Here is a 144,179-nt window from a genome sequence, read left to right as displayed (position 1 = left end):
TGCTTTGCAGGGAAAAGATTCTAAGGATATAGATGCTCAAGATTTATGTAATGAATTGAAGGTCATTGCAAGAAGACTCGAAAAAAGCTGTGGGCCTCTGAACGTACTAAAGGATATTTGTGAATTGAAACAGGTAGACAGTTTTCCAAATACCTATGTTGCTCTTCGGATACTCATAACTCTACCTGTTAGCGTTGCTAGTGGAGAACGAAGCTTCTCAAAACTTAAATTAATAAAGACATACCTAAGATCCACAATATCACAAGAGAGACTTTCTGGACTAGCCACTCTTTCAATTGAGCATGACATTGCTCAAAGACTATGTGTACAGTAAAGGAACTGATAACAGATTTTGCAAAGCAAAAAGCTCGCAAAGTTAATTTCTAAGAAAGATAAATTGTCATTGCAAAGGTTTATTTTTAGTTCATGTGCAGTTGCTTTTCATTTTCATGTCAGCAAATAGATAAAGTGTTATGGATCTTGATGATAAATAATAAGTTTTATTATGAGAATAAAAACATACTTTTTTTTATACTTTTATGTATATAGATATTGTACATCAGTTTTATTACAATTAGCTTCAAACTGATGTGTACAGGAATGTTAATAAAACGTCACATCATTCACATGTCTGCTATACAGAGGGGAAATGAGATGTACTATGTACATGTTTATTAATACTGCAATAAAAATGCACCATAGTCATGTTTTTCTCTTCCAAGCTTGTGTGCATAAAAATTCAAGATGGGTGGGAGGGTGGGGGGCGACACCACCAGTTTGCCTAGGGCGTCAGATGTCCTAGGACCGGCACTGGTGACGGGGATTAACTCAGCTCCAGTACCAAGCAGACGTTCGACCAGTGAGAAATATAACGAGTTAGTAAATATAATACACGGAGGCCAAGATAGATATATCCCTTCAAAACCGTTTAGAACGAATAATTCAGAACCGAGATGGTTAAACAACAGATTAAAATCTCTCATAGGCCAAAGGAAAGGAATATATAGAAAAATAAAATGTGGAAAGGAACACTTACGTAACCGATACACGATTTTAAATAGAGAGGTAAAGAGGGAGATACGAAAAGCAAAGAGAAGTTATGAAATTAAAGTTGCTAATGAATCAAAAGAAAACCTAAGGGTTTTTATCAAATGTACTGTATAAAAAATAAAGATAGGAAAGGACCACTCAGAACAGAATCAGGTGACATTACCAGTGAAGATAAAGAAATATGCTCCATCCTAAATAATTATTTCATATAAGTATTCACCAAGGAAAATTTAGACCTGGTCCCTCAAGCAGCAAATATTTACGATGAGAATACGGAAAATATTTTTAGTAAAATAACCATTAGTAAGGAGGATGTATTGAACGAAATTAATAAGTTAAAACCTCAAAAATCGCCAGGTCCGGGCGATATGTATGCAAAAATTATAAAAGAAACCAAAGAAGAATTATGTCAGTCACTTTTAACGTTATTTAACCCACCCCATCCCGACGTTTTCTGGGCAGTGGTACGCCCCAGTCCCGACATTTTTGGACCTTTTTTTTTGGCTCAAACATCCGCTTCTGGTGAGAAACATCGAAAATTCAAAGAGAAATCGCTCACCTGAGGTTTAAAATACTCGATTCAAGTACGAGTACCTCCTTACCTGACTGGGTTTTCTAACAGGCTGGCACCAAAGAAAACGAGTTCTATAGGAGGGTAACTATTTTATCCACTCATAAACAGTATTTGTTTATTTACTTGGTACGAATTTATATGTAGTACAAGAGTATATTGGTTTTCAAACAGTAATATAGGCATTATAAGCATAGTTTCACTCACTAACTCATCACCATTCATGACCTTTTTTTCCCACATTACCTGATCATCATTTCTGACTGTTTCTTCCTCTAATGCTATGTAAACTTTGTCCTCCACATTGTCATCGATTGGGGAATCACTCTGGCCCTGAATGTCTTTATTGGCCAGGTCGTTGGTAACAGGTGAATTGCCGAGACAATGGCGTGCAGGGGGGGGGGAGAGGTTATGCGGTGTAAGGCATTGTCCCTGCTTGGCATCTTGTAGAGGAATAGAGGAAGGTGTCCCGAGTATACATGCCAAAAATGACTCGCGAAATCACCCGTGGAAATTGAAAATTGTGCAAATTAGGGACCTAGCAATGTTGCCGCGTTAATTTACGTCTCCGGGATATGAGTGCACATCATGTGAGGACGTGAATTCAAGTCTCCGGGACGCGGCGGGTTAATGACTCTTTAATTTCAGGAGAAGTTCCAGAGGCGTCAAAGACTGCAAACATAATGCCCATCACCTGTGTCGAATTATCGTCCGATAACTCTAATGTCAATAGTAGGAAAAATGTTAAGAGTCAATTTTGGCAAATAAGATTAGAGAGCACTTAGAAAGATTTAATCTTATAAACGAAAGTCAGCACGGATTCAGGCAAGGACGATCCTGCCTCACAAACTTGTTGTCATTCTACTCGGAGGTCTATGAGGCAGTAGATAGCGATAAAGCTTACAATGTTATTTATCTGGACTTTAGTAAAACTTTTGATAGGGTCCCACACGAAATGTTAGTTTAGATTGGTTCGATCACACTGTATAGACGGCGATATCTTAAAAAGGATAGAATCCTGGCTGAAAGGACGAAAGCAGAGAGTATTAATAAATGGAACTAAGTCGGATTGGGGATTAGTAACTAGTGGTGTACCACAGGGTTCAGTACTCGGTCCTTTATTATTCATTATATGTATAAATGATCTAGACTTAGGAGTTAATAGCAGCATCAGCAAATTTGCCGACGATACGAAAATAGGGCGTATCATTAAAGCCCCCCTCACACCTGCACGATCATTTAACCGACCGCAGCACGATTAGGGATCGTGACACAGTGAGGTAGTCATCTTTTGGCATCGCAAGGCAGTCTAGCACATCGCCATGGAGACCTGGAACTTCATGATTTTTTAATGCATGAATTAAAAAATCGTGTTCCTCGACGATTGTCAAATCCATTAGAGAGCAGTCGGGGTACCATCTGACTGCAGTCGGTATCATCGTGATACAGTCCATTTGCAGTCCTGATAAATCGTGCTTTCATCGCCGGGGAAAAAATCCGTTACAAGATGTGGCGACAGCGCAATACAATTAGCACAGGCGCATGCAGCCATAAAAACAGTGGCGTGTGACTAGAGAGAGACGGGGGGGGGGGTCCTGTGTATTCAACTCGTGTAAAATATTAAAACGAAATCTACCCCCCACAATAGATGTATATGTGATGATGATAATAATAATAATAATAATAATAATAATAATAATAATAATAATACCACTACTACTACTAAGTTACTACTACTACTACTACAATTAATATTACTACTACTACTACTACTACTACTAAGATGGTCTTCTCATAATCGTTGTGTCATCGTCCTATAGTCTTGATGCAATTGTTATTATCATTTGCACTGTCGTTGTGTAGTCAGAAACCGGAAATGACCGTTATTTTTCACATTTGTACCCATCGGGATGCAGGCGTGGGGGGATCCCAGTGCCATCTGGACACGATCGTAATTCGTCGCAGTGTGTGCGTAGTGTTATCAAATTGGGCCAAAAATCGTACGATTTCAGGACGATTTCAAGTCGTTGTGCTGTCGTAATCACAATCGTGAAAGTGTGAAGGGGGCTTAACTCGACTGACGATTGCCGTAACTTACAAAAGGACCTCGATACATTGTCCAAATGGTCTAAAACTTGGTAAATGGATTTTAACGTTGAAAAATGTAATGTACTTAACGTAGGCAAGACCATTGGAGATACTAAATACAGCTTAGGTAACAAAGAAATTAGCAAATCGAAATGCGAAAGAGATCTAGGAGTTATGGTTAGTAACGACCTGAAACCAAGGCAACAGTGTATTAATGCGAGCAATAAAGCAAATAGGGTCCTTGGGTTTATTTTGAGAAGCGAGAGCAATAGTTCATCAAAAGTAATACTGCAACTTTATCTAGCATTAGTAAGGCCACACTTAGACTACGCAGTACAATTTTGGTGTCCTTACTATAGAATGGATATTAACTCATTAGAAAATGTACAGAGAATAATGACGAAAATGATACACGATATTCGGAACCTGCCATATGAAGACAGACTGAAAAGATTAAGTATCCACTCGCTAGTGAGACGTAAAGTAAGGGGAGACTTAATTGAGGTGTTTAAGTGGATGAAGGGTATAAATAAGGGAGATATTAGCAAGGTACTTAAAGTGAGCATACAGGATAGAACTAGAAGTAATGGTTTCAAACTAGAAAAATTCCGTTTCAATAAGGAAATAGGTAGAAATTGGTTTGGTAATAGAGTAGGAGACTAATGGAATAAGCTACCTAGTAAAGTAGTTGCTGCCTCTTCCATTGAGAGTTTCAAGCATAGGCTAGATAAGCATATGACAAATAAGGGGTGGATATAGAAAAAAGAAAATCATATAACCAATACTAATTCATTATTTTTCCTTTTCAGGTTATATTATGATAGTCTCCATTCTCCTTTCATACTTTCCTATAAAATGTCCATGCCAGTTTTTCTATACTGCGTGGTGTTCTTTCTGACTTTTTCCTGCCGGCTTCGGCTGGAGGGTTTGGAGGGCGGGGGAGAGCCTTCTTCTTTGCTGTCCTTATCTCATTCTAGTAGTTCAGTTACTCTTCTAGGAGCTGCCTAGCATGTGCCAACCGGCCTACTGCAGTTATCCTCTCTTCTTATGTTCTTATGTTCTTTGAGCAATAGCCATTTAAAACATTTAAGTTTTAACGCAGAATGGTGTAGTCATGAAGAATTGAACTGGAACCCCACGAGGAAGAAAGGTGAGAAAGGGATTATGAAAAAAGTAGAGCCATAAGGTGACCCTTTAGAATTGCCAGCAGCTCAACAGAAATATAAAAGTCGATGAATAATCTATCTTTCCAATAACTTTGAACTTAACCCCTTTTCTAAAGGGGTCTCACCGGGCCCGAATAAGGACGTAAGGCTAAAATTGCTTGAGGTAGTAATGAAAAAAGAGAGAGATTGCTGTACAAGAGGGATTACTGGAGACTATTTCTAACTCCATCGCTATGACCGGACATTCGTCTCCTCACTAATACATCTGACTGAAGCAGTCGGCAAGCAGTCTGACAAACAACTCTATCTTTTTTCAAACAAATGTAAAACAACTTAGCTTTCTTACTTATAAAACACTTTAAGGAATGAATTAATATAACTCGAGTGATTGGAAATTTATTTGCCAGCATAAATAAGACGATGGACCAAATTTGCTGGTGCTGTGTGGCTGCCAGGGCTTCATCACCGTCGCTGACAATTTGCATTAATTGGACTTAAATATGGCCACCCCGCAGCTCGACCAGCCAGTCAATACACCTGGTGGCTCCCGACAGTGGAAGGGTAGTTATTACATATTATTGACCCTTTCAGTACTATTACGACTCTTTCGTTTTTTTCACGTAATCTTCATATTTGGAGGCTCCGCTGGTAGTATAGGGATTAATGAAGGCATCGTCTAACTTCTCCATTTCGATAAGAAAGCTGTCTTAAAATGAATAAAAAAAGTTTGGCAATAGCAAGAATGAAATAATGGCGTCATTTTATCGAAGGTATTTACCCTTTCAATTCTACAACGTCTTTCTAAATATTTTCTTGCTACTTTTAGAGGCATTTACTTGGCTCGGGAGAGGCTTTTGCAACTAAAGAGGTATTATGTTGCCTTCATTAACTCTTCAATTCGAGGGTCGTCTCTCAAGCTGAGTAAAATCATCTGCAGACAACAACTATAAATATTCCTTGACGTCCTCTCATTAAAAAGGTTAAAGCCATTCTGCTACTTCGACTCCTACCTTGCAAGCTACATGGTAACACACGCACCTTAGCTTCGAAATCATTATGCACTTGAGATCCACGTTCAGATATCTCTCCCATATCACCTGCAGTCACTGCTGGCTCCTTCCAACACTTATTCTGTGTTCTCAAGTCCTCTGTATTTATCATTTTTCATCATTCTTGATTTATTCCATAACCATACTTGTCACTCTACACTCTGAAATCAGTCTCACCCAGTGTATGATTCCCTCCCACCCTCCTCCCTCTATCCTCCTTCTTATAATGCCTCAACGCACCTCTAGCCTCCCCTCCTTCACTACCTGACTCCAATTCCCACCCTCACCCGCCACTGCTTCACCCCACCTCCCAGACCCACCCTGCATTGTCACTGTCTAACCGGTCTTCCATTCTCCCCCGTCACTTTCACCGCTTCACCACACATCCTACCTTCCCCTGTCACTGCCTGATCCCACATCCCACCCTCACCCGTCACTGCTTCACACCACCTCCCAGTCCCACACTGCGTTGTCACTGTCTAACCAGCCTTCCATTCTCCCCCGTCACTTTCACAGCTTCACCACACATCCTACCTTCCCCTGTCACTGCCTCTTCCCTCTTAACATTCTCCCCCGTCATTTCGCCACTACATCTTCCACCATTCCTCGTCACTGCTTCGCCCCATCTCTCCTCTTCCCTGTCACTTTTTCTCCACGGTAGCCTCCTTCCTGTCACCGTAGTCAGCACAGCACAGCACAGTACATTTTATAAGACTTCCGGGTCCTCAACTCTGGTCAGTATGTAATTCAGCCATTCTTGTCAGTCACTGCACTGTGGCTCTGAATTAAGCTTACCTCTGGGATCAGCAAGCTCAATTGCTGACTACCATTTCAATATTACCCGTCGCCCCCCTGTCCCGGCCCCCACGCGCCTTTGCCTCACCACAGATTTAGTGACATGGAATCGCAGACAGTCAAGCGGTCTCGTGTTGTCCGATGCAGGTCAGGGTGTTTATACGAAAATTCGCTTGTAAAGTAACAGACACCATCTACTGCTGTTAGTACAATGCTCGTGCAAACTATTCTTGTCTTACCTAAATAACAGTAGGTACAACACCAGTTACTTAAAATGCAGGAAGAAAGTCATATACAGTACACTTTCTCTTTCTGATGAATCGGTGTTTCTTTTCTCACTCTGCATTTATATATAACGATCTGTCTCTACCTTAACATTAATCGGAAATCCTCGTTATATCACTTTTTTCTTAACTCTGAAATCCACAGCATGTTACAAAACTGTTCATCAAGATTCCATTATTACCAATAAAGTTGGTCCGCATGTTTGACACAGCGTACAGTACCATTTGTAAAGACGAAACTGTTACTATTCAGAGTATTCACAGATTATCTTTTGAACTTAACGGCAAATTTTCACCTTGATGTCTTAAGTGAATCTGTGATGTCACGGCTGGAAGACTGCCAACTGTCACTGGCAATTAGAGATAGTGCATTACCCCGCTTGGGTCTGGCTGTTCGTGAATTCCAAACCAAAACACTTCAGGTGGATCGGAAAATATGAACCAGTTGCTTTGTCCTGCTGATGTCACTCAAGTTAAGTATACAAAATACGGTCAAAATAATTTTGATGCAGTCCCTTTAATATGCACGAAACCGAGTGAAATAGCCTTAGAAAAATAAATTGGTGATGTTCCAAAGATAACATGGATACTCTGTGTTTTGGAACACATAACGGACATACAACAGAGACTTACTAGTGGCTCAGCAGACCATGCAGTATCAAGCCAGGCAATCTCCAGTGCTCAGTAAAGCCACCTCCAATATGTCATCTTCCTCCAGAGTCTTCACTTGCTGCTCCTGCCATGGCCTACTGCCACTCTGTCCCATAACTTGGACAGTTGCAGACATGAATATCGATTCACTTTTTAGTTGAATAATTACAAAATTCTCATTTAATGTTTTGAAAAACTTGTTTCTTTCAGAAGATCCGATCACTGGATTTTGGAAATCACTGCACACTGTCTCACTGTTTATCGTAAGGAAGTGGATTGATATTGATTTATTTTCACCTCCGCGTTGACGTATTTTTCGTTGTATTCTTCTTACTCTCAGATGATATTACTCAGCACCTGAAAGGTCTTCAGGAGTGCAAGATGCGAAAATTCTCTATTAATCTGAATAAAATTGTCAAAAGGTAGCAAGGGTTACATGCAAAGAAAAAAAAAAAAGTCCTACATTGATGTGGTTAACCTGCTCTTGGTCGTAATAAATCTACTATTCTATTCCTGCAGACACCAGACAATTTATTACAGTTGGTAGTTACCTATAGGAACCGCAGTGTGATAATATTAGTGTTATTTCCGTTTCCTGGTTAGGACAATAATAAGATTCTATTTCAATTAAAGCCAAATCATTTTATTCAGCTGGAGTAAGAGACAGGTGCCTAGAATGTTAATGTCAACAACTCTACCACCAAGGTCGAGAAGACTGTTGACTGGTCGCCTTTCATTCGTCTCCTCTTTAACCCTTCCCCCCCCCCCCACCATGCGACTACCTCCCATCTGCAATCTCGTCGAATCCCCTAAAACCCTGGAGTCCGATTAGCCACAATCTCATTGGGTTAATTAAGCCATCTGGGAATTCCTCCTGACAAGAGATGCACCAGACATTACACTGGAAGGCTTCTTTCCCCCTTTCCCAGAATTTTATAACTGCAACGTTGTTTTCGATGTTGATAATGGTCTGTGGGAGAATGTCTGGGGTGGTGACGAACTGCTAAGAGTAACATTACATATATATATATATATATATATATATATATATATATATATATATATATATATATATATATATATATATATATATATATATATACTGGAGAGAGAGAGAGAGAGAGAGAGAGAGAGAGAGAGAGAGAGAGAGACTGTAGCACCAGTCGAGCAGGGCAGTACTCCCAAGGTCGATGGAAAGCTGATGACAGGGAGAGCTGGAGCTCCCGTTTCATCAGCCCTCGGGACTAGTTCCCGACCATCCCCCTTTGTTGAACTTTTTTAGTGTTTCAGTAACACAGAGAGTAGGCCAGCATGCTCTCCAGTACATGTTTCTCTAACTGTCAACACCAAACTACATGCACAGTACACACTACATTTCCTTTTCAAAATTCAAAAAGAAAAATGGCTGCTGTAAATCAAGCCTTGGAGTCCCCGGGGGGGGGGGACCATAAATTTTCCCACCATCCGCCCCTCTCCCGGTGACGACTCAGGGAGATGCCTGGAACCACTGTCTGACTCACTTCTTCTTCATTTCTGCAACATTCGTGGCCTTTCCTCTAACTTTCTCTCTGTCGAACACCACCTTTCTTCCACTAAACCTCACCTTCTCTTTTTGACAGAGACTCAGCTGTCTGAGGCAACTGACAGCAAACCCTTTTCTGCTTCCTCCTACTTTCTCTATAATCATTTCAAAGCCAAAGGTGGATGCTGCATATATGTACGAAACAATTTATCTTTCTCTCATGTTCCTGAACTTGATTCTTCTGAATTCTCTAATCTCTGCTTTGGCTTTCTAGTCATTCTCTTACTAAATATATCTGTGCTGTTTACTTATATATCCCCTAATTCTACTGACTATCAAAAATTCGTCGACTATCTTACTCCTACCATGGAACACATTCTATCCATTTCTCCTTTCTCCGAGATCTCCATTCAAGGAGATTTCAATGTTCACCACCACCCTTGGCTCTCCTCTCCTTTCAGTGACCCACCTGGTGAACAAGCCTACATCTTTTCTATCCTTAATGACTTAGAGCAGCTTGTACAGCACCCTACCCGTATCCCTGACCGCCTTGGAGAGAGCTCTAACATACAGTACTTGACCTCTACCTTACAACTAATCCTTCTGCTTACTCTGTTAATCTTTCCTCTCCATTGGGCTCCTTCGATCACAGTCTTATTACCTTAGCCTGTCCTATCGCTCCGGTACAGCCTGCAGACCCTCCAAAGATACATCGTCTGTGGCACTGTGGAGCTGCAGGTTGAGAGGCCCTCAGACAGTACTTCCTTGATTTTCCAAGGAATGATTATTGCTTCCATGGTCGGGAGCCATCTGAGTGTGCCTTGCGCATTATGGAGGTTATTCTCTTGGGCATGGATGCATACATTCCTTTCTCATATCCTTTGACTAATGCAAGAAAGCCTTGGTTTAATCATGCTTGTTTTAATGCTGTCTGCAACAAGGAGAGGGCCTATAATAGGTACCGGAGCCAACTCACCCCTGAATCACATCTTATTCATGTTTCTGCTCGGAATCGTGCTAAGTCTGTTCTTCGCACTGCTAAAAATAATTTCATCTATACTAAGTGCTTTCAACTCTCCAACTCGATTTCTTCCCGCTCCTTCTGGCACCTTGCCAAAAACCTTGCTAACAACTTTACCTCATCATCCTTCCCTCCTATTTTCTATTCTGATGGCTCTGTAGCTATTTCCTCTACTGATAAAGCAGATCTCTTCACTCAGACTTTCTCCTCCAATTTCACTTTAGACGATTCTGGTGCTGTTCCTCCATCACTTCCCCCTCTCAGACTTCCTCATGGCTGACATTAAAATTTCTTCAGCTGATATATATTCTGTCATCACTGGCCTCAATACTATCAAGGCATATGAGCATGGGGGAGTCCATCCTGTTGTCCTCAAGAACTGTGCTTCTGTGCTTACACCCTGCCTGAGTAAACTCTTTTGCCTTTTTCTGTCAACCTGTACTACCTTTCCTTCTTGCTGGAAGTTTGCTCTCATTCAGCCGGTCCCAAAGAAGGGTGACCGTTCCCAACCCACTACCTATCGTCCAAATGCTGTAACATCCTGTGTTTCAGAAGTTTTCGAGTCAATTCTTAACAGAAAAATTTTAAAGCATCTTTCCTATCACAACCTTCTTTCTGATCGTCAGTATGGGTTCCGTCAGGGACGCTCCAGTGGCGATCTTCTCACCTACCTTTCAGACTCCTGGTCATCCTCCTTTCGGGACTTTGGCGAAAGCTTTGCCATTGCACTTGACATCTGAAAAGCATTCGATCGAGTCTGCCATAAATCTTTAATTTCCAAACTGCCCTCTTACGGTTTCTATCCTTCTATCTGTACCTTCATCTATAGCTTCCTTGCTGGTCGTTCTATAGCTGCTGTTGTAGATGGCCATTGTTCTTCTCCTAGATCTATCAACAGTGGTGTTCCTCAGGGCTCTGTCCTATCACCAACTCTCTTCCTGTTATTCATCAATGACCTTCTAAGCTGTGCATCTAACCCTATCCACTTGTACACTGACGATTCCACCCTTCACCTCTCTATTCGGTTCCCGCAACGTTCATCTCAGCAGTTACCGTACTTTAACAAACAAGGGATGAGGCTATGGCACACCTAATGTCTTACTTGGCTCGTATCTCTGACTGGGGTAAAAATAATCTGGTTGTTTTTAATCCATCAAAAACTCAGTTTTTACACCTATCAACCCGACACAATCTCTCACAGGAGTTCCCTCTAAGGTTTAATAATATCCAGCTCAATCCCACATCATCCTTAAACATGCTTGGGGTTTAATTCACGCGGGACTTATCTTGGAAAAATCATTTTGCCTCTCTTGTAAAATCTGCTTCCAAGATTAGGTGTGCTAAGCCGACTCCATACCGTCTTTACCCCTGCACAGTTGCTGACTTTATACATGGGTTTAATTCGCTCCTGTTTAGAGTACAAGTCTCATGTACGGGGAGGCTCCCCACATACAGATCTTTTCAACAGGGTGGAGTCAAAGGCTTTTCATCTCATCAACTTTCCTCCTCTTACTGACTCCCTTCAACCTGTCTCTTCTCCGCACTGTTGCATCTTTATCTCTTTTCTATCACTACTTCAATGGTCACTGCTCCTCTGAACTGTCTGCTTGCATCCCTCCACTTCCACAACGGGTGCGTAGGTCTAGCAATAATCTCTCATCCCTTTTCTGTCCAGCTCTCTAATGCAAGAGTTAACCGTTACTCCCAATCTTTTATTTATGCAACAGGTAAACTCTGGAACTGTCTCCCTTTGTTTGTATTTCCTACTTCCTATGATCTCCAGTCTTTCAAACGCAGTGTGGCTAGGCATCTCGAAATGAACGGATCTTGAATTTGGCTCTCTTTTGTATTGTTTTTGCTTTTCATGTAAGGAACGGTCTGTGGGCTCCTGTCCTTTGGTTCCTTCTTTCTTGCATTTTATATATATATATATATATATATATATATATATATATATATATATATATATATATATATATATATATATATATATATTGTGGTATATATATATATATATATATATATATATACACATATATATATATATATATATATATATATATATATATATATATATATATATAAATATATATATATATAATATATATATATATATATATATATATATATATATATATATATATATATATATATATATATATATATATATATATATATATATATATATATATATATATATATATTTAGTGGTAGGTGGGGGCGCTCACCATCCACTCACTCAATGTAGTGCTACTGTCAGGTGTCTGCCCTGTCCTCTCCCCCATCTTTCTTTCCTTCCATCATCTTCTGTCTTTCTTTCCTTCATTCTTTCCTCGTCTTTCTGCCTACGGGTGACTTTACACTCCCTCTTCTGTCTTTCATTCCTTCATTCTTTCCTCTTCCTTCTGCCTGTGGGTGACTCTACACTGAGTGACAAGCCATATGGTTTCCTGTACACCAGGAAACCATTTACTACGCTGGCTGGTAGCCATATAACCAAATTTTGGCGCCTGGTGATTTAGTGGGTAATTATTGTGCTCCGATCGGATTGAACCGGTGAAGGTTTATATCCAAGGGGTGGTTGGGGTTTATTGCTCACGTAATGCCACTCAGGGATGAGTGAGGTTGGTCACTCTCATCTTAAATGTCAGGACCAACTGCCCAGCCCCGGGCTCCTACGCTCCTCATGGGGCAAAGTAAGATTGGATATATATATATATATATATATATATATATATATATATATATATATACCAGAATTTGAGTACACATCACAGTAAATACTATCTCATTCTAACACCTGCCTTAGTTTTAATGTGGAATGCATAAGTTGATGATATCCACTCTAGTTCGTCTCTTGTGACATGAATATATATGAGTTGCTCAGCCAAAAAATATTCTTCGAATGATTATGACTTTCTTATGAAAAATTAGAATTTCCTTAATATACAACATCCTCACCCACAAGCTTGTTATTAAGAATCTGATAAGCAAACGTATGCATGTGGGATATATTGTATATATTGACCATTATCATACCAATGCCCAGGTGCTGCACAGCAAATAATTTGAAATCACAGAACCTTTCTCGCAAAACAATGTAAACTGCATATTCCTGTAGCGACATAATATCTGCGGAAAATGAGTAAGAAGAGATTGGTATGCGGAGAAGTAGGTGGAAAACCAGGCATGGTACCAACTACCCTGTTGTGGTGAGCACGTCATTCACCGGAGGAAGAGGACATTAGAGGCACATGAAAACACCAATTGCCAAAGAGTGGGGTAAATGAGGCCCATCCGGGAGTCATGGCACGCCATGAACTGTGCTAAGATGACAACACACAAAACAGCACCCAACCCGTGTATACTGTATGAAGAAAATAATTATGAAGCAGCAAAGTAATTGTTATGTGTGTATACGAGTTATGAGACATACCTGATTGCGTCTCTCCATCCAGTTAACAGTGGCACCATAGGAGGCTGGACATCAACCCGTTATTATATATATATATATATATATATATATATATATATATATATATATATATATATATATATATATATATATATATATATATATATATATATATATATATATGGTGGTAGATGGTGGCGACCATCATCCACTCACTTGATGTAGTGCTGCCTACTTCTTCCTTCACTTTTTTTTGTTGTCCCCTCTCTTCCTATGTCTCACCATCATCCACTCACTTGATGTTGTGCTGCTTACTACTGCCTTCACCATTATCATTCTTTTTTTGTGTCTGCCCTCTTCTCTTCCTATTTCTCCCATCATTCCTGTCACATTTTATTACTCCTCTTTCCATTTCAGGTGGCTTTACATTGAATGACAAGCCTAATGGTTTCCTGTAAGCCAGGAAATAATTCATAACGCTGGGTGGTAACTATATAACCAACCGATACGTGTTCCCTACGTGTCAGCAAGTAGGTTGGCAGAGGGTTAGTGCCCCTCCCTGTGAAACATCTAACTCAAAGACTAACGGCCACCCCTTACGGGATTATGGCGTCTGGCAATATATATATATATATATATATATATAGAGAGAGAGAGAGAGAGAGAGAGAGAGAGAGAGAGAGAGAGAGAGAGAGAGAGAGAGAGAGGTAGATAGATAGATATAGACAGATACAGATATGATATATATACCGTATATATAGAAAGATAGATATAGATATATGATATATATAGATAGACATATATGATATACAGATAGATAGACATACGTCGGGGATGCAGGGGTAGGCAGTGCTCTCCTGTGGTAGATGTGGTCAGGTACTTTCCAGTTGTTTTTTTTTCCTATTTTTAATGTCTTTAAAATTCTATATTTGTGTGCATAAACGTCCCGTCCAATACACCCACATACATCTAGCCCCTGCCTCAGCCATTATGTTGATGAATTGTTCACACAGACAACAGGTTTGGATGGCCACCTGTCTCATGTGATGCCATGATAAACACTATTCATTATTAAATAAAATACCATCAGAATCTACGAGTACCCATGGTTAAAGTATGGTATATCATAACCGCGAAAATTAAAAATTGGCTATAATGAACACCAAAAAAAGGAAAATGATTAGCACGACCTTATTTCCTTCACACTCGTTTTCTTCTATTAATGGGTAACTGTACTAGCCTAACAGTGAAATAGACTACTCCACAGTTTCATTTTCTTCATTTAATATTAATGGGTAAAATGGGTAACTGTACTAGCCTAATAGTGAAACAGACGACTCCACAGTTTCGTTTTCTTCATTTAATATTAATGGATAACTATGCTAGCTCTAGTGATCAAACTACAGACTCTGTGTCATACCCCTGGTACGGTACACTCAACTTTCACTCTACAGAAGTTGTACACTGTGGTATTAAAAATTGCGCTGACACTACTTTGCGAGCTGTGTCAGTGGAAGGTGTTACATCAGTTACTGTCATACGATAGTTACAGAAAGCACAGGTAAAGACTATGAAAATGTAGGACACTGACGTTCAGAAACAAATAAAAATCGTAGATGGCAAAACACGATGCTGGCAAGAACTTATTGGCGAACTTTTCCTTCTGACAGTACAAATTCTTGAGTAACGAGTTTTCTCTGGACGAGCAGACCCATCAACCGGAGGCAATCAACCTCTCCTCCAGGACCGTCCCATGAAGTGAACCCATGTTCCCTTGCGGCAGACAGCACCACACCACAGCGAAGTGCGTGGAAGGGTGCGGAAATTTGGTTCCTGGATGGACGCGGCATTTGTTTCTCAACCCAGCTAACAGGGACGCAATAGTAGGCTTCACATCACACCGCGATTTGATTATGTGGTTACCACCCAGCTTTTTATATGTTTTTTGGGGGTTACAGGAAACCATTAGGCTTATCACTTGGTGTAGAGCAACCTTAAGTGGAAAGAAGAGTGATAAATAGTGACAGAAGGTACGGAAAAAATAAATAGTAAGAGAGGAGCAGTGAATGCTAGCATTGCCTGATTCCTCTCCATACTGCCACCACAGGTAGAGAGCCGAGGAATGTGTGTGTGTGTGTGTGTGTGTGTGTGTGTGTGTGTGTGTGTGTGTGTGATATCTTAGGTACTATACATGTACAAATTTGCACATTTACTTAGTTTTGTTAGTGCACATGATTAGTTGCCTTTATCTTGGCTAGTTCGCTCATCAGATCATATACAGGTGTTTATTAGGAATACTGCCTTTAACTCGCCCCATCTTGTTGACGTATGGGTACGTTGCAACATTTTGCATTTGCCAGTCCCGGCGACGTACTGGTACGTCGTGCAATTGCAAGGTCCCTAATTTGCACAATTTTCAATTTTCGCGCGTGATTTTTCGTATACATGGGACACCTTCCTCTATTCCTCTACAAGATGCCAAGCAGGGACAATGCCTTACACCGCATAACCTTCCCCCTCCCCCCCTCACACCATTGTCTCGGCAATTCACCTGTTAGCAGTGACCTGGCCAGTAAAGACATTCAGGGCCAGAGTGATTCCCCAATCGATGACAATGTGGAGGACAAAGTTTACAAAGCATTAGAGGAAGAAACAGTCAGAAATAATGATCAGGTAATGTGGCAAAAGGTCAGGTATGGTGATGAGTTAGTGAGTGAAACAATGCTTATAATGCCTATATTACTGTTTGAAAATGAATATGCTCTCGTACTACATATAAATTCTTACCAAGTTAATAAATAAATACTGTTTATGAGTGGTGTGAAATAGTTACTCTCCCATAGAACTCTTTTTCTTTGGTGCCAGCCTGTTAGAAAACCCAGTCAGGTAAGTAGGTACTGGTACCTGGATCGAGTATTTTAAACCTCAGGTGAGCGATTTCTTTATGAATTTTCAATGTTTCTCACCAAAAGTGGAGGTTTTAGCCAAAAATAAAATTTTTGAAAATACCTCGGGATTGGGGGGTGTCAGAGGTGCGAAATAGCTCGGGATGTGACGGGTTAAAGGACATTCAATTACCTCAGTCATTTGGAACGAATGAATGGTCGCCCATGACTGGCCAACACAAAGTGGTAAAAGTTGGGTGGTAGTGTTTTGGGAGAGTGGTGGGATTGCAGTCACTGTGCCTATGAACCAAGGGTCGAACGCTCACCGCACCCATAGTACTGACTGCAGCAGCCAATCAGCAGCAACCTTCAGACTGTTTCTGGGCTCCTTGTGACTGGCTTAAGTGAATGGGGTATAGTTACAATGATGTATTTCCATTCAAATATCAGGTACTGCAGAATATGACATAAGGAATACTCCCAAGTATTTCCCTAGAGTACAACACTCATCCGGTTAACTTATGATATGCACAGCTTGACGTAGAACGAACCTATCAGAAAATATGTCCAGAGTTGCCAACTTAGAGCTTTTGGTGCTAGATCTAGTGCTTTTCATAATAATTTAGCACCCCAAAATATTAGATTTTCTTCTATATCTAGAGCGGTTGGAGTCCAATTTAGCACAAAAATTTGAACTGTTTACCTATAGTTTAGCGCGTTTTAAAGTTGAGCTTAGCGCTTTTGAAGATTTCTGCTTGGCAACACTGAATATGTCCTGTAGTCGGCTCTGAAAGTTAACTTTTTTTTCCCAAAATTTCTTTCTATTTACACGTAGTATAGCGTGTGTAAGAGTGGGAAATGCTGTGAGTGATTGGTTTCCCGTGAGAGTGGGGCTGCAACAGGGATGTGTGATGTCGCCTTGGTTGTTTAATATTTACATGGATGGTGTTGTAAGGGAGGTGAATGCAAGAGTTTTAGGTGGAGGTCTGAGTCTGGTGAATGTTGATGGTGGAGAGTGGAATCTGAAGCAGCTGCTGTTTGCAGATGATACTGCACTGGCGGCTGATTCAGAAGAGAGATTGAGACAGTTGGTAGAGGAGTTTGGAAGGGTGTGTGAAAGGAGGAAATTGAAAGTAAATGAGAATAAAAGTAAAGTGATGAAGTGTACGAGGTTGGTAGATGGTAGGGGGATGAATATAGTTTTGAATGGTGAGTTGCTTGAGGAGGTAGAGTGTTTTAAATATTTAGGGTCACATGTTGCTGTGGATGGAAGAATAGATGCAGAAGTGAAGTTTAGAATGATTGACGTAGGAAAGGTGCTGGGAGGAATGAAAAAAGTGTTTAGATGTCGTTCACTTAGAATGGATGTAAAGAGAAGGCTATATGAGGGTGTTGTGGTACCGACTGCGTAATATGGGGCTGAAACGTGGAATATGGGTGTAGCAGAGAAGAAAAGTTTGAATGTAATGGAGATGAGGTGTCTGAGGAGTATGTGTCGAGTGATGCGTATGGATCGAGTGCGAAATGATGAAGTGCGAAGGAGAACTGGAGTTGTTCGGGAGATGGCTGGTAGAGTAGAGCGGAGGGTGTTGTGATGGTTTGGGCATATGGAGAGAATGGATAATGAGCGATTGGTGAAAAAGATAACTAGATCTGATGTGAGAGATGTAAGGCTGAGAGGAAGACCACAAATAGGATGGATGAACAATGTGAAGAGAGCGCTGGATGCGAGAGGGATGTCTGTTGAGCAAGGAAGAGTGGCTGTGCGTAACAGAAATAAATGGAGAGAAACTGTGCATGAATAAATGATGACGCAGCCCTGAGGGGAGATTCTCCCACATTTGGTCTGATCAGCTAGTCAGGTCAGGTGCGGGTAATGGGATGGGTCTATTATGATGTGGCTGGGGTAAACCAGCTCTGCTGTCGGGCCCTGCTGCGGATGTCACTAGATTGCACTGTGCAGTTGACCCTTGTTTTGTGTGGTGCGGTGAGGATCTGTCCCTTCTCCCCTTTGGGGCTAAGATGCGAATGAATGTGTTTGAATGGATGAGTAAATGGGGAGTGTGTCGTCCTGTCTCGGCTACCTCCCTTTCCTTGGGGGAAGCAACCTAGGTATATAGATAGATAGATAGAATTTCTTTCTCTCTCTTGGGTCCCCTCCGTCCTATTCCATATCAGTGTTAATTCAATGCTCCCATCCCCATCTTGAATGTTGAGTTGTAGCGAGATATTAAGACACACACACACACACACACACACACACACACACACACACACACACACACACACACACAAAATGATTGCAAAAAGTATGGAAAAGATAATATGCCGGGGTATTGTCTTATTCTATTCCTGAACTACATGTTTTTAAGCTACAAAATTACAAACATATCCGCCGCATTAAGGTGAACGAACTATAGTGGCGCTTGCCTGGTCTCCACTGAGATCTTGGTTGGGTAATCTCCAGGCTGTTCCCTCCCTTGGGATGGAGGTTGGCCCGGTCAATCTTCCTTTGCGTCAGATGTCACCTCTTGCCTTTTTCCCTCCATCTCCTGACTCTTACATTTTCAGCTTTACATTTGTTTCTTTGTTGATGATATTAGCTTTCCCAGTTGTACACGTTTTTCGACAGGGTCCTTATTATATTTTTCTCGAGTCAGGCTACCTGCTCTCTCCGTCTTTAATAGTATGTCCTTGTGCTGACGGCAAATCTTAAACTTGCTCTGTTACTGGTCCTACAGGTCTTTCTTTTCGCTCCTCGTCTAGAATAGCTTAATATTACATCTGATCCTGGTATCCCATTTATTGAAGCTTTTATTTCGTCCCATATTTTCCGTTTGCACATTTGCTTCGTTTACACACACACACACACATATATATATATATATATATATATATATATATATATATATATATATATATATATATATATATATATATATATATATATATATATATATATATATATAAACTGATACCATAACCGTTCCTATATCTAGAATAGTCAAGACCTCTATACAGCATTACCCTAACATAAGTGTACTTCTGAGATGCACCCAAGTGGACTTTGGCGAAAAAAAGAAGAATATCGTGCTTCTCATTTTTTTCCTAACATCTTGCCTATTTCCTTCCTCGGTTTAACCTTCTAAAGCTTAAGCGGACTCTAGTACACTACCCCAGCTAATGCAAGGGGATTATATTAAACTGAGAGTTATAAGAGCCTGAGAGTATGGATACATTTACCATTAACCTAATGACCAGGGTTATTACAGTACCGTATTCTTTCCCATCTAATGGCAGATTGTTTTATTAGATAGGAGTGTGTCCTAAGAACCTGAATGTTATATCTACAGTAGTTACCGCGACTTTTCCTTAGCTGAGGTGGGTCCAGCTTCTATTTGCCTGATTCTTCCCCTTCCATTGTCCTTCCCTTTACCTTCACCCTTTCCATTCTTGCCTTCAAATACGAGTTTGACTTCCTTTCTCTCCTATCCAATTTTCCATAGCCTTTCCTGGGCCCATCTCGGTCCGGGAAATATCACTCCATCTTTCTTCTTCTATTCGCTTTCAAGTTTTTTTTTTTTTTTTTTTTTTATGCGAGGAAGAAGGAACCAAAGGCCATGAGCCCGCAGTAACAGTTCCCTCCAAGAGAAAAACAAAATACAATAGAGAGACAAATTCAAGATCCGATCATTTTGAGATGCCTGGACACACTGCGTTTGAAAGACTGGAGATCATAGGCAGGAGGAAATACAGACAGAGGGAGACAGTTCCAGAGCTGACCTGTTGCATGAATGAAAGACTGGGAGTAACGGTTAACTCTTGCATTAGAGAGTTGGACAGAAAAGGGATGAGAGTTTGCTGCCAGACGGGTGCTACGCGCCCGTCGTAGAGGTGGAGGAATGCAAGCAGACAGTTCAGAGGAGCAGTGACCATTAAAGTAGCGATAGAAAAGAGATAAAGATGCAACAGTGCGGCGAAGAGACAGAGGTTGAAGGGAGTCAGTAAGAGGAGGAGAGTTAATGAGACGAAAAGCCTTTGACTCCACCCTATTGAGAAGAGCTGTATGTGGGGGAGCCTCCCCACACATGAGAGTTGTACTCCACACAGGGGCGGATAAAACCCCTGTATAGAGTCAACAATTGTGCAGGGGTAAAGAAAGAGCGGAGTCGGCTTAGCACACCCAATCTCTTGGAAGCAGATTTTACAAGAGATGCAATATGATCTTTCCAAGATAAGTCCCGAGTAAATGAAACCCCAAGCATGTTCAAGGATGATGCAGGATTAATCTGAATATTATTAAACATTAGTGGGTATACCTGTGGAAGATTTTGTCGGGTTGATAGGTGTAAGAACTGAGTCTTAGAAGCATTAAAGACAACCATATTATTTTTACCCCAGTCAGAGATATGAGCCAAGTCAGACATTAGGTGTGCCATAGCCTCATCCCTTGTTTCTTGAAGTAACTGTTGAGATGGGCGTTGCGGGAACCGAATGGAAAGGTGAAGGGTGGAGTCATCAGCGTATGAGTGGATAGAGTTAGATGTACAGCTTAGAAGATCATTGATGAATAAAAGGAAGAGAGTTGGTGATAGGACAGAGCCCTGAGGAACACCACTGTTGATAGATCTAGGAGAAGAACGATGGCCGTCTACGACAGCAGCTATAGAACGACCAGAAAGGAAGCTAGCGATGAAGGTACAGATAGAAGGATAGAAACCGTAGGAGGGCAGTTTGGAAATTAAAGATTTATGCCAGACTCGATCGAAAGCCTTTGAGATGTCAAGTGCAATGGCAAAGCTTTCGCCAAAGTCCCGAAAGGAGGATGACCAGGAGTCTGAAAGGTAGGTGAGAAGATCGCCAGTGGAGCGTCCCTGACGGAACCCATACTGACGATCGGAAAGAAGGTTGTGATAGGAAAGATGCCTTAAAATTTTTTATTAAGAATTGACTCGAAAACTTTTGAAATACAGGACGTTAAAGCAATTGGACGATAGTTGGAGGGTTGGGAGTGGTCACCCTTCTTTGGGACTGGCTGAATGAGAGCAAACTTCCAGCAAGAAGGAAAGGTACAAGTTGACAGACAAAGGCGAAATAGTTTGCCTAGGCAGGGTGTAAGCACAGAAGCACAGTTTTTGAGAACAACAGGAGGGACCCCATCAGGCCCATATGCCTTGTTAGTACTGAGGCCAGTAATGGCAGAAAATACATCAACTGAAGACATTTTAATGTCAGCCATGAGGAAGTCAGAGGGGGGAAGTGATGGAGGAACAGCACCGGAATCGTCTAAGGTGGAATTGGAGGAGAAAGTCTGTGCGAAGAGATCTGCTTTATCAGTAGAAGAAATAGCTACAGAACCATCAGAGTAGAAAAGAGGAGGGAAGGATGATGAGGTAAAGTTGTTAGAAAGATTTTTGGCAAGGTGCCAGAAGGAGCGGGAAGAATTCGAGTTGGAGAGTTGAGAGCATTTAGTATGGATGAAATTATTTTTAGTAGAGCGAAGAACAGACTTAGCACGATTCCGGGCAGAAACGTAAAGATTATGTGTCCAATAATTCTTGTAATACGTCCCCCAGCCTCCTTGCAGGTAATAATTTCCTGCGAAATTCTCATTATTTCACTGCATTTAATCAATCTCTCGAGTTTCTAAGAAATTTCCCCCTTTGTCTTTCCACATATTCATATTCTCTTCATTCTCCGCTCCGATCCACTTCGCCCCACCCCAATTTTTCTTCTCGCATTTCTTCCCACGTCTCCTTCACACTCTGCCACCATTCTTTCTTCGTTTTGGGGGGTTTTATTTTAATATTTCCTTCCGTCCTCTTCCCCTAATCTGCATATCTCTTAGGATCACTTACTATGTTTCTTAAAGTTCATGTACCTTAACTTGGTTGATTCGTCATTTTGATGTTTACTTTCCGTAGCTGGGTAGTAGAATACAACAATACTATTGTTTTACATCTTTTCATAGAATTTTCTTGTGAACAGGGCCATGGTTTAATATGAATCCCTTGTTAAATCTCTTCATGCACCATGGGCAGATGATAGTTTTAGGACAAGCTGAAGTTGATCGAGTACTGTATATACCCGGTACGTACTCAATCCTCGCCCAGGCACTGTGTCCTTGCTGTCTATCTGTTTGCACAACATGGTGACGAACGCTGTGCTTTAATATTACTACCTTGCTACTGCTCGGCGTTAAAGACTGAAAGATGGCACTTGCACGGTGGACAGACTGTAGTTCCTCATTCCTTACCTGTTTTCCTCCTTCGGGTTTATTAGTCATTCTTCACCTTGCTGTCCTCCCCCTTCGTTTTCCACAACTTTCTGGCTAGCTTCATTTTCTTCTCTGCCGATGATTTTGTATTTTCTTAATTATATTTCTACTTGCATTCTCTCTCTCTCTCTCTCTCTCTCTCTCTCTCTCTCTCTCTCTCTCTCTCTCTCCTGCTAATTTCATGCCTTGTTCTCTTTCTTCTTTAACTTATCCCGTCATGTCTCGTCTTCTTGCCTTGTCAGACTTCCTAACTTCGGTATTTCCATTCAGTAATCCCTCTCCATTACATTAATTTTCGACCACCTTTCTTCATACAGCTCACTTTGTATCCATCATCCTAAGTCTTTCATTTACTTGAGTTTATTCCCATTATTCATACTGTCATCTAGCAGTCACAGTCTGTCACAATTTACTTTCACATTTTCCATCTTATGGTTTCTTATAGCCAGCCCACATTACCCTTTTGTATAACACTACTTTTCATTTCTTTTTGAATTCCACCCAATAATCCACGACTTTTAGTTTCTCATAACCACAGCCAGGTAGTCTATAAATATTCTGGTGCTGAAAACTAATCCAATGGACAAAAAGTACTGATTCATCTCAGCTGTATTCCTATATATTATTCATTCATTTCAAACTATTTTCCTACCTTGACATGATCTGATGATTAAGGAAAGAATTCATGTTATCACTGTGTTTATGACGGCTGCATCTCTTCCACATTTGTTCGGTGAGTCTCTCGTAAGCTGAATAAAATCGTCTGAAGGTAGCAGGCACACAATAAAAAGTACGTCATACAGGTAAAGTGGTTAAGACCGGTATACTGTATCTTCTTGCTGAGATACGAGATGAGATGACACACACTCCACCCCTTATTCCACCCTAACACAACTTATCAGCACTGAGTATGAAGTGGAAAGGAGGCTGAGAGAGAGAGAGAGAGAGAGAGAGACAGACAGACAGACAGACAGAGCACAAATGATGAAGAGAATGGAAGGGAAGAGGTGGTTGGACAGGTAAGGAAACAGATTGCAAAAAGGGAGGTAGACTGAAAGGAGAGAAGGAAATAAGGTAGAGAAGGGAAAGGTGAATTGAAGAAGAGCAACAAGGTTAGATGGGTAAATAAACAGAATGCAGAGGGAGTGAGAGACGAGAGAAAGGAAAAACAAATTCTCATCAAGGCTTGAAAGGGTTTTAATTATAACTCTTAAGGGGTGGGGTCGGTGATTTACGGACAGCTGGAACATTCCTAACCTACCCTACCCTCCCATCAAAGGCAATACAGCAGTGCGTCGGTACTAAGCTCAGGGTTCTGATCTGAGAGTTTGGGGCGAAAGTCATCAGAAGTGTGTGCGCAAAGAACTCCAGGTAGAAGGCGAAAAAAAAAAAAAAAACAGCGTAAGATAGGTTAGCAAAAGAGAAAGGAGAGGATTTAAGATAACATGAAGAGGAAATGAAGAAGAAAAAATAAACTGAAATGAGAAAGAGCACTTGTGAGAAGCAGGAGGAGGGGACGAAGAAGAAAAGTAAAGTCATGTGTGAAAACGTTGATGAAGGACAGGTGCGTGGAGCGTGGGAGTGGAAGCATGAAAAATAAATGTTAAGAAAAAAGAAAAACGGAAGACTGCGCGTTAAGAAACTTTGAGGAATGTAAATGGTAAATGAAGACGTAAACAACATGTAGCACATGAAGACATCCGGGGAAAATCGCATACTTTTGCATGTACCGGTGTGTGTGTGTGTGTGTGTGTGTGTGTGTGTGTGTGTGTGTGTGTGTGTGTTAGATGGATGTTGTGACATGCACGTTGTTTGTGTAAAGTGCATATTATGTGTGGAAATGTGCAAACCAAACGCATCTATCTACAACTGCACAAAAAAGTATCGTTACAACGTTGTGGTAAGCAATATGACAAACGACGATGATTTAGGAAAAACAAGCAGGGGGCTAGGAAACTGTTGGTACCCCTGCATATCCAACAATGTTGGTCATGCATGGGATACAAGAGGCATTTCCTGCGTTTGAGGTAATAAATGCGTCGATATGAATGTATCAACCCTTCGGAAACAACAGCCATCGTAGTGTTCGCTACGTATCGGTCGGATCCCTGAGTAACGATACTTTTTTGTACAGCTGTACAAACTAATGCACCTTTTTAATGTCAGAATTAATGTAGCTACTGCAAAATATTGGGTTTGGCGTGCACCATTTTCAAGATACAATGATGACGAAGGAGGGAGATAGGGGAGAGAAGGAAAAAGTAGCAATAAAGAAAATAAAATCAAAGAAGCCCTAGTGCACAAATGCAAGAAAGGTAGAGACTGAGGCGGAAAGTGGTATGATGAAAGGGGAGAGTTGGAAGGGGAGTCATTAGGGTTACATAGGTGTAAGGACTGAAGGGAACAGGGTTAGGAAGAGAGACATTGTCAAAGGAGGTAAAGAACAATTACAAACGAGGAGCAATCACCCGGAAAATAATATTCACGGGAGAGTGGATGGTGACAACAACGTACGATGATGAACAGTATGCCTACAGTACGATAAAGAATACTAGGCACAATAAGGAAGTGAAAGAAAAACAAGAAGCTTGAGGTTAGTAAGATTTAGCAACGAAAAGAGAGAAGACTTTGGATGCAAAATGATGATACAGTAATTGGATGCACCTCTGGTTCACCAAGGAAAAACCGAGAAAATACTGTGACTACTGGACAATTCAAGAAGGTACATGGAAAATTAAAGATGTGGAACAACAATCGAGAGAGAGGACTGGGAGAAATATTGCTAATATATAAAAAGTGAGGAAGATGGCATGAAAAACATCAGGAAATGATGAGGCTACAGGGCCTCATCAGCCCTCGGGACTAGTTCCTGACCACCCCCATTTGCTGAACTTTTTCGGTGTCTCAGTAACACAGAGAGTAGGCCAGCATGCTCTCTAGTACAAGTTTCTCTAACTTTCCACACCAATCTACATGCACAAGACACACTACACTCCATTTTCAAAATTAAAAAAGGAAAATGGCAAACAAACCATGCCTCGGAGTCCCCACGGGGGGGACCATACCATCCGCCCCTCTCCCGGTGACAACTCTATGAGCTACCTGGAACCACTGTCTGACTCACTTCCTCTTCGTTTCTGCAGCACTGGTGGTCTTTCCTCTAACTTTCTCTCTGTTGAACACCACCTCTCCTCCTCTAAACATCACCTTCTCTTTTTAACCCTTTACCCTCGGAGATGGCTGGACTGCGCCGTGCTCCTTCCACGGGGATAGCAGGAAATCTAGACAATACACGATAAATTAGCTACTTCCAGGTAAGTGGAAGTATCACTTAGCCTTTTCCCTTTTTTTATATATATATTTTTAGAATAAGTGGGTAATGAGTAGGGGAAATTAGCGACCAAGTGCTCGCGGGGTGTTGCCAGGTGATAAATTAGCTGCTTCATGGCCAATGACAGTATCAATTAGCCTTTTTCCTTTTTTTTATATATATTTTTTATATGAGAATAGGGCATAAGGCACATTTCAATAGAAAAAGCGAAAGGAAGAAACCGGTTGGGAGTTGCACTGCATGGCCAGACTGTAACTAGGCGGGGTAAGGGGTAAGGGAGGGGAGGTGGGGAGGCGAGGCAAACACAGGAAAATGGCTAAATTGGTAACACTGGATGCGAGTACTATTGGTATTAGCAGCGCTGCCTATAGCTACACACTGGCAGTACTGATAGATGATACAAGACCGCACTTGAAATTCCGGGCAATTTAGAAAAATCCCTGGATTACAGAAGTGACGACCTGTTGTATGATACTTATGTAATGAGTGTCACGGCAGTGATGGCCCGCAAGTAAGGGGTTAACGGAGACTCAGCTGTCTCAGGCAACTGACAGCAAACACTTTTCTGTATCCTCCTACTTTCTCTATACTCATTTCAAAGCCAAAGGTGGCTGTTGTGTATATGTACGTAGCGATTTATCTTGCTCTCGTGTTCCTGAACTTGATACTTCTGAGTCTCAACTCTCTGGCTTTGGCTCTCCTGTCATTCTCTGACTAAATATATCTGTGTTGCTTACTTATCCCCTAATTCTACTGACTATCATAAATTCGTCAACTATCTTACTTCTACGATGGAACACATTGTATCCATTTCTCCTTTCTCTGAAATCTCCATTCTAGGAGATTTCAATGTTCACCACCGTCTTTGGATCTCCTCTCCTTTCACTGATCCACCTGGTGAACAAGCCTACATCTTTTCTATCTTTAATGACCTACAGCAGCTTGTACAGCACCCTACCTGTTTCCCTGACTGCCTTGGGCAGAGCTCCAACATACTTGACCTCTTCCTTACAACTAATCCTTCTGCTTACACTGTTTATCTTTTCTCTCCGTTGGGCTCCTCCGATCACAACCTTATTACCTTAACCTGTCCTATCGCTCCGGTACAGCCTGTGGACTCTTCAGAGAAACGTCAATTGTGGCACTTTGGAGCTGTGGAATGGGAGGCCCTCAGGCAGTACTTCTTTGATTTTCCGTGGAATGATTATTGCTTCCATGGCCTGGAGCCATCTGAGTGTGCCTTGCACATTATGGAGGTTATTCTCTGGGGCATGGAAGCATCCATTCCTTTCTCATATCCTTTGACTAATGCAAGAAAGCCTTGGTTTAATCACGCTTGTTCTAATGCTGTCCACAACAAGGAGAGGGCCTATAAAAGGTATGGTACCAGAGCCAACCCACCTCTGAATCACATCTTTTAATGTTTCTGCCCGGAATCGTGCTAAGTCTGTTCTCCTCTCTGCTAAAAATAATCTCATCCGTACTAAATGCTCTCAACTCTCCAACTCAAATTCTTCCCGTTCCTTCTGGCACCTTGCCAAAAACCTTTCTAACAACTTTACCTCATCATCCTTCCCTCCTCTTTTCTACTCTGATGACTCTGTAGCTATTTCTTATACTGATAAAGCAGATCTCTTCACACAGATTTTCTCCTCCAATTCAACCTTAGATGATTCCTGTGCTGTTCCTCCATCACTTCCCCCCTCTGACTTCTTCATGGCTGACATTAAAATTTCTTCAGCTGATGTATTTTCTGCCATCACTGGCCTTAATACTAACAAGGCATATGAACCTGATGGAGGCCCTCCTGTTGTCCTTAAGAACTGTGCTTCTGTGCTTACACTATGCCTAGGTAAACTCTTTTGCCTTTGTCTTTCAACTTGTACCGTTCCTTCTTGCTGGAAGTTTGCTCTCATTCAGCCAGTCCCAAAGAGGGGTGACCATTCCCAACCCTCTAACTATCGTCCAATTGCTTCAATATCCTGCGTCTCAAAAGTATTTGACTCTATTCTTAACAGAAAAATTTTAAACCATCTTTCCTTCTTTCTAGTCAGGGACGCTCCACTGGCGATCTTCTCACCTACCTTTCAGACTCCTGGTCATCCTCCTTTCGGGACTTTGGTAAAAGTTTTGCCATTGCACTTGACATCTAAAAGGCTTTCGATCGAGTCTGGCATAAATCATAAATTTCCAAACTTCCGTCTTACGGTTTCTATCCTTTTATCTGTGCCTTCATATACAGTTTCCTTTCTGGTCGTTTTATAGCTGCTGTTGTAGATGGCCATCATTCTTCTCCTAGATCTATCAACAGTGGTGTTCCTCAGGGTTCTGTCCTATCACCAACGCTCTTCCTCTTATTCATCAGTGATCTTTTAAGTTGTTCTTCTAACACTATCCACTTGTACACTAATGATTCCACCCTTCACCTTTCCATTTGGTTCCCGCAACGTCCATCTCAGCAGTTACTTCAACAAACAAGGGATGAGGCTATTGCACACCTAATGTCTGTCTTGGCTGGTATCTCTCTATGGGAAAAAAATAATCTTTTTGTTTTTAGTGCATCAAAGACTCAGTTCTTACACCTATCAACCTGACAAAATCTTGCACAGGAGTACCCTCTAATGTTTAATAATATCCAGCTCAATCCTGCATCATCCTTGAACATGCTTGGAGTTTCATTCACTCGGGATTGATTTTGGAAAGATCATATTACAACTCCTGTAAAATCTGCTTCCAAGAGGCTAGGTGTGCTAAGCCGACTCCGTACCTTCTTTACCCCTGCACAGTGTTTGATTTTTTTACACGGGTTTTATTCTCCCCTGTTTAGAGTACAACTCTCATGTGTGGGGAGGCTTCCCACAAACAGCTCATCTCAATAGGGTGGAGTCAAAGGCTTTTTGTCTCATTAACCCTCCTCCTCTTACTGGCTCCCTTCAACCTCTGTCTGTTCACCTCACTGTTGCCTCTTTATCTCTTTTCTATCACTTCTTCAATAGTTATTTCTCCTCTGAACTGTCTGCTTGAAACCCTCCACCTCTAGCACCCGTCTAGCAACAAACTCTCATCCCTTTTCTATCCATCTCTCTAATGCAAGAGTTAACAGTTATTCCCAGTCCCTCATTTCTGCAATAGTTCAGCTCTGGAACTGTCTCCCTCTGTCTGTATTTCCTACTTCCTATGTCCTCCAGTCTTTCAATCGCAGTGTGTCCAGGCATCTCGAAATGAACGGATCTTGAATTTGGCTCTCTTTTGTATTGTTTTTGTCTTTTTCTTGGAAGGAACTGTTATGCGGTCTCCTAGTCTTTGGTTCCTTCTTCCTCGTATTAAAAAAAAAAAAAATGCATGTGTCAGAAGAATCGGCAGCCAACCCTTCTAAATGAAAATGCTGTAGCCAATTAACCTAGATCTTAAAATAACGTTTGTTTGATACATTCTTACAGCGGCCGGGGAAAAGACTTATTTTTGCATCTTATCATCACAAAGACACCGAGAGGGCTTTGGGTGTGAGCCTGATAGCGCCTGACGTCATACTTGCCGTGATAGAAGGTTGTTTATCGCATGGCAAGATAGTGGAGCCCAGGTGGAGGCGGCTATTTACCGCGATGCAGCCTGGCTGCAGCCCACTGCAGTTTTATGGAAAATTAATGTTAAAGCCTCCAGCGCCCGCAGCAGCATATGTGCCATGGCTTTAAGCGTCCGGTATTAAGCTTATATATAAACATGGCAAGGTATGATTAAGCCAGGACGCACTGCTCACTCTGTGTAAAGAAGTAATGGTATTTATTTTATAAAGAATCCAAGCACATTTCCACAAACAAGTGAAGTATATACTTCAGTTTAAACTCATTAATCCGATAACCTTTTTTCGCCTTTTTTTCTTGTTAACTATAGACTATTTCAATCAGCCTAGGAGAACGACATAATAGTTAAGGGATTCACGACATAATAGTTAAGGGATTCACGGAAGCTCTGTCTAATCCCTCCAGTGTGGAGACTCTTCAAATGTGAATAAAGTCGTCTGAAGACAGCAGGAATGAAAATGAAAATATGTTATCGGATTTGAGTGGGTTAAAGTTACTGAACTGAGCAAAATCAACATACTGAACCTCACATCTGTTCAATTCCCGATATCATGACTGACGTCATTATAGCCTACCATTTTCATTTTAAGTTCACCTACAACTGGCATTCTCTCCGTCTTGATGTGTGGTGATGCAGCTAATTAATACCTGAATATGGTGCTAGACATTAAGAGAGTGCCAAGGAAGGGATATTATAGCGGAGGTATTATCTTTTTCGCCACTGACCTACGTGATGTAAACTGCAAAGGAACGAATACCTGGGTCAAGTTAAATTAAAAAAAACATTACATAATCTGCACGGAAAAAATTGCACCTACAGACTTGAACTGTGTTCATATGAGAATACGAGTAATTCATCCGTTTGAATATATCTTGATTCTGTAAAATAAAGACGCATTATCTCTATGATCTAGTAATACCGTTTTAGTACACAGTTCTACCGCTCCTGACGCTGTTAACCATCAAATGATCGGGACATCTGTACTACAGTATTCTATTATATTGAGGCTAGAACAGCATTTGCTGTTACGTGCTGCTGCGAGCAAATTTTATTAGCCTGAGAGTTAATACTGTCGTCATTAATAGTCTCATGATCGGGACAACTCTAGTACTGTGTTGCACCCAACGCCAGACGATTTTATTCACCGAAGACAGTGATATGAGCCTAAGGGCAGTTAATATTTTCACTTTAAGATGTTCATAATCATTTCTTTTCCTAAGACGTACCCATCAACCGATAATGAACAATATCCCAAAACCTTGAGCATTATATGTGGGTGGAAATGGGAGAAATGGAATTCCCCCGAGCTAAGCCCTGTATTGGACTATATAGCCCCGCTAGGGTTACAGGAGCGAGCTACCACTCCCGGCACGGCAGCCCGGGCGAGGCTCGAACTCGCAATCTCCCGATTACGAGTCCAGCGCGCTACCTATGTGGGCGGAAAAGAAAAGCCACTGTGGCACTTTAACCCCTTTAGTACGATGACGTGTTTTATAGTTATTCTTGCTGTCTCCGGACGATTTTATTCAAGCTGGTGAATTAATAGTGAAGAGTCTCGCTCTTAAAGTGTATGAAATCGTCAATAATTGATGAGAATTGCAAAAGGAAAATGGACATCCTGGCTCCTAAAATATTGTGTGTGTGAGTGTGTCTATATATATATATATATATATATATATATATATATATATATATATATATATATATATATATATATATATTATATATATATATATATATATATATATTATATATATATATATATATATATATATATATATATATATATATATATATATATATATATATATATATATATATATATATATATATATATATATATATATATATATATATATATATATATATATATATATATATATATATATATATATATATATATATATATATATATATATATATATATTGTCGGTAGAAAAAATAAATAACAGTATTCTGTACACTGACAACAAGAAGTAAGAATGTATTTGCACTGTACATTATCATCATCATTATGATAATCATCATCATCACCATCATCATTATCATCATCTGGCAGTACCAAGAAAAAGATGGTACTGCGTAATTTTGTAGTCGAAGGGTTGAAGTCATTTGCCAGTACCGATACTGAGGTGTCAACCAGGGGTGTGGAGTCGGAGTGGGAGTCAGAGTCAGGAGTTGAGGAGTCAGATACTTTTGGCTGGAGTCGGACTCGAAGTCGGAGTCGGTAAAAATATCTCCGACTCCGACTCCTCTACGTGATCAGTTCTTGGGTGCACTGTGAGGCCAGCTGTGCCACTTCGTGGGAAATTCCAACAAATTTGTGGGAGAAACTAGCTTTTGTGGGAGCTCTTGTGGAAGGACATTTCAAGCAAGCAATTTGTGGGATGTTTTTTGTGGGAGTATTGATTTAATGTGAATTTACGATATTGTATACACTACTAATATGGATGAAGTAAACTTGAAAATATGTAAGTAATGCAGTATGCCTACTACTGTACTGCAGAAGAGGGGGAGGGGGAGGAGGAGGGGGGGCGGAGTCAGAGTCGGAGTCGGAGTCATAATTTTTTAAACCTGACTCCACACCCCTGGTGGCAACCCAGAGATTTATAAGAGCATTCTGGCGGCGTGAAAACAAACTGAGATTCTGTGTCACTGGGAATTTAGGGCTGCTGTTTCCGTGGGCTGCCTGTTCGCCCAGCAGTTGTCGTTGCTTGTTTTCCCACCTGCAGTTGCATTGGATTATACTGGTCCCGGACACAATTCTGTGTGTCCGGTCTAAAAGGCTGTCACACCCGCCAAGCAGACAAAGGATGAGAGAAAAGCATGATAGTAAAAATGAAAAAGTGAAAAACCCGTCGACTGATAACGTGATAAAAGAATTGTTTGGAAGGCATAATGGACTCAGCACAGGGAATTACACTACTGGATATAGAAGGCTCAGTAACGGGAAGCGCTGCAGAAAAAATAGCAACATAGCAATAGACAATTACTAGCAGTGTACACGACATGATACACCATAAATGATAATACACACACACACACACACACACACACACACACACACACAATAACTTCTTAACCCTAACATGGTCTGTTCTTTATTGTCATTTAGAAATATCCTTTTCATTACTCTTCTTTTCAAACTATTCTTCGCGTACCACAGCGCCAGCTTTGTAATTCACTCTGTTTCCTACTCTGTCTTACGCTTCTTGCTATATAATATTGTATTTCTCGTGGCACTGGTACTTCCCTCATTTAATTCTCTCTCTGTTCACTCTGTTTCTTCTTTCCTCCCAAATTCTTTTTCCTTCTCTTCTCTCTTTTTTCCACATGAACTAGCTCTCTCTCCCTAGTAGAGTAACAAATGAAACTCATTCCTCTCTGATAAGAAGGGTAGATTAAATTTTAATCAACCACAAAATCGTATTCTGCTTGTGGGAGTCGCCCAGTTCCTTCTGGTGAAAACAAACTGACTAATCTGCCTAGCACACGTGCTTTCCTTGGAATCAATTTGCTCCTTACATTTACAAGTAGTCAGTAATGAGAGATTATGTCATCATTAGTGTTAGTGTCAATAGGGCAAACTTTTAGTAACACAGCTGTTGTACAGCTCTTAATTTGGACACAAATTCCCTGCTCGCCAACTTTAACGTTTTGATGTAAGGAGGAGGTAACACTAAAAATATGCTACCAGTCACCTAGAAGTTTTAACCCGCCGCGTCCCGGAGACGTGAATTCACGTTCTCACATGATGTGCACTCATATCCCAGAGACGTGAAATAACGCAGCAACATTGCAACGTCCCTAATTTACACAATTTTCAATTTTTGTGAGTGATTTCGCGAGTGATTTTTGGCACGTATACACGGGACACCTTCCTCTATTCCTCTACAAGATGCCAAGCAGGGACAATGCCTTACAACGCATAACCTCTCCCCCCCCTGCACGCCATTGTCTCGGCAATTCACCTGTTACCAGTGACCTGGCCAATAAAGACATTCAGGGCCAGAGTGATTCCTCAATCGATGACAATGTGGAGAACAAAGTTTACATAGCATTAGAGGAAGAAACAGTCAGAAATGATGATCAGGTAATGTGGGAAAAAAAGGTCATGAATGGTGATGAGTTAGTGAGTGAAACAATGCTTATAATGCCTATATTACTGTTTGAAAACCAATATAATCTTGTACTACATATAAATTTGTACCAAGTAAATAAATAAATACTGTTTATGAGTGGATAAAATAGTTACCCTCCCATAGAACTCGTTTTCTTTGGTGCCAGCCGTTCAGGTAAGGAGGTACTCGTACCTAGATCGAGTATTTTAAACCTCAGGTGAGCGATTTCTCTATGAATTTTCGATGTTTCTCACCAAAAGCGGATGTTTGAGCCAAAAAAAAAAAGATCCAAAAATGTTGGGACTGAGGCGTACCACTGCCCAGAAAACGTCGGGATGTGGCGGGTTAAGGAAAGGGTGTACAGTACATTGGTGGGCAAATATTATGTCCTACTTCCAACCAGAATATGAACTTCCATGAAGGTTATGGGGGAGGGGGAGGGGAGGTACTGGGTGAGAAGGTGAAAAGTAAAACTGAAGAAGTGAGATTCCTGGACCTCATTCGGTAAAGATTCATATTGTCTGTGAGTGGGGCACAATATTCGACGGCCAGTGTACAGTAGAGTCGTACAATAGTTGCATTCCACCTTTCAGTTACTTGAAGTATGTTTCAAAAAGACAAAAATTTCCGCCAAAGTAATGAGGATGAAATGATATGATTGGACGCAAAAGTTATGTCACATTGAAATAATGAACAAGGACTCGCATGTCAAATCATGTAACACAACATTTGAATAAGATAACTAATACTGGCACAAGCGACACAGATCAGATCTATAGGACACTGAGTTGGTATTTAGATAAGCCCTTCAATCCGTTGAGGTATTTGTGTTTTTACGCTTGTTACTAACAAATAGTTTAGAAAGCTTGGGAGAGACTTTTTCTGACTCGGAGGGTTAGATATAAGTTTAATTAATCCTTTCTCTACAAGACAATAGTTGAGTATAATCGTCTGGAGATGACTTGCTCCGCATAGCTTCAAACTGCAGCCAAACGGATAAAATTACACCAGGATAAACCCAGTAAGTTTCATGAGCATTCCGTTATCTTTACACACAGACTGATAGATAAAATGAAAACTAATCCTGTATTGAACTTTGGTGCCTCCTCAAAAATATCACAATGTTGCCCCATCCCCTAGCTGTTACACCTTGTGAGAAACTTGTGTTTACTTAATTACTCTATTTTACTTTACTCCCAGTACTCCTCCGTCCTGTTGAAACCATCCTAGCCTACCTAGAATGGATACTTTAAATCCTTGGAAACGCATAGACCTTTTCGCATATTTTCGAAAAAAAAAAAAAAAACTTATTGGGATCTTCTATGTTCTCATCTTGTCACTGTAACATCAAAACGATGATATCAGAGTCCTCACCTGTGATGGTTAACAAGATCCTTCCGTCCTGGCCTCAACATGAAAGGCTGAGGGGGGCAGGGAAGCTGGTACCGTAGTATTTCTCCCCATCCTCTGTGCTCACACCATTATTACTGTTACGGTTTGTTTCTATTCGATTGTGTCACCGTTCTCCTTTTAGTCCATTTGTTCGTTCATTCATTTTTTAACATGCTCATCCATCGTGCAGGTCTGTATAGTTCTGCCCAATGCATAAGGACTGGGGGTGAGGGGATTTAGCTCAGACTATTTTTTTTTGGGGGGGGTAAGGATGACCAGACCGTTACCTCTGACTGCCATTACGCGAGAATTTAATCACAGTCTTCCCTGGGACTTAAACGCTTGTGAGCAACAATCGGTAGAACGACTTACCTGCTAGAGCACCAAGTTCTCTTTATTTTATAGTATCAGATATAGCTCAACAAAACAATAATTCGACACAGAACCAGATTTTGAATTAGCTAGTACGACAATTACCTCCGAAGCAACATCCATAACCCCATTTCTCAACCTCACAAACAAAATGTTCAACACAAACATGCACAATAACACAAAAAGATGGCTGGCAAACTACTTAGCAGGCAAATGTGCACATGTTACATTTGCCGGTCAGTCTTCGAACATCAGAAACTTCACATGTGGCGTCCCCCAAGGATCTGTTTTGTCCCCTACATTCTTTAACCAATACATGCACGACATATATACCCACACCCCACACATCACAGATACACGTAGCTTCATACGCAGATGACATAACATTTATTTTGTATACATCAAAATGCAAACACAGCCGCACATCTCCAACCTTACATCAACACACTACATGAATGGTTCACCACAAACAGGCTCAAAAGAGCCCCAGTCAAATCTACAGTGACCCTTCTCACAAACTGGACAGCAGAACAGTCACATTCCACACCTCACCATAAACATCTCTACCCTACCACACACGCACACCCCCAAAATCCTTGTTTTAAAATACAATACATCAATGTCAAGAATAAATTTGTGCAGCATGCGAGGTGGTGTGTGGGTGGAGAGAAGACGAAAGGGGGTACAAGGAACAGCATGGCGGAATGAAGAGGTGAGACAGGCTGTGGCACAAAAGAAGAAAGCATACAGTGAGTGGATGGGAAACAGAGGCATGGAAGAAGTTGAGAGACGTAATAGAGAGTTGTATGTAGAGAATAAGAAAGAAATGAAAATATTAGAAAAAGTAATAATAGAGTCAATCAGAAATTTGGAAGGAATTTGAGTGAAAAGTGGAGGAAATGTAAGAAAATGTTCTTGAAGGAAGTAAACAGAGTTAGACAGGGTGATAAAGAAGTTAGGAGGGGAGTGAAAGATAAAAGTGGCAGATTTCCAGAGGAAAGAGGAAAGAAAGTGGGTAGATGGAGAGATTACTTCAAAGAATTGTTGAACACAAAGAATGAAAGTAACGCGAGTATCAGTGACTGGGGAATGGTCGGAAAAAGGAGGGAGAAGGGAGGAAGAGATCAGTAGGATGGAAGCAGTGGAAGTAATGAAAAAAGTCAAAATGGAGAAAGTTCCAGGAATTGCAGGATAGTGTGGTGAAATGTTGAAGCACGAGGAGGAGATAATAGTACAATGGATATGGAAGATGTGCACTCTGGTCTGGGAGGGAGGAAGAGTCCCAGAGAACTGAAAGTCAGGTACAATTATTACAGTACCCTGTACAAAGGAAAAAAGGTAAAAAGAAATGTGTGATGATCATTGGGGCATTTGTCTTCTTGGTGTAGTAGGAAAAGTATATGGTAGGTTAGATTTTTGACAAGGTTAGGGAAAGAACAGAAGAATTAGTTGGAGAAGAACAGGGAGGTTTGAGGAAAGGAAGAGGTTGTGTAGATTAAATATTTATGAATGTTGGATGGAAACAAGGATGTGTCATGTCTTCATGGATATTCAATCTGTGTATGGATGGGGTTAGGGCAGTGGATGTTGAGGCAACACTAACGGGAGAAGGCAGTGTTTGGAAACTTTCTGTTCTATTGTTAGCAGATGATGCTGTATTATTAGGTGAAGACGAAGGAGAACTGCAAGGCTTGGAGAGTGAGTTTGGAAGAGTGTTTAAGAAACGGAATCTAAAGGCGAATGTAAGGGAGAGTTACGTTGTGGTCTTCCAGAGAAATTAAGCCACTGAATGCACAGTGAGGCTGGATGGTGAGGAAATGAAAAATGTAAATGCATTTAAGTGCTTGGATAGTGAATGAGTAAGGATGGATGTTTGGAGGATGAAGTGCTTGAAAGGGTACAACAGGGAAGGAATGTTGCTGGTACTTTGAAAGCAGTGATAAGGAATAAGGATGTGAGCTTGTAAGTAAAAAAGTGGCTGCATGATATTATTGTGATACCAAGTCAAACGTACGAAAGCGAAACTTAAACCTTGTTGGAGGGACACAAGTCGAGAGTGAGGGCAGTGGAAATAAGTTATTTGACAAGGGCAAGTTGATTTACACGGTGAGGTAGACTGACAATTATGGAAGTTAGAGTGCGTTCTGTTGTAGATGTGGATGTGCTAGAAAGCGTTAGGAGAAATATGTTGAGGTGGTTTGGCCATGTGGGGATGATGGAGAGGGAGAAACTAACGATGAAAGGGTATGTGAGTGAGGTGGGGGATGGGGAGAGGGAGGGGGAGACTGAGGATGAGATGGAGGGGATGGAGTGGAGAGGGACGTTTCAGCTGGGGGGAGGGTAGCGTAATGGCAGGGGACAGGGCTACATGAAGGCGATTTGTCTGAGGCCATCCCTTACAGGATTAAGGCGTCTGGCTATAGATAGACAGAACTGTGCAGTTCTACCTGGACGCCAGTGGTATAAGACCGGAATATGGTTTGTTGATGTTTTATACTGAAGGAGAAAACTTTGAACTGATTCTTTGTCGTCCTGACAATTCCTATTATCACACTTCATTTTTTACACTAATAAAATGAACTTATACAGCGGCTGTCTTCACAGGCTATTCACTTCCCCCCTTGCCCCACCAATAACAGCCATCTTACCCTTTCCCACCTTAGCATCTTAGTCTTTCCCACCTGTTACATTCTACCCATTCCGTCAATCTTTCCTCGTAACTTTGGTTTGCACCGTACCATTCTATCAACAGTCTTGAATTTTAGGTAATGGATTAGCAGTAATGGAAAGCAATTTATTAATTCTGACTGACTCACGGCTTAGATACGGGATTCCAGTGTCAGTACATTACTGTATGTGAAGTGTTATGCATATTTTTATTAAAGCAGCATACTGAAAGGAAGGCTCTTGGGGACTGGAGTGTGAAGGTTCCACAGGACTTCAGATTGCTCAAGCAGAATTTTTAATAAAGTTGTTTGATCCATTATTGGACCAAATATTTTCTCACAATACTGCCAAGTAGCTAGGAATGCAATTAAATGCTGAATCAATTACATTGTAGCAATAATTCTTTTCTTCTGTCCACAGTTATTAAAAGACTAAATCAGTAAATCAGGAGAGTAATGACATTCACAGTTTAAATTATAAATATTTCCCATGCAACATCAATGAGTGAAAGATTTAATAACAGTCACTTCAGTATTTCGAAGCAATTTCAGGTGATGGTGATTTTTTTCTGATGGTTATGATTTACCCATACAAGAGTTCAATCGATAATGAAGAGGATGTTGCCATATCACGTATGGTAATTAGAACCATGATAACATCATGTCAGCTGAAAATTAACTTTGTGGAAGTAATAAGCTGTTTTTACAAAATGTTGATAAACCCTTCAAACGAGGTATTATGTTCGTTCACAGTGGTGAAGCACACAGAGCATGTACTATAGATACCAACATCTCTCACTTAAGCGACGTGAAGCCTTATGAGAGAGCTGAGATAATTGATACGCCGAGTTTCTCAACACTGTATACAAGAGTGGTGTAATATAAACCACACTAAACAACATCTTCGCGTGAAGGGTGAGCAGTTTGAAGTGACGAGGCGAGACAGTACACCGGTCCTGGTTCAAAATTTATTGAAATATGTCTCATAAACGTTAATGGTCGAACACAGGAATAGATATATAGCCTCTAGACAACTAGATGATGGTTCAATGTGAAGTAACGTAGATTTGGATCAAAGGTAACGCCATGTTGCAACACTTGTATATATAAATACCGAATTTCCTACGACAGTCTATAATGAACGTATGGGAAATCAAATAAAGTAGTCTCTTCATCCTATGATAAAAGCTACGGTCATTATCTTCTTATTGTTTGGGTCCCCTGACTATGCTCTTCTATCACCCACACAATAAAGCGACCGCTAGAACCAACCCCTCCTTCCAACCTCTTCCCACTCCCCTGCCATCCGCCATACCTTTCCTTAACATTCCTATATCCGACCACCCTGTCTTTTCTCTCCCTGTCTCGCTTTTCCTATTTCACAGCCCTACCCTACCTCTTCCTTACCACTTTTCCCATATCCCACCACCCTTCTTCGCCCGTTACCTCTCCCTACCTTGCCTTCCCCAGTCCACCACCCTCGTCTATATTGCCCGTAGCGTTACTGCTAATATTATCATCGCAGCTTCACACGGTCCCTCTCAATAATGCAGCCTGTTTATTGCGTCCTTTCCTGCCCCTTGATGTCATCTGTTTAATTCACAGCTCCCACCCTCTTCCCCTGCCCTAGCTTTATTCTGTCCTTGGGGGTGGTGTTTCTGTATTTGAAAGCACACGTAGCCTGCAACCTAAAATTTCCAAGTTCGATTCCTGAGCTGACTATGATATGCTTCTGTAAAATCTTCTCTGCATCAGCCTGTTCGTACCTAGAACTAAAACAAGACCTAGACTGTGAATTCGATGGTTGCGTATTGCAGCCTGTGGGAAGACTGAGACCTAGAAGAAAATAAGTGTCTACTGAATGACTCTAATGCAACCGATGGACATTAATGTAGTCTTCTTCTTCTACTTCTTCTTATGTTAATATCACCATTCCCAGACCGGACAACATCATTTCCTAGTTCAGGTCGTTACTGCTCCCTGCCTGTTCCAGGTATTTTACTTCTGCCCTGCCTCTCCCAATTTATTTCTTCTCTGACTCTCCCTCTCGTCTCGTTTTAGTCAATTTCCTTCCCATTACATACAAACCTCCAGCGTCTTTATATACTTCCTTGTTGGTGTGCTGTCTCTAATTGGTTCCCTTTCAGCCACATAATTTTTACCTTTCTACAAGTATTTTTTAGTTTTCTCAAACTCTCCTTCCCTTTCTCAGTTAACTTGGTAAACTTCATATGCACTCAAACATGCTCACACAAGCACGCACGTACAGACAAGCACAACACTGCCTGTCAGGCTTTTACCACACACACACACACACACACACACACACACACACACACACACACACACACACACACACACACACACACACACACACACACACACACACACACAGTCCTCCGTCTATCTGTAATAACAGTCTTGCTTCCTCTCACGAGTCGACTTATTTGGTCTCTTGTGAGATCTAACTTCTCGCATTTATTATTTTACCCATGTAACCTTGCATGTCTTCTTAAAAAAAAAAAAAAAAAAAATCACGTAAATAATAAAATCCCTCCTTTGTCGCTCTCTCTTTCTATTCTGCCATTTCCTTGCTACCAGTTTTCCTTGTAAATGGACTCCTTTTAAATTTTACTTTTGTATCCATCACGTCTATCACTCGCCCTTTGTCTTACGCCCACTGTGCTCATTCCAGCTTACTCCACACTTTTCATTCCATCCCTAGGCATTTTAAAAATTTCACTGGATCGTAGCTTCGTTACTGTATCTTGTACTGTTCATATCCCATCTCTTTATCTCAACCTATATGTCAAACAGTCATCATTCATTTATAAAAACCTTCATGTGGTTTATTCTTCTTCCAAAAGAAATTATTGTGCTCAAGTAAGCTGGTAATCAAAGTTATAATCATCTCTTCCATCCACATTGCTACGACCTTTTTTCCTTCATTTCTCTCTCATTTATCCTTTCCCTCATTGATAACCTTGACTTACATCCCTCACGGTTCATCTGAGTTGCCAAAGCATTGTTACACTGCGCCTAAAGACCTCACTCTTCCATTTTGTCTCTCTTGTCCTTAGTTTACAACCGTCTGTCGCGCCTTCTTCTTCTCTTTATAGGACATTATCATCGACACAGATTCCACCTTGAAAGTCTCTTTGTTACTGCTAAAACGCCTTTAATTCTCCTTCCAGCCAAGGTCTAAAGAAACAACTTGACCACTGCTTATACCTACCCGCTGCGCAATACGCACGTTCCTCTGTCTTCTTTCATTTCTTCTCTTTTCACATATTTTCCTGTGCCCTGAATGCACTTGCCATTACAATCTGCGCAGCAAGATATTCTCCTCTCCTACACGCACCCTCATTCTTCAGTCTACTTTCGCGCTTTATCATCGGATCATCCATTGCGCTTCCCTTTGTTCTGTGTTATTCTTTATTTTTTCTTCCTCTTCCTCCCCTTTCTCTTTATCTTCTCTTCCTACCTCCTCTGCTTACTCAATATCCCCGACAAAAGAGGCTTTGTTTCCACAACATCACGAAGAAACCTTGATCCATTTTCTTTGTTTCGCCACACCGGCCAGGCTGCCTCCAGCTAAAACCTGCTTACATCAGCTATTCTCTGCTCCTCTTTTATCTCAGGATTACGATAATACTCGACGTAGGAAGTGCATAACCAAAAAATTCTACTTAGGTAAACATATTTTTTTGCCAAGTGAACCTTATTTAGCAGAAAAAAAATAAAAAATAAATAATGGTCGAATGCATTATACTTCCCCATGCCAAAACAAAGGAAGTTCCTTACCAAAGAAGTCATAACAGACTGTAATGTCGTGCAGTATACAAGACGTGCACTCAGTCCAGAAGAAAAGCATCGTTACTTACGAAACTGAGAAATCACGGTGAGTAAACTGAGGAATAAAATTACGTTAATAAATGAGTAAGCGGTGCCGTCTTTGACTTACACATTATTTTTTTCTCTCTCTCTTTTTCTTGACAGGGAAATATTATTGTATTTTCCTGGTAAAGAATGACATATAATGACAAAACTCAAGCATGTTCCCTTTTAACACACGATAAAGAAATTTCCTCCTGTTGTAAGAGTAAACTACTGTACTGTTTTTTTCCCCTTTCCCCAAGACGATAAGAAACATAAGGAGATAATAAATAGGTAACTAGAGTTTAGTACTTTCCATTTTTAATATACCCTTTACATCCTTCAATCAGATAACGGTGTCATTTATTCTGTAAACAACCAGATCCATGTTTAATTGCGACTGGATCACAAATATCAACCGCTCTTTCTACCGTATTCTTTCTACCACCAAGCAATTTTAATCCCCTGAGAAAATCTTTAAGAGTGACGGTACTGATGAATGGGGCATATATAACTACTCCAGCTCTGAAAGTCTCTCAAAACCTAAATAAAGTTGTCTAGAGACAGCAATAATGAAAAGAAAATCACGTCACTGGACTAAAAGGAATAAAAAGGTTAATGACGATTGTACCTATACCACCACGTCAAGAGTCATTCCTTAGCTGGCTTAGTTTAGCTAATTTAAATTATCTGGTAAAAGCAAGCATAAACGAAAAAGGACGCTCTCGGCTTGAAAGGGGAAGAGCTGAATAAAATGGTGTTTAAATAGCAAGACTATTTTTTAAAATTTCGTCCGCTAGTACAAGCGAGTGATTTCGTACCCTGCCTGCTGTGTAGAAAAAGAGTACGTAATCACTGCCGTCCAAACTCGTTAAACTTTAAGCAATGTTTCTTCTCGCTGACGTTCAAGGTACGAAATGTAATTGACAAGTACTAAACTCACTTCTGCCAAACTTCACAGTGGAATGATTACCATCCGAGGGAATGGGAGGTTGATGGTGATGGGAGAGGCAATAAGGAGGAAAAAGAGGAGCTGAAAAGAAAGGGGAAAAAGTACAGAAAAGGGGAAGGGAAGGTGGGGAAATGGAGAGAGAGGTAGGATGAGGAGAGAGAAAGAGAGGAGGCGAGGCAAGAGGAGAGAGATGGAAGAGAGAGATGGAAGAGAGAGACAGGGGAACAGGGGTGAACAAGGGATGCATCAAGGAGAGAGGAGATAGGGAATAAAGAAAGGAGGAATGTATGAGGAGAGAAAAGGAGAGGAAGGAAAGGTGTAATCCAAAACAGAAGATGTGAAACGACAAAAGGTAAAGAAGGTTCGGGTGACTAACTGTAGTGTACGTACGATCGTCATGCATCACGTGGAATAAAATTATAATTATATATATATATATATATATATATATATATATATACAGAGAGAGAGAGAGAGAGACAGACAGACAGAGACAGAGACAGGAGCCTCTGTGGTACAGTGGTAAAGTGTGCGTTTTCGTACACTGAAGAACGAAGGTTAGCGCCCCGCCAGGATCATAAACTTTGGGAGCGTTCTTCTGGCCACGTACTGCTTTGGCGGACACCAGGGGTGCTGTGGTTGAACCAGTGTCGCATACTATAAAGTATACTTGCACCCAATCGGCTTGCGCGGGCCGATTACACTTGGTTCACAGACTACACACACATCCAAATCCACTCCAACACGACAAATACACTTACAAGCACTTTCACCCTACATACAATCTCTACTAGACAGCCTAAGCCACTTGGTAGAGATACATTGGCTGTATCGTCCCCACTTCGGTGGGGATAGGCCGGTCCTGCAGTGGATACTCAAACGGCTGATGATGATGATGATGATGGTGATATTTAGACAATATGAGACTATGATATAAATATTTATACCCACAGGCTCTTATGATGTAATTAGTTGAATTAAAGAAACTGATGATAGTTGGAACACAAAATAAATGTTCTCCCAGTTATGAGTACTAAAGAGCAGTATGAAAAAGAAAATGATACCTAGGAAACAGAGAACGAAATTTTGGAGGATATAGGAAGGGAATCAGTTGACTAAGAGAATATTTGCCTCTTCATGTTATTTACAGAGGGTTTTGTTCACTTTGGACAGATTCGTTTTACTGGAAGGGTTAGATATACTTCTTATTTATGCACTCAATACAACCCCCCTCCCCTCTAAGCTGGATGAAATCGCCTGGAGGCAGGAAGGACAAAATAGGAAATACGTAATCGGATTGGAGTTAAAGTATATAGGGTTATTAATGAAGGCAAAGGAGAAGATTTCCGAAATCTTCTGGTGAGATAATTAGTGCGGGTGCAATATGGGGACAAACAAATCTAGGAAAAAATAAACACACACACACACACACACACACACACACACACACACACACACACACACACACACACACACACATATGAGCTCTTTTCCGTCACCAAATTTCCAGGAAGCGCACAGAAAATTTTTTAGTCTTTTTCATAATAACAAATGGTCACACAGGACAAAAGTGTCTATTTTTACGGGACCCCAGTGAAGCCAGTTACCAGTGTCCGCGCTGAAATATTATCATAAAAAGTAGGGCAGTTTATCACAGTCCAGACTTCATTTATACATACTGAATAAAAACAAAGGGCGAAAATATAACATTTACGAGATAATATTTGCACTTTTTTCACGTTTTCCAGCTTTGCGTTGTTGTAATTGAGGTAACGTATGCATACTCTTAGTACCAGTGACGTTTTTGCAGTATAATCTTGTCACCATTTTAATAATATCTTTGTCGCATAGTCAAATTTCATCTCAACCCAGAAGAATTATATCTATATATGAAATTGTTTACCAGGGAGAACTAAAGGTTCCTATTCAACAGGTTTTCCAAATGTGGGTATAGTTCTTCCGTTTGAATAAGTAACGGCACTGTGATATCAGAGCACTTCATGGGTTACCTGGCAGTACTGATTCTGAGTAAAGGAATGTCATGAGTATCAACTATAACACATTCCACAGTGCCTCCAGGTGAAAAAAAAAAAAAAAAAAACGCTATCATGCCGTCCACCTATGTTAATAAACCCTGACCCGGATAAAATGTGTGTGTGTGTGTGTGTGTGTGTGTGTGTGTGTGTGTGTGTGTGTGTGTGTGTGTGTGTGTGTGTGTGTGTGTGTGTGTGTGTGTGTGTGTGTGTGTGTGTGTGTGTGTGTGTGTGTGTGTGTGTGTGTGTGTGTGTGTGTGTGTGTGTGTGTGTGTGTGTGTGTGTGTGTGTGTGTGTGTGTGTGTGTGTGTGTGTGTGTGTGTGTGTGTGTGTGTGTGTGTGTGTGTGTGTGTGTGTGTGTGTGTGTGTGTGTGTGTGTGTGTGTGTGTGTGTGTGTGTGTGTGTGTGTGTGTGTGTGTGTGTGTGTGTGTGTGTGTGTGTGTGTGTGTGTGTGTGTGTGTGTGTGTGTGTGTGTGTGTGTGTGTGTGTGTGTGTGTGTGTGTGTGTGTGTGTGTGTGTGTGTGTGTGTGTGTGTGTGTGTGTGTGTGTGTGTGTGTGTGTGTGTGTGTGTGTGTGTGTGTGTGTGTGTGTGTGTGTGTGTGTGTGTGTGTGTGTGTGTGTGTGTGTGTGTGTGTGTGTGTGTGTGTGTGTGTGTGTGTGTGTGTGTGTGTGTGTGTGTGTGTGTGTGTGTGTGTGTGTGTGTGTGTGTGTGTGTGTGTGTGTGTGTGTGTGTGAGGGAGGAAGGGAGGGCGAACTCAAGTGCGCTACGTTTCCAGTCTGCCGTATCAAAAGTTTTATTTAGTATTTATGATAACAGATTTTTAATTCGTCTCGCAATTACGAAACGATTGGTTAGAGCAAGCCACTGTTCTGTTGACAATTTATTAAATGGTAATGAGTAAGTTTAGGCAGTACTTCACTACGGTAACATTTTTCATTTTAGAGACTTTTGGAAAGGTCTTTGTTAGTGAAGAGACAGCGAGTTATATCTAACTCTCCAATTCCAAAAGTTTCCTGTAAATAAAATCGTGTGTAATGTAGCATAAAATATACAGTATACACGTAGCCTACATGAAAATTTAAAATACGTCATACAACTGAAAGGATTATGCATAGTAATGGCTGTTGTATGTGATATCATTTTCATCTTCCCCCATCCACACAAGAAGGCCAGAACATTACTCTCTGATCTCACAGAAGCAGAGAATCAGAGGAGAAAGGAACCCCCAGCATCCACTGCTTTCAATCACGATAGGAACTACAGGAATCCGAGACTGCATACTTTTGCCAAGGCGGAGTGTGTGGTAGATCTTGTGGAGGTGTAATCTTGTAATTTTTGTACAGCCATTGTAGGCATTACTTATCGAGTTAGAAGCAAAAATGTTGAAATTGTCACTTCCGCAACGGTAGAGAATCATTTTTAAAAAATCCATGACCGGATGATGATTCAGATCACCACCAAAATCTCATGGATTGTTTCTTGGGCCATATCCTACACCTCCAAAAAATTTCAGTAAGATCCGTTCATAACTTTCTGAGCAATCCTGCTAACAGACGAACAGGCAAACAGACAAGCAAAGCAACGCTGGCAAAAACATAACCTCCTTGGCGGAGGTAAGAAGGGTCCTATCCATTCAGGTGCTGAGTGGTTGAGTCTAGCATTTGTTTAATGAAGAGAGAGAGAGAGAGAGAGAGAGAGAGAGAGAGAGAGAGAGAGAGAGAGAATTATATATTCCTCCTAGTGTTTTTATTAGCGTTATTAGCATGCTTGCGAGAACGACCCAGTTTAACATCCTTAAATAATTGTTATAGAATACGTGCGCGTATAGGAGTCTATAATTCCAGTGAAGATAAACAATTGAGAGTAAGGGGCTCTGGTTGGATTCAAAGACTTCGCAAGACCTCTCCACCAGCGACGAATTTTTCACGTCACACATTATTCCCCTTCTGTGTTAATGATGAAAACTGCATCTTTATGCTGCAAGATTTACATTGCCCTAATATATGAGAGAAGGTAAGAAAAATTATCTCCAAAATCTTCCATGCTGGTAGTACTACAGCCATGGCTCTCCAGGACTTCCCTTCTCTCTTCCTTCTCTCCCCAGTAAATAAACCCTATCAGCCCTGTTACGACGGACATTGAAGTGTCCCTTCATTATGGCAGGCCTCCCTTAGACTGTGCTATATATGTTTGTGGCAAAGATAAATCCTGAAAAAAACATGAAACGTGCCATCCCCATTACAGGTTTCAGTGAACTTCTCATCACCCAACGCCAACCTAAATGCAAGTGATAAAAACATTTTCATACATGAAGCAGTCTGTCTCCTATGACTTACTCTGCGCTGAATACATTAGCCTGGCTTTTGTCGAAATAGGATATCAAAGTTATCCTGACCATGAGAGAGTTAAGGTTTTCCTTGGTTCCTTGTGATGAACAACAACTGGTCACAGTTGCTCCTCTCATATCAATGTGTACATGGTATTTCTTCATCAGGACTGATTATGACTTTTTCAGTTCTAAATTTCAGTTGCATATTGAAAGGCGATATTACCAGAAGTAAGTTAACTGCAGTTAATTCATACGTTTATGTGGGGATGTAACTATAATTTTTTAAGGCTCACATACCTGACTGTGTGACTTTACTCATATAATAATGACTGTCTTCGATTTACTTGAGCGAGCACCTTAAGGTGATGACAACTGCCTTTACTAGTTTCTATCTATCTATCTATGGCCAGACGCATTAATCCTGTAAGGGATGGCCTCAAATAAATCGCCTCCATGTCGCCCTGTTCCCTGCCATTACGCTACCCTCCCCCCCTCCGTAACTCCCCTCTCTCATATACCTCTCCACTCCATCCCCTCCATCTCATCCTCGGTCTCCCCCTCCCTCTCCCCATCCCCCACCTCACTCACATATCCTTTCATCGTTAGTCTCTCCCTCCCCATCATCTCCACATGGCCAAACCACCTCAACGAATTTCTCCTAGCGATTTCTATCACATCCACGTCTACAACAGAACGGACTCTATCTTCCATAATTGTCAGTCTACCTCACCGTGTAACTCCACTTGCTCCTGTCAAATAACTCATTTCCACTGCCCTCACTCTTGACTTGTGTCCCTCCAACATTGCCAGACGCCTTAATCCAGTAAGGGGTAGCCACAGGCAAATCGCCTCCATGCCGCCCTGTCCCCCGCCATTTCACTGCCCTGCTCCCAGCTCACACCCCCCTCTCTCATAAACCTCTCCACTCCATGCCTCCATCTCATCCTTGGCCTCCCCCTCCCTCTCCCCCTCCACATCACTCACATACACACTCCTCGTCAGTTTCTCGCCTTCCATCCTCTCCACATGGCCAAAGCACCTCAAGGTGTTTCTCCTAACGCTTTCTATCACATCCACATCCACACCACAGTGCTCCTCACTTGTCAGTCTGTCTCTCCATGTGGCTCCTCATGCTCCTCTCAAATAACTAATTTCCACTGCTCTCACTCTTGACTTCTGTTCCTCCAGCAAGGTCCAAGCTTCACTTCCATACGTTAGAGTTTGTATCACATTACTGTCATGTAGTAACTTATTCACTTCCATGTTCACTTCCCTGTTTCTTATCACTGCTTTCAAGGAACCAGCAACCTTTCTTCCTTGCTGTGCCCTTTCAAGCACTTCACCCTCTAAACTTCCATCCTTACTCATCATATTACCCAGTTGCTTAAATGCACTCACATTTTCCGTTTTCTCCTCATCCAACCTCACTGTACTTTCACTGACTTCATTTCTTTCGAAGACCATAACTTTACTCTTCCCTACATTCATCTTTAGATTCCGTTTCTTACACACTCTCCCAAACACATCCACCAAGTCTTGCAGTTCCCCTTCTCCTTCACTTAATAACACAATATCATATGCAAGCTACAGTACAGGGAGTCTCCAAACATTGCCCTCTCTCATTAGGGCCGCTCCAACATCCATTGCCCTACCTTGTATCTCTTTCATAACCCTATCCATATACAGATTGAGCAACCATGGAGACATGACACGTCCCTGTTTCAATCCAACCTTCAGACAGAGAAATTCACTCAGTTCACTAACGACACCCACTGCAGCCTTAGCACCCTCATACATACTCTTCACAGCATTCAACAACTTCCCATTTTCTCCATATATTCTTAACACTTTCTACAATCCTTGTCTATCCACCCTGTCATATGCTTTCTCCAAATCCATGAAGGCCGCATACAACTTCTTTCTCTTCTCTAGAAACTTTTCCACTAAAGATCTAAGAATGAATATCTGATCTACACAACCTCTTCCCTTCCTAAAACCTCCCTGTTCTTCTCCAACTAATTCCTATGTTATTTCCCTAACTCTGTCAATAAGTATCCTACCATATAATTTTTCCTATTACACTAAGAGGACAAATGCCCCTATATTTACCACACACTTCTTTTTCCCCATTTCCTTTGTACAAGAGAATAATTATACCTGACTCCCAACCCTCCGGGACTCTACCTGCCCCCCAGGTCAATCTGCATATTTTCCACGTCTATTCTATTACTATCTCTCCCCCATGCTTCGCATTTCACCACGACTCCATCAATCCCTGGGGCTTTCCCCATTTTGACTTTCTTCATTGCTTCCACAACTTCCATCCTACTGATTTCCTAATATCTTCTCACATCCCACCTTCTGCCAGTCATTTTCCAGTCACTTATACTCGCATTACTTACATTCTCTATGTCTCTCACATCTCTGTTTCTCATCCATTTACCATATGCTTTCTTCTTTTGTGCCACAGCCTGTCTCACCTCTTCATTCTACTATCTTGTTCCTTGCACCCCCTTTCGTCTTTTCTTCACCCTGCATACCACCTCATATGCTGCACATATTTCTTCTGTGGATATCTTGCACTCACCTTTACCCACTAGGTCCTCCAATTCTCTCATATATACTGACTTTTTTCCATCCTCTTGCAACCTTTCCATCCTCCTTGTATGAATTACTCTTTCCTTTCCTTCCCTTCTTCTATTCCTCCATTTCTTTTGGACCTTCATTTTCACCACCACCAAGCAGTGGTCAGAAAGTCCACTCCCCCAACCTCTATATGCTTTTGCATCCATCACACACCTCATCCTATCATCCACAAACACATAATCAGTCATTGCCTTCCGTTCATTCAGTTCACCACCCACGCTTCTCATCACTCGCCACGTATACCTGAGGATCATTTTGTGTCTGAAGAGGGTATTGGCTATCACCAACCCCCTTCCGGCACAAATGTCCACTACAGCACTGCCATCTCAGATCCCAAAACTGATAACTCAGTCCTATCGGATGTATCATACGTAAAAGCCGGTTGTTAAGGCTGTTTATTGATTTGTGTGAGGAGCAGCGTGGGAGTGGGTGCAATCATCTCCTGGTCTTGAGAGGGAGGTGGCCAGCACAACATTGCATGTGTCACAGCCGTCACGTGTTAACGGAGACTTCACCACTCATCCGACCAGTGACCAGAAGTAAAGAATGAAGTCTAAACGTAGGCAAAAACGAAAATGGTATAGTGCTTCCAGTCTTCGACACGAGTCCTCCTTTTACTGTTCAACAGTTTTTCCTTTTTTATTTAAATAATCCTCATTCAGTAATTAAATGACTCAACATAAAGTTGACAATAATGTTTTCAGACCATGGAATATAGGAGAGGTCAAAGAAGAAACAACACTGATGGTTAAAATGTCTTAAGTCAATATTGTCAGCAGTAATTAAGATAAAGTAACAGTTGTTCTTACCCGTATGTCCGAAGTGAAACACGCCGTGATCACATGTACTTATCATTGATTAATAATTTTACAGAAAACTTGGCCATATTAGAAAGTTTTGTGCTCCACCATCCATGCTTGCTTTTTCACTGCAACTTAGGGCAATATGTGGGATTTGGTAATTTAACTATCCCAGTATGAATTGTTACCTGACAAATTACAATCATTCCTATAACATGGCGAATCCGATAACAGAAATCGAGTGATTTTCCTAGAAGTTTGTACTCACAGGCCAGTTCACAACCACGCCGGTGTATGATGAAAGTATTATTCAAAGATGTAAAAAAGACTACCAAAAATAAAAGAAGCAATAAAGCATAGGTATGGTGCAACTGGGAATCTAGGAGGGTATTAATTACATATATATATATATATATATATATATATATATATATATATATATATATATATATATATATATATATATATATATATATATATTATATGTTTTAACACTCAACAGAATGACCAGAGTGTAACAAGGAAAAACCATGAACATCATAAACCGTTCATAGGTTTGTAGGATTTACAGGGAGGGCAAGAGAAAAACTGCCCTACATTTTGTTTTTCCATGTGTTCCCCGCCTCCTCCTCTGACAAGCGACAGTGATATAAAATGAACTGAAAAACTGTGGAAGTTCTAACCCTTTCACTAAGGCACATAAAGTGATGAAATATTACATTACCATTCAGGCAGCACAGCCACTCGATGCCGCTCCAACAGTATCTTTACCAGATAATCTGCAAGATAAGAAGTCATGCCATTAGAAGGAAATATGTATAAAACTCATTTTTTGGGAATGAAATGTCAATACGGTGTACAAATATCCCATTCCCACAGCTCAGCGTCATTTGGGATGATCACTCATTTCTCAGGTCATTGAAATTTATCAATGAAAACTGTTGTTTACTATCATACTTAGTCTTTGCTCTTAATCATCGTTAATGCTGAGATTTTTCTCATTTCTCTAACAACGCTTCCCTATCTCCCTCATCCTCGTGATTCTTAAACGTTCTCGAAATTTAATATCCACAGTAATATTCATTTCCCTTCGAATGTTCTTGATAGGGCCTCCTCTAGGAAGAGATTCTTGCTTATTCACTGCCTTGTGCAGCAGGGAAGTGTGTCGTTTCCTGCCCCAGCGGCCTCTGAGATAAATGACGCGAGATGACTATGAATAATAAACATATTCCCTCGCATCTGGTGAGGGAACGTGCAACATTATGCAAATCTTGCTCCCTAGAGAAAGTAGGCAAGCCTTCTGCCAGTGATGTCCTCCAGTAGCTTTGTACCACTGAATACAAGTACTTCTCACACTGGGATACAGACACTACCTCTTGCTTTGTATATCACTGTTACGTACAAGGAAATGAAAAATTTGAAAACTATTTTTATAACAGTATTCAAAACGATATTATATGAATAAATGATTGTGTATTTTTAATGTACAATAATTCTAACTATTGAGTTTGCAACTTTACAGGTATGTTGAACAAATCTGGCGAGAAGTGATCCAGTGTAATTAATGACGTGAGTGTGTCTTGAGGATGTATTCTCGACAGCAATGGGGTTCCTGCCTACTCTTTCTTACCAGTTAAATCAGCATGTGGCTTCTTAATATTCATTTGTATGTTTTTTAAAACTAAGTTTGTATGAAAAAGATATGTAGGTCATAAGTGAAACAAACGAATAAATTGGGGAAAAAAAAGGTACTCGATAACTTCCCAAGCCGAGGAAAATAGCATGCCTGGTGTAGTAGCTGTGGCCCGTGTGTTGTATCGTGTGTATATGACAATGTAGGTTGGCATGCTGGAACATTTTATGTAGTATAGATCTCGAAGGAGCGAGAGTACGGAAGTTTGAACAGAGATATTATTGTATAAAATTAAGTAGCTATACAAAAATAATATACTAGGAACTTCCTTCCGACACAAGCATTAATTGCCAAAGACCCACATCAGAGATGATTTTCTTTATTGATAAATACAATAAACTAATCTCTACATACCCAGAAAACGGGAAATAAGTTTTTGATAAAATGGATAACGAATGTTGCCATTTTTTTTTGCTGTCTAATTGATCCTAATGGTCCATAACTGGACTAACATATAGGCGGTCACCGTGTAAAGCTGATTGACAGATTCTCTCTCTCTCTCTCTCTCTCTCTCTCTCTCTGATAAGGGTCTGGGCGGTAGTAGGTTAATCTATTTACCGGTGAGATTTATTATGATTGTATTGGAAGAGTACACAATCCAGTAAATCAAGCCATCTCCAACTTACTGTAGAACATTTTGCTATGCATTACAAAAAGGAGCATTAGACCAATCTATAATAAACATTTCTATTTCTAGAAGTTTCAGTTAAAATGTCAACTTAATCACTGTTCAAATTTTCTCCCTCCAAACTCTAACCAAGATCCACCATTCATTCTACAGAAGCGTCGTGGTCATGTTCACTAAAGATTCTCTGTAAGCTAACTACTCGTATTAACACACAAATGAACACTCATGATACTATAAGCATAATTCCAAGATGTACATAAAGAAAAAAGTGTAAAACTTCCAAAAATTTCCCTGAATTATATCTCAAAAGGATCTGGAAATCTACTTTCAAAAATGGTAATGAATCAGCAAGAAAAAACGCTATCCCATATGCAGTCAAACAGCACACTGACTTACCCAGACAATTGCTATCATGACCAGCACTACCAGGACCTTCGCTATACAACAGCACAAATCGTGACATCAAAACATTACACTACACACTCTCATTACCTCCAACAGTTGTCTTACCCACCGTGATAATCGTTCATCAACAGTAAGAAAATTACACATTCCACCTACAACAAATCTGGATAAACAGTCACCAAGGACGTTTGTTACTGCTCAAGACACGCTACACCACCCGTTTGTCGACACAACACCACGCCATCACATCAATACAGCACTACAGCATCACATCAACATTGTACACCATTACATCATCACAATAGCACACCAGCACATAAGAACAGCCACACAGCGTCACTCATCAAACGCCTACATCAACACATCACCAAGCCTTAATATCAGTTCATCACTACTCTGTCACACCAACCGAAATACTATGACATCACCGCAACACCATATTGTACAGTACCTAACCTTCACATCAATACAACACCACACCGTAACACCAACAGGACACAACACTACTCTTATCATATCTACACACCATATCATCACAGCACTGCATCGACAAAGCATCACATCAACACAGCACCACATCAGCAGATCAACACAGCACCACACCATCACATCAGCACAACACTACACCGTGACAGCAACATAGCAACTCATCATCACATCAACACAGTACGACACCATCATAGCAACACAGCACCACATCATCATATCAACACTGCACCACACCATCACATCAACACAGCACATCACCATCACATCAACACTGCACATCACCATCACATCAACACAGCACCTCACCATCACATCAACACGGCACCACACCATCGCATAAACATAGCAACTTACCATTACATCAACACGGCACCTTACCGTCAAATCAATACAGCACCACAGCTCACATCAACACAGCATCTCACCATCACATCAACACAACACCACATCATCACATCAACACAGCACTACACCATCACATCAACACAGCACCACATTGTCACATCAGTACAGCACTACACTATCACATCAACACAGCACTATACCGTCACATCAACTCAGCACCTCACCATCACATCAAAACATCACTTCACAAGCATATCAACACGGCACAACACCGACACTGTGAGCCACTGTTTGGGTAATCTGAATTTGTTAATCGATACCACGGTTCACACAGAGGGTTCTAGCATAAGAGTACAAATAAGTGTTGTGAATGAAGCTTCGTTCTAACCACCTCCACTAGAACCTTCCAGCCCACCCCACCCACATACATAAATATCTATACAACCACATGCCCACACAGCCATGCATCCACACATGCCACCCCATCCTCATCCTAGCAAGATCCATACACACAAGTAAACCCCCATCAATTTCTTTAAGTTTCTGTTGGCAGCTGAATGATATACTTCAAGACAAAATGGTGATCAGGAAGACTCTAGAAATTCCCTGGGAGGTCAAATATAAAAGATGATATTGTCCATACAAAGCAGTAGAGTAACACACAACGTCTGCCAGTGTGAATGATAAGGAAAGCACCCAAACCTTACTCAAACCTACGACAAACAACTGTCAAATTTATAATCCAGATTCCCAGTTCAGTTCTAGGTTCGAACACACTGGGGTAAGGAGACCGTACCCAATTGTTTCTTATCTACTCCCAGGAATCGGACCCGGGATGCTGTCTGGATTATATCTGCAGTTTTATATCATATTCCGGATGACGTACAGTACAGTAAGCTGTGGCATATATTAATGAGAAGAGTATTCATAAGGTTGCCGTGTAGTATTGTCTTAACCTCCTATGTCACAAAGGCCTCTCCTAATCTAAATGAAATCACCTACTGGTTACCAGAATAAAATATAATATTGCCGCCTAAGTTACGGCCAAATAAGGGTCACAGGCTCTAGAGCTGGGAGTCTGTAAGAACTGTTCCACAGATGTAGACAACGCTGGGAGAAATTACTAGCACAACACTCATGACATCTAGATCTAATGATACATATATTTTCTGCATGATTACTTAATGAAATTTGCTTCATAGGTAGATTGTTTTGTCTTAAAGAATTGCAGAATTTTCAGTTATTTTGTCGGCATAACAACGACAGACAAAATATCTCGGTGACGGTCATAATAACTACCATACCGATGCATGGGGTAGGGGTAAGTAACTTAATATTCTATAATTACTCCAGTTTATCAAGTTTCACCGATGAAAGGATATTTATTATACTCGTATATGTGTTTAATAAGATATGACATTCAAATACATCTCTTCATGAAAGTACAGTAAACATATCCAAGTTCTAATTTGCTATCCTCTCCTCCCTTCATCTTGTATTCCGTTATCACAAACTCTTTTTATGCAGCGTCTGCCATTGTTTTTTTTTTTTTTTAACTTTTTGATTCCGTCTGCATTTTTTATCTCTCTTCCCATCACCCTTCTCAGCTTCCCTTCACCAGCTTCTTCCTCCTTCTTACTTTTCCTCTATCGGTTTACTCCGATCTTCATGTTATTATTACCTCAGCCAAGGAGATTATGCATTACCCTATGTTAGTTTGTTTGTCTGTCTATCTGTCTCCGTCTGTTAGCAGGGTTACTCAAAAGGTTATGAACGGATTATCACGAAATTTTGAGAAAGGGTGAGTCATGGGCCAAGGAATAAATGACTAAATTTTGGCCCCTTGTTTGGGGTACTTGTTAACCCTGTGTGCCTGCGGACGTCATATTTATTCTTATTCCTGCTTCTACCAGATGATAGTGTTCAGCGTCAGGGAGCACCTAGATGGTAAAGAAATAATAAAAGCTATATTTAAGCCGTATGGTTCGAAAAGTCTCTCCAAAGCTTAATGAAATAATCTTTAGATGGCCCCCCTAAAAAAAAACAAAAAAAAAAAAATCCTCTAAAGGAGTTAAGGACGTCAAGGTAAATGAAAGTTAGTGAAGAGTCCTCGCTGAACTGCCAAGTTAAACTACTGGATGCTCTACCTTATGGCTAACGGTTTCCACGAAGAACATTTTAATATACTTTGATCAATGTTCTGGCGACATGGGACACAAAATCCTTCTTAATGCAAGCGTACACAACCGTTTTCCATGATACAAACAAGCAAGCAATAAGGAATACCTTCTATAAAGAGGTGAGTATAGAGATGGCCGAACATGGAGCTGTAGACAGGTGTCAACGAGCTGTACAGAATTTTCAAGAACAATATTTTGTGAGTTTTTGATTCATTGTGTGGATGGACCATGGGCCCACCAAGACGAAAGGCAACATGTTGGTGAGATGAGGTGTAGAAGCAGCAGTTAAGAGGAAAAGTAGACTTTTCTGGGAATGGAAAAGGTATGGTAACAGTGAGGAATACTTGGTTGCCAAATGTATTGCCAAGAAAGAGGTATATAGGGCAAAATCTGAGTCTCAGAGACTTTCATTGGAGAATCTTAATAGTGTCGAGGTGAGGAACTAGTACTTAAGGTGACAAAACGTATGAGAGAAAACGGGGATGTCGCAGGTGAGGAGGCTGTGAAGAATGATGAAGGAAAGGTAATGGTGGACAGTTCAGATTTTCAAGATGCCTGGAGAGAAGCATTATAGCCAGTTGCTGAATGAGAAGCATGACTGGAACAGGGAAGGTTTGGAGTCAGCGGATCCATGTTTCGCCCTTGGCCTTTGATTAATGCTGTCACTGTGAGGAGGGCAATCAGCTGGGTGCAGTTAGGCGAGGGGTGTGTCTGGGTTGAATGCTGAGATGGTGAAGGTTTCAGGAGATATGGGAGTGGGTTTAGTTATATAACTGATAAATTCGATTACAGGATTGGCATGCTTTATATCAAGTGATTTTAAACAGTGATTTAACACATAGATTAAATCAGCAATTTTTGACACCTTTAATGTCATGAATATAAAAAATGCATAAGTTCACAAGCAGTTTTATGTTTACTCTAATAATTTTGCAAAAGAAAAGAAAATGCGCCAAAAACATGTATTTCATGAAGTAAAAAGTATTCATTGGAAAACATAGACACCTTAGCATTTATGACTGTGCAGTTATTTGAAGAAAAATGCTTTGATTAAATTTTTAGGAAGTGTATAATAAATTAAGAAAAAAAAAAGTTGTAGGTGTGGGTGTGTGAGGTGACGTGCAAGGAGGACCACCATTACCGTGTCCAGCATGATGAAGCCTGTCACCGAGGCCCAACAGGTAGGTAACTAGCAGAAGCGGTGAGTCAAGAGGGTGTCAGGGAGGGCTGGGAAGGTGTGGGAGGAAGGTGGGGAGAACAATGGATGGGCAGAGAAAGGTGATACCAGAACCTGGATATAAGAACTGGCACGTTGATTTGCTGAGCTAATCTAAGAAGGCATAAATTAGCAGAGAATCAGAGTGGCAGGCATTAGGCGAATAGGAATGCAAGGAGACAGGTACTGTAAACGAGTGAGGAAGCAGAGCGAGGAAAAAACATGTAAGGTTGAGAGAGAGAGTACAAAATGGGGATTGTTGTGATAAACCGTGGCAGGGAAAACAGAAGCTATTTCGAACCGTTAATTATATCGTTTACAAAAATCTATGTTGGAGCTGAAAAAAAGGGCGAAAAATCCATCATGGAATACGATTCCGTAACAGAACGTCTGCCGAGTTCAGGGAAGAAAAGAAGGAATTTCTAAATTCGCTCAAGAAGCAAATTACATGTCATATGGAAAATCGCTGAGTGAAGACAGGGTATGCAAGAAATAAGACGCTCAAGGTGAGGGAGAGTGTGGCGAGGAAAAACGAAAGTGGTGTGAGGTACCAGAAAAATAAGTATAGGAAACGAGATGCAGAGCAAAAAGACGGGGCAAAGGAGTGCAAATGGAAGGTACAGTAGGAAGGAGGGCTGGGAAGTTCACAGGCGGGGAAGATAAATCCTGTATTAAAGTGTTAGACAGCGAAGAGGAAGGAACCTGTAAATGGAAGGAAAGAGGAATCATACCAGGAAGGATCCTGGTGTTAGAGGATGGCAGGAAAAAAAAGCAGGCAAGAAGAGTGATGATGGTAACATGGGAGGAGAAGTATGAAAGAAAAGAATTAGAGTGACGACAGGAAAATGAAAATTGGAAAAACTGACGTGGTATTTCCATTATATGAAATGAAACCATTTATGAGAAATTGTCCATAGAAGAGACTTACGGCCGCATTTTTAATCCTTAAACCCCTCTTATCCGAAGCACGTTACGAAAGCAGAATGTGTTCCTTTGTACTATTGCTGACTTTCTCCTGCGTACATTTTCACGTTTCAGCCTACTGATACGGTCCCTTGTGAAATGGCTATCATCAGCAATAACAATATTCATCATCACTGCAAATTCACTTTTGCTCCAGATAAACTTGTACACCATCAACGCATTGGACACTCACAGTTTTTTTATTTCCCTCATAACACATCAGTTTACATAGTCTGTCCAGATATACCACCATCTCATACATCAGCATCAGGATTATACATAGCACCAGACTACTGTGCGGTATTTACACCAGCCATGTCTACTTTATCCACCATCAATCACTACGCCATTCTCAACCATACACACAAACATTTCCACCCACTGCCTAATATGAACTTAAACATGAGCACAAGTATTAAGCTGACTTCACCTAAGTTTGAAACTATGCAGCTGATCAATGAAACAATGAAGCCCTGGGAAGATTTGAGTTTGAGTATGTTCAACCCATATTATGTGTATAGCCCAGCACCTACTGTCTTTATAATCGTCTGCATTGTAGTTGCAGTACTGCTGTTCGCAATGCACAGAATGCATGCAAGAATTGCTAATTTGGAGTCATTATTTAGTGGGGGAGAGTTAACATCACAGTTAACCACCCTGAATGAAGTGTATATATTTTGTATATAGTATTGATTATATATATATATATATATATATATATATATATATATATATATATATATATATATATATACATATATAAAGAAAAATGACCCATATATGGCAGACCAGTACCATTATCTTTAAATGAAATATTAATAACTCTTACAATAATCTTAATTTTAAACTATTTTTATTCTTGCATGTATGCATTTCACTATAATAACCCAAGTACATACTGTATTACAGTTAAATAATTTACTTTAATGCATTTATTCAAATATGTATACAACTTGTTTAAAATGTAATATTACTGAATAATCACTATTTACTATGAATAATATATGTATACAATATTCATACAATTATGTTACTTTACAATATTATGTATTTCACTTAATTAGCTTATAAGTTCATTATAATGTGTATGTAGTATGTATTAATATATTAGGACTATTAACTGTCGATGGTACGCCATTTTCGCGCGGCCGAGCAGATGTAGGACTACATATTATATTTACAAATCATGATAAATAGATAGATAGACAGCCCTCTGCGAGCCTGGGAAAAGGAAATGAGGTTTGCAAGTTACACTGAGGAAAGCTGACGACAGCGGCCAGTAAGGAGATGATGCAGTTAGCTGTCAGCAGTCCTCTCGTGAACAAAGACCTGGTGACCACACGCACATATACACACATACTCACACACAGGCTGCTAGAACTTTCCATCCACGTGGAACACACGTGACACACCCCTGCTACACCAGAATTTAGGGAAGAGAGCTCAGAGGAAGGTTAGCCACGGAACAGGCAAGATAGAAGGGGACAAGCGATACTAGAGGCAGGTCAGTGGGGAGAAGGGCTTAGCAACATGGGAGAGAGAGAGCGAGACAGGGAGGTAGCTACCCGGGACTTTATACTCCGTTCCGTGTGAGACTTGTTAATATTTCCAAGACAAATAAAAATAGTCCCATACTATTCTTTACCTCTCCTGTCACTACATGACAAATGGGAAGCTACTCCAAGATATAAAGACCGCTCGTCCACAAAGTCTAAAATGTATATATATAACTCAACCACAAAGGAACCACAAAAGTCTTTTATGACACAAAGTCATTTATGACACCGCCTCTATACTGGGGTAGAAACAGGTCGGATTTATTAAGCAGAGACATTCGGTGAATAATTGCCTACTATCTAGGCCTCGTCTTTCCTCTCGCGAGTTAAGGCTTGGACATACAGCCATTAGTCTTGATCCCTTACCCATGATTTCTTTTCTTTAAAATTCACCTACAGAAACTGAAAGCTGGAAAACTTGTCAAATTCTACCATGCTCACCTACTCTACAGAGTATAAAGGGATCGATTTCATACAGTTGTTTATATCTTGCATTCGCCACGTCTCCTCTCCGGCACTGACACCAACGCAGTCTGTTTTGTGCAGCCCAACAAACACCGCTGCTGACAATGATAATGCAAATAGACGTCAGGTGGGGTAGCGCCCACTGCTGACAAGGAAGACGTTGATGGAATCTGAGTTCGTATTTATCAAGTAACTTAACCAATCTCAAGATAAGAAAAACAGCCCTCCTAACAGTCTACCATCATTAGAGTTAGTCTTATTTTTCGCCCTTTTTTTCACATTAATATTCTCTCTTTTGGATTAGTAACTGGATGATTGAAGGTTAACGAGTATTCAAACAATGTTATACACAACTTAAGCATAATACATTTCGTAAATAGTCATAGGTGTCAAGTGTGTCTCCATCCACACTTCTCTACGGTGTCCATTGTGCATGCTGAAATATTTTCTAGTTGCTGAGATTTGCCTGCCGTTATTTCATTTATAGTTATCTTTGACTTTGCAGTTTATAATCCCACTCAGTCCACTATGGTCAACTTAAGTGAAAAACTACCAATACTGACTCAACAGCAAAAATGATACATTTAAAGTCTGATAAATTTTTCCTGCCAAATTTTCTCCATGGTGTCAATCCCTTTTCGATGTCTTTTACGGACGGATGGATGAGGTGGTCTGTGCCTATGTCCTTGTCTTAGACACTGTTCAGTTTGCTAGTGGTGATGTCAACACCTGAGAGGCCAGGCAGTATAGTCAGCATGGCCAAACCTCAGACAAAGTTTTAATCTCAAACAGTCGTCTGGTCGACTTTTATAAACTGCTCGACTTCACTGGGCGACATCATTTTGGTATTCTGGATCTGACAGACTGGTTGACTGTTATACTTAGAGACTACATTGTCCCTGATGATATCACAATGCTGGTCGCTGTAGCCACGTATTTTGCCACTTGAAAAAAAAAAATGAAATACCTCTGTCAAGTCTCTTTGCTGTAACCATCAATAGATGAAAGCTTTTAACGCTACTCTTGTTCTCAATAAGCAACGCTGCGCTTACGGGGTGATCAAAAAGGGCTCACAAGTCCCATGCGAAGCAATTTATGCTTGGAACATCGTCTACTCATTCTTTAAACAGTAGGTACTTATATAACACCAAAAATATTCTCGAAAGAGTATTAACGTAGAGTGAAGACAAAATCTCATTAAGAGGGAATGCATAGATCTCCACGGGACACAGATATAATCATTTCAGTGTTCATACATTTTGAGCGAATATGTGTGTGTGTGTGTGTGTGTGTGTGTGTGTGTGTGTGTGTGTGTGTGTGTGTGTGTGTGTGTGTGTGTGTGTGTGTGTGTGTGTGTGTGTGTGTGTGTGTGTGTGTGTGTGTGTGTGTGTGTGTGTGTGTGTGTGTGTGTGTGTGTGTGTGTGTGTGTGTGTGTGTGTGTGTGTGTGTGTGTGTGTGTGTGTGTGTGTGTGTGTGTGTGTGTGTGTGTGTGTGTGTGTGTGTGTGTGTGTGTGTGTGTGTGTGTGTGTGTGTGTGTGTGTGTGTGTGTGTGTGTGTGTGTGTGTGTGTGTGTGTGTGTGTGTGTGTGTGTGTGTGTGTGTGTGTGTGTGTGTGTGTGTGTGTGTGTGTGTGTGTGTGTGTGTGTGTGTGTGTGTGTGTGTGTGTGTGTGTGTGTGTGTGTGTGTGTGTGTGTGTGTGTGTGTGTGTGTGTGTGTGTGTGTGTGTGTGTGTGTGTGTGTGTGTGTGTGTGTGTGTGTGTGTGTGTGTGTGTGTGTGTGTGTGTGTGTTACTGATGCTTTACGTTGTTAGAAAAAAACTTAGAGAATACGCATGACAGAAATGATTTTCCTGTTCTACTCATCAGTGTCAAGCGTCATTCCGCGTATTAAACGAAAGGACTCCCTGATCTGTGTATCGTGAAAATAAAGCATAAGCAATTTTACGGTAAAGGCGGAAAAGCCAGGGTTTCAAATTCCAGGCTTCAAATAACCGACCTAGAAATATCTCTGATCAAATTTCAGCCTCGTATGTTTATGAAAGGAATAAAGCTTGGTGCAGAAGAAAACTGCAGCACATACTCTATATGTATAATAATAAACCCCACTTAATGAGAAGCCAGCTTAAATGTACTGAAATATAACATGTTGGAGGATGGAGAAAGAAGAGCTGATTAGAAGAGTATACCGGTATGCGAGTGAGTTGGAGGAGGAGAGGAGGCGAGAGAGACCAAGGACGAGATGGAGGGATTAAATGGAGAGCTATATGAGTGAGGGAGGTGTAAGCTGAAGGGAGGACAGCCAAACATCAGAGGACGGGGAGAAGCAGAAGCAATATGTCAGTGACCATCCCTTTTCGGGATTAAGGCGTCTGGTAACAGATATATACTGTTGACAGATCATTAACACTTTCAGTACATTTTACTCTCGTAATCTCCGTATGGCACCTATGGCAACTGCTGTTCAACGGAGGAAAGGTCTGGCCTATGGACAGAGATTAGGAAGATTGTATATAACTCCACGAGTTCCAATGAGCCTCCTCTATGCTAAGCAAGGCAGGTTGGAATAGTGAATTCTTAGCACCAAGCCATAAAATGGTTATATGGCACTGTAGGAGTAGTGGGAATATAAAAGGCCAGAAGAAACACGGAAATTTCAAGAAGAGAGGTAGGACAGAAGAGCAGAAGAGGACAGGACGGAATGTCTTTGCTTATCTGATCGCTCCATTCTCTAGGCTTTGTCATACTCTCCCGCCCCACCTCTGCCTCTGTCACCCTGCCTTTTCCTTCACTACTACACCTTTCTATCTCATCTTGTAACTAATTCATTGTCTGCATTTAACTGTTCACGCCATTCTCTTGGCTCTCCGTCACTCTGTCATTCACCACCTCCCTTGCTCTCCGCATTTTTCTCCACCACCCCTGCACCTCCTGACCTTACGTGGCCCAGAAAACAGATGCTGGTGTGGAATGTCTAAACTTTTTCGTGTGGTAATTCTCTAAATTCACTCTGCGGCGCAAGTCAATGCTCCAGTTTTCCGGTAACTGAGCTGACCCAGCACTCTCCTTGTTAGCTGGCGAATTATTATTTCTTGTGAACAAGTGAAAGTAATTTGCAACTCCTTTCTTTCAGTGATGAATTTGTTTTATTCCTGCTACCACCAGGCGATACTATTCAAGTAGTGTAGGGCGTTAAAGAAGTGTTATCTAAACCCTCCAGCTCGAGTAGTCTCTCCTAGAATAAGTCGTCTGGGGACAGCTAATATAAACGTACGTCATCGTATTGAATGGACTAAAGCTGCACATTCCTGATTCAGAGTAATCAGATGACCTTGTTGCGAGCTTCCTCCTGGAACATACACAACAGCATCACTATAATTAATAAAGTGTTACTGAATAAAAAATTGCCTGATATCGAAAAGAATCCTATGCTTAATGCTTGTCTGGATCGAGAGAGAAGAAAGATATTCAAAGTGGATTTCGCAGACTGCAGCATCTGCTTCTAACTTGTGCTTTGTGTGGCAGCAGCGTAGGTGATGTAAACTCCACCTTCTATACCAGGGAATAATCTCATTCTTTGTGTTGACTTTCTTTCTTGAAACAATCACTTTCAAAATATTAATGTTCCATCAGTTTCACCAATTTGTTAATATCTGCAAGAAAACTCATCATAGTTTTTTATTACATTTTTCCTCCCGGATGCACTTCCTTTCTTTCCCATTTTATTAACTAGTCCTTCTTAATTCGGAGTTTTAAGTCTTCGGTAGGTTTTTTCATTTTTTCTTAGGTATGCAAGATATAATTTTATTGTTCTTATAAATCACTAATAGTTACATAACTGTATAATTGTCACTATCGATGTTTATGTTTATTCCATCATGATAGTTCTGTTAACTCTTGTTCCATCACATGTACATACTGTACATTTACTTTAATGTGTGTTTGGTAACAAAATAACACAAAACAGTTTATTATGAATTTAAACTTGTTGGAAAGACTGAGAGTCAGCCACGGAGTTACCTGTTGTTTTTGAGGGCAGTGGATCAAAGGTCAAGATCACAGGGCTAGGTCAAATTATGCAGTCTTTATCTTATTGAAACCAATCTTTGGGGAGGGGTTAAGGATAAACAGGAATAAAACGAGTTCAAATTTGAGAAAAAAAAAAAAATATCAGTCCAAGGTCAAGGTCACATGGAAAGATCAAAGCCAATATCACAAGACAAAGTCAGCTCAGTTTTAATCTTATCTGAATTACACTGAATAGATTGGCAAAGGAACTGGCAAGAACAAAAGGATTCAGTTTTGAGAACAGTCAATCAAATGTTAAGGGCACAGAGTATGGACAAGGTTGGATCTACAAGTTTGTGTGTGAACAAAAGAACTGTAACATGTTTTATCTGACTTTGGACAAACTGGGTGGATATGTTTAGGATCACCCAAGAGGTTGACTTGTTCTTTTTTGAACAGTATATTAAAGGTCAAGGTCACATGGCAAGATTAACTTAAACATATTTTATCCAATGTAGACTAAACTCTGTGGATGAGTTCAGGTTAATAAAGGGATACAAGAGATTCAGTTTTGAAAATAATCAATGGTCAAGGTTACAAGGCAATATCAAAGGTCTAGATCACTAGGAAAAGTCAACTCAAACAGTTGTGATCTGATTTCAACCAATGTTGGTGGATGGTTTAAGGGCTGGACAAGCATGAAATAATCTGAGTTTGAGAGCACTATGTTAAAGGGTAAAGTCACAGAGAAAAGTCAAACATTCACCTGCTAAACCACTTGGTGGTCGCGGATTTGTATGATCCTTGTTTCGTTATATGGCTACTATCCACAGTAGTAAATAGTTCCCTAGGTTAAAAGGAATCATTTGGGTGGTCACTCATCTCAGATTTACTGTACTTGGAAGTAGCACTGCATCAAGTGACTAGATGTTGGGTACCCACAGGAAACCGACGGGTGAGCAGGGGTAGCGCGCATGAGGAAAGAAGAACGGGCCAGGTATACTAAGTTAATAACAAAAGGGTAGAAGAGGGAGAAAGTACTGGCAGAGTTCCGTAGAAATACATATAAAAGGACAGCAGACTCGGAGACACAGCTTGCCTCTTATTCAGTATGCAAGCAGTAGTTTCAGTACTGTGAGACGTGAGATATTTTATTCAACACGTGCGAAGCCACTTACTGTACGCCAACGATCTTGCTTGCACGTAGTCGGGCTGTCTTCTTAGCTCACGGTAAAAGACAAAATTGCATGCGAGTCAGGTCAGTGAAGAATGGGATTTGGGAATTTATGTGAAATAGGAGTAAAGGCAGGAAATAGTGGGGACTAAAAACGTAAGGCGTGTGCAACATAGCCTATAGTTAAGGGTTACGTTCTGCATATGGACTGCATGAAATTATATACCGATACACTTAAACTCTATCGTTCTTTACTAAAACGTTAACAAATATTGTGTAAGAAACTATTATAATATATCGTTGTCAGGTGATCATGTAGGACATAATAAAACAGCTTATGAAGTGAAACACACTGCAACAGAAGAGTCCAGATGTAATTATGATGTCTCTATTGTACTGAGATGAACTATTACGATCCAGGAAGGCGTAGTTGACTCAACAAGTTTACTTATTTATTTATTTATTTAAAAAACAGGCTTAATATTTTATTAGTCCTACATATTGGGTGTTCTCAGCATCCTGACGTGAACCTGTAACGTACAGTCTTTGTTGCATGTAGTTTGTAGTTTTCTGCAGGTAAATTATGCCATCTCTCCGTCCACCTATCTATCTATATCTATCTATCTATCTATCTATATATATATATATATATATATATATATATATATATATATATATATATATATATATAAATACCTAGGCTGCTTCCCCCAAGGAAATGGTGGTAGCCGAGATAGGACGACACACTCCCCATTTACTCATCCATTCAAGCACATTCATTCGCATCTTAGCCCCAGAGGGGAGAAGGAACAGATCCTCACCGCACCAAGCTGCACAAGGGTCAACTGCGCAGTGCAAACAGTGACATCCGCAGCAGGGTCCGACAGCAGAGCTGGTTTACCCCTGCCACATCATAATAGACCCATCCCCTTACCCGCACCTGACCTGACTAGCTGATCAGACCAAAATGCAGGAGAATATCCCCTCAGGGCTGCGTCATCATTTATTCATTCATAATTTCTCTCCACTCATTTGTCACGCACAGCCACTCTTCCTTGCTCAACAGACATCCCTCTCACATCCAGCGCTCTTTTCACACTGTCCATCCATCCTATTCGTGGTCTTCCTCTCAGCCTTACACCTCTCACATCAGACCTAGTTATCTTTTTCACCAATCGCTCATTATCCATTCTCTCCATATGCCCAAACCATCGCAACACCCTCTGCTCAACTTTATCAGCCATCTCCCGAACAACTCCAGTTCTCCTTCGCACTTCATCATTTCTCACTCGATCCATACGCGTCACTCCACACATACTCCTCAGACACTCATCTCCATTACATTTAAACTTTTCCTCTCTGCTACACCCATATATATATATATATATATATATATATATATATATATATATATATATATATATATATATATATATATGGAGCCTCTGTGGTAGAGTGTGTGTTTTCGTACACGTGAGAACCAGGGTTCACGCCCCGCCAGGGTAATAAACTTTGAGTGTGTTCACCCGGCAACATAATACTGCCTTGGCGGACATAAGGGGTGCTGTGATTGAGTCAGTGTCACATACTAAACAGTATGCTTGCACCCAGTCGGCTTGCGTGGGCCGATTACATTAATTTTGGTTCACAGGCTACACACACATTTCCAAAGCCACTCCAACATTACAATGACAGTTACAAGCACTTCTCACGCTACATACAGTACAATCTCTACCAGACAGCCTAAGCCACTTCGTAGAGATACATTGGCTGTATCGTCCCCACTTTGGTCAGGATAAGCCGGTCTTGCAGTGGAGACTCAAACGGCTGATCATATATATATATATATATATATATATATATATATATATATTGTTACGGAACAGAGAAAGATAATGTACACTTTAAGTGAGAATACGAAGAGTCACTACTGTCCCGTAAAGTTCCAGGTTCAAAACAAAAGAGTTAGGTAAAATTACAAGTTAAAGTTTAATGCTCAAACTAACAACAAAACATTCAGAACTCATAAGGATAATGTAATGGCAAATAAACAGGTTAAATATATGGTTAACTGCAATAGCCTCTATTAACACGAAGTTAGCAAGAGTAAATTTATCTAAGTCAGCCCTGATAAAATGAGATACCAGATAATACTCAGTGAATGCCAGATAAATAATTACAGATACAAACCATTATCAAAAATGACTGACATAAAGAACCCTACATGAATTACAAAAACTTCACTAGGCCTACAAATTAAACTTATGCTATACAGTACAAGAAAAAATGCAACAACGGTTATACTCAAATTACACACAGCTGCTAGATGTTTGGAGATTTCTTGAGCACTCACAATAATAATATCTGTACAGGGGAGGACAGAGATGTGAACAAAATGAGGAGCAGATCTAAGTGGCGATGATGCAGAGACTGAGCTCATTATATAGTGGCCGGCAGAGCCTGACAACTTGTAAGAGGGACGCGCAAATGAAGCGATGGGGACAAACGGTCGACAATCCCGCACTGAATAACAGAAAGGACGACTTACTCTACTATAACGGTAGAAGGGGGGGACTGAGGCAGAACACGCTCGTGATCAAACATGCAGCATACTGTGCGTTAAAATTACACAAAGGATGATGAAATCATAGGCTATGTAACACCTCCCCACAAAGAAAAAGAAATTTACAAAGGAAATTTCTTATTACTCTAAAACAATCTGTCTAAAGTCTAGATAAGCAATCTGCAATAACATTCTCTTTCCCCTTGACATGTTGTATGTCTAATGAATACTCCTGAAGAAGTAGACTCCATCTTGTCAATCTCTGATTTTTATCTTTAAACTTACTAAGGAATTTCAGTGGGTTGTGATCGGTATAAATGACTATGGGGTAAAAACCAGAACACAAATAAAATGAAAAATGCTGTAAACCCAAAATCAAGGCCAAAAGCTCTTTCTCAATAGTTGAGTAGTTCCCTTGAGGTGGAGTGAACTTCTTACTGTAATAAGATACAGGGTGCTCAACACTCTGATCATCCTCTTGCAGCAAAACAGCCCCAGCTCCTGTATCACTTGCATCAACAGCCATCTTAAAAGGCTTAGCAAAATTTGGAGTAGCGAGCACTGGCTGACTTAATAAAATAGCTTTAAGTTTGTTGAAAGAGGATTCACAGTTATCGGTCCAGACAAATTTAACTCCCTTTTTCAGTAGGTCTGTACGTGGTGATACAAGAATTGAAAAGTTAAGAACAAATCTCCTGTAATAACCTACCATTCCCAAAAATCTTTGTAGCTCTTTCCTACTTTTAGGTCTGGGAAGATCACTTATAACCTGAACCTTAGCTCCTGGTGGTGCAACATGTCCATCACCAATTACATACCCAAGGTACTGAACTTTAGCTTGACCAAACTCACACTTTGATAAATTAGCTACAAGATTAGCATGAACTAAACGATCAAGAAATTTACTGACATGGCATAGATGATCTTTCCAGTTGTCACTGAAGATTAATACATCATCAATATAAACAACACACCCTGCCAAACCCTCTGTTACAACATTCATGAGCTTCTGAAATGTGGCTGGTGCATTCTTCATACCATACGGCATTACAGAACATGCAAAAGCCTTTCCTAGTGTTACAAAACATGAGATCTCCCTAGCACGTTCAGTCATAGGTACTTGCCAGTATCCCTTTAACAAATCAAACTTACTTATGTACCTAGCCTTTCCGATCTTGTCTATGCAATCTTCCACACGAGGGAGAGGGTAAGTGTCTGTTTTGGTTATCTGATTAACACGTCTGTAGTCGATGCAAAGCCTCTGTGACCCACCTGGCTTAGGGACTAGAGTGACAGGAGAACTCCACTCGCTCTGACAGGGCTCAATCATCTTGTGGTCCAACAGGTAGCCAAGCTCCTTCTGGATGAGAGAACTTTCACTGGGTTCACACGGTAAGGAGGCAATTTAATTGGCTTTGCGTCTCCAACATCGACATCATGCATCAACACAGTGGTTCTTCCTGGAGTAGCACGGAACACTTGCGGGTACTCCTGCAGTAATGCCGAAAACTCCTGCCTTTCCTTGGGAGGTAGATGAGAAAGCTTAGTCTGGAGATCATTCATGATATCAGGATTCTTCCCCAAACTATCACTCAGGCTCATACTGCATGGGAGAGCTTCACTTGCAGACTCGGGTGGAACAGCTACAGTGCAGACTGGATTATTTTCGTCCCGCCTGTGATATAACTTTAGCATGTTGATGTGACATAGTTGCTTGCTCTTTCTACGATCTGGTGTGGCGATGACATAGTTGACATCACTGAGTTTCTTCTCCACGAAATAAGGGCCACTAAACTTGGCTTGAAGAGGTTGCCCATGAACTGGTAGCAGAATCAAAACCTGATCTCCTGGCTGAAAGTGGCGTAACCTGGACTTCTTATCATACCAAGTCTTCATCTTCTCCTGAGCAGCTCCTAAATTCTCTCTCGCCAGCTGTAAAGCAGTGGACAGCCGTTCTTTGAACTTCATCACATACTCCAGCAGGTTGACGTCATCTTCCTCCGACAGCCAGCATTCCTTGAGTAACTTAAGGGGTCCTCTTACTTCATGGCCAAACAGTAGTTCAAAAGGTGAGAAGCCCAGTGATTCATTTGGAGATTCTCTTGCGGCAAACACAACGAATGGAAGACCTTTATCCCAATCTTTCTGATGTTCCAAACAGTATTTCTTGAGCATCGATTTGAGTGTTTGATGATATCTCTCCAACGCTCCTTGGGTCTGGGGATGGTAAGCTGAAGACGTGATCTGGGTGATGCCCAACTCTTTCAGAGACTGCTTGAAAACGTTTGACATGAAATTACTTCCCCGGTCTGACTGTACCTCTTTGGGCAGACCAAACTTTGTGAAGAACCCTAGCATTTCCTTAACCACGTTCTTTGCTGAGATATTTCTAAGTGGAATGGCTTCAGGATAACGAGTAGCCATATCAATCATGGTCAACACATAAGAAAATCCTGAAGAAGTCTTAGGAAGAGGGCCCACAATATCCACCAACACACGGGTGAAAGGCGCCTCAAAAGGAGGAATGGGAACTAGAGGTGCAACCTTTTCGGTCTGATTACACTTCCCCACAACTTGACAGGTGTGACAAGACTTACAATACCAGGAAACATCCCTGAAGATACCTGGCCAGTAGAAGTGTTTCAAAATGCGTGCCACAGTCTTCCTCACTCCAAGGTGTCCTGCCAAACTGGAATCATGAGCCACTCTACTGATATCCTGCCTACAAACACGAGGGATGACAACTTGATGTACAACCTCCCATTCACAGTCGGCTGATGCTGTTGGGGGTCTCCACTTCCTCATAAGTACTCCTGACTTTACATAATAACAAGTAGAAGCACCGGCTGACTCTTCTTCACTGTAAGCAAAGTTAGCTAGACCTTTCAACTCAGGGTCAGCAACCTGCAACTCAACCAACTCTTGACGAGACAAATTATCAACACTACGGGGTACTGCCTCCTCTGGTGAGTGGTCCAAATTAGCAAGAAAAGTGTCAGCTAGGATAACATCATCATCATCATTATCCTCTAAATCACCAGTAACTTTAGACTTAGCCCTAGTGACAGCACATGCAGGGAACACATCAGGGACATCACAATCCTGGGACACAGCCACTGGCTCACTAGACAACTGAGGAGCTGGACACACTTGACTTCCACCAATATCATTTCCAAGTAAGAAAGTTACACCTGACATTGGGAGTGTCTCAACCAACCCAACCATAACGGAACCATTAACAAAACCAGACTCTAAATTCACTCTGCACAGAGGGACAGAGAAGTAATTATTCCCTACACCTTGTAAGATTACAGTTTCATCGGAGGAATTAACATTAGAGCCTAGAACACTGGTCAGCATAAGGGATTGGCAAGCACCTGTATCACGATATATTTGAACTGATTTCCTGTCATTACTGTCCAGAGGACTGACAAAACCATCAGACAGGAAATTAGCACATGAACTCTTGAGAGTGTCACCCACGTTACTGCTCAAAAGAGGAGCTCCATCATAAGAATTTAAGTTACCCCTCAAAGCAGGTTCAGTTAACTCAGTTAAAGAATTCTGGGAACTCTCAAGAGTGGACACTAGACCAATTGACTGAATATTTAAAGACTCCTTTTTGTTCACATCACGCTGTCTCCTGAAACATCTCTCCGTAGTATGACCAAGCTTACTACAATAAGTACATTTACTTTTCTGAAATCTGGAGGTGAAGCTGGTATTTACTTCCTGAGAAACATCATCCTTATTCTCTTTCCTGTTACCTGTACTCTGAGTAGAGGCAACGTACTTACTCTCAGCTTTCCCTTTTTCTCTAGAATATCTCTTGTGAGTGAGAACATACTCATCAGCTAAAACTGCAGCATCAGACAAATTATCTATTCTTTTCTCATCAAGATATAGGCTTACATCTTTATAAATACACCTCTTGAAGTCCTCCAGCAAAATCATCTGCTTAAATTTACCAAAATCAGAATCCACATTCTTAGAATTTAACCACTGCTCTAACAGATCTTCTTTGATTTTTGCATACTCAACATGGGATTGCTTATCTTGCTTGTAAGTTGTCCTAAATTTTACTCTATAGGCTTCAGGAACAAGCTCATAGGCCTTAAGAATCAAGCTCTTAACTACATCATAATTATCAGACTGATCCTGAGGCAAAGATGCATAAGTTACTTGAGCTTTACCGGTGAGAACAGTTTGAAGGAGTACTGTCCAATACTCCTTAGGCCAATTAAAACCTGTAGCTACCCTCTCAAACAACTGAAAATACTTTGTTAAATCAGATTCATTAAAAGGAGGGACAAGTTTAACATTTTTAGCCACATCAAAATCATCAGAGCTAGATGATCCAGTTCCACCTTGTTTCATGCGATACTCATGGTCTGCCTGAATCCTGGCAAGTTCAACTTGTGCCTGAGCCTGTATCTGTGCCTCCTGAATCCGAACCTGAGATTCCGCCTCCTTAGCCTGAGACTCAGCCTCCTTAGCACGTGCTTGAAATTCAGCCTCCTGAATACGAGCCTGAGACTCCGCCTGCTTAGCATTTGCCTGAAATTCTGCTTCTTTAGCACGAGCCTCCTGCAGAGCTAGCTGTAACTTAGCTAATTCAATCTGCGTTTGCTCATTTGGAGGAGTTACATTAAACAAGCTTTTATTAATCATGCCAACAATTTGATCCTTAGAATGATGAGAGTGAACTGCAATTCCCAATTGTTGAGCAACAAGCTTAAGTTCATTCTTTGTTCTGTTTTCTATATCACACACTGTTTGCACATTTGACAAAAAATCTTTGGCTTCATCAAGTGTAGAAATAGTAGCCATCATGAATATATCACAGTCACAAAATATCAAACAATATCCTATTGATATCATCCTGAATATCCTGAAATGAGGTCGCCAAATTTATGTTACGGAACAGAGAAAGATAATGTACACTTTAAGTGAGAATACGAAGAGTCACTACTGTCCCGTAAAGTTCCAGGTTCAAAACAAAAAAGTTAGGTAAAATTACAAGTTAAAGTTTAATGCTCAAACTAACAACAAAACATTCAGAACTCATAAGGATAATGTAATGGCAAATAAACAGGTTAAATATATGGTTAACTGCAATAGCCTCTATTAACACGAAGTTAGCAAGAGTAAATTTATCTAAGTCAGCCCTGATAAAATGAGATACCAGATAATACTCAGTGAATGCCAGATAAATAATTACAGATACAAACCATTATCAAAAATGACTGACATAAAGAACCCTACATGAATTACAAAAACTTCACTAGGCCTACAAATTAAACTTATGCTATACAGTACAAGAAAAAATGCAACAACGGTTATACTCAAATTACACACAGCTGCTAGATGTTTGGAGATTTCTTGAGCACTCACAATAATAATATCTGTACAGGGGAGGACAGAGATGTGAACAAAATGAGGAGCAGATCTAAGTGGCGATGATGCAGAGACTGAGCTCATTATATAGGGGCCGGCAGAGCCTGACACAACTTGTAAGAGGGACGCGCAAATGAAGCGATGGGGACAAACGGTCGACAATCCCGCACTGAATAACAGAAAGGACGACTTACTCTACTATAACGGTAGAAAGGGGGGACTGAGGCAGAACACGCTCGTGATCAAACATGCAGCATACTGTGCGTTAAAATTACACAAAGGATGATGAAATCATAGACTATGTAACAATATATATATATATATATATATATATATATATATATATATATATATATATATATATGCCGGTATATACTGATATAGACATATATTGTATGTAAATACGTTTTTTTCACTATCACTAAATCTTTTTGACTGCGGATCCAATGGCAGGTACTGCTTCAGGTTGGAGCAAGATGATTTGTTTAATGAAAATAATAAATCTAATAGTCCTGCGTTTGTTACATTAGCCCGAAAAGTCACTATAATTGGTGTTATAGCAAAGCGTACAAAACATTATACTAACCTCTGGCTTTGTTTCAGAGTTAAAACACTATTTTTCATGACACTTTACATGAGATTATCTAAGTTTAGGTATAATGAAGATTAGATAATAAGCAAATAAAGCTTTTTCCCTTTTCTGCCCTCCACCCCACCCCCCAACCCCTGTACACACACACACACACACACACACACACACACACACACACATCGCATTGTTAAATGCCAAAATTATGACCAGTATTTGCGAGCATATGAACAAACTTATTTTCTATTGGCTTACCATAAATAAAGATCAACAAACAACAGACGAGAACTGATTAAAAAAATAATAAATAAATAAAGCTTAACCAAACACCACATTTTAAGCAATATTTGAAAATATATAAACAACCTTAGGTTTCCTTGCCATGAACAAGGATCAACAAACAGCAGACGTGAGTTCATGATAAAACTGCTCCTCAGAGCAAAAAGTGCTTACCTGAAACGAGACTTAACTGTAAATACAGTGTTTCACTACACTGAGGCCCTAGGATAGCATCAGTATATCTGTTATTTCTGAATGGCCTTGAGCAAAACTATGCTCCAGGCTATGCCAAACATGCACTGCTCTTGAGAAATTCTCCAGCCTTCGAACATAGAGACAGATGCCGGAAATGAAATGCCGCACTCTCGCCAGGGAAGCTTAGTGGACATCCGTTGTTCAGGTGCATTGATCCAATGCTCATGACACTCGATAAGTGACGACGAATTTTTCAGCTATCCTCTCTCTCTCTCATATATATATATATATATATATATATATATATATATATATATATATATATATATATATATATATATATATATATATATATATATATATATATTTCTTGCCTGTGGAAACATTTTAAGGGAGAAGGCGTTAAAAGCATGCCCTCCACATTTGGTTAGCCAAAAGTTAACATTGTGAGGAAGAATGCAGCCATCCCAGAAGGAAAGTTGCACCGAAAATTCGCTAATATGGAACACCAAGTATAATTAGGATTAAATAATAAATGAGACCGCTTTCGAGAATTGGTTTAACTGTGGACACATTCTTATGAAATGAAGCAGATAAGTATTAAATTTCATCTAAAGCGGCTCATTAAGAACAGAAATATATATAAAAGAATAATTGCGAGGCCTCAGAGTTGTAGATCACCATGTAGAACTCTATGGTAACATTATGATATCATCATCAGCCGTTTGAGTATCCACTGCAGGACCGGCCTATCCCGACCGAAGTCGGGACGATACAGCCAATGTATCTCTACCAAGTACCAAGTGGCTTAGGCTGTCTGGTAGAGACTGTATGTAGAGTGACAAGTGCTTGTAAGTGTAATTGTAGTGTTCGAGTGGCTTTGGATGTGTGTGTAGTCTGTGAACCAAGTGTAATCAGCCCGCGCAAGCCGACTGGGTGTAAGCATACTTTACAGTAAGTGACACTGGTTCAACCACAGCACCCCTTGTGTCCACCAATGCAGTACGTGGACGGGTAACCACTCCCAAAGTTTATTACCCTGGCGGGACGCGAACCCTGGTCCACCCGTGTACGAAACGCACACTCTACCACTGTACCACAGAGGCTCCAACATTATGATATACGCATAGCTAACACGTTGCTGTTTAATTATTTTCATGTTGATTTTTATTTTCATTTTCCATATATGAAAATAATTACATCGCTGTTCATTCACATTTTTCTTGCCTAATATCATTTATCACTAAGAATCTATGTTTATATGTTGGAACACAACCATAGTGTTATAACAAGCCCTTCCATTTTCCTGGCACTGAGTGTGGTCTGTAATGGATCCTGCTGAGTGAGAACGTTGAAAGGGATTAGGTTGAGTGTGTGTGTCGGTAAATGCTGGTGGTGGTGTGCGGATGTATTTGGTTTAGTGCTAGTGATGTTTGAAGTTCATTTTGATAAGTGCTGGTAGTGTTTGTGTGTGTTCGAGCAAGTGCTGGTGATCGAGTAAGTGCTGGTGGTGGTTTGGGAACAGGCCAGTCGTTGCTGCCTGGTCAGGGATAATACAATGTTTTATGGGAGGAGGTCAATGATACTCTGAGTATACTGATGTGTTAGGGAGTGGATGTCCTTTGTGTAGCTGGATGTCACAGTATGTCAGTACATGTATGAGGCTTCATGTGTGCTTCAGTAAAATGCAGTTATGGTAATTACTGTTCCAGTCTTTCCCATATTGGATATTGTATTTTACTCATTTATCTACGTCTGACGAGCACTCTGTAACTTCAAAGGAACTAACAACTGCCTCAAAGACTTCTGTGAAACCAAAGCTTTACAGTAACTCATTTGATGGTCTCACGTCTTTCCTCCTCACCAGAGTAATATCTCCCATATGATAGATTTCTCACGTAAAACTGGAGGACTTCGTCAAAGACTGGGGTTCATTTTTCAGACACGCAGCAGCCACCATAATTCATTTTGTAATAAAACAGATACGCCTCTGTCTGCCCTTGTTGGAAAAAAAAAAGGAACGCTCAATCATTTTTAAACAGAGCCTCAATTTCTATATTATATAGAAAGAAAAAAAAAACGCTTGTCAACCGAAAATCGATAGATACCCTGCACTTGAGCAAACATGGTCATACTCAGTCGTCACTGTTCCATAACGAAAGAGAAAATGATAATAGAAGAATTTTCTTGAAGAGAATATTAGTAAAGATTGTTGCCGTATACCTTGAACTGTATTGTCTGTTGCTTCGTAGCTTTCGTATCGCCTCTTCCACAGTCTTTTATTTTACTCTTTACTCACTGTATTATTCTATGTTACTCATTGAAACTATTATTTTAATGATGCAATTAAAAAGGTGTCAAGGTGAATTATGCAAATACTGTATATCGCTCAGGCAGAAGTACTACAAACTGTTCCATGTCAAAGAGAATAAATAAAACTGTTGGTCTAAAACAGGTAGGAAGGACAACAGGCTACGTAACACTGCTCACAGTTGTGGAAGGTGACGTATGATACTTCTGTGCTGGTGAAGTGCGATTATTTTTGAGTCCAAGGTGCCCAAGGTGTGGACTGAGGCTTTTATGTGGCGATAGTGAAGACAACGAATGAGATTCCAGAGACCGAATATGTAGCAGGGACTGAGAGTGGAGATCAGTGGAGTGGAATCAGGAGGAAGAAATTGAATCAATCAGGGATCGTGGCATTTGGAATGGAAATGTGATGTGATGGTGTGAATGATGTGGTGAGGTGGAAGGTGACTGAGTGACTGTGCTGGTGTATAGTAGATGTATTTTGTCAGGATTGTTCTAGATATGAGAGAGTGCTGATTTCGTGCAAGAAACAGATTTATTCTCTTTCTTTTTTATGCTTTCAGCTTTATTTTCAACAAATACATGTGTTAATCAAACACAGGATATTTATTACTGTATTTGTACAAACATTACCGATTCGATAACATTCACGGTCATATGCATGTGACCGCAATATGTGTAATTTTAAATCAGAACTTGTAAATTTTAATTTGTAAGTGAACTAATAAGGAGATTTGGTCAGCTGGAAAAACCTGTAGCCCAAACATAATGGTTCATAAGAAATGCATGAACGATATTCATTTCGAAGTCAAATTCCTACCGTGAACTTTTTTAATTAAAAAAAGTGCTCTTTCTCATTTTTGCTTACTGCCAAAAGATAAACAGTAACGACGTTGTGTCCAACAATATACCACTCTCCATTCTATTCTCCTTAACTCTGTTGCTTCCCAACATGTAAAGAAGACCTAAACAGATGAAGCTCAGCAACTCGATTCCTACTTTGTCCTATTAAAAAAAAAAAAAAGAAGAAACCTAAGTGACGTGGAGAGGGACTAAAAGATGTCGAACGCTTTCGCATTCCTGCATGGTGCTGAATAGGGATGCCAGCTCGTGGTGACACCAATATGACAAAGCATCTCCATTGCCCAGTTATATAGTCATCATTCTACTTCCCCCCTGTCCCCCGAACTGAAGATGATGGATTGCTGGAGGAGAGCAACATTGCCCTACAGTCCACTGGACTCACGTCCAGATGAGCCGGGAGTTACAAGTAATACTGTTGTCCTTTCTGCTCTTTTTCTGTCGTGCAGTCTCTGCTCGTATTTCCTTTAATCTGAGGGTTTTTCCTTACCCCTTCACTACGATGGCTTAAAATTCTAATCAAGCTAACACCGTGTAATTTTATTCGACAGTCTTTTATCAACTTTTCTTGTAAAGGACTCAGCTAAGGCTATATCTAAACCTTCTAGTTACAAAAGTCTCCTGTAGCTGAATGAAATTATTCAGCGGCTGTGAGAATGTAATAAAAATAGGTACTCGGACTGAAAGAATAACCTGACCCGAACAGTCTGGCAAAAATGAATTAGAGATATCATCACACTCAAAGAGTTAATCAGCATTGTTTGTAACCTCGTCAATCGAAGAGATCTCATTTACAGAGAAAAAGCTTCTGATGGCAGGAAGTACAAAGTCTGTGAGACGTCAACATAATAAATGAATTAATACTGCAGAGTACTTCCATAGAGCCCTCAGTCTTCACTCCTGTAACCCTATACCTTTCAAAAACTTTCACTCACCGTGCGTCACATTCACTGGCTATTTACTGCCTCATAGTTTTTGGACTATCCTCCTTCCCAGTAATTTTTCTTCCTCCCCTCATAGTATACTGTACTGTCTATATACACATATGATGTACTCTCTGCTGAATAAAATCCTCTCCTTGTTTATTCCAGAACTGTCTCGATCTAAAAGGAGTTAAAGGAGACAATATTACCCAGGGACACAGCCGGAATTTTCTTATGAGAGGCCTGAATTTTAGTGGTCATTATTCATGAGACACAGCTAACTGGGAAGTATATTAACAGTACCTTGACTAACACACAAAAAATGTTTCTAATTCTAAACAGTACAAAAAGGAACTCATGAAACAGTCATTAACAGGTAACTGAGTATTATCTATGTATCTATCTATGTATCTATCTGCTAGTATCTGTCTGTCTGTCTAACTGTCTATCTATCTATCTATCTATCTATCTATATACAAATGACAAATTGGGTACTTTACCATTCAAGTTATTCATATTGAAATTGGGGGTGGGAACAGGGTCTCACAGCCCACTTCCCTAGCTGCCCACAATATTAACTCTCACAAAACCCCCTGTGACGCACTTTGAGTCGATTATAACCGTCTCTCCTTTGTTGGCTTATAATTTTACATTTGTTCTGACTATGACAGGGTGAAACAGCCATGGTGATACGACATTGCCCTGCTTCAGTCCAATATTGTTTTTTACTGGTCAGCACATCATCCGTTCTTGTTGCCGCTATGACTTCCAAATTATGAATGGCCGTCAACACTTCCATTCTACCTAACCTCATTAATTTCTGCATATCCTGCCTATTTCCTCATACATATCCCCCTGATGGTTTATAATTGCTCCTTAATACAGGAACAAACATGCCTGTATGGCATGCCAGTCTTTCTTTGAACATTTAAGTTTTGGCGCACAAACTTTTCAGAACATCACAGGTAAATGGTTGTGACTAAATTCTGTGCACACATGTACCACAAACAGATAAAGTTAGTCCAAATAGATAATAGAATTATTATTTGAACATAGGTCACATTACAGAGACATGGGATCATAATATCGTGATTATGGTATAATAAATCAAAGCCAACTTCTAGCTCTCAGTCAACGTGAGTACACGTGCAAACACAGATTAACCTGTGTCAAGAGGCAGGTTCACACACACACGCACACACACACACACACACACACACAGACTGAAGAAGCTATAGCCTTCTCCAGTGGCTAGGACTAGAACCAATATATCTAGCACCTAAATACGAATAGCATAAATAAACACTCTATTATGGGACAGACTAAGAAGAAGAGCAGACAAGTGAAAGTTAGAGGAAAAAAAAGGATATATGTGAATGAGACGACGACAACCAGGTAACCCTATCAGCCCGAGTACATCATGCTTGTTTTATTCATGCCTTTCCCAAAGCCACCATGCCTTTGTTAATTCTTTCAGTCTGATGAAGTATTTTTAATTAATCCTTGCTACATTCAGACACAACAGTATTATTTAACTTAGGAAGAGTAACAAGAACAAAGTATACACGACGTCCTCCGGCTGAAAAAAAAGTTGAGTTAGAGATGAAAAGAGACACTAGTGGAGGAAGCAATGTAAATAGAAGAACAATGAAGAGAACTTGGGTGCAGTTTGGATGGCGATAAAATAAATGAATGAAATTGGAAGATAAGGAAGAATAATACACCGACGGAAAATGAACAGTAAAGCACATGATATTATTGAACTGGCTACAGTAAATGTATGACAGAGATACAATAAATAGTTTCGTAATTTACACATGAATGGAACATTATTGTTATGGGACTGAACTGATGGTCAAAAGAAAGAACTGAAATATATCAGAATGGATGAAGGTAAACATAAGAGGAAAAAACAGAATTTGAAGAAAGTACAGATAGGAGCAAATTATGACATATATATATATATTAGTAACAGATTAATTATATCATAATAACGCATATGTTTCCTGTTAAAGGGAGAGTGAGCCATAAGGAGTTCAAGATATAATCAGTGATCCCAAGCAGATTCGTAAAATAGTTTTGCATGGATCCTCTCCTTTCTGATGAGACTAAGAACGAAATGAATAGGGATTCAGATTCAAAATCATCAAAAGATCTGTAGCAGATACGGGGGTTAGGAAATTATCCAACAAGAAATGAACAACACAACCTGACGAGGCGAGGGAGCGAGAGGTTATGGCCACATTTCAGAGGCCAGGATTAAGGGATCAGATGAAGGTAATGAAGGCTTACCTTGGACACAAGGTGAGATTAGGAGATTTTATGGGGAGTACAGGAGGGAGAGGAAGGGAGAGGCTGAATGTTCGTTAGAAATTTTAAAAGTTATAGTTTGAATAAGATAAGCTAGGATTAAGGGATTGGTTGAATGTCCGTCAGATAAAAAAAAAAAAAAAAAAAAAAAAAACTTAGGGTTTCTGTAGGACAAGCAGGAAAAGGATGTGTGAAAAGTATTAGCTAGATCAAGAAAATGATGTTGACAGAAAAGTAGAAATGGAAAAAAGCTAAGAAGAAAATAGGGAAAGTAGGAGTGAAATAGACTATATCAACGCTTTGTGACTATATAATGAAACAGACTTCCCCTGTATGTTTGAGGGATCCCTACTGAGATGATATGCCGTTCGTTCGTTTGTTTAAAGATTTCCTGCACCGATATTGCAGGCCGGGCCATACATTAGCCAGGTCAGTGGGGTGTGGGCTGACTTAAAAATAGTAATGGGGAAGACAGGGTCCGGGGATTGCCCAGCACACACACCGTGTCATCTGGCTGGCATTGTGGTGTGTGTGATGATATGCCCATTACTATGATGACGTATTTGATTAGTCCATTCTTGCTGCCTTCATTTTTTTTTCTTTGTTTAGAAAAAATAAACTATAGTACTCAATTAAAGTTTCCCCTTACGGTTTGAAACGTCCCTCGTAATATGAATAAAATCATCTGGATATAGCAACAATAACAAAGCGCTTCATCAGATTGCATGGGTTAAACGAGTGCTAAATTTTGCCGGATTATTATATGTTGTAGGTTTAGCACGAAAGGACTACAATATAATGGCACAACTGACCGTAGTAAACACTTCATTCACAAAACTCCCGCTTCCATAGGATTACTAAAAGAAATAACCATTCAGGGTCGTATTGTAGGCGGTATGGAGGCTTCGTAACATGTATTCCTCTGTAGTGTATTTTGCGCATTGCATCTCGACGTTCACTTGTACGTTACCTAATATTTGGCGTCCACACAGTATGCACCAATAAAATACAAAAACATATAGAAATATAATCGGCAGAGAAATTCGCCAAGGAAGAGGTTTACGAAATCTTCAAAGCCAATCAGAATACCATCAACTACCTAATCTCCGCGAAATGCTTCTGTGGATGACATTTGACCTGATTATGCATCGGTTAATTACTTTTTTTTTTTTCTTTTCGTAAGAAGTGACCTAAATGGGCGAGTCAGTGTGAAATGTACAGGATAAATAATGATGTGTTTACCAGCATTAAGGAACCTACAAGAACCTCTTCTCCACCTTGAATGCAGACAGAATATGAGTATTATGAGAGCAGAAAGAAGCCACTAAACGGTAAACTGTGAGGGCTAAATAAAGAGATGGCTAATAACAAGCGCAAGCCAGCTGACGTTTTGTCTCTCTCTCTCTCTCTCTCTCTCTCTCTCTCACACACACACACACACACACACACACACACACACCTCGCTGGCGCAGTGGTAACGTTCTCGTTTGCCATCTGGTAGACGGGAGTTCGCGCCTCGCTCAGGTTGCGAAAAGTTTCACTGAAGAAGTGGGTGGTTACTGTCCCCCTTCAGCAAGGGGACGGGTGTGTGGGTGTGTGAAGGTCACAGCCTTGCCCTTAGATCGGACTATATGAGCTCTCAGCTCCCTTCCGGGAGAGTAAAATGCTGACGATCACGACCATCAAGTGATCCTGACCGACCCGGTAAATTACACACACACACACACACACACACACACACACACTATTTCTGACGGGAAGGTGGACTTAGACGACGACGACGAAGATGACGATGATGTTGAATACTTATTTGTGAAACTATTCCGTGAGACCAGAGGCACTAAAACAAAATAAGGAGATAAATGTACACACAAGCAGCAAGCAACACCTTGTAAACACTGACTGTGGGACAAGTGAAACACGTACCAGTGATAACATTAAAGATTTGCTTCCAAGATAATGCTGCCTTCCTCCAGAGACCACGAGATAAAAGCAGCTGTGACCTCACCCTTAACTTCTTACATTCGCTGAGAGGGAGGTTGATCAAACACCTCTAAAAGCCTTTGCATATGGACGAATTCTAGTAAATGGTGCGATGCTGGTGAGACTGAGAGACTGGGAGAACCCATGAAATGACTGTGTTGGTGAGATACTGAGGTTAAATACACCAAAGTTCAAGCCTAAGTTACTTCCTTACAGATCCACATATATCGAACTCAAACACTTTCTATTGGGGAGCGGTGATGTCGAAATGAAAAATGCCCATTAGAAACTCATGTATTTCCTCTATTCGGTACCTTTCTCATACACGTTGATTAGATCTTAGCATAGATTTTTACTCCTCTCCACCCCCATCTCTATCTCTCTCTCTCCCCAACGGAAACCTCGTTACGAGTCAATAGGCATCTTGTTCCTATGCTCTCCTGTCTACCTATAGAAGATATTGTGCAATAAAAGTGCATGAATATGTGTGTGTGTGTGTGTGTGTGTGTGTGTGTGTGTGTGTGTGTGTGTGTGTGTGTGTGTGTGTGTGTGTGTGTGTGTGTGTGTGTGTGTGTGTGTGTGTGTGTGTGTGTGTGTGTGTGTGTGTGTGTGTGTGTGTGTGTGTGTGTGTGTGTGTGTGTGTGTGTGTGAATCTCAGCTTGGACCTTGATTCTGCACAACTTGTCCTAGGTATTTTGTTTATCCCTTTCGCTTTAATGCCGTATTTTTTCAATTCGTCAAACTTTCAAACGGCGATTATATCAAGCTAAGAAGGGCTTTTACTAGGAAACTAGTTATTAAGGGCTAGCAAGAAGTAGGAGCGAGGACATTGTCCAATGATGAACAAGCCAGTCAGGACAACACCAACACCATACTGGTAATGATAAAAGAAACCTTCAGTTTTTGAGCAATAATTCCAGAGTTGATCCACATTGACTGCATGGTATAAAAAAAATAACAGAGATTATGTACACATCACACTTTATGGACAATATACGCAAATATGTACAGCAAGGGTAAGTGATTGTTTGCTGTTCTTTTCTACACCATGCATATGCACAAGGTCACAAGAAATAAGGTGTGACATCACTTCCTTCTGCAGTGGCATCACAAGTAAGGAGGAACAAATGTCTCGTGACAATGTAAAAAATTTCAATACGATATATATAGATAGATAGATAGATACTCGTATATTATATCTATCTATCTATCTATCTATATTTCTATTTTTCAGTACAATGATCCTTAGAGGTAGAGTTTTTAGCTCAAGCAGCGGGTCTTTATGCTATTTTTGGCAGATTGCAGGCGTCTCCTTTTTCAACACTCTTTTTGTTGTTTGTTTCTCGTCATTAAGAAGGTCGTTCATAAAATGTGATCTACGATCCAGTGTTTTACAAAGGCAGTTCAGTCGGCGTTTGTAAAGAGCTAAGACATTTTACAGTAACTGCTTTGAAAAGTTGCTGATGAACCATAAAATCGTTAGATGTAAAAAAATAAATAAATAAATAAATAAATAAAATAAAAACAGCGTACGCTATAAAGCAAAAATATGTTACTGGAAGTAGAAAACGAGCGGCCATTAACAACACTTACAGATCCGTCCCTGAGAAACATGAGAAATGGGTTGCATAATTAAAAGGCTATTCAGTATTTCTTCAGTCTTCTTCAGGAGAAATGTTTGTCTTCACTGACTCTTACTTAACTCTCTCTCATGTTAGCGCCGTCTCTAGGATTTTATTTCAGCTAGAGATAGATGAATGTATTCAGCCGAGAGTGAGTTTACAAGCAAAAGCGTGTTAATACTGTCACCAGTAACCATTTCGTGGTGGAGAAAATTTAGTATTCTTTTCCAGTTAATGGCAGACGATAGTTTTCAGCTGAGAGAGTGGCTGAACATTGTTATTTTCAGTTTCATTTATTCCTTACATATTACAGTATATGTTGTTTCATTTTCGTTGATTTCTGCACTTTACTCTTAATAATTGTTTCTCTTTCCCTTAGTAGGTTCACACAATTGATGAACTTTTCTTACAGTCCTAGTTCTGTGAATTTTCTTCTTTGCTGGATGCGCTTGGCTTTCCGTCGTTTTCTCTTCTAGGTGAGTTTTAGAATAAAGCAACAGGATTCGTGATATGGCAATACATCCTTCTCAGAATCATCCTGTTCTCTGTTTACTGTACATACACTGCCATCACATCACATATTCCTTGCTTCTTTTCCATTATCCATTCACCGTACTTATCTTCCATCTAACTGTTTCTTTTTTCATATCATTCGTCACTATCTTGACGTGAATTTATGATGATAGCATGACATTCTATTCCTCTGCCTGCTTTTGTCTACTCAGGTTTACTTTGGTAGTCGTACTTTTCTTTCATGGTCAGTCACCTCACCCTGTACAAACCTAACACAGATACAGGGACATATACTGTAACTTCGACATATACTGTAACTTCGACAGTCCTGGGGAGATTTGGAATTAAGCAAAAGACTGAATATCTGTCTTTTGACCCTCATGCAGTCAACAGGCATAAAATTAAGAGTTCATCGGTAGATAATAGTTGCACCTTGATTATACATTATCCAGGAGCACCTTTTCATTGGTAACACGTTTATTTTTCCTTCCCTCTTCGTTCTAGTCCGTCTGACGCTACGTTTTTTCTGTTTAGATCAGAATATGATCTAAAGAACATTCCTTAGACCATAGGTCATGCTGTCTTGACGCTGTTTTCCAATCTGTTGCTCTCCTTCCTTCCTCTTGGCCTTGTTCCAGCCCATTTCTCTCCTGTTTATGCTATTTGCTTATATCTTTTCCTTTTTCTTCATCACAGATCTTTCTTTACCTTTTCTCTTCTTCGATTTTCTCGTTTCTTTCATACCTCCCCGTCCATCAAGTTTCTTTCGAAAGTGATTTTCTGCTCAAGATTTCCTTTTAAGACACTTCCAGCTTTCAGTGGATCTTTCCTGTTTAAAGCTATACTGATATATTTGTAGCCGTGGTGGTTCAGTGTTTATTGTGTCTGCTCTTGTTCACCGGTGCTGTGAGTATGGATGCGAAACCAGCCGTGGTGGATACTAGTTGCTGTTGCTGGTGAGTCATTTCATATGTCAGAATTTTTGGCACTCTGTCGTTTCATACCGACAGATTCTAGGACTCAGAAACAAATAATCAGTACAGTGCATCGGCTTTGGCATGCGTTGATCTCAATAAAACACTCTTTCCTGATTCGAATTTGTCCAGCATAAGGAAGGATAAATATTTAATAGCACTCTGAGAAAAAAAATTCACCTCTGCGGAGAACGTCATGCTAGTTAACATGAAATATATTTCACTTGTTAATTTCTCTTTTGTTGTCATTGTGGCTGCCAGCAATCAGGGTGAACAGAGACTGTGACAGATACATCGGCTTTATTCTCGCAGACATCTCACATGACGTAACTGCACTGTACAACTGAAAAAGAAAATTCCTAATAACCCAATGCTTCACTCTAATATACACAAATACTCAAATTACATTAAGTTAAATGAACAGCCATATTTTACAAGCACTCATCCACTGCTTAACTCTATGGCTCGAGGAAATGTTAACTTACATCTGTGCTCCTCATAAACACTAGCAGCCACAGCCAGACCTCGCTCAGTGCCTCCCAACAGACGTCTGCCTAAGGCTCTAAAGCAACCCACAGCAAGTAGCCGGCTGTCTAGTATGAATTTCAAGTCATAGCTATCAATTTCTCGAGGCACCGAAACAAAACTTGGTGAAGCATTGGGTTTACAATACCTCCAACAAATCCGACAAAAATATTTAACAGTATAAGACCCAGCTCTAGGCTATACAAATACAGTGAACATAAATAGGCGAACAAAAGCGCATTTAATATCATATACATACTGCAGTAACAGTCATTATTTTCTCTATTTCTTCTCAGCCGAGTCGCCCCTTTTTTTTTTCTTTTTTTTTACTATACTGTACATATCCACAGAACAGAAAACATGATGGCATGAAAGATACTGCAAACTCAATAAATAACTTATAACCAATGTGATGGATGAGGATGATATTATACACACACACACACACATATATATATATATATATATATATATATATATATATATATATATATATATATATATATATATATATATATATATATATATATACCTATCACCCTAAATAGATAAATAGATAGGTTGATATAGTGTACATTGGAAAAATGAATAATAATGGATACAATAAATTTCATAAAGAACAGAGCCTGAAACGCTGAAGTAATTGGAGGGAGAGCGGAGAAACATGAAGGAAAGACAGAGAAAAGTAGTGTATTATTGAGATGAAAGAGAAATCAGATGAAACGGGAGAGGCAAGGAATAATTCCAGAATGGAAGACCAAGAGTGGTGTGTGAAGGATGCCTTCGTCCGGAATGTCTTTTATTGTTACATCTGCTCTCTCGAAGCAAGAGAGAAGGTTACGTTTTGCTCGGTGTGTGTGTGTGTGTGTGTGTGTGTGTGTGTGTGTGTGTGTGTGTGTGTGTGTGTGTGTGTGTGTGTGTGTGTGTGTGTGTGTGTGTGTGTGTGTGTGTGTGTGTGTGTGTGTGTGTGTGTGTGTGTGTGTGTGTGTGTGTGTGTGTGTGTGTGTGTGTGTGTGTGTGTGTGTGTGTGTGTGTGTGTGTGTGTGTGTGTGTGTGTGTGTGTGTGTGTGTGTGTGTGTGTGTCTGTGTCTGTGTCTGTGTGTAACAGTTGGTATCCGATTTAAATGAATCGTGGAAGAGTTGAGAAGCGGCCAAGGAAATGACTTATTGTTTTTTAGAACAACAGGTCAGAGATCTAGGTCAGATTCTGACCTAATAAAATAAACTAAAACAGTTTTTTTTATCAATTTAGACCTAACTTGACAAAAGATTGGAGGTTATATGAGAAGTAATGGATTAGATTTTGAGAACAATCGGTTAAAGGTCAAGGTCACAGAGACAGGTCAGTGTTATTTGCGTGTCTGTGTATGAACAAAATAATTAAAAACTTTTTTGTTGTGATTTGGACCAATTGTTTTGAAAGGGTTGACAGTCAGCTAAGGTACTAACTTGTTTCAGAACAGTAGGCCAAAGATCAGGATCACAAGGCAAGGTCACCTTAAACAGTTTTGATCTGATTTAAATATAGTATGACTTTGTGAACGGGTTCAGGGTAAGGTAGGTAAAAAGGACTTCGATTTTGAGAAAAATCTGTCAAACGTCAAGGACACAGAACATGGATGACTCAAACAATTTTTAATCAATTTGGACAAAACTTGGTGGAATTTTGACGGGCCAGACAAGTATGAAGTAATTCGAATTGGAGGGCAATCGGTAGAAAGGTCGCAGTATTATGTCAGGTGAAATATTTCTGATCCGATTAGGAAGAAATTTAATAGAAGCGTTAAGGCTCGGTCAACAGTGAAGTAATTCGACCATAACAACAGTCATTCGAAGGTCAAGGTCACAGGTAAAGTCAAACAGTTGGCTCTTACACCAGTGGGTGGGCACTGGTGTTGCAATGTTTGAATGATTCTTCTTCTTTTGTTTCAAGGTTCCGTACACCTCAGCTCAGTTATAGGTTCGTGCACCAGTCATGAAAGATGTAGCTAAGTTGACAGTGAACAAAATATTTTTGCTTCTGAACAATATCCATTGTCACCAGGCTTACCATATCAACTTCTGTTTTCTTAAATAATGGGCTAATGATCTGTCTTTAGCCATAAAGTCTTCTTCCCGGAAGAGGTGGTCACAGATAAGTCGCCTATATACCACCTTGTCTTCTGCCATCAAGCTAGCCTTTCTCCAATTCACACCACTTTATCTCTACACCACATCCCTTCATTTCATCCTCGTTCTTCCCTTTCCACTCGTGCTCCCTCCTTCCAGCAAAATTAACTTAAATAAGCTCTATATATAAGGACCTCTTCGTAACAATGCCTTAAAAAATACAAATGATCAAAAGTACCACAAACATTCACTACCACAGACTACATCTTCACTACCATGGGTATGAAGCATCTACCTTTAGTTGCATCAGAGTTATCCATATATGGCCTTGTTTATGGTTTACTGGGTTTTAAAACACACACACACACACACACACACACACACACACACACACACACACACACACACACACACACATACACACACAAAGGAGGCCATGGTGTATTACTGTAACTATTAACCTGTTTCAAGCTTGGGATGCTCAGGTGTCCATAAGCAGTTAATGTAGTTCGTTAACAGTAGTTGGCTGAGATTTTCCTCCATATGCAGCTTACTGTACTTACCGTTGTCCAAAGACAGAAGACAATCCAACGAATCTATGTCTTATCGACAGCATTTCTTCATAACTAGCAATGTTATTGAGTTTATCTTATCTTACAGTTGATCACTGTGATTGAGTTTTCAGTCACGTTAGTGTGGCCTGAGTATTGCAGCCAGCCAGCTAACCTCCTGTTATTTTATGGATGCAAGCCAAACGGCAGCTATGGTGTAGGTCATCAAGCTCGAGATCCTCCGCTTCGTTCATGTACCCGTATCCATCACCCTGAGTCTGACTCACATCAAAGAACTGAAACAACTCATCTTCCTTCCAGGAAAAACTCGAGTCTCTCCACACCACAAAGCCTTGTGTCACTCACTCTCACTGTCTCACTATCATCATGTGCCTGTTCAGTTATATATATATATATATATATATATATATATATATATATATATATATATATATATATATATATATATATATATATATATATATATATATATATATATATATATATATATATATATATATATATATATATATATATATATATATATATATATATATATATATATATATATATATATATATATATATATATATATATATATATATATATATATATATATATATATATATATATATATATATATATATATATATATATATATATATATATATATACAGTATATATATATATATATATATATATATATATATATATATATATATATATATATATATATATATATATATATATATATATATATATATATATATATATATATATATATATATATATATATATATATATGTGTGTGTGTGTGTGTGTGTGTGTAATGGTTATGATCCACAATACCGGTGCCTCTCTATATTTGCAACTTAGATAATGGATCTATAATTTTTGAGGTCCATATTTTACATACAGTATTTACAAAGATATGCATTAAGAATTTATGACTTTCCTTACTAAAAGTCTTACAACACAACAACATATGTTAATTCACATGCAGTACCTATATCATATTGTCTAAATATCAATATTTAATTTTAAAAAATTACTGTTTTGTGATTTGGAGACAGCAGTTAGCATTATAGAAAACAGAATTCTAAAGTGAGATCTGTTGTGAGAGAGAGAGAGAGAGAGAGAGAGAGAGAGAGAGAGAGATCAGCCGTGAAAGATGGTTCAACGTCATTTGACAAGCGACTGACACACAGATTAATGAATGCTATAGGTTGAAAATGTTTCATTTATATAGGTTGAAATAACACTAGGAAACGAGAATATCACCTCCAAAATGAAAAAAATAATGAAATTAAGATTGAGATCTTCGTCTGTAAAGTTCAGCTTACATTATCATAATTATTTAAACAGCAATAACCATGAAATCCTGTAAAGAACACAACCATATCTGACAAATAACTAAGAAATGGAGATGGAGGACTGAGGAAAAAAATAACGTGTCAAACCTTTTGGTATCTAAGACAGCTGAGGACAAGGTTAACCTCTTTCACTGTGGAATTTTCCTTGAGCAATTCCTCCAAAAAAGTGATTATATATGCTTATGTATGTCCGATCATATAACAGTTCCAATAAGTATGAGTGAAAAGAAAGAAAATGGAAAAAGTCAATATATGATATGCATCACTAGAACAAGGCGTGCCGACATTTAATACCGTAACATAGCCATTGAAGTGGGTCACACTTCTGACAGTGACCACCATAACATGTATTTCATATAGCTAATATTACGTGCAGAGAGATATGTAAGCGTTAAATTTGTTAATACAATCTGACCGAGCCCCCTCCTGAGAAGCAATTATCTTGGTTATATACTTCATACCTCTAAAGCCTCCTCTCCTGTGCTACTCCGAGAAATAATCATCTTGGCTATGTACTGCTTGCATCCCAGACCACTCTCCTGTGCCACTCCAAGAAATGATGAAAGAAAAGCATTCGGGAGCTAGAATATGCTGTTGGCCAAGTCCAAGATTTTGGCCATATCTTGATGCCCTGAAGGTTTCATGTTGATAGTTCAAGCCGTTAATAAGATATAATGGTGCTAAAGGCGGGCGATAATAACCAGTTGACCTTTGGCAGCCATTTTGGTAACCTTGACCTTGACCTCGAGTGCCCATTTTCGAACTTGTCAAAGATTTTGGCCATATCTTGATACCCTGAAAGTCTCATGATGATATAATGGTGCTAAATGCTGGCGATAAGAACTAGGTAACATTTGGACGCCATTTTAGTGACCTTGACCTTGACCCCGAGTGCCCATTATCAAACTCGGTCAAGATTTTGGCCATATCTTGATACCCTGAAGGTGTCATGTTGATAGCTCAAATCGTTTATGAATTATACTGGGAACAGATACACACACACACACACACACACACACACACACACACACACACACACACACACAGAGGCTGACAAAAACATTATCGCTCCGCCTTGTAATGGCAGGCGATAATAACCTTGGCTATACACCGCTTACCTCCCACGCCCTCTCACCTGAGCCACTCTGAGCTCTTCTGTTTCTTTCCAGAGTGCCATCTGCACATTTCGGTCTGCGTCGCCACATGAAATTTTCAGGTCATTGCGAAAAACAAATGGGCTTAGTGCAAACACACAGAAAAAGGCAGCGACTGTCATCTCTACTTTAATGGTAGCAGTTCGCGCTTACGGTGGCAAGCACTTAGGAAGGGCAGAGAAAGAATATTTTTCCTTTTAATAAAAATATTTTCTGGCCTCATGGTTATTAATTTCTCCATCACCCTTTATGTAATTCCCTACCTATTTCATTTTCTCTGCATCTAGTTTTTTTTTTTTCAACTTTTTTTCTTTAACTTCTATTCACTCAGTTCCCTTTTCGTGAATATTCTCTTTCTGTTCCCAAACATGTTTTCTTTGTTTATTCCCCGCTTACCCCCTCACTTGTGTCTTTCCCTTCCGCTTACGCCAACAACTTTGCCTCAGCAGCGAATGTCTGCTTTTTTCTTTTTTTTTCTTTCTTTTTTTTAGAGAGAGAGAGAGAGAGAGAGAGAGAGAGAGAGATCAATTATTCTCTTACTGATCTCGTGCTGCGTGAACTCTTGAGTCCACGGTTCCAGCCCACACCATGGCAAATATTTCAAGTGGGTAATGTCAGTTAATGAGTGTCCATTCATATGCCTGCATTTGCCTGTATCCAGTCGGCTATACCGGTGACATACAGAAACTCTATTTCTCGACTTTCACATACCTAACCTTTCCTGCCGACACTCCTTCGTAATTCCTACTTCGGCAACATGGGTATGAGTCATTTCTGGCTGTCACTCTCCCTCTGGGGGATAAGTTTGGTTCAGCAGTAGATCTGATATGAAGTGATACAGGTACAGGAACAGATCTCAATTTTGCTTTTGCATTTATTTACAAACAAGTGCCTAGTGACCCTATCGGACTGTCTTGAGCTTGCTCCTGTCGAGGGCACTCAGACTTCTCCCTCGAAACAAGCACAGGCCAAAAATTTGACAGGCATCTGCTCTGACATACCGGGCATACCCTTGCGAAATTTCAATTGATGCACCCAGCGGCATGAGCTGTGAAAGGTTCCCAATGTCCGCCGAAAAATCGGACTGGCGCGTAATTGACCGCCCGCGATTTCAATTAACAAAACTATTGTCAGCTCGTTGTTCCTCTTCTTTTGATGTATGGCATGTTGAATCTGAGACGGTCAAATGTGGACAGACACACACAAAGAACGTTTAATCGTATAGTATTATTGATTTCTTCCACTCCTTCCAGTTTCTCTCTATTCATTAATACATTACACTTATATTATTCTGATTTATTCACTTCCAGATCACTCTTTGGACGATATTATTTAAAAAATTCTGAGTCAGTCTGCTTTAATAGTAGGTACCGCACATAGCACCACCTGCATGAAATTAGATACGTACATAACTTCACTACCCTCATGATATTCTTTATAGCGTTTAGTTTACCTTCCATCCCATAGGTACGCAAAATCTTCCCGACTTTTTCCCTGTTTACTTTGTCACACTTTTTTCAGATCCTTAAATACCATATAATCTTCCAAGTCCTACTCCCACGCATCATCAACGACCTTGCTTATTTAAGAATTCATATATATGCATCCCTTTAAGACAAAAATGTTCGTCACTCTTCCTAAAAGAAAAAGTCGGGATCCTTCCGTCTTGCCTCTCCCTTGTCTAAAATATCTGCTTCTTCCTTCACTCTATTTCTCTCATGATAACATGAAAAGCCATCAGCTAATATTAGAATCCTGTAACAATTTCAGGCTCCTATGCCTCGTTCTCAGCTGAATAATATCGTTTGCAGTCAGCAGGAACAGAATATTATAGTTCACATCCAAACTGGACCCAGACTGTTTTATCCATACAACAGCTTCAAACACAATAATAGCATGTAGGTATGAGTCTTTCCTTTGGGTAATTCACGGCAAATTTACATCAAGACATATTAAGCTAACATAATATCAAGATAGTCTCACGAACTCATATCATATGGCTATTGGGATATAATTCAGAGCTGAATTTGAATGAATATATTTTTACTTAAACTTCTACTAAAGCAGTAAAACAATCCAGTCATATTCAAGGTTATGGTTGAGTTCATTCTGTTTATATATATATATATATATATATATATATATATATATATATATATATATATATATATATATATATATATATATATATATATATATATATACCACACACACTCAGTACAGATGAATCTCAAAGCCAGATGCAAATTAAAGGATGTTTATTTGGTCAAGTAGAACACTGATGTTGCTCGTACTATACTACCCGCAATACTGAGGCTGCAGTGGAGAGAGAGCCGGCCGGCATATTTCCGTTCTGTAAGGGTGATCGTCTCAATACCACAGCCAGCCACCTCAACCAAGCAGCCTTAGTGGGATAGGTTAGGTTTGATTAGGTTAGGTTAATATAGTCGGTTATTTTGCTGGGAAACACATTGAGCATATTTTCAAGGAGAACCTACGTTTAGTTCTGAAACGACGGGGCAAGCGTCATTCCTGGGTGAGGGCAAGGTCTAGTGAGATACAAGGTCTGATCATTTCTGGCTGAAAATGGGACCACTCCGCACATGACGTCATGAGACACCTGGGCCCACCACTCCAGCAGGGTTAAGGCGATCAGTTGGGCTTAGACTCCGCTTGGGTGAAGATACTCAGCTCCTCCTGACTTTTCACTCCAAGCTAGGCTAATGGTGTGCTGTGCAGTTGACGGTTGCACATCCTCGCAATGTAAGAATAAGGAAAATGTAGATATACATTTATATCGTTTCCCAAAGGATGAGGGATTGATAAAAAAGTGGATTTATCTTTGTGGTAGAGATCATATTAATGTCAGCAACTCACGTGTCTGTAGTCTGCATTTTGAGCCTAACGCTTACAGGAGACACCTTCAGTATGAACTCTTGAATCTACCAGTTCCCGCCAATCTAAAGAAACTTGAGGACACTGCAGTCCCAACAATCAACTTACCATGGCTGAAAGGTAACCTTGCAGCTGACTGGTTGTCCGAGTGCAGTCTGTATTAGTAATAAGGGTTACAATAACTGATTGAAAACATGATTACCAAAATAAAATATGTATAGTTATTTGTGTGGATTAATTTAAAAACGGGGCCTTACAAAGTTTGTAAGATGGTCCAGACGCATTTGAAATTTTGAATTCTCTGGTCAAATCAAAACATGACCAAGTAAAATTTTAAGAGTACCTTGATTCTCTTCCCTCCCATATTCAGGGAAAAGAAGCTAAATTATGCCATTATGGTGATACTTTGTAAAATATATCCTATATATATATATATATATATATATATATATATATATATATATATATATATATATATATATATAATACTGTATATAGATAGATAGATAGATAGATAGATAGATAAATGGATAGATAGATAGGTAGATAGATAGTTAGACAGATAGATAGACTGAAATTTTGAAAAATTTATTTACCCATAGATATACAACATATCCTTATTTACATATACCTGAGTAAAATGGCTGAGCCTTTTAAGAGAATTCTCTCTTAAAGCAGATAGATAGATTGATAGATAGATAGATATACCGTATACTCGTGTATATATATATATATATATATATATATATATATATATATATATATATATGATCTCTACACTGAGTGACAAGCCAAATGATTTCCTGTACCCAGGAAACCATTTACTACGCTGGATGGTAACCATATAACCGGGGTGTCTGGCAGGGTTAAGTGTCCCCCAGATTCCCCTATCCAAAATCACTTACTCATGGCAGTTGTTTCAGAGAGCCTCGGAGGGCCCAATACCTGCCCAGGGCCCCAACCAAATGGGCAGACTCACGTGGCCATGTGGAATGTGAGAGGTGTGAATGAGGAGAGCAAGAGGGTGGAAGTGGTGAATGTGTTCAAGAGTGCGAGATATGCTGTGATGGCAGTGTGTGAAACGAAGATGAAAGGGTGCGAAGTGGAGGAGTGGGAGGGTGTGAAATGTGTAAGATCGGGAATGAATGGGCGAGGAAGATGCAAGGAAGGAGTTGCTTTGTTGATGAATGATGTGTGGCAGAGTGGAATGAGAGACTACAAATGTGTTAACTCGAGATGTATGTATGTCAAGTTCAAGTTTGAGAAGGTGAAAGTGGCAGTGATTGTAGCATATGCACCATGTGAGGATAGGAGTGAGAGAGAGAAAGACAGGTTTTGGGATGAGCTGGGTGAAGTAGTGGGAGAAATGCCCAGGAGATATAAAGTGATTGTGATGGGGGATATGAATGGAAGAGTAGGTACTGGTCATGAGGATGACATAATGGGTTGCTATGGAGTACCAGGAGAAAATGATAATGGGAAAAGACTAAAGGATATGTGTCAGGAGAGGAGGTTGTGCATTTGTAACTCGTATTTCAAATACAGAGATGCACATAAATATACATGGTATAGAGGGAACGGGGATCGTGTTGAAAGAAGCCTGATTGATTACATGCTCGTAGAGAGGTCGATGATGGGAATGGTTGCTGATACGAGGGCTGTGAGAGGACGATGTGGAGATCTATCAGATCATAAGATTCTGGTATGCAAGATCAAACTGAAAGGAGTGAGGTGGATCAGGAGAGAGAGAAGCAGTCAGGGAGAAAGACTGAAAGTTGAGAAGCTGAGGATCAAAGAAATGGCAGATAAATACAGGACCAAAGTAGAGAACGAGTTAGAATTACTGAATTGGAATGAAATGGATCTGGACAGACTGTGGAATGCATATAGGGATTGCTTAGTTAGGAATGCTAAAGCGGTATGTGGTGTGGCAAGAGTAACAACAGAGAAGAAAGGTATGGCATGGTGGGATGAGGAGGTAAAGAGAGCGGCGGAGGAAAAGAGGAAGAAGTGGCTAAAGTGGTTACAGGATAGGGGTTCAGTTGAAATAAGAACTGAATATGTTGAGAGCAAGAAGCACATCAAGAGACAAGTGAAGAGGAAAAAGAAGGAGGTAAATGAGGATCTAGGAAGAAAAATTAATGCGAACTACTCTGAAAATAGGAAGTTATTCTGGATAGAGGTGCGGAAATGTAGAAGTGAAAGCGGTAAGAAATGGGATGGTGTGAAGGATGCAGGTGGTAGATTATTAACCCATGGAGATGAAGTAAGGACCAGATGGAAATAATATTTTGAAAGCCTGATGAATGGGATAGAGAGAGCAGAGCAGCTGTAAACATGATTGGTTTTGGGGGTGTGCAGAGAAGGAATGTAGTGCCAGGAGACGTGACACTCGCACAGGTGATGAGTGCTGTGAAGCGGCTGAAAAATGGGAAAGCAACTGGGGTTGATGAGGTGTATGCAGAGATGCTTAAATGTAGTGGAGAGAATGGAATGAAGTGCTTGTTGGAGATATGTAAGAAGGCATGGATGAGTGAAACTGTGCCTGCAGAGTGGAAAAAGGCTGTGATTGTACCCCCGTACAAAAATAAAGGTGAACGAAGTGAGTGTAAGAATTATCGTGGCATAAGCTTACTGATTGTGGTAGGGAAGGTATATGGAAGAATTATTAAAGAGAAAGTAAGAGAGATATCAGAAGTCCTAGTGAGTGATGAACAGTGGCTTTAGGAGTGGCAGAGGATGTGTGGACCAAATATTTGCAGTGAGCCAGATAGTAGAGAAGGCTTGTGAGCAGGACCATAAGGTGTTTATGGCATTCATGGATCTGGAAAAAGCATATGACAAAGCGGACAGAGAAGGATTGTGGAAAGTTTTTCGCATGTACGGTGTAGAGGGTAAGCTGTTAGATGCGGTCAAGAGTTTTTATGATGGTAGTGAAGCATGTGTCAGGATTAATGGGCATCTAAGTGAATGGTTCACAATCAGTGTGGGCGTGCAACAAGGTTGTGTGATGTCCCCATGGTTGTTCAATGTATATATGGATGGGGTGGTGAGAGAAGTGAAAACACGAGTAATGGAGAGAGGGATGGCATTGGTAATGAATGGTGATGGATGGAATATCTCAAATTTGTTGTATGCTGATGATGCAGTACTGCTTGCAAGTACCGGACAAGAACTTGGTAGTCTAGTGCAGAGTTTTGCTGATGTCTGTAAGCATCGTTCCTTGAGAGTAAATGTAGAAAAGAGTAAATTGATGATTATTGAGAGACAAGGTGACTCCCAGTGCAATGTAACATTGAATGGAGAGAGACTGGAATTGGCGAGAGAGTTCAAATACCTGGGTACAGTGATAGAAAAGAGAGGAAAATGTGCAAAAGAAGTTGAAAGAAAAGTGACACAAGGAAGAAAAGTAGCTGGTGCAATGAAGGCCTTGATAAGAAACAGAGGCTTGAGTGTTGCAGCGGCACGAGGCTTACATGAAGGAGTGTTAGTGCCAACTTTAACCCGCCCCGTCCCGTCGACGTATGGGTACGTTGCAACGATTTGCATTTGCCAGTCCCGGCGATGTACCGGTACGTCGTGCAATTGCAAGGTCCCTAATTTGCACAATTTTCAATTTTCACATGTGATTTTTCATACGTATACATGGGACACCTTCCTCTATTCCTCTACAAGATGCCAAGCAGGGACAATGCCCCCCTTCCCCCCTCATGCCATTGTCTCAGCAATTCATCTGTTACCAGTGACCTGGCCAGTAAAGATATTCAGGGCCAGAGTGATTCCCCAGTCGATGACAATGCGGAGGACAAAGTTTACATAGCATTAGAGGAAGAAACAGTCAGAAATGATGATCAGGTAATGTGGGAAAAAAAGGTCATGAATGGTGATGAGTTAGTGAGTGAAACAATGCTTATAATGCCTATATTACTGTTTAAAAACCAATATGCTCTTGTACTACATATAAATTCGTACCAAGTAAATAAATAAATACTGTTTATGAGTGGATAAAATAGTTACCCTCCCATAGAACTCGCTTTCTTTGGTGCCAGCATGTTAGAAAACCCAGTCAGGTAAGGAGGAACTCCTTCCTGGATTGAGTATTTTAAACCTCAGGTGAGCGATTTCTCTATATATTTTCAATGTTTCTCACCAGGAACGAAGGTTTTAGCCAAAAAAAAAAAAAACGAAAATACCTCGGGATTGGGGGATGTCGGAGGTGCGGAAAACCTCGGGACGTGACGAGTTAACATATGGATGTGAGACTATGATGTGGCATGAAAATGAGAAGTCGAGTAAGAGCAGTGGAGATGGGACTGCTGAGGAATGTATGTGGAGTACAGAGGGTGGATAGGATACGAAATAATGTGATTCGTGAAAGATGCGGAGTGAGGATGTCGGTGGACACCAGAATTGAAGAGAGTGTACTGAGATGGTATGGCCATGTGGAGAGAATGGATAACAATAGAGTGGTGAAGAAGGTATATCTGAGCGAATTCGAAGGAGGGAGGAGGCGAGGTAGGCCAAGAAGAAGGTGGAGAGATATGGTGGATGAATGTGTGAGGAAGAGAGGTTTGGAAGTTGTTGAGGCTAGGGAACTGACAGGAGATTGAGCTGGCTGGATGAATTTTGTGAGGAGATATGCATGATCAGGGATTCTTGGCACCCATTTTTAACGTGGCAGCGTCTGGATTGACTCTGTCGGATACGATATGTGAAGCTACAGAAGTGGTGAATGTTTTTTGGCGTATCCGATAGAGCCAGGATTCCGGGGGCTTGAATGATGAGTGAATGGAAGCGTGGCCCATTGGATTGGGCAATTTGGGGTTGTCTGGACATTGCTACTCCTCACCCTGCCCTTGGGTGGGACAGGAGGTCCGGATGATGATGATTATATATATATATATATATATATATATATATATATATATATATATATATATATATATATATATATATATATATATATATATATAACACCTTTATCATCCTTGGGAAGGTGTGGTGTGCTGCTGTGTGTCATGTTTTATATCTGATGTGGTGTGGTGGTTGTGTGGTGTGGTATATCTGATGTGGTGTGGTGGTGTTTGCAATGTGGTATATCTGATGTGGTGTGGTGGCGAGTGTAGTGTGGTATACCTGATGTGGTGTGGTGGTGTGTGCAATGTGATATCTCTGATGTGGTGTGGTAGTGTGTGTAATATAGAATATCTGATGTGGTGTGGTGGCGTGTGTAGTGTGGTATATCTGATGTGGTGTTGTGGTGTGTGTAGTGTGGTATATCTGATGTGGTGTGGTGGCGTGTGTAGTGTGGTATATCTGATGTGGTGTGGTGGTGTGTGTAGTGTGGTATATCTGATTTGGTATGGTGGTGTGTTACTAGTGTAGTCACAGTCTTGCAGGAGCTGCTTAGCATGGACCAATCAGCCTACTGTTGTTATAATTTTTTCTTAAGTTTTAAGTAAAGTTTCAAAAAGTTCACTCTGTGTTTGTTGTGCCTCCATTCCCTCCCTTATTTGCCTGAAACATGTGTGTGAAAACGACTGGTATGGAATTTGATGGTTGTGGTGGTGGTGATTATAACGGTAAGACAGGTATACTGTAGAAGCTGAGGGAACTGTGGTAGTGACATTGGTGATGATGGTGATGGTAATTATTATAATGGTGATAATGATGGTGATAGTGGTAGCTGTAATCATGGTTATGACGATGATAGTACTAGGTGTTTCTAGTGTCCTACGCAGCCTTATTTGTCGGAATATGTGTGTGTGATGAAATTTATAGAAGTTGGGTGAGCTATGTGGTATGTTAATAGTGATGACGAAAATGATGAAAAGCATTAGCACTAAGGAAAGAACAGCAATAATGTTTCATCACCACCATAATGGAAAAATAAGACTGATACAAATGATGAATTCAGATATTCGAAGTTTACATACTCTGCTTATGAAGTTTGAAGTACTGAAACTATAAATTAGGAAGCATTCAGTAACAATAGTAAGATTAACACCAACATCTTTATATTTCAACGCTGACGTGGGCGGCAACATAAGTTAGCAAATTGTGGTAATTTGTCGCAGTTACCCATTCACTTTATTTGTTTTCTCTGGACCTTCGAGAATTGTACCGTGTGACGTCACGAAGATGCGCGGAGAGGCAAAACTATCAGACCTGTTTTCTCACTAGACCTTGGGTGAGGGTTCCCGGTGGTGAGACGAACACGCATACAGAACGGAAATATGCTGCCGGCCCACACCTGCTACTAGACCTATCATCAATATATTTTTTAAAGTGACGCCCGTTGGCAATGCAAAAATTGGCACATAGGCCATGAACACACTTAGAATTCCACACTTATGCACTACTAGATATATACTAAGATATGTTGACATTAGTTTTAGAGTCTAGCATGATGGAAACATTAAATCATGGTAACATAAAAATCCAACAGTGGCATGGGTCAGACAGCTGAATTCCATTCCTCCTCTCACTTGCCTTCCCACCCACCCTCCTGGGGGCATACCTAGAGATATGGGGGCCCGGGGAGCTAGGTTTCTTGCGGGGCCTCCCCTCCTGGAGGTGGGCCCCGCAAGGAACCTAGCCCCCCTCATTCTCAAAACTTTTCTAATATCTCAGCCGGGATTCTCGGGATGATATATATATATATATATATTTTATGGATAACAGAACGGAGGAAGGAAAAACAAATGGGTAAAAAAAAATAATCCATACACCAGATTACTGGTGTCCTCTGTTCATAAAATATCAGTAACAGTTAGACTTGAACAGTTGTGGGTTGAAATTTGGAGGAAAACATCTCTGGGGAAGCGAGTTCCAGAGAGATGCAGTTCGGAGAAAGAAAAGAATTCTGATAGGCAGAAGTTCTGTAATATGGTTGAGTGACATTCCAGTCATGAGCGCTACCTGATGCCCGTGTAGCACGAGGGAAGGCATGGAGAGGTGGCACCATGGACGCAACTTCGTCTGAGCATTTGCCCAAAAAATATCTGTAAAATAATGCAAGGGAGGCAACATTCCTTCTTACTTGCAGGGGAGGTAGTTTATATGTAATGGCAGGGTTGTTAATGATTCTAACAGCTTTATTCTGAATTTTGTCTAGTTGTCTTAATGCAACCTCTCCACAACCATTCCACAAGGGTGAGCAATATTCAAGCTGAGAGCGCACATGACTCTTATAAATTATAGCTAACTGCTCATCAACATATATTTTAAAGTGATGCCTGTATATATATATATATATATATATATATATATATATATATATATATATATATATATATATATATATATATATATATATATATATATATATAGATATAGATATAGATATACATATATATATATATATATATATATATATATATATATATATATATATTAATAAAAAACTTATAAATTTAAGGCTTTGGGGGCCCCCCGCAATTGGGGGCCCAAGGGGTAGTCTCAAACAGCCCCAGCACACACCCCCAGGTACTTCACTGCACCCTCCATTCCGATCTCTTCTCACCCTCCTTTCCCATTATCCTTTCACGCCCCCCCCCACCTCTTCCCCCTACTCCCTTTGTGTCGCCGCCATCGTCTCATGTCTTCCCACAGCCACGATCACTTCGTCACGGTGGTGTCCTTGACCTTGTACCAGTTTCCTGCATCCTGTTAGTTGTGTTATTTCCATTATTAACTTTCATAGGCCTCTCTGGCCCGATCTTTGCAGAATAAAATTGTCTTGAGTTTGCGGTAATAGAATGCTGGGGGTGGCTCTATCGTGATACAGCCAACCCCTCCGGTCCGATGACGTATGTGTTCTTATAACTGATGTTACCAGACAATTTTGTTAAGTCTAGGAGAGAATTTCTGAACTGGAAAGGATAGTTACAGCTCTCATTCACATACCCCATTGGACGAGCTCTCCTCTAAACTAAATAACAAAGTCAGGAGGCAGCATGAACAGATGAAAGACGTCATCATACTGAATGGGTGGTGACACAATTAGGTCTTTCCTGCTGCTACGATACAAATAGCTGAATGAAATCGTCTAAATTTGACTGGAGCTGAAATTATAAAAACTATCTCGACCGTTTGAGTCTTGAAGTAATGTGAGCAATCAAAGGAGTTTAAGTGCGAACTATACCCCCTCCTTTGGCAACACATAACTGTAAGCAGTCTCATACTCCATATGATACAGAAGAGGGAAAAATAAATGTTATACATTTTCGATTGTCTCTGCCAGCCTCATTATGTACTGTACATAGGTAACAGGGTCAGGACGAGGATGAGTCTCATTCAGATGTGGGATCAGTACAGTACTATATAATCATCGGACCTTCAGAGTTATACATTTTTTGTAATAAAAATAATTTAAGATGGCATCAGCTGCATAATATAACACGAGTAAGCTGTAGTCATGGTACCTTAAGATAACTCACAATGCTAAACTATACTCAGTCATAATTCTACAGTACTCTGTTAATATAAAACAAGCTAATACAAGAAGCAGTTAAATACAGCTTCACTCAGCTGGTCGAAGGAAGACTCTTTTTATCAGTCTTATCAGTAAAACATTGTGAAGTCAATTCTTTTTCTCTTTCCTGCATGCCTGCTTATTAATAACTGGCTCTTCTGATCCAACGGTCCAGACAGGCTGAAGCTTGTAACCTGTCGCGACGCCAATTTCACACGGGCACTAGTGACGTGACAAAGCCACAATGCACAACTGACCCACGGAAAAACAGGCATTTGGAAACCAAGGTACCAGTTTATACCCTTTATTCAGTTAAATATACATGTACGGAGATATAGCTAAACTGTGATTAATACATAATATGGTCATGGGCTACCCATGAAGAAGTTCCCAGACACCTAAAACACAAATATTTTTCACGTCACCAACGTATGGAATGCAGAAGTTAGAAAGCACTCATAGAGCGCATACCTCCACCAATGCCATTGCCATTAGAAAGCATCCGGGTCCGGATCCGTGTATATAGGATCCGGATCCGCCCTCAAATTCAGTTAATTCTTTCTTGGTCAATGGCCCACCTGTCCACAAAATATCATTGAAATTCATTAATAACTTTTGGAGATATTGTGCGGGATGCTCCGGATCCGGATCTTGCCCAAAATTTCATAATTTCTTCCTTGACCCATGGCCCACCTTTCCACAAAGTGTCAACAAAATCAGTTCAAAACATTTTGAGTAAACTTACTGACAGACAGACAGACAGACAGACAGACAAACAAACTGAAATGCATGGCATACAACATAGTGCCCCCGAAAATGAGACGAGCGAGGAACAGCATAGTGCCCCCGAAAATGAGACGAGTGGTGTACAGCCCAGTGTCCCCGGGAACGTACCGACACCCCCACCCAGACCCCACGGAGTAGCCGCAGCTGAACTATGGGATGCCATGCAACAACAGCATAAGTCAGCCCAGGCCGTGTGCCCCTATAACACCCAGCCATCACACTGTCACCATAGCAGGAGGAGGACACTACCTTCGGGGAGTGGGACTGCCGGATCAGCTAGGGGTGGAGCTGCTCATACAGCTCCAGACAGCACCCCTCAGGAGACGGCCGATTGCCCCTCCCGCCTTCACCAGATGGCCTATTACCACTCCGAAGATGTCTCCCCCGAGTCAGCCTATTGCCGCTCTGTCCTCCGGCAGAAGGAGACGGCCTACTGCCGCTCCCGCCTTCGCCAGACAGCCTATTACTACTCCGAAGGTGTTGCCCTAGAGTCGACCTATTGCTGCTCCTCCCTCTGGCAGAAGGAGACGGCCTATTGCCACTCCCGCCTTTGTCAGACGGCCGATTGCCGCTCCGAAGGTGTTGCCCCCGAGTCGGCCTATTGCCGCTCCGAAGGTATTGTCCCCGAGTTGGCCTATTGCCGCTCCGAAGGTGTTGCCCCCGAGTCGGCCTATTGCGGCTCCTCCCTCTGGCAGAAGGAGACGGCCTATTGCCGCTCCCGCCTTTGTCAGACGGCCGATTGCCGCTCCGAAGGTGTTGCCCCCGAGTCGGCCTATTGCCACTCCTCCCTCCGGCAGAAGGAGATGGCCTACTGCCGCTCCCGCCTTCGCCAGATGGCTGATTGCCGCTCCAAAGGTGTTGCCCCTGAGACGGCCTACTGCCGCTCCTCCCTCCGGCAGAAGGAGACGGCCTACTGCCGCTCCCACCTCCCCAGACGGCCAATTGCCGCTCTGAAGGTGTTGCCCCTGAGACAGCCTACTGCTGCTCCTCCCTCCGCCAGAAGGAGATGGCCTACTGCCGCTCCCACCTTCGTCAGACGGCCAACTGCCGCTCCAAAGGTGTCCAGAGGCGCACTGACTCCCCCACTCAGGCCACGGCCAATTGCCGGGCCTTGGCACCTTATGGATACGCCCCTGGGCAGCCACAGCCAATTGCCGGGCCCCACAGCCAAAGGGAGGTGTTGATAGAGTCATCGCCCCAGCAGGAGACAAGAGCCCAGACCTCCAATACCGGAGCGCCCCAGCAAGACCTTACAGTCTCCCTTGGCCTCCGCTCCCTACACCTGGCTCTGGAGAAGACCCACCTGACGGACCCTAGTTCAGGTCGGTGCCGCAGCCCCTCCCTGATGGTACCCCTCGACTCTGGGGACTGCAGTCCTCAGTCACTCCAGTCCCTCCCCAGGACGCCCGGGCGTGATCTCTCCACGCCCGCGAGGCGCCGTAAGACCTCCACCTCCGGCCGAGACCTGAGCCAGAGATTTCTGAACCTGTTCGGCCCCAGTCCTGAGGGCCACACCCCTGAGCCTAGCCCGGAGACTGCAGGCCCCTTCGCCACCTGCAGCCCTGGACGCGAGAGGACGCCCCTGCGAGTCGTCCCATGCCCTCTCGGCACGCCCCCCCCTTGGTGGTGCCCCTATCCCGGCCGAGTTGTCACCGGCATGTCTCCCCGCCGCCCCCACGATGTGAGTGAGTCATGATAAGTGTGGTGTTGCCCCAGAACTAGTGAATCGACTTAGGTTAAGTGTGACAGTGCCCAAACTAGTGTAATAATGATACAGTGACTTAATGTGTGTGTTGAATATTAGGGCAAGTGAAATCACGGGTGGATGAGTAAGGACGAGTGCAGAAACTGTGTTCTGGTGAATCAGACTCACGAGTGACGCCCTTGCAAAAAACCAGTAAGACTGTCATAAAGACTTTGATACAGTGACTTAGTGTGTGTGTTGAATATTGGGGCAAGTGAAATCCTCTGTAGCGAAATACTCCTATGCCTCTTGTTGTAATGAAACAGTAGAGAGTGTTAATAATATTTTCCCACTTGTATTATCAAAAACACAGTGAACTCCCAGTGTCGTTCCCTCTCTCTACAAATCTCTTCCCAGCAGCTAGCGTGAACATAAACAAGAAATAGAATCAATTGTCAAAACCCCTTTGCTATTGGAAAATACTAAGTTTGAATTAATAATACTTACTCTCTCCCAATATTACTATAACTTTGTTCTGACCCGCCGCGAGTCACTTCCCTCGCCCTCCCCCCCCCCTTGTGAGCCTCACTCCCCGCGCCCCCACGCGCGCCTGTATTCCCTGTACACCTGTGCACTAGAGTTACCTGTGCTGGCATCAGTATCAGTTAAGCCAGTATCCTGCGAGATACTAATATCCTAGTTAAAGTTTTATTTCTTTGCCATAAATTGTGTTGTAATATCTGCTGTCTTTGTCCTGTGTTTGACTGTGGTAATATAAGTATAAAGGTTATTGCCTGGAGTTTTTGTGTCCTGCCTCTCTTCATTGCACTAAGCCCCGGTCTCGAAAGAGGATCCCACTACACGTTAGGTGTTCTAGGACCGAGAAGTCGGGCCTTTTTCACCTAGCATTACACAAACAAACAAACGCCCGCAAAAGCATAAACTCCTTGGCGGAGACAATAATACCTTGGTGACGTCTAAACAGATCCAACAGTCATGAGAGAAAAAACTATAACATTAATTGGAGGGCTGTAAGGCATTTTGCCCCCCCCTCCCCAGTCCAGTCACAGAGAAGTGGTTGTAATTCTCTTGTGGCTCGTCAGCACTTTTCTGTACAGTAGTAGTATCCCATTACTGACTCAGGTACAGTACATATCCACTCTGAGTGGCTGATCACTTGTACCATAGCCATAACATGCTGGGACTTATTTCTAGTGATCACAGTGCACTGTGCAGATTGGTAGATGTTAAAGAGGAACTTTAAGATCATTACCATTGCAGTTGGCTGTCTGTGATCTGTACCGCCAGCCTCAGGAACTCTTCCAGGAATTGAAGTGGTATATCTAGGGGTTCCACTATGACCTTCCTCGAAGTTTCACTTGCTTTATGGGTTCTCTCTGGAACCACTCCTGCTGTACCTTCTTCATTAGAGAGAATGTCCCCGTGTTCCTTCTTTCTGGATGTAGATGGGAGGGTCATTATTCAAGAGCAAGAGTTCCTGTGAATTCTGTTTGTCCTAGCCTTTGCTGCGCCCTGTACGTGGGACGGGGTGAACGAGCACTTCTTCAAATTATTATTATTTTTTTTTTTCAACCTGAACTGCCGTTGCTTAGCCATAGCCCCTGAAGGTCACATTAAACCAGGAGCTACTGCGAGGCATGTCCAGCACCATTCTGCATGGCTGTCTTCTCATACTTCTCTGTCTCTCTCTCATCACTTTCTTTTCCTTTTTCTCTGCGACGCACAGCGCATTTATCCAGTCACTAAAGAGCCACGAATTATCCTCGATAATATAAGGATTCCAGAGATAATAGCACATGATGATCAGACATAATATCATATGATAACTAATGTGTCCTTCACCTTTTTTATCTCACCCATTCAGTTTCACCGACAATCTTACCACTTCCATCAATTTTCTCATCGTCTTGGCCTTGCCAGTAAGGTGATTTCTTTGAAAAAAAAAAAAAAAAACACCAGACGATTTGATTCAGCTTAGGGTAGACTTTTCGAACTTAGAGTTCAATATAGGTAACGTTTTCTTTTTAATTACTAGGAAACTTTCCTGAGTTGACGTAAAATTGTCTTGTAGTAGCCCTGTTAAAAGTAAAAGTACACTGCTTGGGGGGAAAAAAAAAAAAGTATATTTTCCCTTGTTTGTGTTTTGAATCAGTGGATGAATAATTAAATAAAATGTTCTGCAATCGCTTTTCCATTATGTGAACGCCTGCTATTATTACTACCATTTCATTACCATGAATTTTATACAACAGGTAAAAATGAACTATCATTCACAACTATTTGTCTCGGGAAGAAAGCGTCAACAATAACAAAGCTTATTGTGAAGTCAACGATTGCCTGCGTAAATAAACTTTTTTGGTCGAGTAAATGTCATCGTAGTGGTGAGGGTTGACGCATGTTCTGCCATTGCTTTACAGTACTTATTTTATCATCGGACTCATTGTTGTACCATATCATACCTGCTCAGTGTCCTTCTTTCTTCCTTCCAAGGACTTTTCAGTTTGGTGTCATTCCTTCATTTCTTCACCAGTTCAGTTTCAGAGTTGGTACACTATATCCGTAGGTAAGTAGTCTACACCAGATTTTTTTTTTTTTTTTTTGGGGGGGGTGATGTAGGTATTTTATCCGGAAGGTCTTTACCCAGTAAAAGATAAAGCCATACAAGCAGAATTTATATGAAATGAGGTAACTCAGATATGTAGAGTTTGCCAACTGTTGCCAGGAGAGGTGGGGACAGTCACCTTTTTGAGTAAGTTTCTAATCATCCTACATTCCCTTGGGAATGTTGGCAATTTATCATTTTTATTACTCTTCCGATTTTTCTTCTACTGGTGCGTTGCGAGGCATACTGCCTAATGCATTCTCCGACTTTATCTAGGCTACCTATGTCTTGGTAACACGCACGTAATACTCTCAGGGTCCTGTGACCCACTCCAGGCGAAACATAATCGTCTGGCGAGTTTTCTGAACCTTGAGAAAGTTAACGATACCAGTATTACTCCCTTCTCAGGCTTTCATACCCACTCTCAGCTGATTAAAATCGTCTCCTGATAGCTAGAATGGCATACTAGCGTTGTCTCGACCAAAATAAATATCATACACCTCCTTAGGTTTCCATCCGTTTAACTCCGTCAAGAACACAGACACTTATTTCCTTCCGTAACTCTAAACAATGAGAATAGAATAGCATGTTTATTCAACCAGCCCCTATGTAGGTAAACAGGAGGCGTGATTTAAAAACATAGCCTCTCTCTGAGCCGCATACTAATGCACGGTTATAGCCCTAATGCCATTTTGTTCCACACGGCACCTGAGCCGATTATACGCTTAGAGATGCAAATACGAACGCGGGGAGGGGAAGGATAATGAAGATATATGTTCGTCGTTATAGTTAATGTTAGGTATTTAGGAGTACATGTTGCCGTGTGTGCGTGTAAAAGGATGCATGTGTATATAATGTATTACAAAGGACTACAGAGGAATGCAAACAGCAACAGACCTAATGGTTCTTTCGGGTCTGTTTCATAGGAGTCTACTCGTATAACTTTAATAACTGAGCTGAAGACAAGGAAAGCAGCAATCTGTCATGGAAGTAAAGTAACATTACCTGATAACTTAACACTGGTGTGTGTGTGTGTGTGTGTGTGTGTGTGTGTGTGTGTGTGTGTGTGTGTGTGTGTGTGTGTGTGTGTGTGTGTGTGTGTGTGTGTGTGTGTGTGTGTGTGTGTGTGTGTGTGTGTGTGTGTGTGTGTGTGTGTGTGTGTGTGTGTGTGTGTGTGTGTGTGTGTGTGTGTGTGTGTGTGTGTGTGTGTGTGATATGAAGTAGACCGGGACACAGGATAAGGGCAATCTGGGACACAGGTAAGGGCAGACTGGGACACAGGATAAGGGCAATCTGGGACACATGTAAGGGCAGACTGGGACACAGGATAAGGGCAGATTGGAACACAGGATACGGGCAGACTGGGACACAGAGTAAGGACAGGCTTGAGCACAGGTTAAGTGCAGGTTGGGACACACGGTAAAGTCTGGGACACCGGATAAAAGTAGACTTCACGCAGTTTATCGGCCTCCTCTCGTGGGATGGAGGTGAGGGAGGTTGTATAACCAGGCCGTACAGCCGTTCAGTTATACTGGTACCACTATATGAATCGTCCATTACCAACAGCCTTAGTAGTTGAAGTCTATCTATCTGTCTATATACCTAGGCTGCTTCCCCCAAGGAAAGGGAGGTAGCCGAGACAGGACGACACACTCCCCATTTACTCATCCATTCAAACACATTCATTCGCATCTTAACCCCAAAGGGGAGAAGGGACAGATCCTCATCGCACCACACTGCACAAGGGTCAACTGCGCAGTGCAATCAGTGACATCCTCAGCAGAGCCCGACAGCAGAGCTGGTTTACCCCTGCCACATCATAATAGACCCATCCCCTTACCCGCACCTGACCTGACTAGCAGATCAGACGAAATGCGGGAGAATATCCCCTCAGGGCTGGGTCATCATTTATTCATTCACAATTTCTCTCCATTTATTTGTCACGCACAGCCACTCTTCCTTGCTCAACAGACATCCCTCTCACATCCAGTGCTCTCTTCACACTGTCCATCCATCCTCTTCGTGGTCTCCCTCTCAGCCTTACACCTCTCACATCAGATCTATAAATAGCTATCTTTTTCACAAATCGGTCATTATCCATTCTCTCCATATGCCCAAACCATCGCAAAACCCTCTGCTCAACTCTATCAGCCATCTCCCGAACAACTCCAGTTTTCCTTCACACTTCATCATTTCGCACTTGATCCATACGCGTCACTCCACACATACTCCTCAAACACCTCATCTCCTTTACATTCAAACTTTTCCTCTCTGCTACACCCATATTCCATGTTTCAGCCCCATATAACGCAGTCGGTACCACAACACCCTTATACAACCTTCTTTTTACATCCATTCTAAGCGAACGACATCTAAACACCTTTTTCATTCCTCCCAGCACCTTTCCCACTTCATTCATTCTAAACTTGACTTCTGCATCTATTCTTCCATCCACAGCAGCCTGTGACCCTAAATATATAAAACACTCTACCTCCTCAAGCAACTCACCATTCAAAACTATATTCATCCCCTTACCATCTACCAACCTCGTACACTTCATCACTTTACTCATATTCTCATTTACTTTCAATTTCCTCCTTTCACACACCCTTCCAAACTCCTCTACCAACTGTTTCAATCTCTCCTCTGAATCAGCCACCAGTGAAGTATCTTCTACAAACAGCAGCTGCCTCAGATTCCACCCTCCACCATCAACATTCACCAGACTCAGACCTCCACCTAAAACTCTTGCATTCACCTCCTTTACAACACCACCCATATAAATATTAAACAACCAAGGCGACATCTCACATCCCTGTCGCATCCCCACTCTCACAGGAAACAAATCACTCACAGCATTTCCTACTCTTACACACGCTCTACTATTTACAAAAAAACTCTTCACCCCTTTTAGTAACCTATCATCGAGTCCATACAATCTTAACACAGTCCACAAAGCCTCCCTATCAATTCTATCATACGCTTTTTCTAAATCCATGAATGCCCAAAACACATCCTTGCTTTTCGCTAAATACTTTTCACAACTTGTCTCATAGCAAACACCTGATCCACGCATCCTCTCCCTCTCCTAAAGCCACATTGCTCATCACCAATCACTCCCTCTGTACCCTCTCTAACTCTCATAACTAGCACTCTACCATACACCTTACCTACAACACTCAAGAGACTTATACCCTTCAAGTTAGTACATTCATACTTATCACCCTTGCCTTTATACAATGGAACCACACAAGCACTTGCCCAGTCAATTGGCACCATACCTTTCACAAAGCACACATTCAACAATCTTACTAACCAGTCAGCAATAGTCACTCTACCACCCTTCAGGCATTCCACAGCACACCCATCCATACCTGCAGCTGTCCCTGTTTTCATTTCCTTTACTGCCTTCTCCACTTCCTCTTTCGTGATCAAAGAATCGTTCAACTCTCCCAACATATTTATTCCTTGCACCCTTCCATCTGCCACAATCTCAGCCACCCTTTCCTCCTTTACATTTAACAATCTTTCAAAATACTCTGCCCATCTCTTCCTTACTGCACCCATCTCAATTAACATCCTTTCATCCTCTGCTTTTACTCGCTCTTCCTTCCCAGACTCACCCTTTCGCACCCTTCACCTCCTTCCAGAACATTTTCTTATTCTGTTGAAAATTCTCAGTCAGCTGCCTACCCCACAGTCAGCCGCCTACCTCATCTGCTGCCACTTTAGCATCACGCACAGCCCTGCTCGCCCTATTCCTCTTTTCCTTATACCTCTCATATGACACCTCATCCTTCCTCTGCAGCCACACTTCATATGCAAGTCTCTTCTCAGCCACAGTCATACTTACTTCCTCGCACCACCATTCACTTCCTTTTCTTACACCACCACCCACACGTCTCACACCACACACCTCTTCCACATGCCCCACCACAGCACTCTTAAACAACTGCCATTCCTCCTCCACACTGCCATTTTCCTGAACTTTCACTGCGTTCCACTCATCTTTCAATTTCTCCTGATACTCTATCATTTTCTCTCTTTAACCCAACTCACTCAATTTCAAAATCTCCCTGCCACACCTAACCCTCCTAGCTCTCACCCATCTCTTACCTACTCTTAACATTCCCTCCACCAGGTAGTGGTCAGACATACCTCCACCCTCCCCTCTCATAACTCTCTCACCTAACAATCTTCCTATTACATTCCTGGACACAACCACATAGTCCATCAAGCTCTATCAACAACCCTACCACCCTCCTGTCTCACCCATGTGTACTTATAAATATCTTTCTTCTCAAACAGCGTATTTCCAATCACCATCTCTCACACAACGCACATCCCTATCATTCGTTCCCCATTTTCATTTATTCCAGGCACACCATGCATACCAACTACACCTTCAAATGCTACATTTCCCACTCTAGCATTCAGATCTCCCATCATTACCACATTCACATTCGCTCCAAAACTCTGCGGACACTCATCAACATCAGTCCAGAAAGCCTCCCTCTCTTCCTCATCCCTTTCACTACCAGGCCCATATGCACTCACAAACACCCACAACTCAGGTTCAAACTTCGCTTTCACCCACATCAGTCTCGGTGACTCCTCCTCCATTCAATCACACACTTCTGTACTTCCGGACTCACTAGCAAGGCCACACCTCTTGCCCTTCCTCTATCAACACCTGACAATCTTCCATTCACACTTTCAAACATAGACTCACCCTTCCCTTTCATCTTCGTTTCACTTAAAGCTAACACATCCAACTTTCTTCTCACAAACATTCTCCTAATCTCCTCCCTTTTAGGCTCTATCGTACTACATCCACGCACATTCATAGACCCAATCTTCAGGGAATGGGGATAACTCAATCCCCCATCCCTTTCTCTGGCCTGTCTCTTTTTAGGAACTAAAAAACAGAGGAGGGGGTCCCTAGTCCCCTCACCCCACCCCTTTTAGTCGCCGTTTACGACACGCAGGGAATACGGTGGCAGTATTCTTCCTAACACAACTTGGCCGCAGAGTAGTAATACCACTCCATAGTGTGGCCAGACTGTGTCCCCCCCGCCTAACGAATCGGTCAAATTCAAGGACACAATTAAAACTAATGCAAAGTGAGCATAAGGCTATGAGAAATACAATAAAACAGTAACACTCTGGTAGTATGAAGAGTTTATATTTACGTCTGCCGTAACAGACACGAAATTTGTAACAGTACTTTCAGACTATTTGAATATGGAACGTAGAGGTGAGGAGTAGTGATTGAAAGGCTTCCCTACTCAGGCTCCACCAAAGACATTAAAACTCTCTAGCCGTCCACATGTCTTTCACACCAATAATTCGGCGCGTCTTACCTGCCTTTATTATACTTTTATCTTTTCCTCATTTCTATTTCTGCCAAAATTCGACTTCTTTCATCTCATCCTCACCTTCCCCCGTACACGCGTTTGTCCCTGTGTGACTCACAGTGCCATTGTTGATCCTCCAATCATTGCTGTCTCTATACGAGGATTATAAGCCAGTAGTCGAGCACTGTAATGGGATGGGGCTTCTTTATGAGCGTGAAACTGGCACAACGTCTTTAACAAGAAAGGGATGCAGAGTCAAGGAATCACTCATAAATAAAAGATTTCGTTTTGTGAATCAGGGTCATATGATACATATTACCACATATAACTGCGACACCTATAAGAGTTAAGCAATGTGAAACACAGTAACATTATTTCATGTCGATAGAATATATATTCACTTCTATAATCAGAATAAGTCCCACAGAATTATGTAAATACTAAATAACATCGTAAATATTTGCCACTACGACTTGTAAGAAGTATCTACAAAAATATCTGCTTTAAATGTTGTTTTTGTAAAATACATCTGAAGCAGGTGCTGGAGAGGGACACGTTCAAGGGGTGGCTGGGGTATAACCGAGCTGCACCTCTACTTGGTTACGCAAACATCCTTCAGGTCCATCACTATATACCGAGAGGAAGGTAGTAAGTTGCAATAGGAGGGCAACATCAGCCTACAGTCCACCAGGCTTATTTTCAGACGTACTGGGGGATGTAACAACAACAACAACAACAACTACTACTACTACTACTACTACTGGTGTTGGTGGTGGTGGTGGTAGTGCTACTACTACTGCAACTTCTGCTCCTACACCCAAAGCAAATGATGTGCATGTAATGAAATAACAATAGTTGATTGCAGAATTCTTGTGGACTGGAGATGTTCACCTCATATTACAAACTCAGGCAAGCAAATATCCTTAACTGTGACAGCCAGACCATCTTCATATGTAAGGCATCTGCGGCCGCCAGCAGGACGGGCCATCATCACACACATAATCTGCGACATCCAAGACCATGGAGGATTGTACATCGACGATAAAACCCGTGTGAGATGATTCCATCAGATGTGTGTGTGTGTGTGTGTGTGTGTGTGTGTGTGTGTGTGTGTGCCTCCACACCTGTTACACCACACTGCTTCCACACCTCTCACACCACACTGCTTCCACACCTCTCACACCACACTGCTTCCACATCTCTCACACCACACTGCCTCCACACCTCTCACACCACACTGCTTCCACATCTCTCACACCACACTGCCTCCACACCTGTTACACCACACTGCTTCCACATCTCTCACACCACACTGCCTCCACACCTCTCACACCACACTGCCTCCACACCTCTCACACCACACTGCCTCCACATCTCTCACACCACATTGCCTCCACATCTCTCACACCACACTGCCTCTACATTTCTCACACCACACTGTCTCCACACCTCTCACACCACAGTCATACAAAAACGGAACTGGGAACAAGTTTCCTCTGTGAAGTTTTCATAGGAACACATAAGCAGATCATAAGATTAGTCACTTGAGAGACTAATATATTCAGTCTTCATGTTGACATTCTCATTATTGTTACTATCAGTGGCATTTATTGTCCTGTAGGTATAATATTTTGCTCCTTAAGAAAATACAGCGTAAAAACACTTGTGTCATGTAATTAACTGATCACGCCAGTTCCAGTCAGTATAATCTTGTCTCGCAACGTACTCAACTCTCGCCAATTAACCACCGGACTGATTAATCCGTGTTGGCAACTGAGGAGAGCGACTAGTTCCAAACTTCTAATTAAACCTTGTTAGCAACAGATGTCCAACAGACAGTTGGTCAACCCTTGTTAACAACAATGCAACCTGATCATGCTCCAGCAGGAACTTGAGAGTTGTAGTGTCATGCGAGCTAAATATACTGTCTAATAGCCACAGTACTTATTGTACTGCCACCCAGTCCCACAGAGGAGAGTATACCTTCTAGGAAACTTTTATGTACCAACTCGTTGAGGTGAGTCCATAAATTTACTTTCATCACTACAGAAATTTTAGTAAGTGTGTCAAGATGAGTCTCAAAGAGAAAGTCATTGCTACCATCATCTCACCCATAAAGACAATTATAATCCAGATTATGAAATTATTATGTACTGTAGTCATTTTCTCACATTCCTGAAAGTTTGGAACGCTATAGAACTGTTGTCTACGCAGTGCAGGAAAAAGTAGAGTTTTCGGAAGACTAGCCAGTTGACAGAGAGGATACAGACAGGAATCGGAATAACAACGTGATAAATACTGAATGGTATTATGCAAGAATTAGGTGTTAGAAGGAAAGAACGGGAATATTTTGTATTAGGAATCATACATGGAGGCATGGCAGGAAATGGTAGGGCTTGTTGTAAGATAAAGGAATGTAATAATTAAGGATGGTTTATGATCTATGTACTAATGCTCTACTTGTTTTATGGATATACCAGATTCGGCCCAACGTGGACTGCTTAGATATGGCTGGCCGAAATGTTAAATCCTCACACTAAACATTGTTTTAGCATGGAATGAAACTGATCTACCTGAACAGTTTACGGAACTTGATCAGACACAACATACCATACCTCAGTCTACAGTGCAGTGGTAACTGTATAACCAAATTACGTGGAAAAGTGGAGCTTGTTATGGTGCCCCTGCTAACTGAATGGGGAGACGCAAATGTCCCGTCCACCCAGGAACCAAACCTCCACACTTTCCCGCGCGTCGTTATGGTGAGGCGCAGTCAGCCACAAGGGAACATCGATTCCCTGCAAGGGATGGCCCTCCCTGAAGCGGCAGTTGCATGCATACGGTTGATGGGTATGCTTGGCCAGACAGACTGGAGTAGATCAACAACAACAGAACAACAACAACAACAACAACAACAACCCTCGTTAGGGTCCGACTGTTCTAATTACCTTAGGAGAACTTTTCGAACTGAAAGGGTTAAATATGGACTTCATTAAAGCCCTCACTACTAGAGATCCATCTAATGGTGAATAAGATCGTGTGGTCATAAAAGGAATAAAATACAAAATACATCATTGAACTGGATGGATAATAACACCATAGCATTCACTTGTCATGATGTCTGAGTGAGTTGCACAGCCATTCATGCACCAGTAAGTCCTGTGTCACAACGTCACGTTACAAGAGCAGAGGCCATGTTACCAATGCAGACCCTCGGGGGAAGAGGAAGCGGAGGAGGATGGGAGGAGGGGAAGGAGGAAAAGGAGAAAAAAGAAGAGGAAAAGGAAGAGGAAAAAGATAATGAAGATGAGGTAGAAGAGAAGGGGGAGGAAGTGGGTGGAAAAGGAAAAGGTGGTGAGCGAAAAAGAAAAAAAAAAAGAGGAGCAGGAGAAGAGGGAGAGAAAAAAGATGAGGATGAGGACATATTTTCTCTTACACCCTTACACCAACACCCTCCTTCCTTCTCCTTTTTTCGTATAATATTAAAGATTCCCTAACAGACACCAAATATGAGGCTGTAGAACTCCATTGCCGATTCAGAAAAGTGCGTAATCACATGAAAAGACACACCAATGACTGCGTCGAATGACTGTGTTATACATGTGATGGAGGACTTTAAAAATCTGGATTATCTGTGTTTAACTGGAGAGAGAGAGAGAGAGAGAGAGAGAGAGAGAGAGAGAGAGAGAGAGAGAGAGAGAGAGAAAGGATAGGGCACACGCTAGAAATATTCACAGATTCTCTCTCTCTCTCTCTCTCTCTCTATTTCTGTGTGTGTGTGTGTGTGTGTGTGTGTGTGTGTGTGTGAACTGGTCTCAAAGCTTACTACTCTTCCTTCCGTTACATGTTTATTTCTTCTTGTGTGAACGTGTAAAGACTAATAATTGAGACTCCTTCACAGGCTGACTGGTTTTTGTGCTAATCTTGATATAAATGATGAATCAGTGGCGTGTGAACAAAGTGAAAGTATCTGCCATCTGTGGGTATTAATCCACTCTACATCTATAAACATTTTTCAGTCACTTAGCTGTGGTACTAGATATGTTATGCGTATCAGTGCACAACACATTACGTCTCATTGGAGGAGATGAATGTCTTAGCATCCTTGCACTGTCTTGGCAAGGTAAAGGAGGGAGAAAAAATATGCATTTAAATTCTATTCACTTGCTGCAGACAACTGGTCTATTGTTGGATCGCTTGCATCTCTCTCTCTCTCTCTCTCTCTCTCTCTCTCATATTCCACCGTTATCGAGCGACCATTAATCGTTCTCACTCTCCATTCATTCTTTCACTTACTCGTTTTCTCACTGTTCCTCTCCCTTTCATCACATGCCTAATGCACCAGGTAGGCTTCCTGCCTCATAAATCCAAGGGTTTCATTACTGTAAAAGAGGACGAGAAAAGAGGACTGGGAAGAGGACGAGATTTAATGTGAGCGGGAGGAGTGAAAGTGGGAGAGAGAGGGAACACCAAGGAGAATGATATGAGGTTTTAGGCCGAAATGAATGAAGCATAAACGAGAATAATAGAAAAGTGAGAACTTTGTCTCCTTCTGTGGTGACACACTCCTTACCAAAAAATGCAGACATTGGATATGCATTAAAGTACTGTTAGTGGTATCACACACACTAGAATTTCATTTTTCGATACTTTAATTCATTATCACTTCAATGTTCATTCTTTATAAGTACGCACTCACCCACAAATATCAGTAAGTCTAATGTTTTTGTTCAGAATTCTAGTACTGAAAAGGTGTTTATGACGGAACAAAAATTACCTGTAAAATACAGTTTAAACGCATTTGTTGTGGAGAGACTGTAGTGCTGGTTGTCCAGGTTTCTGTCTATCTGCCGACTGCCTCAAAGTATTTTTTGAATACTGTTACAGGTAACATCAAGAAACTCACCTGTAATCCCGAGATTCCATGGCTTACTATAAATAAAATACCACTATTTCTCAAATTCCTACTGTCGTTATTAGTATTAAGCTAGATTTTTTATTAAATGTGTCCGACGCTCGACAAAGGCTTCAGGGCCTAACTCAAGGCCCAGTAGTCCTCCTACACACCTCCACATGTCACCACTTCGGCAGTAATACCCACCTTCCATACTGAATACATGCTAGGGCTGTCTCATACTGTACAGGACTGGTGTACTGGTTTTAGCGGGGGTAGGCCTACATTTACGATATGTCGGCGGGTTCTCTGACTCCTCTGGTAGATCAGTAAGGTCTGCCTTTATGAAGCTCAAATCCTTAAACTGTTCCCTGTTCCAGCAGGGATTCGCCCCTTGGTCCACTGTGATTGCACGTCACCTCATTACTTTTCGTTTTTATGTTCTCTCTTTTAAATTGAAACATCATTTTACTTTAGCAAGTACCCCTGTTTCACTGCATTTTGTTCTCTGCTCTTCGCAATTAATTTCATAATGTTTTCTTACGGATGACCGACTTGATCTGTTAGTTTTTTTTTTTTTTTTTTTTTTTTTTTTTTTAACAGTATGCCCCTGTGTTTCTGTTAATACTGAGTGAAACTTCGGGTGCTGTTTTGTTCAGTCGTATTCACGAAACTCGTCATCCTGGTACTGCATTCATCCACACGAAAATATAAACATTAATCTGTATTGTTACAAAAGTGTTGTTATAATAGTCCCTTATGATAAAAATAATCAGATAATCTTCATCACACCGTGCCACTGTCACCTTTTTACCACAATATTGCCTACTCATAGCTGCAATACCTTTCACACAATCTGTCCATCACACAATCTCTATGATTATTATAATCTCTGCTCACAGCTCTCCAATATCGCACATTCCTTCCCTTATAGTATTTCAAATGTCACTCGAGGTTCTGTCTCGGGCGATCATTTCCTCAGTTCGTGCAAACCATGACACCCAAATTCATCTCTTTGACTGATAATTAGCGTCCAAGTTTCTGTCTCAGCACCCGAACCCCGTCTTTTGCTTGTAGCCTACTGTAACCACTCATCCTCCCACTCCATCTCTGTCTCCTTTCTGTCCCTGCAACCCACTGCCTCTATCCCCTTTCCATCTACAGAAACGGATATTATTACTTTGCATGGGCATGGGAAAAATATAGTAGCTTTTATCCAGAATATCCTACTGATCAGTACACAACACCTTCTGTGGAAGAAATAAAAGAGTGACTAATGCTACTTTGTGTTTATATGGGAGTTAACTTTGATTAAGCGTATGGATTTCGTCGTCTATGATAGTAGAGCACCGCAGTTGTGAACAGGTCATCGGAAGTCACAATATTAATAGAAGAAAATAGAATATATGATAAAGTCAGACGTAAAATCAAGATTACATTTGACAAGCAGTGAAATAAATCACTTTGCTTCAGCTGATCGGCCTCATGGTATAAAGTAGCCTAGCTTTGTGTGAGTGTTCAATGGCCGCCGAATTCAAAAGTCGTACTACTTCCTACAGTGGAATATCAAATGATGCTAACATGATCATTGAATCCTGCCCTAATTAGTGGGAATCCAGGCTAACGGGATATAAAGCCAGCTTTGTACTGTCAAGATGTCTTCAGTGAGGTAGTGTTATGGTAAACAGACCTGATGTACATTTCCGGCTACGATTGTTAAAAATTTTGCTTTGATTCATGACGGCTTCTAGCTGGGAAAGCTGTCAGGCATCATGAAGTTGTATGCTTATTAAGAAAAATGGAAACGTGGTAATATCCTGTCTCTTCAAGAAGGATCACAAAGAGTGATTAAATTGTGATTGGCATTCTTCTGATTAAAATGCAAATGCGAATGATAACATCATACACCTACAATCATTCACTTGAGCCTGTTACACCAACAAACAAAACTCAGTGCTAATGAATGGTTCATTGTTCTTTGTGTACAGTCAAGAACAAAAGTTTCTTTGCTATTCTACTCCGTCGCTCACACGTGTGGTATGTTCGTCAGTTTCTTTCCTGACACATTAGATTAATGAGAATCACAGATGGGTACATAAGGACATCAGGTTTCTCTCAGCTTGGATGTATAGGCCAGCAGAGGTAGGTAAGAAGTAGGCTAAAGAAGGTAAAATATTAGAGGATCTTGGCCCTGACTGTACATGTGAGAGCGGCGGTGGAGGCTTCATGCTCTTGCACCTTTAGTTTGTAAACAAAAGATAAATCCCTGTCATAGTATACCATCTGGGCTACATGCAAGAAGTTATTGCAGAATGTGTGTGTGTGTGTGTGTGTGTGTGTGTGTGTGTGTGTGTGTGTGTGTGCGCGCGCGTGTGTGTGTGTGAGGTAAGAAAACGATTAAAATATGAATTTTAGAAAGAATTTATATATAGATATGAAAGGAACATGAAAGTAAGAAAGGTAACTGTTATCTGTTACTGAGAGAGAAACATGGCCAGTCACATTAAAACTTACGTCTATCTTGCCTTATCGGAATTGAAATGTATTACAGTATTTTTCACTGTGTGTGTGTGTGTGTGTGTGTGTGTGTGTGTGTGTGTGTGTGTGTGTGTAATTCACCGGGTCGGTCAGGATCACCTGATGGTCGTGATCGTCAGCTTTTACCCTCCCGGAAGGGAGCTGAGAACTCATATAGTCCGATCTAAGGGCAAGGCTGTGACCTTCACACACGCACACACCCGTCCCCTTGCTCAAGGGGGACAGTAACCACCCACTTCGTCAGTGAAACTTTTCGCAACCTGAGCGAGGTGCGAACTCCCGTCTACCAGATGGCAAGCGAGAACGTTACCACTGCACCAGCGAGCGGTGTGTGTGTGTGTGTGTGTGTGTGTGTGTGTGTGTGTGTGTGTGTGTGTGTGTGTGTGTCTGTCTGTCTGTCTGTCTACGCGCGCGCGCGCGAATCAAGTTGAGGAAGGGCAAGGGTCTCGAGTCTTTCAGTGCTGTTTGGGAGTCATGGGACAGGAAGCTTGGGAAATATATGTCAAGGGTTGATAGCAGTCAGATCCTTGTGTCTTTCCAGGTTTAGGGCAAGGGATGGATTTTACCTCATTTTTTGGTGAGGAAGTTTGTATGACGAGAGGAGCCACCTTCTTATCTGTTTACGCAAGTGATCTAATGATGATATGCAAATTATATATTGCGAGGATATAACTTCAGAATATTGTGGTGGAGGAAGGTAAGAGAGGAGACATCAGGGGAGAAAAGGTCGGAAAACGATTGAATGGGAGAAGAGAACGAAGCAAACTGGGAAACTTTAAGTATAAGAGGAAAAGAGAGAAAGGGGTGAAAGAAAGCTTAAAATATGGACTGAAAAGGGAACAAGGAATATTGTGATTTTGAGTATAGGACCTGGAAACAAAAGAATGGAAGCTGTGGTGTGAAAAATAAAAGGAAATGAAGTAATACTACTGCAGTAATAAGCAAGAGAGAGAGAGAGAGAGAGAGAGAGAGAGAGAGAGAGAGAGAGAGAGAGAGAGAGAGAGAGAGGTCAATCAACTAGTCTAAAGTTAGATAAATTAACTGCAATGTAACCTCTCTCAAGGAACGCAGAAAATACATTTTACTTCATTAAATATTTTGAAAAAAGGAATATTTCTGACTAAAAGGCCAAACATTATGCAAACTCACTAACGTAATTTAAAACTCTGAGACCAACTGGAATTGTGAGAGGTGGTTGGAATGTTATCATCAGCATTTTGAACTGAGCTGAGAAACTGCTGATGAAAATATCTATATCTGTCTGTCTATCTCTCTAATTTTCTATCAGTCAGTTTGTGGGTGTATCTATCTCTCTAATAATTGTTTTACATGGTGTCACATTGTCAAAAAGTGCATTAAATCTATCCTACTTTTGTCTTCACTTTTCATCTTTCTCCTACACTGTATCGTGTATAATGATCCATGTACGCAACCAGACCTCCCGGATCACTCCGCTGCATTACCACTGGCCACGTATCGTTTCAAATTGACTGTTTGACTTAAATCCAATGATATAATTCTGTCTCTTCCTTTCTCTCTTTGTGGAAAAGCCTCACTCTCTTCATCCTTCTACCTCAGTCTCGGCATTCATCTACCATTTTTTGTATCTCTCAATCTCTCCATGGACCACAGATTTTTTTTTTTTTATGCAAGAAAGAATGAATCAAACGCCGGGGGCCCGCAAACCGTTCCTTCTAAGAAAAGAAAAAAATACAAAAGAGAGCCAAATTCAAGATCCGTTCATTTCGAGATGCATGAACACACTGCGTTTGAAAGATTGGAGATCATAGGAAGTAGGAAATACAGACAGAGGGAGACTATTCCAGAGATGACATGTTGCATATCTGAAGGACTGGGAGTAACGGTTAACTCTTGCATTAGAGAGTTGGACAGAAAAGGGATGAGAATTTGTTGCTAGACGTGTGCTACGCGCCCGTCCTAGGGGTGGAGGGATGCAAGCAGACAGTTCAGAGGAGCTTCGACCACTGAAGCAGCGATAGAAAAGAGATAAAGATGCAGCAGTGCGGCGAAGAGACAGAGGTTGAAGGGAGTCGGTAAGAGAAGGAGAGTTGATGAGATAAAAAGCCTTTAACTCCACCCTATTGAGAAGACCTGTGTGTGGGTTGCCTCCCCACACACGAGAGTCGTACTCTACACAGGAGCGAATAAAACCCGTGTATAAAGTCAACAACCACGCCGGGGTAAAGAAGGTACGGAGTCGGCTTAGCACACCTAATCTCTTGAAAGCAGATTTTACAAGAGATGTAATATGATCTTTCCAAGATAAGTCCCGAGTGAATGAGACCCCAAGCATGTTCAAGGATGATGCAGGATTGAGCTGGATATTATTAAACATTAGTGGGTACTCCTGTGGAAGATTGTGTTGGGTTGATAGGTGTAAAATCTAAGTTTTTTATGCAGTAAAAGCAACGAGATTATTTTTACCCAAGTCAGAGATACGAGCCAAGTCAGACATTAGGTGTACCATAGCCTCATCCCTTGTTTGTTGAAGTAACTGCTGAGATAGCTTTTGCGGGAACCGAATGGAAAGGTGAAGGGTGGAATCATCAGCTTATGAGTGGATAGGGTTAGATGTACAGCTTAGAAGGTCATTGATGAATAACAGGAAGAGAGTCGGTGATAGGACAGAGCCCTGAGGAACACCATTGTTGATAGATCTAAGAGACGAACGATGGCCGTCTACAACAGCGGCTATAGAACGACCAGAAAGAAAGCTATATATGAAGGCACAGATAGAAGGATAAAAACCGTAAGAGAGCAGTTTGGAGATTTATGCCAGACTCAATCGAAAGCCTCTGAGATGTCAAGTGCGATGGCAAAGCTTTTGCTAAAGTCCCGAAAGGAGGATGACCAGGAGTCTGAAAGGTAAGTGAGAAGATTGCCAGTGAAGCATCCCTGACAACCCATACTGACAACCAGAAAGAAGGTTGTAATAGGAAAAATGCTTTCATTTTTTCTGTTAAGAATTGACTCGAAAACTTTTGAGACACAGGATGTTAAAGCAACTGAACGATAGTTACAGGATTGGGAACGGTCACCCCTCTTTGGGACTGGCTGAATGAGAGCAAACTTCCAGCAAGAAGAAAAGGTACAAGTTAACAGACAAAGGTAGGTAGGGTGTAAGCACAGAAGTACAATTCTTGAGGACAACAGGAGGGACTCCATCAGGCCCATATGCCTTGTTAGTATTAAGGCCGGTGATAGCAGAAAATACAACAGCTGAAGAAATTTTAATGTCAGTCATAAGGAAGTCAGACGGGGGAAGTGATGGAGGAACAGCACCAGAATTGTCTAAGGTGGAATTGGAGGAGAAAGTCTGAGTGAAGAGGTCTGCTGTATCAGTACAAGAAATAGCTACAGAGCCATCAGAATAGAAAAGAGGAGGGAAGGATGATGAGGTAAAGTTCTTAGAAAGGTTTTGGCAAGGTGCCAGAAGGAGCAGGAAGAATTCGAGTTAGTGAGTTGAGAGCATTTAGTACGGATGAAATTATTTTTAGCAAAACGAAGAATAGACTTATCACGATTCTGGGCAGAAACATAAGCAAGATGTGATTCAGGGGTGGGTTGGTTCTGGTACCTTTTATAGGCCCTCTCCTTGTTGCGGACAGCATTAGAACAAGCGTGATTAAACCAAGGCTTTCTTGCATTAGTCAGAGGATATGAGAAGGGAATGTATGCTTCCATGCCTGAGAGAATAGCCTCCGTAATGAGCAATGCTCACTCAGATGGCTCCCGGCCATGGAAGCAATAATCATTCCAGGGAAAATCAAAGAAGTACTGCCTGAGGGCCTCCCAGTCCACAGCTCCAAAATGCCAGAGTCGACGTTTCTTTGGAGGGTCTACGGGCCGTACTGGAGCAATAGGACAGGTCCAGGTAATTAGGTAGTGATCAGAGGAGCCCAATGGAGAGGAAAGATTAACGGTGTAAGCAGAAGGATTAGTTGTAAGAAAGAGGTCAAGTATGTTGGAGCTCTCTCCAAGGCAGTCAGCGATATGGGTAGGATGCTGTACGAGCTGCTCTGGGTCATTAAGAAAAGAAAAGATGTAGGCTTGTTCACCAAGTGGATCAGTGAAAGGAGAGGAGAGCCAAAGGTGGTGGTGAACACTGAAATCTCCTAGAATGGAAATTTCAGAGAAAGGAGAAATGGATAGAATGTGTTCCATAGTAGAAGTAAGATAGCTGAAGAATTTTTCATAGTCAGTAGAATTAGGAGATAAGTAAACAGCTCAGATATACTTCATCAGAGAATGACAAGAAAGTCGAAGCCAGAGAGTAGACAATTCAGAAGAATCAAGTTCAGGAACGTGAGAGCAAGATAAGTCGTTGCATACATATACACAACAGCCACCTTTGGCTTTGAAATGAGCGTACAGAAAGGAGGAGGAAACAGAAAAGTGTTTGCTGTCAGTTGCCTAAGACAGCTGAGTCTCAGACATGAAGAGTAGGTGAGGTTTAGAGAAGGAGAGGTGATGTCCGACAGAGAGAAAGTTAGAGGAAAGGCAGTGAATGTTGCAGAAGTGAAGGAGTCAGACAGTAGTTCCAGGCATCTCTCTGAATCGTCACCGGGAGAGGGGCAGATGGTGGGGGATTTTATGGTCCCCTCCCCTGGGAACTCCGAGGCCAGATTTAATTGTGACATTTTTCTTTTTTTAATTTTGAAAAGGAAGTGTAGTGTGAACTGTGCATATAATTTGGTGTTGACAGTTAGAGAAACTTGTATTGGAGAGCATGCTGGCCTACTCTCTGTGTTACTGAGACACTGTAAAAGTTCAGCAAAGGGGGATGGTCAGGAACTTGTCCCAAGGGCTGATGAAACGGGAGCTCCAGCACTCCCTGTCATCAGCTTTCCATCCACCTTGGGCTCGACTGGTGCTACAGTTTACTCCTCATATGGTCTGCCTGCTCCATTATGCTGCGTTTACCTCCACACCTGTCTTGTATTCTCTGTCATAATACTCCATGTCTCACAAATTTAACTGTCAAAACTCACAACCTCCTTAGTTCTTTTACACTCAACTCCTTTAATGCCAAGATGTTATTTGTATTTTATTCTTAGTATCTCCCCTTACGACTTTATTCAATTAAGATGGGTACTCCTAGTATGGAGGAGTTGGCTGTTTACAAACTTCAGTAACCCCTTCACTACCAGGCAACTCTCTGAAACTGATTATGTTTGTCTGGTATGGACTGCAGTAAATGACAAAAAAATAATAAATAATAATAATAATAATAATAATAATAATAATAATAACAATGCATCGCACTATAGGAGTTTAGGGACAATCAAGACAAAAGTTAGGTTACTAATCCACCGTGTCTACTTTACACAAAGAAAAAATCTTTCACATCATTGCCCTAGCGCATCATAACAAAGAGAACTATCTTCCCCATCTTCCCATTATCAATGAATTATGCTCCTTAACCACCCCGCCCATGAACAGACTGAACAGCACACAGTAAAGTTGCCAAATTTTAAGGTTCGGATAAGCATGAGACATTAATGACGAAGAAAGAAGTAGACAATTGAACACAGCAGCCAATGAAATGATCTCCACCATGATTTTGTCAGCAGTTGCTCAACACCCACGCTTGCAGACACCGGGTATCAATGGGACCCGAAGTAAGATGGAGCAACATTGTATGTGTCTTACATGGAAGCAAGTGTCAGCCTCACAAAATGCAGATACAGTAGCACCTTAGTGAAACTGGCCCATAGAGACGTACAGAATTGTCATCTGATTCTCCAGGCACATAGAGTTAGCCTGCCGTTCGTTTTTAAGATTCCCTTCATACATTTATGCAAACAATGAGGTCAGCTGTCAAAGTAACCATTACAGGAAAGAACCAACAACAAATGGACTGAGACTCTTAACCCCTTAACCACGGGACGTCACTTTCGTGATGCTCGGGAGCAAGGGATCATACCGCAAGGCGTCACTTTTGTGATTCTGTGTTATTTTGAATTCACCCGGGCTTTCAAGTGGTGGCTTGTATCATCTATCAGTACTACCAGTGTCCAGCTATACTCAGTTCTGCTAATGTCACCTGTACTCCCATCCACTCCTGACAATTTAGCCATTTTTCTCCTGTCCTTGACTCCCCCCCTCCTTACCTCCCCTCCATTACCCTCTCCTCCAGCCTGACCAGCTGCAATGTGCTGCACAAATGCTGGACAGATTTTTCCACTCATTTTATCCATTGAAATGTGCCCTTTGCCCTATTCTTATATAAAATAATATATAAAAGAAAGAGAAAAGGTAATTGATACTGCAATACATCTGGAATGAGCTAATTAGCACCTGGCAACACCTCATGTGCACTCGTTCAATAATTTTCCCTGTTTATTTCCCCTTGAAATATGCCGTATGACCTGTTCTCATAATAAAAATATATATAAGAAAGGAATGGAGAAGCCTAAGTGATATTTACATTCACCTGGAACTACCTAATTTATTATGTATATATTGTCTAGATTTTCTGCCAATCATTTCATAGCGTATATATTAGCAGCTGTCACCATGCTGACATTGGCAGCCCTTCACTGCCCCTAGGCCACAGCATTCAATTTACTGTCGTCTTTCAAGGTGAAACCACGTCGGATTCGCGCCTGTCCAATTCCGCCGCTTTTTAGCCCCATGCAAAGGGTCCTGTGATCTTTACCCCTACTAAACCTTGTGTGGAAAGGGGTAAAGGGCTAAGTGACTGCTGTGGAACGGGAACTGGCTAATTTATCAATGATAATGATGGACAGTGACTATGATCTTTCTGGTGACTCTAAAACAGTGCAAGTGGAGAAGTAAATAATGTATAAACAGCAAGTGAAAGCTATGAATGTAAATATAACTGAACAGTGGAAAATAGTTTTATAAGTTACTGCAAGTGACAGTGCATAAAATAGTGTAAATAAAATGGAAATGTAAATAATGTAAATAAAATAGAGAATGTTAACAGAAATGTACATAAGTAGTAATATAAGAATACGAGTATATATACTAGGAATAATGAAAGTGAAAGTTTCACTCTAGCATGTATGAATACTGGGAAAATGAAAGTGAAAGTGACAGATTCGCTCTCTAGGCTAGTATACAGGACGAGAAAATGAATGCCTGGAGTGAAAATAAACTACTAGTACTGAAAGAAACTTATAGATAAATAGTATATAAATAAGTGTATTAAAGTACTAGGAGTATAAAGTGTGAGTGTGTTTATAAATAATAAATGACAGCTCTGCCTCAGAATACCACTGGGGAACCAGCATGGGAGGAAAGCTCGTATGCGCCCGTAATTTACATTGCTTCCACGGTGTTTTTTTTTGGGGGGGAATATGGATTCCAAACTACTTGAAATTCATAGAATAGTGTTTGTAGTAATAATATCAGGCAGTGCTAACCATATTATGGGGTATCGGGAAGTGTAAAGTGGAGACTTCGTTACCCAACTTCAGAAGTCTCCACAAGTCCTCCGGTAGACGACGAAGGCTCAACAAACATCCCAGGGAAAAATTGAAGTTATTTTCCATATGCACATATAATTTTAATATTCTAGGACTAATAACTGATTTTTGACAAATATTTTTAAAAAGTAAGTCGGAGCGTGAATATCCTTGTGGGACACACAAGGAGCGCAAAAACATCCCTGCGGTGTAGGGGTTAAAATCCATGGGTCAGAAAGCTAAGGGTGTTGTGTGGCATTAGGGACTGAATCATAGCTATTCCTGTCTTCAGCCAGAATCTAATTGCTGATCTCTACAGAAACATGATCAGAGTTCCCAGGACACCTGACAGGTTCGTGTAGTTCTGCTGATTGGCCACCCCAGAACACAGAATTTAATTCCCTGGATGTTGACCTATGGAACCATTTAAAACTCATGGTCTATGCAACGAAAATCATGAACAAGAACTATCTCAAGGAGGGAAATATCGATGCCTGTGACATCAATCACCAGGAAATCCAATGCCACTTCCATACAGACTGGGGAAGGTGTCGGACATATCTGCAGCAGCATCTCGTAACTGAATGAGTTTTAATCAACACTGCCAAAAGCATCTTTTGTGTGTGATCTCTTTAATACACAAGAAAGGGAAAATTAAATAAAAGCAAAGATGAAACATAAAAGAATAAAGAAGGTATATGAATCTCTGTTATAGGTGAATGACATTGACTTACGTAACAAAGGAGAACTCGAGAATGTAATAGAAGTGTGCATGGCCAAAGAAAAGTGAATAAATTTTGATCCGTAGAACAATGATATTAGGGAAACGACGAACCCATTCACCATGAGTGCACATTCATATACTTAAGGAGGCCCCCCACCCCACCGGAGGGGCCCCGATCACCCCCTCGAGGGAAGCCGCCCTCCGCTCCGCCCGTGGGGGCCCCGCCCCACGGCCCGTCCGCGGGGGTGCCCCCCCCGGGCCCCTCCTGCGATCCCCGGGAGAGGCGCCGACCCCCATCCCCCCCACCCGGAGGGGCTGCGCTTGTAACTTGGCCAACAACATATTATGGCGGGCGATTAGCATTCGGCTCCCGAATGCTTTTCTTTCATTTATTCCTAATTCAGTTTAATAAAGTCCTCCTCTTCCTCACTACTGCTGCTGTTACTCATCGTATCGTTGATTCAGATTACTTTCCAAATGATTCACTCTCATTTCTGTGTCTCAGCAGGTGCTGTTTTCGTTTTTATTTTTTTATATATTTTCTCGCTCAGAATAATTCCTTTTTCGTTGATCCAACCTTTGTACTGTACGTTAGTGCCTTTCCCTGCTTCTATTTTGTGTATTATCCCTTTCTGAGATCTTCAACTTTCATTCTTTCCCCATTTTTTCGTAATGTTGGTCGTGTGCTCGTAGTTTATTGTTTCCTTCCTTTTTTATTTTTTTTATTTTTATTTATACTGTTTTCCTTCAGCACTGCAAAATTTATTTTCAGATATGTTCCCTCCCCATCTTTTTACTCGTCATATCTTGATCCACTAAAAGGATATCATCCCAGAACTCTTAACACAATTGTAGAGGCTATTTACATCTACAGTATATGGCATTATGAAACGTTATGTCATATGCATTCTGGGGAAGTGTCCTGGAATTATTTCCGGTCAGAAATGGTATTAGAGCATGAATTAAATCCCCAATGGTTATAGACATACACTGTTGGGGAAAGGGATGACTGTGTTATGATCATTAAAAAAAAAAAAAAAATCCAAAGGCTCTTGGCAGTAAAAAGCCTGTAAGGTCTGCAATTGGGGTGATGTTTGACTAAGTCGTGTACAACGTAACAATGTTAAATGTAGGCAACACTTCACTGTTGCAATCCTCCGTCTGACCAAGCACATACCCTCCGCTTCCCTGCAAACCATACCGAGCACATAACGGCCCTCACTCCCCCCCCCCCTCCGTATATACACAGATACATTAAACCTTAATAAAATCTGATATAGAATCGGGAATTGTGATAGGAAGTAAGTATCAGGTATTTACTTGAGCTGTATGCAGGGCCTTTCACGTGATCTCATACATGACACTCTAACAGGTTGAAATCTGGCGATCAGACGACCCTTATTCATATGGCATAATGACTAGCTGTGATCCCAAGAAACAGTCCAAGAAGTTATAACAAAGTTCGATTACCCCGTATCTTGTGGTAAAATATTAACACTATAAAGTCTCAGCTAAAGTGGCTAATAAGGCCAAACTGCTTCCGTAAACAGTAGTGGAGCGCAAAGGGTGGCACTGCTGGATGCAATGCAGGCAGGAGCAATTCATGGTTTACTTACGGAACTACTTCCCTCATCTCTAATGCTGAATCTCTTGTCCTGGAAAACTAAGTCGAAAAAACAGTTTCTTGTACTTTAGAAGCTGCGGAAACTTTCTGTGCTGGGGAGTTGCTTGGTAACGCATCTTCAAACACTGATAACATACAGTATATCATACCATAGGTATGATATACTGTATGTTGTCAGTTACTTGTGGCTGGCAAATCTTGATTTTCTTGGGACCACTAACCAGGAAAGGAAGGAAGCCCAACATGTAATTACCCCCTTCCTGTACAGTTAAGAGTAATCTTCATACCACTACAAATAGTCTGTTTCCAATCCTCCATACCCACCTGTCTCAGTCGCCTTTTCCCACAAGTAGTTTATATTCGGTAACTACCGTTCTCCGCTGTGTCCAGGATGAACAGGTATGTGTAGTATATAATTTCTCTTCTTGGAACTTAGCCACATTATGTGAAAATATAATTATTATCGATTATAAGTAAAACAGAAAAACATGAAGATAATCGACATGGAAACATAGGTGGAAGAGGAAAATGAAGAGAAAGAAGATGAAAAGGAAAAGATGAAAAGAATGTGAAACAAAGAAAGAAGAGAAGGATGAGAGGGAGAAAACACGAGATTACTGGCCTGCTTTACCGTAGCTGTATCTTTTATCGTAAGTAGCAGCACATATCAGGAAAACTATCCTACTGTCATAATATAGTATAAACGGAACTGAGCAAGTAATCACAGGTAAATGTGAAGATTATCTATCTACGAAAATGTTCTCGTTTTGTATGAATGTATCCGATGGTATGCAGAGAATATTCCAAATCATAATAGCACTTTCAGATATCATAAATTGTACGTAATATCCCAGTTACACATATAAAGTCGACTCTGCATCCCGTATAATGATTGTAGCCTAATTGGTCCCCAACCTTTCAATAAATTAATTAATTAACATGTCGTCAGATTTTAAATAGGGTATCACGTCATTCTACCTTTTCCCTTCTGCCTGTAAAGATGTGACGTTGATAAATGAGCAGCTAGGTATTAAGACATAACACGAAAGTTTTTTTTTTGCTTTTTAATCAGTGGAATCGTCTTGATGTGAATTATTCCTTAAATTACGGTACATGATTGGATTTCTTTGCCGCTCTCATCTTCGGACCTTTCATTAAAAAAAAAAAAAAAAAATCCTCAAGAGCTATTCTTGTAGGGAGGCTGATAGCCGTGTAAGATTGGTACGGAGACAACGTCACGACAAAAATGGCTATAATAGTAAGACCTACGAATGCACAGAAATCATTCATTCATTGCGTTTCAGCTTCATTCACCAACAAAGACAATCTCACTGTTTGATCTCCCTTTTCTAACTATATACCCCTTCCTTCCTGTTACGTATTAGTATCGTTTCTTGTTGCTCGTTTCCAACAATTATATATATATATATATATATATATATATATATATATATATATATATATATATATATATACATATATATATATACAGAGAGAGAGAGAGAGAGAGAGAGAGAGTTTTCACGCTAGAAGGGCTTTACAGTATATATCTTTCATTAACTCATTCACAAACAGAGGTCGTTCTTAAAATAAAATCGCCTACAACCGGCAGGAATAGAGTAAAATAATCGTTATCGTATTAAAGGGATTTACAAGTAATGACGTATGATGATGCAGGTCTGAAACTGTGAACCTCTCAGACACTGTTTGCCCAGTGCCCCTGTTTAAATATTGTTCCACATGAACTTCCACGTGATACCGGGTTTAACAAGAATTTTAAATGAAACAGAAAACATGATGATCATACTACCTTAACCTCATAATTATCGATTATAAAAAAAAATAAAAATCGGCCAGTAGTAGTTTGGACATTCATTTCAGTAGCCGTGAACAAGTAACAACATGAAGTTTATCGGTAACATCCAGTTCACACCAGCCCATGCTTTATCTCGCCCACCATAAAGTCATGGTTATGGCACTGACCAACCAAGGACACCCCTCCCTTGTACAAGGAGCGACGTACACCCTCCCTCACACGGCCAGGGACCCAGGGTTGCCCCACCACTGAGTCAGGGTCAGTGGTTGACCCGGCCTGGCCTGGGGCGGTGGTGCTGGCAGGGACGGAGCCACCACCACCAAATGCCGGTATGACAGGAGATTTGGAAGTTGCGATGACGTAAACTCTGACCATATCACACAGGTAAACAAAATACACTCATGGTTCTCAAGAACCCTAAAACACTTGAGACCACCACTACGCTACTATATTCTCTATTAACCTGTAGCGTCCTTTTTTTTTTTTCTTTGACTTGGAAATATTCTAAAAAAAAAAGGAGAGAGAGAGAGAGAGGTTAACTCGCACACCCCGAATATGCTAGAGGCAGAGAAGTATTGCAACAACGTAACACTGACATTCTAATACAGAAGTAATCGCAGCTCCTCCATACGTCTTAAATTACCATGAAGGTAACTAGTGGCATTAGGTTATTTAAACCCTAGCGTCGCCTGAAGACACGGCACTGAGGCAAACATGGTAACTCACAGAACATGATCTTGTAGCAATACCTGATGCTGCATGTTAAGCAAAGGGATGAGATGCCTTATCCTACACTACAAACCCGAAACGGTGTGTTTATCGTTTATTTAACCCCTTAGCTTGTTGATAGATTTTGTCCCTCTTCCACTCTAATCAGTATTATTAAAGAATTGAAGGAACCTCTACAGTGATGAAAGGAGTGCCATAATTGTTTTTCTTTTTTTTTTTGTGCTGTAGAAATTTCAGAGAATATTCTGTTATCGGTAAAAATAATAGGAATGTGTAATAAATCGAGATAGCTGAAGGAAAGCCATCTTCTGGTAGCTCGAGCAGAGAATGTGGGAAGTTTTTTTTTTTTTTTTTTTTAATAGAAATTACACCCAGCAAACCGACACTGAAATTAATATGCGAATCCCCCCCTTTTTTTTAGACAGTTCTAAGCAATTTCTTTTCCATAAACAACGGTTGCAAATGCATTTTAATAAACTCAGTAAATAAGGAGGGAGGAGGGAAATTCTCTAGCTATTTTCTCCTGTTACATCATCCAGGTAGATTTGGTTGTGTTGGCTTATCTCACTCTTTTATGGCATCTACAATGAAAATAAGCTAAGTCACGTCTGGTTAGGGTAGGTTAGGTTATCTTCCTATGTTACGGCGTCTAAGACAAAATTAGTTAGGTTAGGTTAAGTGAGGAATTCTCCCATTATGGCAACTATACCGGTACGTCAAAATGAGGTTGTCAAGTCTGGGTAGGTTAGGTTAAGTTATCTCCTTCTGTAATAGCATCTACTTTAAAATAATGCCAGGTTAAGTTTAGTTAATTTATCTCCTGTTATTTCATCTACATGAAAATTAGATTAACATAGGTTTGGTTCGATTAAAACTCCCTCTGTAATAGCAATTCCATTAAAACTAGGCTAGGTCAAGTCTGGTTAGGTTATCTTCCTCTGTTATGGCATTAATAATAAAATAGGTTTGGTCAGGTCTGGTTATCTCCCTCTGTTACGGCATTTCCATTAAAATAAGGTTAGTCAGGTCTGGTTACCTCTGTTAAGGCATTTGCATTAAAACTAGGTTAGGTCAGGCCTGATAAAGCCATTGCCCTCAGTTATGTCATTTACAATAAAATTAGGTTGCCAGGTCTGGTTATCTCCCACTCTTATGGCATTTACATTAAAATTAGGTTAGGTCAGGCCTGGTTAGATTAGGTTAGGTTATCGCCCTCTGTTAAGGCATCTACTGTATATTGAATTAGGTTGTCAGGTCTCGTTGAGTAAGGTACATTAGGCTGTCTCCCAATATTATGGCACATGCATTAAATTTAGGTTCGGTCAAGTCTGTTTATTTTAGGTTATCGCCCTCTGTCGTGATATCATTGTTAAAATAAAGCTAATTAGGTCTGTTTAGGTTTGGTCAAGTTCTCTGGCCCTGCTTTTGTATCTACGTTAATAATAGATTTTGTCAGGTTTTGTTATGTTGGGTTATGTACAATTACGGTTTGGCAGTAGATTATCTGCTGCTTATTTCAAAGGACTAAGCCAGTCACGTGTTGAATAATCATCCTAATGAGTTGTGCTGCATGAAAAAGGGAGAAATTAAGAATCTTAGAACAATGAAGGAGATATATAATTTAGAGCAATGTATTTGTCAAGAAAGTAGAGTTCCAAAGGTAACTGGTGGCACTGATGGGAACTATATTCATCAAGGCATCACAAGATAATAAACATGTTTGCCAGCATTAAAAAAGTCCTCAGTGTCAAGGAAATTGATTAGCTCGCCACTGAAAAAAAATAAAAAAATAAGAGGGGGAGGGACATCTCTTGGCAGGTTCTCATGAATTAGGAGTATTTCTTTCCCTCTTCATGTTGCCCATGGCTTAAATAATGAGATAGTTGTGTTCTTTCCTGTAGAATGGACAGACGAACTTTGTCCTATCTATCTAGCTATCCATCCATCTATACACATGTATGTATAAATATACATATATATATATATATATATATATATATATATATATATATATATATATATATATGTGTGTGTGTGTGTGTGTGTGTGTGTGTGTGTGTGTGTGTATACCGGTATATATTTGTTATTATTCACTCATTACCTGCACATATTTCTTTTTCTAGCGATGCACTCCTCACTATAATTTCACTTTCTTTTAGACTCTTTAAAGCTCTCCAAACGCCTTAACCTGGGTTCCTTTCCTACCTAGTACACATTTTTCTTCTTCTGTTGTCTTAAGCAAATTCTCTTCCACTCGACACCTTTTATTTCTGTATTTTTCATGCCACAGTTTGGACTATTTTTCTTAGATCTTTTTCACTCTCTAGCAGTTTTTCAGTTGACGTATGTGCTTTTACCTTCACACCCTCACCCTCTCTGACTTAACCTTTCCATTCTCTGCCAACTACTTTCTCTTCCTGACATGTTCTCATTTCTTTTGCCCCTTCATTCCCTCTTCCTTTCACCCCCTTTACCCCTCACTCAGATTGTCCCTTACCCTTGCTTCCCTTTTGCCCCACACTCCTTCCTTCCTCTTCTCCATTTTCCCCTTTCTCTATGCCGCTTCTCCGTTCCACTCCTCTTTTTCCCTCCCTTTGACTCTTTCTTCCTTCAATCCTTCTGTCCCTCACCCCCTCTCCCCTGTACCCCTTTTAGCCTTTACCTCCTTCCCCCTCTTCCCATATGCTCCTCACTCTCTCTTTCTCTCCTAGTCCCTTTCACTCCCTCTACCTCTTTTCCCCACTCCCTCTCCTTAATGCCTCTCACTCCCTCTTCCCTTCTGGCCCCAATCCTAATTCCCCACTCCCTCTCACCCCCTCTGACCTCACTCTCTATTTCCACAGTCTCACTTCCCCTTTACATCTCACTCCCTCTTCCCCTGTGCCCCTCACTTCCTCTCCCTTCTAAGTCCTTTACTCGTTAGTGCCCCTGCTCCTCGCTCCCTCTGGCCTTCACTCATTAACCACACCTGTTTCTGGCCTGCTGACCCTCCAAGTGTATGCCGAGGCTTCATTACTGTAATGAGGGGCCATAAGGGTGGGGAAGGAGAAGCTGAGAGAATGGCTGGATGGAGAGGGAGGGGAGGGGAAAAGAGGTAACGAGAGAGTGTTAAGAATACAGAATGGGATTACCAAGAGGTTCTGCATGCATAGAGAAAGAAAATGAAAACATAAAGGGCAAAGGGGGCTTGAGGTGAGACATAGGAGGGATTTTGAGTGAGAATAAAAGGAGTGCTAGGGGAATGTAAGAAATGTATATGTGACAGGAGAAGGGCATTCATATTATGAAATGAAAGGATGTAAACAGGAGATACTTGGTGATTTGAACTGTCATAATTAGGTAGGAGTGGCGATAATGGCCTGTATTTATAAAGTGTAAGTCTTGTGATTTCGAATATGAATAAATGAAGATATATTTAAATGCTTTTGTACGTGTACACTAAGTTAAACTTGCTAATTGTGTGCACAGATGGGATGAGAGGAGCTGTGGTGTCACTGATTATAGAATCGTGAATCCGCTCAATCAATAGTAACAGCAGAGAAATGCTTCCAGTAGGCAAGACTGTACCGTATGGCTGTGTTGTGTATGACTCAAGACTATAGGACCGACAGACAGTAAGTACTTTCCACTACTTCGAAGTATTCCTTAAGAACGCTAGAAGAATGTAAGTACTATGTTCACACTGAAGGAATTAAAATAAAATGCTCCATCTGCTGACTCGATTTGTTTAATGGCAGAGTAGGTAAATATCCACTACCCGGTCTAGATTAGCCTTCCTTATTACATAATCTTACTTTCAGAAAACAAAATCACATTGATAGTGGGAAACCGGTCAGTCACTTATACACAATGAGGCCTGAACCTCTTGTCATATGACTGCATTCTCGAACGAAGATAAACCTAGGCGCAAGACGAGAGTTTTTGGTGTCATACTGAATATGCAAACTTCCCGAGAAAAAAAGAACCATAAGTTTACCTGTCCTTCTGTTACGGCATCCTCCTACTTAACCACGGGGTAGTCCTTAAACCTCCGCAACGAACTCCTTCACCATCATGATCTTCTCAGCTGCCACGCACCCGGGCAGTTACAAACCAGCGAGATACATCACTGGTGACTTAGCATTCACCGGCGACAGGGTGATGTGCCGCTGCGGTGGTGGCTGCGTCACCATGTCCTCCAATATAGTCATAATTATTCATCGTAATTGGTTCCCTTGTACATTTCATGTATCACCATGCTATGCCTCCTCCCTGTTTTGGCTTTCTTTTGTTCTAATTTCCCTCCTCAGTTAATCCACCTCTCTTTCTCAGGCAGTCGTTTGATTTTCACTCATTGTTCGCTCTCCCTTTAGTTTATGTGTGTGTGTGTGTGTGTGTGTGTGTGTGTGTGTGTGTGTGTGTGTGTGTGTGTGTGTGTGTGTGTGTGTGTGTGTGTGTGTGTGTGTGTGTGTGTGTGTGTGTGTGTGTGTGTGTGTGTGTGTGTGTGTGTGTGTGTGTGTGTGTGTGTGTGTGTGTGCTCATCATCTGTCATCGTCTTCGTACCTTTTTCTGTTCTTTCCTGCTTTCTTGCTGTTTTTTTTTTTTTTTTCTAATCCGCCTTGCTCGTGTTGTTATTCCCAGTATCTGTGTCAAGTTCAGACGAACTCAGTTCTTTTTTTTTATTATTATTATTATTCATGTAAAGCAAGGCGAATTTGTTCAGCTGAAAAGAGTCAGGACCTTGACTATAAATACATTTACCAGTAAGTTTAAATTTCTTTCTCAGTTCTTCCTAATTTATTGTAGCACCAAACCATCGTCTACTTCGCTGTTTCTCTTCTTCGCCTTCATTTCCCTTTCACAGACCCATCCTTCTGTGGGGTCTTTCTTTAATTCGTACTATAAAACTGAGGAAGGAAAAACAAACGAATACAAAAATTAATCCATGTACCAGATTACTGGCTTCCTCCATTAAAAAAAAAATCTGTAACAGTTGGACATGAACAGCTGTAGGTTGAAGTTTGGGGGGAAACAACTCCGGGAATGCGAATTCCAGAGAGATGCAGTTCGGGGAATAAAAGAATTCTGATAGGCAGACGTTCTGCAATATGGCTGCGTGACATTCCAGTCATGAGCGCTACCAGATGCCCTTGTAGTACGAGGGAAGGCATGGAGAGGTGGCACAATGGACGCAACTTCGTCCGAGCATTTGCCGTAAAAGTATCTGTAAAATAATTCAAAGGAGGTAACATTCCTTCTTACTTGTAGGGGAGGTAGTTTATTTGTAACAGCAGGTTTTTAATAATTCCGACAGTTTTGTTCTGAATTTCGTCTAGTTGTTTTAGTGCAACCTCACCACATCCATACCACAAGGGTGAGCAATATTGTAGCTGAGAGCGCACATGATTTTCATAAATTATAGCAAACTGCACGTCAGTGAAAGACTTCTGTCCTTTAGAGTCTGGAAAAATACGTGAAATATAAATGTAATGATACTGACAGCATTAAAGATTTTTTTTTTTTTTCTAATAACACCCTTACTTCGAGGGGTACAACCTCAGTTAAATAACACTGCCTGGCGAGAACAAGAATAGGGATATAATGAAAGGATGTTTTCGTACTGAATGGTTGACTGGCGTGTGATAACCTCGAAGCATCTATCCTTCATTCCAGCCCGTCTGCTCCGCCTACTTCTCCTCCTCCTTCTCCTCCTCCTCTCCTTCACTTCCTCTTTCTCCCTCCTTCTCCTCCTCTTCCTCATCATCATCCACTACTTCCTCCTCCTTCTCCTCCTCCTCCTCCTTCTTGCTTTCCTTTCCTTATTCTTCAGCATGTAGACTTAGATTTTGTAGTCATAATCTACTTTAATAAGCAGCCTCGAAAGTACCATAAGATTTGTTGCTGTTGCTATCCTTTGTATTCCATTGTATTGCACTTCCTCCTCCTCCTCTTCCTCCTGCTCCTGCTCCTCCCACTCACGTCCGTTCGTGCTGACTGGGTGTGCGCTAAGACATGGCCTGGTGGCTTATAGACGTGTTGTGGCAGTATCTCGACGTGGCCTCTATGTCACCATTATCTCAGCTCGTTAAAGCTGTTCTGCACCACAGCTATCACAGTTAACTCTCAGACTCCCATACCTCGCTCTTAGATAACTACAATAATGTGCCGTAGACCGTAATTGAATACCAATAACCATCAGAGGATTATTAGTAACAGTATTAACTTTCTCTCTCTCTCTCTCTCTCTCTCTCACTGGCTCCTATGACTCTTTCTTAGCTGAGTATAGCGTCTAGTGTTTTCTGGAATAGATACCTAAGGTTCTTTTGCGTGTTAAAGAGTTAAGGCTTCGCTGGAACTGTATTTTATGGCATCACGTCAGTTTATGCTGTGAGGATTACCACATTCCCTCTAGCATAAATTACGAGTATACTCGTACCATATCGTGTGCCGGGATTTATTATAATATTTCACTGTGGGAATCAAAACAGAATTGATACAATGCTTAGTAACTGGATAGCGACGAGATATGTCATGCAAACGATACAGTTTTGACTGTGTGTGCTCCTTCTATATTTAAATGTTCTGAAATAATAGACCATTCACTGAACAAAGAATACTGAAGGGCCTTCATAAATATTGCTTTTCCACCTCAAAACTCAGAGAAAACGTCAAATCAAATTTTTTATCATAAAATGTAATAGTATAATAGAAAAATTAACGCTCAGAGAAACATGTTTTTCATGTTAACCCCTAGTCGAGGGAACTGCCATTCACACAGAAGCTCCAGCACAGAACCAGGCCACAGGAATATAACTGTCTCCTGAACATCAGTATGATGTGCGCACGACTCAACAATCTATTATGCACACACACTCGTAATGGCTTCAACGATGTATCACCAGGACGCTTGCAAATACCCGGTGGTATTTGACTTTCCACAACAATGAAATAACTGTTTTGCTTTCATATGAAGGGACCGGTCGAGACTCACGACGAGTTTCGCATGTCCCAGGATGGAGGATGTCCAGTGAGTCTATTTTTCACGTTGGATTTAAACTATTACACACACACACACACACACACACACACACACACACACACACACACACACACACACTTTAGCCACCCCATATTAAAAAAAAAAAAAATCGTGGTGTTTGCTCTCGCGAAAGTAACTGTCCTTTTATCACTTCTTGGTGAGTTAAGAGCTCGATTGATCAAAGCAAACGTTTTCTCTGAGCCAGAGAGTAATGCTCCTTCATCGCTATGATGCTACTTTGTTCTACACGGGAAATGAGCTAATTTTAAAACTACTGATGGAAATGGCTAGGGGAGGAATGTAGGGAATGATGTGTGTGTGTGTGTGTGTGTGTGTGTGTGTGTGTGTGCATTACGGTCAGTATGAGAGAGAGAGAGAGAGAGAGAGAGAGATAGAGAGAGAGAGAGAGAGAGAGAGAGAGTGTGTATGTGTGTGTGTGTGTGTGTGTGTGTGTGTGTGTGTGTGTGTGTGTGTGTGTGTGTGTGTGTGTGTGTGTGTGTGTGTGTGTGTGTGTGTGTGTGTGTGTGTGTGTGTGTGTGTGTGTGTGTGTTAGAGAGAGAGGTGGGAAGGGGAAGTATACTCGTATAAACATCCAGTAATTGGTATCATATACATAGTATAATAATCAAAGCAGAGCAAGAAAAAAGTAATAGAGCCGGAGACTGAGCCTGCATTAAGAAGGTAAGGGATTAGAGGAGTTAGAGAGGTACAGGGTAGATGTGGCTTATGAGTAGCTTCAGGAGAGTTAGCAATGACGACGGTGGTTGTGGTTCGAAAAACTGAGAAACGGGAAGCACTCCTCCCGTGCACTGACAAATGCAAGCTTCAAACAGACCTTCTCATATCATCGTCTAAAAGTAAATACCTTACGATCAATACTGAAACACACGAAAGGTGTCTCACTGAGAAGTGGTGTGTTGGCATTAGCATGAATGTGTTGTGACAAGTCGATGGGCTCAATGATAAATGAAGCTAAATAATAGAAGTTTTTGTATATACCTTCTCTTATATCGGTAACTTTGCCTTGCCAACTATCATTATAGCATTTTTCTACAGATATATATATATATATATATATATATATATATATATATATATATATATATATATATATATATATATATATAAGACACAGTGTAATGAAGCATACATAAGACCAGTATAAATCAAGTACACATTGAAGTAATTGCCTTTTCCCTTTTCCTCCGTATAATAAAGATGAAACTTCATGAACTTCATCAACTTAATTTATGATAAACATTTTCATATCGAACAACAGTAAATAAATACCATTGGACAAACATGCAGGCAAGGCCAGTGATACCGATGACCGGGAACAAATACGACACTGAAGTTCGTCCGCCAGTGGGCAGAACAAATAACGCCGACGACATAAAGTTTAGTGGGAGTTTATCCTCTTCACCCCATCCCTCCATCACATCCTGTCTCCCCATCCCCCACCCCACTCTTATGCCCCTTTTAGCCACTCTCACATATTCCATATGATGATACTGACTTTTATCACTCGAATTAGGCCTGTGTTACACTAAAATGGTTGGATTTCAACTGTTTAAATGAGTGCCAAAATCCCCAGTATATTATTTTGTGGAAAAATGAGGGGAAATTAATACCGAAATTTTGTCATTATATTTGCGCGAGATAATTAAATTTTCCTCAGTCAGTAATTAAGGAATGTCTCACAAAGGGTTCTCTGGCAATATCTGGTGGCTGAGGTGGAACCTATCTAATACCTTAATAAAGGATATTAGTGCCAAAAAACACATTGTTCTTACCACTACCCTATGCCACTGATTCCAGAATGTGGCAGATGTTTTAGGAACTTCACAGACCATCGCAAGCGGTTAATGTCATCCAGTAAAATAGTCTCATCCACTTAAGGTCTTCAGTTATGGCCAACACTGAAAGAAACACAAGTATAACTCTATATTTAACGGAACTATGAGCAACAATTAAAGGATAAATATCGAACCCACACATGGCACTGTTGGACTGGGATGAAAGAAGCTGATGATCGGAGGGTTGAATAAATAAAGGTATGAAAGACCTTTACCCTGGCGTAGGCTACCAGAGGCTTAAATGGTGGTAATGGAAATATATCACTGATGAGACTGTGTTAGACGGTTTTGAAATTAAAGCCACAAGCTGGAAACGATGACAGTAATGAAGAATATGCCAAATATAATAACTAAAGTACAATGTGGTATAAAGACTGTATATTTTTCACTTCATTAGAGATTATTTTATAGATATATGATCTGTGAGTGTGGTATCTGTAATAGTTTTCCGAGGGGGAATGTGATAATTAAAATATGTAGGCTATCCATATTTCGATTTTTTTTCCATATCGTTTGCATCAGTCTTTAATGAAGATTATTTACCTTAACAATTAATCATAAAATAGTTCTCTATATAACACGTGTAGTAGAGTAACAGACCCAATGTGACACCATCTTTCCTCAGCCTCTCAAAAATAAAAATAAAATAAAAAATAAAAAAATCGAGTATTTTATTGTTGTCTATAGCGGTGATAAAACTTTCCACAAGATGTTCAGCAACACCAAACCTAATCACGTATACCCTTTTCACGTTAACTTGAACTAGATTTTTGTCCTTTGCGACGTATTTCACCTAGCTCAGCAGCAGACTAAGATATGCTGCGGCTCTGGATCCTTTCCATAGCACTTCCTCGTGGCTAGCATCATATTCTAATGTTAATCTACTGGTACGAATCAGTATTCAAGAGAAACTGCAATCTTAGGTCACATTATAGTAAAGAGTAGAATCATTTTACAGCAGCACAAAATATGTTGGAGTTTTGTGAGGGTTGTGTTTCTGGCTATACTATTATTATCATCATCATCATCAGTGCCATCAACATTATGATCATTGCCATCGCCGTCGTCGTCGTCGTCGTCTACCGTACCGTATTTGGGATCCGAAAATAATAACAAAACCACAAGAGTAATGCTAGGCTAAAAGACATGTTCAACACTACTCATGTGTATCGTCAGATCTTCTTTATCCATCTATTGATATCATTTGTCATGTCTTTCTCTTTCTCAGCTTAACTTCACACCTGCGATATCGTTCCACCTTTTTTCTTGGTCTTCTACACCTCATTGTACATTCAAAACTTTTATACATACGCTTTACGTAACTATTCGTATTTATTCTCTCTAACATACCATCAACGTACACCTTCTAATCAGTAGACTTCTTTACACATCTTTTAAGAATATCGACATTTCTTTTACTATCTAGGTAACACAACGCAAAAGAAAATATTCCTTGAATTGCCTCATTTCAGTTTCTCTGTA

Source organism: Coenobita brevimanus, chromosome 41 (genome assembly GCF_032717465.1).
Source record: "Coenobita brevimanus isolate Jiangsu-jjx chromosome 41, ASM3271746v2, whole genome shotgun sequence".
In the NCBI taxonomy this organism is placed as follows: domain Eukaryota; kingdom Metazoa; phylum Arthropoda; class Malacostraca; order Decapoda; family Coenobitidae; genus Coenobita; species Coenobita brevimanus.
The sequence above is the reverse complement of the archived record's forward strand: the minus strand, read 5'-3'. Positions refer to the sequence as shown.